The sequence below is a fragment of the Pinus tabuliformis genome, chromosome 7, assembly GCF_031772625.1.
Source record: "Pinus tabuliformis cultivar Carrire ecotype Pingquan chromosome 7, CPIR1, whole genome shotgun sequence".
Taxonomy (NCBI): domain Eukaryota; kingdom Viridiplantae; phylum Streptophyta; class Pinopsida; order Pinales; family Pinaceae; genus Pinus; species Pinus tabuliformis.
The window spans coordinates 525375853-525520031 of record NC_142293.1 but is presented as its reverse complement, the minus strand read 5'-3'; the positions used below and the strand labels follow the sequence as shown (position 1 = coordinate 525520031).

Below are 144179 nucleotides of genomic sequence, written 5' to 3'. Positions count from 1 at the left end.
CCTTAATTTTGCTAGGGTCTACCTTAACTCCTTCATGAGATACAATATGACCCAGATATTCCACCTCTTGTACTCCAAAGAAACATTTGGATCTTTTTCATATAATTGTTTCTCTTCCAATAGTTGTAGCAACCTGTCAACATGTTCAACATGATCCTTCCAAGACTTGTTGTAGATTAGTATATCATCAAAAAATATTAACACAAATTTTCTAAGGAAGGGTTTGAAAATGGAATTCATCAAACCTTGAAATTTAGAAGGTGCATTGGTAAGGCCAAAAGGCATGACCAAAAATTCATAATGACCCTCATGAGTTCTAAATGTTGTTTTTGGAATGTCTTCAGTCTTCATTTTGAGTTGATGATATCCTGAACGTAGATCCAACTTGGTGAAGTAAATTGATCCATGCAATTCATCCAGTAATTCATCAATGACAGGAATGGGAAGCTTATCTTTAATAGTGAGCTTGTTGAGCTCCCTATAATCCAGACACATGCGCCATGATCCATCCTTCTTGTGCACCAATACTACTGGAGCAAAGAAAGAACTTTGACTATGTTGAATTATACTTGCCTCTATCATTTCTACAATCATATGTTCAATTTCACTCTTTTGGGCATAGGGATATCTGTACAGCTTGATGTTTGGAGGAACACTTCCTGGAATCAGATGAATAGCATGATCATGATCACGAATAGGTGGGAGACCTTTGGGAGTCTCAAATATCTTGGAATGATTGTCCAAGACGTTTTGGAGATCTGGAGAAATAGATGATTTCAATGTGGAAACATCTAGCAAACATAATTGTGCAATTACACCTCTTTGTTCCTTTTTCAGAAGCTTTGTCATACCGTTAGAGCTGATTATCTTTCCTAGTTTCCATGCAATACCCCTTAATTCAACTTCCTTTCCTTTTGCAGAAAATTTCATGAAAAGTTCTTGAAAAATAAAAGCTATTGTACCCAAGGATTGTAGCCATTGGACTCCTAGTACAACATCAGCACCTCCCATTGGAATGGAAAGCATTGGGCTAGTCAATACATATTCTCCCATGGATAGCTTGATGTTATGGCACTTTCCAGAGCAATTTATCGTTCCTCCATTTGCAACCATCACTTGACACTCTGGTGCTGGATATAGGAAGCAATTCAATTTTTTTGCTATCTTACAATGAATTAAATTGTGGGTACTTCCTGAATCAATCAACACTATTACCTTTTTCTTCTTGATTTGTCCTTCTATCTTGATGGTTTGAGGAGTGTTAATTCTAGCCAATGCATTATAAGATATGGTCGGATTCATTTCTTCTTTATCTAGGCTTTGTTCTTGGAGTATATCCTCTTCTTTTGACCTTTCTTGCTCCTTTTCTTCTTCCTTTTCACAATCTATGTAGAGTAATTTCTTCTCATCACACTTGTGACCTTTAGTGTATTTGCTATCACAACTGTAACAAAGCCCTTTTGCTCTTTTTTCTTCCAATTGTTGTGGTGTCAACCTTATAGGTTGTGGGAGGCTAGGGGCAACAACACTTCCATCTTTATAGTTGTGAATGGTATGCTTCTTAGTTGCCATAATTTTGCTTTCCATTTTTCTTGCTAACCTGAATGCCTTCTCTAATGAATCAGGTTCCCAAAGGCGAAAATCATGTTGGATATTATCCTTTAAATTCCCTATGAACACATCAATCCTATGCTCCTCTGGAATATTTTTTACCCTTATGTTCAATTTTTGGAACTCCTCAATGTGCTCCATTATTGAACCCTTTTGTTTGAGACTTATCAATTGGCTAAAAAAATTGTTTCTTTTTGTATCCTCATAATGTGCTGTCAATTCTTTCGTAAAAATTGCCCAAGTGATAATTTTTTTATGAGAGCAAAGCCATTGATACCATACAAACTGATTTGGTTCCAAATATAAAGTTGCAATACGTACCTTTTGTGTGTTTTGCACATTATTGAGATCGAAAAATTGCTCCATCTCTAATATCCATGTTGCGGGATCCTTGCCATCAAACTTCCTCATATCAATTTTTGGAATATGGTGGGTCTTCAATCCAACATTAGAGTCTGTGAAATCATGATTAACATTTCTTTTGTTCTCATCATGAGTTTCCTTTACTACCCTTTCACCATTAGTAAGTATTTCTTGTAGAAAATCTGTCAAATCTGTCTTCAAATCTGCCATGCCTGTCTTCAAATCTATCTTCAAATCATCCATCTTAGCTTCCACATCATTCATCTTAGCTTCTACATCTTTCTTTACACCATCGATCTTAGATTCTGTTACTTTTTGTGCAAGTGACATTTGTTGCACTTGGTCTCATAATTTTGATATATCATGTTGCATTTCTTCCTCTTCTTCATAAGTCATGCTAGAGCTTTCAGGTTGCTTACTAGGTGTTTGCATTTTATTTCCTCAGGGAATCAGTTACCGATAATAATGCTCTACTATGCCCTTTGAATTCCTTCAAAATAATTTTTCAAACCAAGCTTAAGAAAAAATTGAAAAAAATCTACACACCTTTTTTCTCTTTGTAGGAGCTCGATATTGCCTCTGATGTATCTCAGTAATTTCAGATCATCCAGTTTTGAAATTGCAACCTACAGTAGCCCTCTGTGTCCTCTTTCCAATGCCACCAGTCTGATCGAATTTAGATTCTTCAAGGTAGATTTATGCACAATCTCCCAAGATGACCTGATTATAGACCTTTTCAGAAGAGCTAACTTGTAGGAAGTGCCACATGTCACTGTTTCGACCTTAGGATCTGAAAAATATACACAGGAAACTACAATCTTTCCTCTTTCTACAACTTATTACGAAATTTCAATCTGATGGTCAAAACAAAAGTTATGACTATTTTCCCCAGGTCACTTGTTTGGAATGTAATTCGGGAGTCTGCAAAAATGCCAACTTCCTCAAATCATATCTCCGCAAATACAATGCGAAAAGCTTTGAAATTTGGACTTGTAGTTCAAAACGATTTCGTCCCAAATGGGTTTTTTCTCTTAACATCTCAAACATCGCAGAAAAAAAGTTATAGCGCAAATGCCACGATGACCTGTTTGGAGCAGTGGAACCCTAGAATTCAAAGCTCTCATACCAAATGTTATGAAACCAGATCACAAAAAGATAGAAAAGATAGATCAACACCTTAGAATTCAGCCTCTTCGATGGGGAAACCTGCTTTACATTACACAAGTGAATGATTCTTTGATGATTCGAATGACAAAACCTCCTTTCTATATATAGGAGTCTAAGGAGTCATAATATAACCCAGCCGACCTAACAATAATAATATAAAGGCACAAAAATAACAATAGAGGGATTCTATGGGGCACAGTAATAACAATATGGGGACAATAGGGGCACAACAATATTAATAAGGGATACAACTACAATAGTAATGGGGTAATCACTAGTATTATAGGGACCTAAGAGAAATGACAAGGCAAGGTTGGGCAACGTTGAAACCACTATCAATCTAGGCATATCTCCATGCTAATGACAAAAAATAACTAGAGAATCACATGCATCCAAAAATAAGAAAGGAAATCACACATGCAACCTGCTACTGGCAAAATATCCCTATTGTAGTTGATGATCCAACTGCCTCCTTATGCTTCCCTACTTTTCTTTTCCTTCTTTCTCCAAATCCACATGAATACTAGAGTGCTCCAAGCATGATCCAAGAATGATCTAAGTGTGCAAGAGTGTATAGGAGAATGAGATAATGAAAGGAGAGAGCCAAACTAAACATACAAAAGTACAATCGGACAAAGTTGTGAATTTTTTCTCTGATGCCTTTTTATCATTGAGGCCTTTATTTTCTCCATTTTCCTTAATTTTTCCTCTAATTTGCCTTACATGCAAATATATGTCTCTTCACCTTCCTTTTCTCTTATTTTCCTTTATTTTCATAATTAAAATGCCAGTTATGTTCTCTTTTACTTTGTGAATATCTTCACCAATTTCCATAGCCATTATTAATCACAAATGATGCCCACTAAAGTTTTTGCTGAACTTTTAGCTTGGAATATGTGTCCCATGACCTTGGTCTTATTTTATTTACATGGAAAATCAACCAGGGGTTATGAAATAAAGATGAAATAGGCCTTTAAAAAAGAATGATATAAAATTAACCAAAAACATTATTATTATTGAGATTGGCATGCACCCACCAAATATTATTATTTTTGGATTATATTTTTTTAATGATTTTTTTACTGTGAATACAATGGAATGTACATGAATTTTAAGGATATATATTTTTTCTAATTGATTAATGTTTTTTATTGTGTGTGGTTATACTTATGCTAGGCTAAAACCTATATAGTATTTTTTTGTATCTAAAAAAATGTATTAAATTTATTTTATTTAAATATGATTATTTGTGGTTAAACAATTTTAGCTTGAGTGTTTTGGTCAGCAATTTATTCATTTCCCTAGTTGCTTGGTCTCAAATCTCTAAAAAAATGTTGTAACTAGCTCATTTGTGGCATTTATGAAATAGTTGTATGTGGTCTAATAGTGGCAACTAATCTTTCGAAGTTGTCGATTCTCTGGAAATCCTCATTCCAATTATTCAAAAAAAGCGTGATGATTGATGATATGCCTAAAGAACATGTACATTTTATAGGTCTTCTAGGATATGGACCCATGACCATTCTTCATGTCAAAACTTGAGGAAATCTAATGCTATATGATTTCCTATTTCACACTTATGCTTTTTCTCTTATATGATGATACATTTTTTGCATTTCGTTGTTTAATATTTTATTAGATGATGAAATCTTGATTGCTTTTCGGTTTCATTCAAATCTCCACTTAGACGTAATGCAACTAGAAATAAAATCTTATTATAAACAATAATACCATGACACATAAAAAAAATCCTAGTACTAACAAGGATAAGTAAGGTCAATAAGAAGATAAGCATACAAGCATAAAAGTTTCCTAGCATCTTTAAATTATACCTAATGAAGGATCTTTGTCCTTAGTGTGTAGTGAACTGATTCTATTATGATTATCTTCTTTCCATTCTAAAGGTTGTTCAATTGGCGTACTTCACACCCTTAGAGAATTATCATGGTTTTAGGTGCCCCACAATCTCTATTCATGAGTAAATAGTGTGTTTCTCACCAATGGACTGATACCCTTGGAAATACTTCACCTGGATTATACCTTAGAAATCAACACATTATTTTTTGAACTCAGTTATGTTATTAGCAGGATATCAAACTTATGATAAAACCAAGTGTATCATTGTATTATTTGACATTATCAATAATATTCATATTCATAATATCATGTAAATTAATAACACATACATGAACATGCTTTAAAAAATAATGAACGATGTAGAAATACCATACTTTTATATTGGAAGGCCCACAACCTTCTCCTAAAGTATTTTATAAAACAACAATATTTTACAACATACAAAGGCTTAGGTCATGGCTCCAACCTAGACCACCCAAACATATACCAAACAAGCAACAAAGTCCTTACTTGGGTCACAACTATGTGTCTACCCTATCACGAGCTTCCAACCCAACTTGATTGTCAAATGAGTCATTTCTATGCCTTCCAACGAAGACAAATGGAAGAGTGACCACTCCACCAAGTGTCATTTCTTCCTCTCAAACACACAACTCATTTGTCACTCAATAAACCTATGGTTCTTTCTTTCTATTCTGAGTTTCTTTATTTTATTCGATTCATTTGGCACCATCATTTATTTATATCGGGCATGAGGATCCCAAGGGATGCATTTGTTGCCTTATTGCCACATGTTATAGGGTCATTCCACTCCTTTTCGTACTCAATTTAAATCTATCCCAACCATCTCAAGGTCAACATATGTTCACCTTGTGAAAGGGGAAATGCCTCATTGCACACCACTCGTCTTGGCCCATGCATGGCTGCATGGTGCCAAAAGCCCACTTTTCTTGGGCATGTGCACCTTGTCATGCCTGACACTCCAAGTTTAGCTATCTTGATTATATGTGTGTGCTCCTTGTTCTAATCAATAAATGTCACAGTATATATATATATATATATATATATATATATATATATATATATATATATATATATATATATATATATATATATATATATAGAGACATTTTGAATTCACCATTTCTATCCTTGCAAAATAAAAATCCCAACATCTTAGTTTATGTATTATCTGACTATCTTGCACAATGTCAAATTGGTATCTGAAATATCACTTCGATTCATGAAATAAATTGGGGCATTTTTTGAGTTTCCAAGAACCATGGTTGTCCCTTCTAATATCAAACTTTCTCACATTGTGATTGCATGTTCAGATTTTCCTAATGTACCCCTCTGTATCTATGAGGCTTACCACCATTGTGCAATGTTGGAGAAATTAATTCCCATGCATGTAATATCCTTACTACACTATGTAGTGTTGTGCATCAATTCCTTATATGTGTAATACAATTGTGGAGGATTGGAGCAGTCAATCCCAATGTGTGTAATATCCATACTACACCCTATAGTGTTGTACATCATTTCCTATGATCCTAGTGGATATTGGTGGTCACCCGCTTATTCCACTTGGACCCCCAACATTGTTTCTTTCAATTTACTTAATTGTAGCACAATTTACCTTTTTTCTGGTAGTTTTTTAGGTCCTGAACTTATGGAGCCATTTTGAGGCCCTAAATGGAATTTTTTTGGAAAACAGGAAAACCCATAAACTATGATAGGGGCTTGCAGTCAAAAGTTCTATTCCTCATATAGATATTTTTAATGAGGTATCATATGCATCAAACAAATATCATATGACAAAGTTACGACCTCGATAAGTTGATGTACCAATTCACCCCAACGGGGCCCACATAATTTTGGTGCTTCATCTCCTAGGGTTAGGTTTTTGGATGTTTAGGGTTTTTTGTTCTTTCTCAATAATAAATAGGCCTCTAAGCCTCATTTTAACAAATTTCAAAAGACATGTAGCCCCACATCTCTTCTCATAGATAAGCTACCATTGCCCAATCTAGTTCATTTCCATTATGCATGTAACATTTCTCAATACTTTGTTATTAATTAATTGAATTTTTGTTTTCGCTATAGCTATTTGTTTCTGTTTATATCTGTATTTCATTGCGTTTCTTCATAAATATGGATCATCCTATGTGTATTATCACTATGAAACATTGATGTGTCGATTTCCATTAGCGTAATCTCACTAAATTGCATGTAGTTGTGTATTGGTTCTATGCATAAAACAAGTGGTGCAGTCTTGAGCATAGGTGTGATGCGTCGATAGATTTTGCCATAGATCGACAATGGATAGTTCATAGTGGAAGGAACTATTGAGATTTCTTGATATATCATAATCTCTTGGCTAAACATCTCACATATGAATTAGTGTGTATAGGGAAATAAATTGTCAAAGGCATCTTTTATTTTATGCCTTTGTTCAATGATTATTTATAAATATGTTAAGTTTAGCTTTATACTACTTATGTAATAACTTGTACACATAGGGTTATGCCATGGTAGATATTTATATATGTGAATTTATAAATATACATAATTATTTATAAGGGGAGGTGGTTAAGATATGTGTATAATGTAATGAATAATGCTAGTTATGCATCCCTATATATATGACTATCACTGATACATTACATTATACACATGTATGAACCACCTCCCCTTATAACTGATTATATATATTTATAAATGCACATATATAAGTATCTAAGATGACATGACCCTAAGTTTACAAGTTATTACATCAGTAGGATAAAGGTGAACTGAGCATATTTATAAGTAGTCATTCAACCAAGGCATAAAATAAACAATGGCTTTGACAATGCATTTCACTATGCACACCAATTTATATGTGAGATGTTTAGGAAAGAGATTATGATATATGAATAAAACTCAACACTACCTTCCACTGCACACCAGCGATCCTGGATATGTTTCAAAATATATTGACACATCACATCTACACTTAAGACTATGCCACTTGTATTATGCATAGAACCAATACACAACACCATGCAATTTAGTAAGGATACTACACTCATGGAAATCGACATTTCAACATCACACAATCATAATACACATAGGAAATAATTTACAACACTAGATAATGTAGTAAGGGAATTACAAACAAGGGGATCAAATACTCCAATCTTGCGCAATTGTATTACACATAGGAATCGATGCACAACACTGCGTAGTGTAGTAAGTATTTTACATGCATGGAAATTCATTGTTCCAACAAGGCATACTGGTGGTAAGCCTCAAAGATCTATCTTTATCTACCCATTTGTTTATGCATTGGTATTTGTTTATACATTGTTTACAAATGTAAATACATATGTTTCTTCATATAAAATTTGTGTGTGTGTGTGTGTGTATAGATAACCCACCTAAGGGTCATGTATTATACTAAGGTGAGTGTGAATAGTTTTATTAATGGAATTTATCCTTTAGATCAATATTTCATTCCACTTAAAGAAATAACCATGTCATTAATAAACAAAAAATAATAACTAATTTCACAATTTTATTAGAAATCAATAGCTTTGGTAACTTGATATATTGACACCTAATAAAATTGTAAATTAAAATGTCAATAACACCTCCCATAACCCAAAAAAATTCAAGGGTTATGAAAGGTATTGTTACAAATGTCACCTTGTCATGTAGCATCCCCAAAGTGATGCCATATGTCACTTAAATTTAGGCCACTTGGCCAACCAAAAGGCACAAATATCCTTGCCACTTGTCTTACTAATGGATCATCACATCATCTATTCAACCATGCCATTGCCACTTTCCACCACTTGTTTTCCATATAACCTCATTGTCACGTCCTCATAGTCTTATGTCCCTAAGTGAATCCTTTTTCCCATCCTTTGCAAATTGGTTGGGGCCGCATTGCTGGGGACTATAGTTAATCCTTCATTATCTTAATTTTAAGCCTATTTATATCTTAATTAATGACTATCACATCATCTTGGTCTCAAGTCCTCATGAAATTTCATTTTATATTCTTCACAAAAATTGGCTAGAGTTGTGGAGTTAGGGTTGCACTAGTTGTCATATCTTATCTTGCATTATCATGCCAAGTCATACTATCCTCAGTCCTTTTCTTTTGTTTTAAACATTGTTAGCTGCTTGGGGATATAGTATCAAGGTTGTGAAGCAAAACTCTTTGAACTATGTCCACATCAATGTGTCCTTGGGGCCATAATTTTTTTCACTTAGACTTAAATTTTCAACCTATCATGAACTTGAGGTTGCAAATTATCCCTAATCACCAGGATTAAGTTAATACCAGTTGTCACCAACCATTGGGTCAAACTTAATGACCTAGTGAATTTATAGCCTTTGGGAACTTAGAGTCTTCAAACCCTCCACAACTTTAAATCATCATTTCTCCTCAACCCTTGTCACTTTGGCCAAATGAAATCTACCATCAGAGAGGTCTCTAAGAGAGATTTTTAAATATGCACTTAGATACCTCATTGAGGCTAAGGAATCAAGGAGGGACTTTCTTCAAAGATGGGCTAAGCTACCCATCTAGCAACTATGATTATCAACTATAAAAAGAAATTGACATCAATGACTCTCCTAACATGATTGAATCACCTTTGACATCAATGATAACAACACTTTCTCAATAGGTTTTGATGTGGAATTCCCACTAGGTCAAGGCATGGTCATCTAATTTCAAATGAGAAAATGAATTTTTTTTTCCTCTTCTACATAGTGAAAGTTAAAATAAAAATATAAATTCTTCATCAACTTAATTTCAAATAATTTTTCTCTCCTTGATATCTCTTGACATCCACCTGTTACACAGCATTTTGTCACTGTGCATGTACTCCCCATTCCATGATCCTGGAGGACCTCTATAGTGAACCCTACATGCTTCCCCTTCATGAAGAAACTGCCATTATGTCCCTCTTCATGAGACAAAAAATTCCCTTTTACATCATTTCCCAAAAATCTTTTGTTTTTCCCAGTTTGTAAGACCAACGTTAATGACCAATGTCCTCCTCGCACCGATATGTATTAAAACTATCCCTAGCATCGATCGGAGCGACTGAGCCTTGTTCCAGCTGCACCGATCCTCTTTTGGAAAGTTTTTTAAATAAGGAGCAGAAGCTTCCAACTCTACAAGCTTCGTAGCGAAAGTCTAGTAAATGGTTGGGACTGATGGAGTCAAGGATGTCAGTTTGGGCTCCCTTCCCCTATTAGGATGGAACTACCTCAAGAGATAAGACCTTCTCCCATGAGAAGAGGAACCATCTCCAATCCATTCATGCTAGCACAAGCTAGTGTTGGTGTCCTAGTTCTAATTAGGCTCTGCTTCAAGAGTAATCAATAAGTTATTCATATTTGTAGCTCTCTAGTTGTGTGTAAGGGAGAAGTGTGAATTTGGTTTAGTGTGAAGACTAAAGGGAAGAGCCTTAAAAATACCATTGTTGAGGCCATCATGGAATGCTAACAGAAGTGTTTGGGAACCTAGATTTGTTGGAGGAGAACGGAAACATCAAGACAATGGTTGTAATCTCTTCTTGATTTAATATATATGAAACTATCGATCAGTTTCCTACATAATATGTCATCTCACATGTTTATGGCTTAATGCTTCTTAACTTGTTAAGTAGGTTGAATTACAATTTGTCTATTATCATGGTTTTTGTTTGTTGTTGTTTACTTGTTTCAAGTGCTCGAAGAAGGAAACGGGAGATAGCTGGAGTGAGAAAGCAAGGTCATCACCAAACGGGATAAGTGTACTAAGAGGTGGGCCCTCTTAATTGGTTCTAATCTAAGGAAATATTCCATAGAATGTCCTGTTTGTGGCTAGACCCACTATCGGGCTAGAGGAATTGTTTGTGTTTGCACTTAGAATTTTACTTCACCACAAATTGGTGACTCCACTGGGGAACCAATATTTCTGTTTATTTGCTTGGAATTTCATGGTTTTGTGTGAAATTTTCTAGTTTTGCCATTTCCCTTTAGTTCTGTCTACTTTTATTTGCTTATTGCTCTAGGTCTGAAATTCATAGTGGCAAGTCTAGTCCCAACTTTTGAAAATTTTTATTTTTTTCTTTGCATCCTCACTCAGCGTGCTTATTGCGCTCACAGTCATGCCAATCAACTCAATATTCTCAGGAACAGTCACGTTGACCCCCTTCTAGCACTTGTTGTCAGTTAGGAAGTGCTGTCAATTCCTGTAAGTGGAGATTAGGGTCCACCTTAGATCTTAGCCAATGTGTCTTTCTCTCTTGATTTTTTCCTTATAAGTTGTTTAGATTGTCTTCTCCCTAACTGGAAAGTTACTTTTCACTTGGTTTATTTGCTTGTTGACTTGCCTTCTTTTCGCTTGATTTCTTGGGTCCTTGGATGGTCTGTGGACCTAGGGCATCTAGGTTGTCCTCCATTTAGCTGATTGTGAACTCGTTGAGTCAAGTTGTTGGTGCATTTACTCCTTGCATTTGATACATAGTCTTCTTATTGCTTTGAGTCTCTGTTACACAAATTTGAAAATTTTCATTTGCTTGTCTAACCATCTCTTTTCCAACATAGGTCACATTGTCTGTCTTGTTTTTGGTAGGGTCATTGCGTCATTAGCTTGAGAGAGATTTTATTTTTGTGTTTTCATTTTCTTGAGAATTGATTGTCTCGAAACTTTTTCATTGGAGTGTTTTATGAGAAATTCATTTTGTTATTTCATGAAAAGTATAAAATTCTAGTTTGCTACATCAATATGTTACAGTAGTTAGCATCATTGAAGACTAGGATTTCATTTGCATTCGAAAAGAAAAATATTTCTCTTTACTTCTGAAAGGACTGTTGGAGTGTGCTTGTTAGGAAATTAGGATTTGGAATGAATTTTTCATTAGTTTATTTTCTCAAAAAGTGAAGCACTGAAAAATCATTTTTCTTTTGGTTGCTTGGTTGTTTTCATTTGATTGTGTTTTCTACGCTCTCTAGTGTAGAAAATTCATCGAATTGAAAAGGTCTTGTCTCATTTAGCTACATTTAGGGCTTTTCGAGTCACATCACTAAGGCCTGAAAACCGAGACAAATTCAAGATAAACTTTAAAATGAACTCAATTAACCTAAGGCGCATTTGAAGCCTAACGGTCACATCTAGAAGGTCTAGGCTAGAGATGTATTCCGATGCTTTTAATCCTAGCAGTTGTAGTTAGCTTCGGCACTAGACAGTGCTAGTACAGACTTGTGCTCCCCATGCCGTTGAGTTTATAAAGGGATACCCCTCTAGGATGCAATCCTTTATCCATAGGAAGCCGAGTCTACCACCTTGCAAACGTGATACACCTAACATAGCATTTGGGGAGATTGCATGCCCGTACTTCAAGGTTCGTCGAGAGGTATTCTGCAGTTCACAGTTGCCTAGTCATCCTTTTTACCTAGATCATCTAGAGTAGTCTTTGGATCTATTTGACACATTAAACTTAAAATATCATTCGAGCACTTGTCCTTTCGAGCTTGTTTCCAATTGAAAGTGATAGAGTCATCTTTGCTTCTTTCTCGACTCTTAAAACATGAAAGAGCACCATTTTATTTATGCGTCTTAAAAAATTGTTTCCCACGATCTTATAACATCCTATTAGTATTTTCTAGACCAAATCATGAGTTTTCCTTAAAGTACATTTTAAATCCTTGAAATTTATCTCCCTTTTCCTATTAACTAAGACAAGTTCAGCGTTGATGAACCATTCGGTTGACCTAGTTCCTCTTCCTCTCCTCCATCTTAAAGATTGTCTGAGGAGCCTTTTCTTGAATTACCAGAGTCACATGAGGACCAAGGTGTTGAAATCAAAATCATTCTGAGCATTCAACCTTCATCATCTCATCCTCCCCCTACTTCAGATATTGGGTCACCTGCTGATATTGGCCTGGAATCTCCGGACAATCCTGTCCAGACTTGTGAGAGTTCGCCGACTATTGGCGGTCAGCTTGGACTAGTTATATATCCTATGAATCCTTTGTTTGACCCTGTTTTGATATCACTGCAGCATCAGTACAATCCATAAAATCAGTCGGGTGTTCCTTTGGAACTATCCCCTCATACATCTTTGGTCATTCATTGTCGTTTATTCCCAGCTATGGAACCCGAAGGCGAAGCTCCAATTACCTCTCTGGATCAATCAGAAGTTTCTACTCCACACACTATAGAAGAGAAAGAACATCAATTTCCTCCTGAAGGTTTCCCATAGACTAGGAGCATTCCCATCAGTGTGTATTGGTATTTTCCACCCAATTATGTGACTTTAGCACATTTGATCTTAGGTACACCTCATGCGTCATCACTTTACCACAACCCTATTTGGGAATCTGGCACCATGCCTACTGCAGGTTTGTTCATTCAAAACCTGACCTCCTAATAGGCGATGCTTTCTGCCATTAGCTCAGTCCCGGTGCAACCCACTGTTCTGAACTGTCTTCTCTCATCTATCCCAGTCACCCATCTAGCTCAACCGGTGGTCTCGAGGCATGTTGCTATCAGATCTTCGACCCCTCTAGTAAGTGGACAAGTTGTACCACTACCTGAGGGGAAGAATCTGAATGTTTATGTGGTGTTAGGCACAACAAATGTGAGTAGCTCATAGGTTCACATGGTTGGGATGAACCAGCCTTCTTCTGGTGTTATTCAAAACCTTATTGGTCCTGTTGGATCTAGCAATGTCCCATACCAACAGGTACAAAATCCCATTGGTTTGTCTGGGTCAAGCAATTTCTAGTATCAGTAGCATTATGAGGCTCAGGTTCAGTACTAATCTCCTTATGTTCCATATGGTTCTCCAGGAATGGTCAATCTGCCTTACATCGTTCAACTTGGATAGTATGTTCAGCCTAGTCCATCCAATTTTCACGATGGCTATGGCCAGATACAGTTCGGAAATTTTCTAGGAACTATTCAAGTACCTCTGCAGCAGCATGGACAACCTATGCAATAACAAGGGAAACCTTTGTTGTAGCAAGGGCCATCTACGCAACAACAGGGGCATATGATACTACAGTAAGGATAAATGCAACAACTGCAGGGGAAACCCTCGCAACAGTTGCAGCAAACCATGCAGCAGCAGATGCATTATGCTCCACAAAACTGCCAGCCTATATCTTCCCAGGGCCAACCTCTACAGCTGCAGGGACAACCTTTTTAGCCACAAGGTCAACCCTTCTAGCAGTAGAGCCAACTCGAGCAACAAAAATGCTTATATAAATATAAACAGGGTCAACCCTTGCAAGGACAAGGTCAGGGTAAAATCATGTAGCAGTAGGCCTAAAATCCTAATGTCCAAGGGCAACATGTTCAGAATCCTTTTGTCGAAGGGCAGCAAGTCCAAAATCCCTACGTCTAAGGATAGCAGTGCAAAATCCTTATGTCCAAGGAAAACAGGTTCAAAATCCTCTCGTTGAGAGGCAACAAGTTCAAAACCCATATGTTCAGGGACAACAAGTGCAATATCCATATGTCCAAGGTCAACAGGCTCAACAACCTTTCAACTCATATGTTGCTTATCAGTAACCTATGGTAGGACAGTTCCAAGGCATTCAAGGTAAAATTCCTCCCTGTGGTTAAGGTAACCTACAATGGGGGAAAAATCAAATGCCATATGGCCAAAACCCTCCACTATGGGGACAAAATCCTTACCAGCAGGGATGGGCTCCTTCGGTTGGACCCTCTTATCGACCTCCAATGCCTTTCAATACTCAATTCCCATTCTTGGCTACGCTAGAGTTGCCAGATTCAATGATCCAATTTTTCATTTGACATAATCGCCTCCGGTTCCATCCAATATCCCAAGTGATTGTCCCAAGTTTGATGGGAAAGAAAAAGAAGATCCTCAAGCCCATGTGATGAAATATCACCTTTGGTGCTCTTCTAATTCCTACATTGATGATTCTATTCATATCTATATTTTCCAATGAACCCTTACAGGTGTTGTAGCTAAGTGGTACATCGAGATCCCTCGAAGTACTTACCATGACTTCAACTCTTTAGCCATGGCTTTCCTCACACATTTACAATTTTCGGTTCTCTATGAAACTGGCACCTATTTGCTCACATTGCTTAAGCAATATACTGCAATGCACATCTCTGATCAGATCCATGAATGGAGACATAAGCGTCGCCTAATAAAATTCGAAATTGCTTATCAGTTGCTCACCAAATGGTTTACCAAGTCATTCGTCACTCCAATTTCTCATGATATAGCTATGGATGGATGCGTTACCAAAGAATAAGCCATTTCTCATTCCCAGTACTTAGATCTCATTTATTCTCAGTCTGGCACTTTGTATGAGTTATTACCTGATGCTCCACATCTACCATCTGATCCAATGGCATCGAAGTCAAAGGCTACACATCCTGTTGATGGAGTAATTGGTTCAGTGTTCTAGACCCCTGCCAAATCTTCTTCCAAATAGAAGTCGCTCTCAAACACTGCTTCCCATATTTCCTCCCATAATCCACCAGGCACTGGAAAAACCTCAGAGGTCTACGCTGTTTAGTTTACCACAATTGTTGGAAATAATACTAAGAGGGGGGGGGGGGGGGGTGTGAATCAGTATTAGAAAATCAATAAAACTTTTTCATTTCCATACTTAGATACATATACACTACTTCAGTTAATGGAACCCGCGTGTATACGTAACTGTGTCTAATGCAACTAGCGTATATCCAAAATACTTATGATTCAGTTAATCCATTATGTTGATCTTTAGTTAGTGCATAAAAACTTTATTAACCATATGAACAGTAAGCAGGTGCAGTAAAACAGTACAAATCATCACACACAAGAAGCACACATGAACACCATGATATAAGGTGGAAACCCAATGTGGGTGAAAACCACCTGCTGCAAGTCGTCTCTATCTTCTTTTAATAAGAAACTTCATTTTACAATATTTTTGTACTGGTGCAGTCTTATACCAATACACAGGCTTCTACCTACAGAAGGCTACAACCTTCTCTCGTTCCCCAGACTCTCCTAGAAGGGAGCTACAACCCCCTTAGCTCTTGTACTAGTCGATACATTTACTAGTACGTAGGTGTCGGCCTACTGAAATGCTCCAACCTTTACTCATTCTCCAGCTGCTACTAGAAGGGAGCTACCACTCCCTTAGCTCTTGTACTAGCTGATGTACTAGTACGTAGGTGCCGACCTACAGAAGGCTACAACCTTCTCTTTCTTCCTCCAGGTACCACGTTTCATAAATTTTCAGACTGGATACTCCTGAAGCACAACACAATAATCTGAAGGCCACGTTTCATCCAATTTTCATACTGGACCCATCAATATCATTGAAGCACAAAATCAACCAACATTAGCATCATCAATCTTTAAATCACTGAAACCCTATCAACAAACTGCAGTCACAGAGCAGATAACAGAACTCTGTAATAACAATCAGACCCAACTGCAACTTCAAATATCATACTTCATAATGTATATGCTACTATGATAAACCAAACCCGCGTACATACGCGCTTTCACCAAAGCCAACCCGCGTATAGATCTATAAATATTCAATCATGACTTGCAACTATTTCAAACTTAAGTTATACCCAATTCAGAACATTACATGCGTTAGTATACAGATCTAGAATAAGCATAATCAACCATATAGAGATAGTTCATTTCAAACCATTTGATCCCGATCTATCCTTAGATCTTGTTCTCCATGAACCGGTGAGATTCCTCCTTAGCTCAGATCAAGCAATGCATCATAAACCCATAACCTGCATACTGGATCTCATACTTCATCAAATATTCAAGACTTTCTCAATCCATTTGCCTAATGATCTTCTTCTCCTTTTATAGTCTTAGGCCTTACTCAATACCATGGTCCAAAACCATTTAGAACCAATACCATGGACCAAATACTTGGGATCAACACATCTGATGAGATACCATGGTGCAAAACCATAGGTTCAAATACGAAGGACTAAATACCACGGACAAAAAATATGTTCTCCCACATGTACGCGCTTTTCCTTGCGTGAAAGTGCGTGTATACACATACGCATATTTCGAACGTATAACCTGCTTGTATACGCGGCTTCGTCAAGGTGAACCTGCGTATATATCTTTTCTTTCATTTTTGTAGTCTAATCATCAATTCTTTACTACTGACCTGCTACACTATAATCTGTCATCTTTGTGAGTTGCCATCAAGGACAACACTTGTCTCATAATGCCAACAATCTCCCCCTTTGGACTTGATGGCAAAGCTAACTTGTCATACTAAGAACTATCATCTTGTCACATCTGATATCTCTTCTGTAGAACCATCTAGTTATATATTGTTCTTCTATGGGTGGGTTGCCATCAAGTACAACACATGCATCATAATGCCAACAATCTCCCCCTTTGGACTTGATGGCAACAACACCAAATCACTCTCCCCCTCTGACATCAAGGGCAAAGGGTGGACCAAGATATTCTCTTTCCTTGATAAACATTCTGATGTCCATACTCCCCCTGAGTACCTGTTGAAATCTCTAAATGTGCTCCCCTTTGTATATGCCAAGGTGTACCAATCTATCCATGCTCCCTCTGAGTACATGCTGAAAGCTCTGCTCTTGCTGAAGTGTGCTATTCATGCTTCCCCTGACTATAAGCAAGGTCTGCAAAAAGATGTTCTACAAGAAAGAACATGACTCTATACATCATAAGTGACCTTCCTAGCAACAAAGACTAATACATACATCCATCTCCCAACCAAGTGGGGATATACCAAAATTGACTCATCTACCCAACCAAGTGGGGATACACCAGAAGTTTACATATGAAAAATAAGTACATTACATTATTCATCCCAGGCATAGTGGGGAAATGATCCAGGTGGATATTGGTGGCCACCTGCCAAGTCCACCTGGACCCCCACCATTGTCTTTCTCAGCATTTTCAGTTTCCTTAATTGTAGCACAACTTACTATTTTTAGCAATTTTTCGGGTCCTGAACTTCCGGAGCCGTTTTGAGGCCCTAAAAGACGTTTTTTGGGGAATCCAGGGGCAACACGAGTCCATGGAATGGACTGGTGTTGCCCGTTCCAACAATGATAGTGCTCGGATAGATCTTTCTAATGAGCTATTGTACGCGTCAAACGGAGATCATATGCCAAAGTTACGACCCCGGGAAGTTGATGTACCAACTTACCCCCTAACGGGGCCCACAGTTTGGCGTTTCATCTCCTAGGGTTAGGTTTTGGAATGATAAGGGTTTTTCCATTGTTTCTCAACAATAAATAGGCCTTCGAGCCTCATTGTAACACAGTTCAGAGGCATGTAGCCATCACATCTCTTCTCAGAGATAAGCTACCATCGCCCTAGCTAGTTTATTTCCATTTCTGTTTGTAAGCATATTTCAGTATTTTCCATTAATGAAATGAAGTATTATTTCCGCTGCATCTTTGTGTATATGGTTATCTCTGTAATTTGTTGCGTTCCTGTTTAAATCCGGATCAGTGGTATCAGAGCGGTCTGCTTTTTCTCTGTTTTTCTTTGCATGTCCCCAACAAGGTCGGGATATAAGGAGTTAGGGCTTGAACTGGTTGAACCTTTGCAAGACCAGCCTCGCAAATCCCGACGGCCTCCCATGGCGGACGAGAAGAAAGACGAGGGGGCAGGAGATCCCATCAAAATCTTGCTCGAAGAAGCACTCGAGCGACAACGGAACGCGATGATGGACAGCTTTGCGCAGATCCTTCAGCGGCTACCCAGAAGTGGCGCATCGGCTTCCAGCAGCTCCTCTGGAAACGCCACACCCTTTAAGGTACAAGTTAATTTTGAAATCCCCATATTCGAGGGTCAGATAGATGCCGATGCCGTAGATAAATGGTTAAATCTGCTAGAGGGTTATTTTTCTGTTCATGAATTTTCGAGTCGGGAAAAGATTGTTTTTGCTCTTCTCAAAGCAGCCCCCCACGTCAAGGACTGGTGGGAAACCTACTGCGAGCAGAAGGATGAAAGTACTGGCTCACTATTTTCAGCCGCACCCACCTGGGATTCGTTCCGGGATGCCATCAAGGAGCAGTACTACCCTGTCGGAAGCTATGAGGATGAATACATAAAGTGGACCATGCTGCGGCAGGGAAGGGACCAAGACGTGCTGGAGTTCACCAATCTTTTCCATACCCTTCGCACAAAGTTGGGTATCAAGGATTCGGAGCAACATTTGATACTCAAATACCGTGGCTGCCTGCACAAGTACATCCAGGAAGAAATACAGTTCCTAAACATCCCCTCGCTCGGCGCAGCATACCGGTATGTCGTCAAGGTCGAGCAGAAGTTTAAACAAAAGAAGCGAGACTTTGGATCTGCGAATCCAAAGCAGGGGAAAGGTGCCCCTAAACCACAGAACAAAGGACAAAGCCAAGGCGGGACAGCCCAAGACAACCAGCCGAAGCTGCAAGCAAAGAGCAACGCCGCGAAGCCGAGAAAGGACACTGGAAAATGGTGCGAGTTCCATAAGAGCTCCACTCACAACACAAGTGAGTGTCGGGCCAAGCAGTCACTGGTGGCTGAGCTAAAGGTTTCAGAATCAGATGCATGTTCCGACTCTGAGTCAGAACCCGATAAGGGGTATGAAAAAGGGAAGCAGATCATTGATGCGGATCCCAGCGCCACTGTTGCTACCGCAAAGATCCAGAAAAATGAACCCGAAGATCCAGAGGAGGAGGAGCGTCTCTTCCACTCCCAGATGTGGGTAAAGGGCTCCCCGATACAGTTCATTGTTGATAGCGGGAGTCAAAAGAACCTCATTTCGGCAGAGGTCGTGAAGCGGTTGGGCTTACCGACCACAGCACATCCACAACCATACACCATTGGGTGGCTTCACCAAGGGCGAGATCTTCGCGTGAGCCAGCAGTGTCGCCTTCCATACAACATCAAGCCCTTCACGGATGAGGTATTGTGTGACATTGCTCCCCTGGAAGTTTGTGATGTATTACTAGGACAACCATACTTGTGGAAGTGACATGCTGTGTATGAATCAAGGCCCCGTGCTGTTATTATTACATTGGGAAATAAGTTGTTCAGGATACCAGAGGTAGCACCACCTGCCGCCATCTCTTTGATTACTGCAAAACAATGCAGTAAGATCATTTCCAAAACCAGGAAATTTGTTTTCCTGATGATACGCCCTCAAGGGAAGAAGAAGACAGTGGCCGCGGCCTCCAAACGGGGTCCCTCTGCACGGCAGCTACAGATGGACAAGATTATGGAGGAGTACGAAGACATCTTCACCTCCCCGGCAGGGGTTCCTCTGCACTGTCAAGTCAAGCACTCCATCGATCTGACCCCAGGTGCGCCGCTACCCAATGGAGCAATTGATCGGCGCTCCGTTCTGGAGAACAATGAAATCAAGAGGCAGATTCAGGAGCTCCTGCAGAAAGGTCACATCCGTCCGAGTTCTTCGCCCTGTGGGAGCCCGATAGTGTTGGTACAGAAGAAGGATGGGACGTGGAGACTCTGTATTGACTATCGGGCGCTGAACAAGATCACTGTCCGTAATAGGTACCCGATCCCGCGGATTGATGACCTCCTAGACCAACTAAAGGGGGCGAAATATTTCAGCAAGATCGATCTGAAGTCAGGATATCACCAGGTACCAATTGAACCCTCAGATGTGTGGAAGACTGCCTTCAAATCCAAGGAGGGCCTCTTCGAATGGTTGGTCATGCCTTTCGGATTGACGAATGCTCCTGCAACCTTTATGAGGCTAATGGATGACATCTTGCGGCCATTCACCAACTCCTTTGTAGTAGTATACTTGGATGACATTCTGATCTTCAGCCAGAGTTGGGAAGAGCACCTCCACCACATCCGACAGGTTCTCCAAACACTGCGGCAACACAAGCTATGTGCCAATTTGGAGAAATGCACTTTTGGCATGACCGAGGTTCAGTATCTGGGATAAATCATTGATGAACAGGGGGTGCATGTTGATCTAGCCAAGGTCCAAGTCATTCGGGATTGGCCCTCTCCAACCACTCTAACAGAGCTCCGCAGCTTTCTAGGTCTTGCCAACTTCTACCGCAGGTTTGTGTTGGGATTTTCTCATATTTCTTGGCCCTTGAGTCAAGTCACCAAGGGCGGGGCGAAAGCAAAATTCTTTTGGTCTGAATCTCAACAGAAGGCATTCAGGGAGTTGAAGGATCGCCTCTGCATGGCACCAGTGCTCGCGTTACCAGATTTACAACAACCATTTGAGGTCGAGACAGATGCCTCTGACTATGCTATTGGGGCAGTCCTTACTCAACATGGACATCCAGTGGCATATCACAGTGAAACACTTTCAGACACAGTCCGGAAGTACCCCACTTATGATAAAGAGATGTATTCCATTGTACAGGCCTGCCGACAATGGAAGCATTACATTTTAGGGAAGGAAACGGTCATCCACACAGACCACCGACCTCTGCAGTTCATACAGACCCAAGGGAAATTGCAGAATGATCGCCATCAGAAGTGGTCTACATACCTGCAACAGTTTCACTTGAATATCAAGTATAAAAAGGGCAGCACCAATAATGTTGCAGATTGCCTCAGTCGACCACCGATCATGGCGCTAACCACCGTGCTCAACTCTTGCGGGTACGAGACTTCTGATTGGCCACTTCTCTACAAAAGCGACCCAGAATTCGGCCACACATACCAGACACTCTTGGAGGGTCGGCAGGTTGCAGATTTTCACCTCCAGGATGCCCTGTTATGCCACCTCGGTCACCTTTGTGTTCCTTCAAGCGAGCGTGCCAAGATGATTTGGGAAGCACACTACAGTCGGGCTGCTGGGCATTTCGGGGTCGAGAAAACAGTGGCAGTACTGCAAAACTATTTCTATTGGCCGAATCTTTGACAGGATGTTGGGAAGTACATCCGATCATGCACTGCCTGTGCCATTGCCAAACCGACCATTAAGAAGCAAGGCCTCTATACCCCGTTGCCTACCCCTAGTCGACCTTGGGAATCCATCTCCATGGATTACATGTCAGGCCTTCCTTCCACTAAGCATGGAAATGACTGTGTTTTTGTGGTCGTCGACAGGTTCTCAAAGATGGCCATTATGATGGCCTGCAAGAAGAATATCACAGCAGAAGCCACTGCTAAACTCTTCTTTGAACGAGTGTGGGTGCACTTTGGGATCCCACAGTCTATCATCTCAGATCGGGATAGTCGGTTTCTCAGCACCTTTTGGTCCAGTCTCTGGTCAATGCTCGACACCAAACTCATGAAGTCCACAGCCTTCCATCCTCAAACTGATGGCCAGACAGAGGTTGTCAATAGGATGATTGTGCACATTCTGCGCATGTATAACTCAAAGCATCCACGCACATGGGACGAGAGCCTCCCCTACGTTCAGCACAGCTACAACCGAGCTCTTCACAGCTCCACTGGCCATAGCCCTTTTCAGGTGGGTTTGGGATTCCAGCCACTATGCCCCATTGATGTGGCCATGCCACTTGCAGCTACTCACATGAATTCAGCTCATGTCCAGTCCGAAACAGATAAGGCCACCAGCTTCATTGAGCGCATCCAACATATTCACCAGCAGGTCCATGACATTCTTGAGAAATCAAATGCCAAGTACAAGCAGCGACATGATCAACATCGGGTGCCACACAAGTTTCAGGTGGGCGACAAAGTCTGGTTGCATTTGCAAAAGGAACACCTTACTGGAGCCTATCGGAAATTGAGACCACTCCGATATGGTCCTTACACCATTACTAAGGCTATGGGAGACAATGCATTTGAGCTCAACATTCCCCCATTCCTTGGCCTGCAACCAGTATTCAATGTGGACCGCCTTCGGCCATACTTTCCACCATTGCTAGACACATCCGACATTGCAGAACAGCTCCAACCCACAGAATTAAATCCAGATTGCATGGAACAAGCTGCAACTGATCGGATCATGGACACACAGATCAAGAACACTCGCCAACAGAATATCCAACTGTATCGAGTTGTCAAAGCGGGCCAACTCCTTCAGCAGGGCAAGTGGCTCACCAGGGAACAAGTTCAGCAGAAGTTTCCTCATCTCATGGAGGAGCTCAACGCAATGGGGACCATTGCTTCCTAAGGGGGGAGGAATGATCCAGGTGGATATTGGTGGCCACCTGCCAAGTCCACCTGGACCCCCACCATTGTCTTTCTCAGCATTTTCAGTTTCCTTAATTGTAGCACAACTTACTATTTTTAGCAGTTTTTCGGGTCCTGAACTTCCGGAGCCGTTTTGAGGCCCTAAACGACGTTTTTTGGGGAATCCGGGGGCAACACGAGTTCCAACAATGATAGTGCTCGGATAGATCTTTCTAATGAGTTATTGTACGTGTCAAACGGAGATCATATGCCAAAGTTACGACCCTGGGAAGTTGATGTACCAACTTACCCCCTAACGGGACCCACAGTTTGGCGTTTCATCTCCTAGGGTTAGGTTTTGGAATGATAAGGGTTTTTCCATTGTTTCTCAACAATAAATAGGCCTTCGAGCCTCATTGTAACACAGTTCAGAGGCATGTAGCCATCACATCTCTTCTCAGAGATAAGCTACCATCGCCCTAGCTAGTTTATTTCCATTTCTGTTTGTAAGCATATTTCAGTATTTTCCATTAATGAAATGAAGTATTATTTCCGCTGCATCTTTGTGTATATGGTTATCTCTGTAATTTGTTGCGTTCCTGTTTAAATCCGGATCAGGAAACCAACATAGGCCATTACATGACCTTGATAAGAAAAGATATACATGACATAGAGACGAAATATTTAAAACAATTCTATGAGAGTCATTAGCAGCATCTGTCAATCATCATGTTCTCCCTCTGCACCTATTCCATCTGTGCCAGATGGTCTCTATCAAGCCCATATCAGACTCTTCTCATCCTCATTTTGGCCCATTGATTTCCTTCTAATCAACATATACGTGACTGTATCCACAGAAACATGCGTATATAGGCGGATCCTCCTCATGAAACTCATGTACAACCACTTCCAGATCAACAATCTGTAAATGTCCTATAACAAGGTATGTCTGCATATAGATATCAACTCATCCTTTTGAACATTATCATAAAATCATTCCCATTATATCATATGTGTAAAACACCATAGTCATCTCATCATCAAGATTTGCATGACCATCCGTGTAACATTACACGGGAACATCCCCTATCTGATAATAATCAATCAACATATGTGAGTATCAACCTATCATCATATCATATCTCCAACAATGCAACTACATGTATCCAGCATATTGTATATAGCACTATGTATCTAGAGCTCAAGACAAGACTTCTTGATATTGTCAACAACAACAATCCTCACCCACATGAGAGCCAAGAATTATAGGAACCCTGCATCATAATTGTATTAGATGACAACAACATATGAGTAACTCATCATCAAGTAAAGAAGATGTGTATTCAAGCTTTGTACTTCTCCTTATCCTTATGAAGATCACCATGTAAACACCATATATGCATCATCAGAGAATCAACCACAAATTTGATCTAAACATCAACTATGTAACCCCAAGAATCATATGAGATTTTGTCATGGATAACTCATAATCATAGCAAGATATATCATTTAGCCATATAAGTATCATCACCAAGGACTACTAACCATAATGCCAACAATGCATTATTCAAAACATAAACTCCCCCTGAACCTGTGCCATCTATTTACTGTCAGATCTGATCATGCATATATCAGCAAGAAGTATCACGACGTCATCATCATCAAGTTAGGATAAAAAACACTTCTAAACATCTTATGAGTATCAAGACATTTCTACACATCATTAGCAGATTGTAACCATTATCAAACAGAGAAAATAATAGACTGAATCATATCAGACCCTTTTTCTGAGCCTGTCCCTTCTACTTTTCCTCAGACTGACATATACGTGACTATGCAGTGTCTAACTCGCGTATATACACGACTTCCCTTTATGAAACTTGCGTATGAGATTTAGGACACTGAAGTTTTACACTTTCAGCTCCCTCTGAGTCTGTCATGCCTATATATTGTGCTGTGCCACATCTTTCTATCTATACTTCCTTCTTCTTCCATATCTTCAAGTGTGATGATGATGTTTTCTCCTTTTGGTATGGTTCCCATACTTTGTTCCTGCATTCCTTTGCTGTATGTCCAAGCTTATTACATGCATAACATCTTACATGTTTCATATTCCTCCTGTAGCAATCAGCAGCTTTGTGACCAAACATATTGCAAGAAAAACAATATCCATTAAAGTACCTGGAATGTGATGATATTTCTACATGACAGTCTTGAACCACTCTTCTTCTACATCTGGCTACAACATGTCCAAGGTTATGACATACATAACATTCAACATTATTCATCGGAGGAGTAAAAGATTTTCTTTGAAGAATTTCTTTCCTTGGCTGTTGATGGGGTTGACCTCTCATCTCCTTGTTGAGAATTTCAGATTTATCATTAGATTCCCTTGTCTTACTTTGTGAACTAGATTCACCCTTAACAGATTCATGAAAACCAAGACCAGTTTTGATAGCAGGAGACCTTTGACTACTAAGAATATCATCCAAGATCTTAGTACTATCTTGAAATCGTAAGAGCTTATCCTTTTCTTCTAATTTTTCTTTTAGAATATTTACCTCAACCTGGAGATGCTCTTCCTTTTCATGATATTGCTTCTTCATGTTTTCTTCAGCTTTTCTTCCTTCTTCTAACTGATGTCTTAGTTCAAGAACTTCATTTTCTTGTTTTTCAAGAGCTTGGAGTAGATCTTTATTCTGATTCTTTGATTCTTCAAGATGTTCCTTTAGTGAGAGGATCATAGCTTCAAGCCTTTCATAACAATTGGACCTATCTCTGAGTTTCTTGATTGTTGTGCTCCTTTCATTGACTTCATTTCTTAATGAGGTCACTTCATCCTGCAACTTTTGATATTGAATTACCTTGTCCTTGAATACCTTCCTTACCTTGTTTCCTTCCTCTAGTTGAGCTTTTAGTTTGGTAGATTCTTCTTTGAAGGCGCATTCCCTTTTGTTCAATAGATCTTGTTGATCTCTAATTTTGTCTGTAAGCCTTTTAAATTTTGCCTCTATTTGATATCTTTCTTACTCACCCATAAGAACAAATTCAGTTGTTTCGCTATCACTTTCATCATCTTCACATGGATGGATAAATGTGTCACCAGAAGATAACAAATCCATACCTGATAGATCTTGTTCATCTTCATTCTGAAGTGATTCTGAATCTGAAGTGCTTCTTCCACATAATCCCCAATCGATGCTCCCACTGTCATAGTTCTTCTGAGATCTCTTATTCTTCTTAGGCGCTTTCTTCTTAATCTTCTTTCCCATTGATCTATAGATCTCCTTCAAGCGATCAAGCTTCTACCAAAGTACCTTCTCTGATACCAATTGTTGGAAATAATACTGAGAGGGGGGGGTGAATCAGTATTAGCAAATAAATAAAACTTTTTCATTTCCATACTTAGATACATATACACTACTTTAGTTAATGGAACCCACGTGTATACGCAACTGTGTCTAATGCAACTAGCGTATATCCAGAATACCTATGATTCAGTTAATCCATTATGTTGATATTTAGTTAGTGCATCAGAACTTTATTAACCATATGAACAATAAGCAGGTGCAGTAAAACAGTACAGATAATCACACACAAGAAGCACACATGAACACCATGATATAAGGTGGAAACCCAATGTGGGTGAAAACCACCTGCTGCAAGTCGTCTCTATCTTCTTTTAATAAGAAACTTCATTTTACAATATTTTTGTACTGGTGCAATCTTATACCAGTACACAGGCTTCTACCTGCAGAAGGCTACAACCTTCTCTCGTTCTCCAGACTCTCCTGGAAGGGAGCTACAACCCCCTGAGCTCTTGTACTAGCCAGTCCATTTACTAGTATGTAGGTGCCGGCCTACTGAAATGCTCCAGCCTTTACTCGTTCTCCAGCTGCTACTGGAAGGGAGCTACCACCCCCTTAGCTCTTGTACTAGCTAATGTACTAGTACGTAGGTGCCGACCTACAGAAGGCTACAACCTTCTCTTTCTTCCTCCAGGTACCGCGTTTCATAAATTTTTAGAATGGATACTCCTAAAGCACAACACAATACTCTAAAGGCCACGTTTCATCCAATTTTCATACTGGACCCATCAATATCATTGAAGCACACAATCAACCAACATTAGCATAATCAATCTTTAAATCACTTCAATACTGAATCACTAAAACCTTGTCAACAAACTGCAATCACAGAGCAGATAACAGAACTCTGTAATAACAATCAGACCCAACTGCAACTTCAAATATCATACTTCATAATGTATACACTACTACGATGAACCAAACCCGCGTACATACGCGCTTTCACCAAAGCCAAGCCGTGTACAGATCTATAAATATTAAATCATGACTTGCAGCTATTTCAAACTTAAGTTATACCCAGTTCAGAACATTACATGCATCAGTATATAGATCTAGAATAAGCATAATCAACCATATAGAGATAGTTCATTTCAAACCATTTGATCCCAATCTATCCTTAGATCTTGTTCTCCATCAACTGGTGAGATTCCTCCTTAGCTGAGATCAAGCAATGCATCATAAACCCATAACCTGCATACTGGATCTCATACTTCATCAGATATTCAAGACTTTCTCAATCCATTTGCCTAATTATCTTCTTCTCCTTTTATAGTCTTAGACCTTACTCAATACCATGGTCCAAAACCATTTAGAACCAATACCATGGACCCAATACTTGGGATCAACACATCTGACGAGATACCATGGTCCAAAACCATAGGTTCAAATACCAAGGACTAAATACCACGGACCAAAAATAAGTTCTCCCACATGTACGTGCTTTTCCTTGCGTGAAAGTGTGTGTATACGCATACGCGTCTTTCAAATGTCTAACCCGCGTGTATATGCGGCTTCGTCAAGGTGAACCTACGTATATATCTTTTTCTTTCATTTCTGTAGTCTGATCATCAATTCTTTGCTACTAACCTGTTGCACTATAATCTGTCATCTTTGTGAGTTGCCATCAAGGACAACACTTGTCTCATAATGCCAACAATCTCCCACTTTGGACTTGATGGAAAAGCTAACTTGTCATACTGAGAACTATCATCCTGTCACATCTGATATCTCTTCTGTAGAACCATCTAGTTATATATTGTTCTTCTATGGGTGGGTTGCCATCAAGTACAACACATGCATCATAATGCTGACAAGTGGACAAATCCTCGAAAGGTAAGAAGAAAGGCAAAGGCAAGGGTGAAGTCGATGCCCCAAAACAGGGTCCTCCTAAGTCGTCTGTTGGTGATTCTTTACAATGGAAGCCTAAGTATCTGTGCCTCATTTGTGAGGAGGATCACTACACTAAGGATTGCCCCTGATGGTCCAAAGTTAGTTGTTTGCTCAAAGGGACCCCAACTATCTTGAAAGAGCAATTTCTATCTCATCAGACTTAAATGGTAGACCAACCTTAACCATCTGATTCCTCAAGATCTTAAGTGTTCATGATGAGTATGCCTATTAATGTGGCTACTAGATCAAAAGATTATCAAACTCCTTCTCTGACAGCCAGAAATAGAAAGAGGCAACCCGTTCTTCTTCAACCGCAAGCTCTGGCCCTCTTCATATTGAGCGCCCTAACCCTGATGTCGCCATTTGACCACCTTCCTGAGGTGTGGTAAGGAATTCCTCGTACAATCACAATGCTCGAGAAACTCAGCACTATAATATTGTTGAGGATTCAACTCAAGTGCCATCCACTATGTATGCTCTTGAGGTACTCCAAAGATGTCCTTATTAGCAGAAATCATTGCTATCGGCTATTGGGGTATTGATCCTACCAATTCCAATCTGAATGTTTTGATCTAGAGAACCACGTTCTGCACCTGCCTTATCAGATTTCCTTTCTCATTCAGGTAATTTTCAATGAGAAAACCATTCATAATACCATCATCGATGAAGGTGCTTCTACCTGCATCATGTCAATCGCTTGCTGAAAGGCAATTGCTTCTACTACTTTGAACCAATCCCCTAACACTTTGGAAGCTTTCGACGGGCACGATTCACGACCCTTCGGTGTCTTACCCAACCTTGCCATTACTTTGGAGGGCAAGATAGTACATGTTGAGGTGGAGATTATTGACACTAATCTCAATTATAATCTTCTACTCGGATGGAGTTGGACCCATGCCATGCACGCTGTAGCCTCCTCCCTATTCTGCGTGATTCATTTTCTCCATCAAGGGAGGATCGTCATAGTCGATCAATTGTCTTTCTTTGCCTCTTCCTCCTCAAATGGAAATGTTCCATATTTCAATCACACCAGTGCTACTTACGAGAGTGTGGGGGTAGGACTTTTTAAAGATTCTGCCTTGATGGGAATTTTTCCACTCCCACCTCCTCATGTTGCCTTTGTCAACATGACATCGGTAAAATCTAATCCTTGGGTCATACCGTCACCAGATCTTGTTGATTCCTGGGGTGCGGTTATGCCACTTAGTCCTGTCGAAATAAATTACGTGGAAATTTTTTAGGCCTCAAGTTCAGTATCCTCTAATTTTCATGTTTCTAGGACTTCCCTCGATACATATTCTCAATCCCCATGGGTTAGTGCTTCAAAATATCCTAATCCCTTAGCTGATATTTTTCTTGCTGATGAGAGTATCATGGAAGTAATGTCTCTACAGGAACCACCCTGGAGCAATACTCATCATTGTTCCTCATTCCTGCCTAGCCCGACAGTCATGTCTACCTGTCTCGGGGAGTTATCTTCTCAGTTTCCTTCCCTACCACTTTAGGAACCAATCATGACTCATGAAGAATGGTTAGAAGGAAATTTGGATAAAATTACCCAAATGATGCCAATTTATATTTCTATCAAGCATGGTATCATTGAAAATGTCCATATCAAGGTAACTTGTTCTCAAGATGAGATCAAGATCTATACTCGTCTTTTTCAAGAATTCTGTGATGTGTTTGCATGGTCATATGAGGAAATTCTTGGCATTGATCCTAGCATCGTCATGCATGAAATACCAACTTATCCTCACATGAAGCCCGTATGCCAATGGCTCTGTCTAGTGCACCCTAGGAAAGCAGTAGCTATTAAGGGTGAAGTTGAAAATCTTCTCAAAGTTGGATTCATTTATCCGATCCCTCTTATAGATTAGGTGTCTAATATTGTACTAGTGGCAAAGAAACAAGGCATAATCTATGTTTGCATCAATTACCATGATCTCAATCGTGCCTATCCTAAGGACAACTATCCCACTCCCTTCATTGATCATATCATTGATGAATGTGCTGGGAGCAAAATGTTTTCCTCTATGGACAGTTTTTCTAGTTACAACCAGATTAACATTGTGCCAACCGATGAAGAAAAGATGGCTTTTATCTGTCTGTGGGGTACTTTCACATACAAAAAGCTTCCTTTCTTCCTAAACAATGTTGGGGCTACATTTCAGAGGGTGATGTCCTATGCATTTCATGACATTTGAAACATCATTCAACCTTACTTGGATGACCTTCCCACTCATTCTCGTAAGCGCCAAGATCACCCTGACAATCTTCGGCATATTTTTCTTCGCTGTCAACACTACAACATTTGGTTAAACCCGCATAAATGTGCTTTCTGCTTCGAATCCAAGTGACTCCTTAGCTTTATTGTTTCTAAGGAAGGTATTTTCCTTGATCCACTTAAAGTCGAGGCCATTGTTAATTTACCCCCTCCATCTTCATTGCACCAACTGAAAAGCCTATAGGGAAAAGTAAATTTTCTTCGTCGTTTCATACCCAATCACATTGGACTAGCTTCAGGATTTACCCAGTTGCTCAAGCAAGGAATGCCCTTTGTCAGGGATGAGGTTTCCCAAAATTCTTTCGATGACCTTAAGGCTGACCTCATAAATGCTCCTTTTGCTACATCCCCTAGATTATCATCGCGATTACTTCCTTTATCTAGCAGTAGCCTCTAGCACCATTGTTATGGTATTGGTACAAGGCGATGACGAAGGAAATGAACATGTTATCTATTAGCTCAGTCACAATATCCTTGACACCAAAATGTGTTATTCCCATGTTCAGAAGCTGGCTTTAGTTGCCATACAGGTTGTTCAATGCTTTCGGCACTACATTCTCTTACGCATTACTACTATGATTTCTAAATGCAACCCCATGACCTACATCTTGACTCGTCAGTTGCTGGGGGGAAAGTATTCTAAATGGATTTTCATCCTTCAAGAATTTGATTTGGTGTTTACTACTACCAAATCTAAGAAATCACTAGTTTTTTCCAAGTTGATTTGATCCCTTCCTTCCACGTCTCTCCCCGATGGTGCAGATGAATAGCTTCCGGATGAGACTATTTTCCTAATAAGAACACTTTACCTATGGTACAGTGATATCATCATGTATCTCCAGATGTCCATGTTCTGGTCCGCGTTGACGAGGATGATCACTGACAGATTCGGCATCATTCCCAACCAAGGAAAATTTTAAGGATTGAAAATTTTCTTGAAGTTTAAAAACATTGGCGAATCTCACTAATCCCTAATATGCAAACTATAAAATTTTTATTAATATATTTGTAAAATTATTCATATTTATAATGATTTTATATATATTCTCTCTATAATGTTGGCAATTTTTAAGGTAAAATAATTTTATATTCTAAAATTTGGGTGAATCGTCTTTTATAAAATTGGAAATTAGTGAATCTTTTTTGTGGAAAAATCATGGAAAATTAGTCCACTGGACGAACATTAGCCCCTAAAATTTTCCATGCTCCCAACCCTACCGAATAATTGGAGATACTTTATACCATGTCGGTGTTGATTTAGTTATTCACTGATGTCTTAATATCGAGGAGGCTGAGAGAGTTCTCAATGACTACCATTCTAGGGTAGATGGTAGTCATATGTTTGGCTATGCTTCTACTCAAAAAATCCTTCGCGCTGGTTATTTCTAGTCATCCATCTTTAAGGATTTCATCCTTGCTATTTGCAAGTGCCATGAATGCCAAATTTACTAGCACAAGATGCGTGCCCCACCCGCTCACCTATACCCTGTCATTACCATGGTCCTTTTTCCAAATGGGGCATTGACTATATGACATGTAAGCCTTGTTTGGCCAGTGGGCATGGTTATATTATCATTAATGTGGATTATTTCACCAAATGGGCTGAAGCGATGCCTACATACTCTACGGACGGTAAAACGACGGCTCAATTTCTATTCAGTCACATTATTTCCAAGTTCAACATACCTCAGGCCATTGTCACTGACCATGGCTCACATTTCCGATATTACATGATGGCTGAGCTGACCTCTATGTTGGGTTTGCGCCACGATGGCCCAACCCCATATTACCCTCAAGCCAATGGTCAAGTTGAAGTTGTAAACAAAGTTTTGGTTACAATGCTTCAACATACTATTGGGATGCATAATTCAAATTGGCATCTCATGCTCTTCTCAGCTCTATGGGCTTATCGAACCTTGACCAAGGATGCAACTGGTTTCAGACCATTCCAGCTCGTCTACGGTCTTGAAGCAACATTACCAATTGAGTGTAAAATCCTTCACTCAAGCTAGCTATCAAAATTCTCCCCGAAACCTCACCTCAAGAAGAGCACCTCTTGTATTTAGAATGGCTGGATGAGACTTGTCATCTCGCTGCTTTGGTCATCGAAGCACAAAAGAAGTGAGTCAAGTCCCATTTCAATCAGTCGATCTCCCCTCGTGCGTTCTCTAAGGAGGATTCGGTTTTACTATATGTTACACTAAAATTTGTCACCATGACTATTTGCAGTCAGTATGGCTCCATCAATAACCATACTGTCCTCCTTGGCAAGTCTTATACCTCTGCTCCTCATGTCAAACTCCAAAAAAGAGAGAAAGCCTTTAAAAAATCAATATAACTCTGGTTCTGCACTTTCTCTTACTCTTACCTGCGGGCCCGCACCTCAAGTATATAATACCTGCGTACTTGTACGCTCTGTCTGTAAAGGGGTGGGTGCGTACCCCTGTAAAAGTCAAAAGGCGCAAGTTTTACTTCAAAAAATTTACTTGCGATCGATTCTAGAGCATTCTAGAAGATGGTTTGACGTGAATTGGGCGCCTCCAGATGGTTCATGCATCCCAATGAAAGAGGAACTTATCCCATGAAGAGGGGAGCTATCCCTTTGAAAGAGGGGCTTATCCCATTGATGGTGGACCTGTTTAACTTCCTCCAAAGCATTATAAATATAGGCATTGGGCCAGAGGCAAAAGAGGTTGAAAGCTGAACATTCCTAAGGGTAGATGCTGCTGAAATTAGGACTCCCTTATAGAGCTTGAGAGGAGAGATCACATTCCTTTCTTAGCTTCATTTGGAAGTGGGTGAGCTGATCAAAGTAGAGGAGAACTCTTGCTGGACCCTGGGAGGGACCTGCACAACACCAAGGCGCTGGTTGTAAGGTTTCTTTTGTTTCCAATTAATACAATTAAGTTCATTTTTCTCAACAAGTTGTTATATATAATTTGTTTCATAAACTCCTTGGTCTTTATGATGAATATGTTTTATTATATGAGTTATTCAGGTGCTATGTAATCGTTTGCTTGTTTGTGTATGCAGGCTTCAAGGAGAGGAGCTCATCTGGATCGAAGAGGCTTGGCTGCTACAAATAGCATTGGACTAAAGGTAAGCCTTAAACACCTGGTTGCTTTTATTTTAAATGCATATTTAGGGAAAGATAGTGCTTGATTGTTTTGTTTGTCACTAGAAAAGCTTTAGTTTCTAGGGAGGTTGGTTTTGTCTGCAAAATTGACTCTTTCTGCATGAAAAAATGGCGACTCCACTGGGGAATCCATGGATTTGATTGATTTCTCTTTTGATTGATACTTTGATTTGAGAAACGTTGATTTCTTTCTAGTTTTTGACTGATTGACTGTGAATTTGGGTAGAATAGCTTAGGATTGAGTTAGTTTTTTATTTTTCTTGTTTTTGAGAGAAGTACGCACCCTCTGAGTTAAGCACAGTGTGTACCTGTACGCACTTCTGCTTCGCACACAGAGCGGGGACGCACCTGTGCAAACGGGCTACCTGCGTACCCTGTCAAAAGTTTAGAAAATTTCAATTTTTTCCTTTTTTACCTATTAGATCTTGTTTATAGTTTATTTATTGCTGCCCAGATCCACTGGTTACCTATCAGAAGCTTTCATCTAGGCTTGTTTCATTAGCATCAAGGGTTTTAGTGAAGTTCATAGAAATTCTAGCCCTAGGTTTGATTTTTGTATTGGTCTTGTAGTGACTCTGGATTTAGAAGTTGTAAAAACCTTGGATATCCCTGGTCTTTTCAGTCTTCTTAGGAGTCAGACCATTCGTAAAATCCACCTTTGTTTGAGAAACCTACCGTTGTGTTGTCTCTTTGCGGAATTTCGAGAAGGCTTGTTTGTTAAGCTGTGAATTTCATTCTTATGAAAAAGAACAAGAGCTTTTTATTTTTGTTTTTGACTGATTTATGATTCTGCATGAATTAGTCCTTGGTTGAATTGTAACTGAGTAAAACAACCTGGAATTATATTTTGTAGGCTTTTACCTCATTGGATTTGCTTTTAGGTAAATTTCTCTTAGATTTTCATAGATCTTAAAATTGTGTTTTGTTAAGTAGTATTACATGCTTTGTTAAAATAGGAAAAATACAAAATCTCTTTTGAAGAAAGTTTGTTTTAGTAGCGTTTGAAGTCTTTGAAAAAGAGAAAGGAAGTTTTCGTGAAATAATTAGTGGTCTTGTGTTGTGTGCTTTGGAAAAGATAAAGAGATTTTTTCTTTGATTTTCATTGCTAAGAAAGTTGTCTTTATAAATTTTGCATTCTCCAACTCTCTTAGCTAGGGAATTCATTGAAAAGGAAAGATTGTTTTGTTTTTCATCCTAGGTGCATCTTTTTAGTGGATTTGAGTCAAGTCTACACATCATAAGTTTCATCTCCACTACCTTTTGTCCTAAAGAAAAGCCATAAAAAATAACGCTTAAAGTAAAATTCACTTAGTAACATTTTATTTCTAGGGCTCTGATACACCAACTTAGCTTAGGCTAGTGTCTTGGAGTAGGAAAGTAATTAACTCTCCAAGACAGTAAAAACAAACAAGTAGTTGTATCTTGTGGTAGGAAGAAATCCAATTGTTGCATTTATGCTCTGGGAAAGCTCCTCTTAAAGGAGAAGCACGAGATCGTGTCCGAACCAGTGTGGGAATCAATCCTTCCTCATTGGGAACGACGCCAGATATTCACGTATTAAAAACGGTAAACCTCGAATTAACCATTGTCGAGGAGCCTGGGGTCACTTGTTGGTAAACCTTGGATTATGTCAAGGAGTCTTCAAGGGGATTGAGCTTGCTACTCTGCCCTTGCGTGCGTATCGGATCGTAGACTGTTCCCCCAGGTGTATTTGTCTCAGTTGGTAGCCTTAGCGACCATATTCTTTAGGTTTCTTCCTAAGGTGACAGTGGTGGGAAGATCCCACTGTACCTGGAGCAGACGTCGGCTAGACTCACTTGGATTTTCTGGGGGGTTCACTTCACTCGAGACGGTTAAAGTGGAGGAACTTGGTCCAGTCTATTCATTAAGCAGGTTGCCGGGGTAACTGTTCCACCCGCCATTTCTGTACTGAATTCTGCAATCTTGGATTTCATCACCAACTAGTGTTTTCGGTCCGGAAAGTTACTGTTTGTGTGTGGTTTGACGCCCTAGATTCTTTAGGCGTGTGATTCGAATTTATTTGGTTCTTTAGAGACTTTAGGCGGTTTGCTTTAAGATTTTACTTTGTTTGCGTGTGCAATAGTTAAAAGTTTTTAACCATGGCTGATTTGTTGAGGAAGTCCCGTAGACTTCGGGGCCAACCTCCTGAAGATGTTCCGAGCCATTACGAAGGTTTGAAAGTCCTCGTAACTCCTAGTGGCAGTAAAGTTGGGTCACCTGAAGAAGGAGAGTCTTTGTTGGTTGTTCATCCTGATTACCAAACTCTAGAAACAGGTTATAATCCTAAAGCTATTTCGGTTTCCGAACTTGCTAGTAGCTTTTCATCTACTAGTGATATAGGCAAAGAACCTGAGATATCTGAACCTGTTACTCCAACATCGGGGTTTGTCTCTCCAACTTCTAGTGCTCCTAATTCACCTAGGGTAGAAAGAGTAATCACAAAAATCTTCCTTCTGGTTTGATAGCTATTGAAGAACTTGCTCCGGAAGAAGAAATAGCCATCCCTATCCCTGAAAATCAACCTGTTATTGATTTAAGGGAGCGTGAATCAATTTTTTACAGTCCACCTAGAAGTACTACTTGGTATCTTTCTTTAACTAATTATTTGGAAAATCCAGTGTTAAGTTTTTCACCACCTCGTGCTCCTTATCAACCTAAGGGTTTTTATACTCCCGTAAATATGTCAGGTCAGTCGTCCATGTTTACTCAGTCGCCTGAATCTTTTTTGTACGGCGGTCCTTCCGTTCCCTCTGGGTATCAGTCACTTTCTGATACTTTTTCGGGAGCATCTCCTCAACCCATTGAACAAGGGTTATTCATTGGAAGCAATGGTGCAAAGCCGTTGAGCGTAGAAGACATTCTTATGATGTCAGGTTCTATTCCCAATTCTCAACCTCAAGGTGGCCAGTTACCGCCTGGGGGGCAGCCTCAATTAACGCCTGGGGGGCAACCTCAAGGTACACAATTTGCATCTGGGGGGAAACCTCAAGGACAGTACGTGCCTACGGTACAATACATTCCTCAAGGTCAACCCCAGACTCAATATGTACCCCAAGGTCAACCCCAGTATCAATTTATACCTCAAGGTCAACCCCAGTATCAGTACATGCCTCAAGGGTATCTACCCCAAGGTCAGTACTCGAACCAAGGTTTCCAACCACCCCAAGGTCAATCTTATGTTCAAGGAACGGGAAATGTACCTTTCAATTATCAATCCTACCCTCAACCCGGTTTTGGATCTCAATATTCTCAACCTGTTATGGGTCAGTACCCCGGAATGAACATAGTGTGGGATCCATCGCAAATTCAACAGGTGTTGCAGCCAAATGTACAGTTGTCATCTCAAACTGGACAACCCTTAGTTTCTGGTTCACCCCAGCAACTAGTCCAGTCTAATATTCAAACTTTTGTACCTTCGGTAGTTTCTCAGTCTGGGCCTACTGCACCTCGTACTCCATGTCAAATGACTGCTGCAACTGCCGCAACATCTGTTCAATCTACCCCACCTACTTCTGGAGTATCGACAGCTCCGGTTTTTACTGTTCCTGTATCTACTCCTCAGACATCTTTACCACCGTCTGGATCCACGATTCAAACTACGGTTCAGATGCCTGTAGGACAGCCTGGTTTAAGTACGGTTGTCACAAGTCAACCACAATTCACTTATCAACCGTACCAGGGACAGTACCAATTCGGTCCTGCTGTCCAGCAGCCAGTTTATCAGTATCAACCGTATCCTGGGTACACTTATCAACAACCACAACAACCCCAGTACGGTCCGGTTAATCCTGGTTTTCCAGGAGGATATAATATCCCGAACGCGATTCCTATTCCTAGTTATCCTGGATATCCTCCTCCTGGGGCTGGTCTCATGACCCAGAGTTTTAGGGATCCTAATCGGCAGCTACTGTTTATCGCAACTTTGGACTTACCAGACTTGTCGTGCCTAACGAACGATCCAATTAATTATCTTCCGTTTTGGCCGCCAATGCCGAATAAGTTGCCCAGTGACATTCCCAAGTTCAAAGGTAAATCTGGAGAGGACCCGTCGAACCATGTGATGACTTACCACCTCTGGTGTGCGTCTAACTCCATCACAGATGATTCGATCCGCTTACGTCTTTTCCAGCACACTCTCATTGGTCTTGCGGCCAAGTGGTATATTGAGTTACCACAGGCCTCTTTTTTATAATTTTAGTCAGTTAGCTACCTCGTTTTTAACTCATTTCCAGTTGCCAGTCCGATATGACAATGGCACGGAATTATTAACTTCGCTAAAACAATCGACATCCACGTACATTTCAGATCATATTCATGAGTGGAGACGTCGACGACGTTTAGTGAAGGTATTTATTTCGGATCAAATCTTGGCTGAGTGGTTTGTAAAATCTTTGTTGCCAAGGATCACTGAAGATGTTGCTAAAGCCGGAGTTGTTACTGAGGAGCAAGTGATTGCTCAAGCACAGTACCTTGACTTGGTCTATACTCAGTTAGGTACGTTACACGAAAAGATCCCCGATCTTCCCAAGTCAAATCAAATCGTTGCAGCTCCTTCGGGATCTCATGCCGCTGATGGCATGATTAGTATGGTGAACACTAAAAGCAAGAAGAAATCCTCCAAGATTTCTTCTCCTATCATAACCTTGCTTGATTCCCTGACAGGAGATTCTTCTGCAGAGGTTTCCACCGATGTTCACGTTGTAGAATCATCTACGACTAAATCAAAATCCAGTGGAAAGAAGAAAGGAAAGAAGAAGAATAAAGCAGACAAATCTCCAAAGGAGAAAACTGAAAAATCGGAAACCAATGATGAAAAGCGCAAACCTCGTTATCCTTGTCTTATTTGTGAAGAGGAACACTTTACAAGAGACTGTCCACATCGAGCAGAGGTTGCAAAGATTGTCAAAGGTTCCCAAATTCCTGCTGTTTTGAAGGATCCATTTCCAAATCAAGATAGCAAGATGATAGGTTCTTCCTCGAGTGCCAATGAAGAACCCATATTGATGATGTCCCATGTAAGGATTGCGACTCGATCGCAAGATTATGGAAGTAAAAGTCCTGTTGATGGCAAAGAAGCAGAATCTTCTCATTCTAATCCATCAACCTCAGCTCCCGGTTCCGATCCACTACAGATCGAGAAGCCTAATCCAGACTTAGTAATCAAACCGCCCGCCAAGGGTATACTTCGAAAGTCTGCTTTCAATCCACATGCGAGAGCGGCCCAGAATTATAACATTGTTGAGGACTTAGCTGTTTCACCCTCAGCAATGTCGGCTTTGGAAGTGCTGCAATCATGCCCAGCACAGCGTAAATTACTTTTGTTGGCTATAGGAGCTGTTGATGTTCAGGACCCGAACCTAATAATCTTTGATCTAGAAAATAGTACACCACGTTTGCCTCATCAAATGGCTTTCCAGATCCCAGTGATAGTAAAAAACAGGCCTATTCGTCGGACTGTAATTGATGAGGGAGCTTCAACGTGTATTATGTCGATACAGTGTTGGAGATCGCTTGGTTCTCCTTCACTAAATCAATCCCCGACAATTCTTAAGGCCTTTGATGGCCGTGGGTTTCATCCTTTTGGCATTCTATAGGATTTGCCTATAGGGGTTGATGGAAAAACCATTAGTCTAGATGTGGAGGTGGTTGATGCCCCTCTAGACTACAACCTTCTCTTGGGTCGAAGTTGGTCTTACGCTATGACAGCGGTCGTTTCATCGGTCTTCCGAGTAATAAAGTTCCCACATAATGGAAAGATCGTAACAATAGACCAGCTGGCTTACTTTTCATCCGACCCAGCCTCTTCAGAGAGTATTCAGCATGTCGGTAAAACGACTATCCCATATAAGGATGTTGGAGTAGGATTAGTTAAAGATGTCGGTTTCCTGGGAACTTTTCCTTTTCCTCCAATCAATGCATCATCTTCATTTGCAACCATTCATATGATTACATCAGACACTATTTTTTATGACGATCCTTGGATTGTTCCTTCTGAATCTGAAATAGACTCATTTGGTAATTTTATGCCTTTGAGTCCATATGAAATTACCTATGAAGCCGTGCAGTCTTTTACCGACCCGTGTTCAACCGAAAAAGACTTAATGAATGTAGTCCGTGAGGAATCACTTTTCACATCAACCTCGGATTTAACTACGTTTTCTGAACTTGTTCACTCTGATGAGCAAATTCGTGAAATCCTATGTGTAGATGATTTACCATGGGAAGATCTCCATCACAGATCTTCGTTTTTACCTGAGGATGGTCGTTTTGAAAATGATTTCTCATCAATCTTTACGACTGAATATGTCAAGGAACCTCAGAATCCAATGAAACATCCCGATTCAGAGTTAAATTTGGTAAACATTTCTCGAACTATTCCCATTGACATTTCGGTTAAGCCTGGAATTGTTGAGAACATTCATATAGGTGCCTCGTGTACAGATGACGAAATTCAGACATACAAGGCCCTATTTCAAGAATTCCGTGACGTGTTTTCCTGGTCCTATGAGGAAATGCCAGGAATTGATCCCGCGATTGTTGTTCATGAGATCAAGACTTACCCAGACGCTAAACCTGTCCGGCAACGTTTGCGTCAGATTCACCCAAGAAAAGCTGCTGCAATTAAAGCAGAAGTTGAAAAACTGTTGAAAGAAGGTTTCATTTATCCGATCCCGTTAATGGATTGGGTATCGAATATTGTTCCGGTTAACAAAAAACAGGGAACAATAAGAATATGCATCGATTATAGGGACATTAATCGAGCTTGTCCAAAAGACAACTACCCAACTCCCTATATCGATCAAATAATTGATGATTGTGCCGGCAACGAAATATTTTCCTTTATGGACGGTTTTTCCAGATACAATCAAATCAACATTCTACCTGCCGATCAACCAAAAATGGCTTTCATTTGTCCATGGGGGACATTTGCTTATTGCAAATTACCTTTTGGGCTCAAGAATGCTGGAGCAACTTTTCAAAGGGCGATGTCTTATGCATTTCATGACATCAAACACATTGTGCAACCGTATCTCGATGATTTGCCCGCTCATTCATTACATCGATCTGATCACCTCGTCCACTTACGTGCAATTTTTATGAGGTGTAGGCATTATCGTATTCGGTTGAACCCACACAAATGTGTCTTCTGTATAGAAACGGGTCGATTGCTGGGATTTGTAGTTTCGAAAGCCGGCATTTGCGTTGATCCCTCGAAGGTCGAAGCTATTATCAATTTGCCTCCTCCTTCGAGTCTTCGCCAACTCCAAAGTTTGCAGGGGAAAGCAAACTTTTTACGACGATTCATTCCTAATTACACCGAGGTTACAAAGGGTTTTACACGGTTGTTGAAACAGAATGCTCAATTCTCTTGGGATGAGGTAGCTTAGAAATCTTTTGATGCACTCAAGCACGCATTGACCCATGCACCGTTGCTGCATCCTCCCAACTACAACCAGGATTACTTTTTGTATCTCGCCGCCTCCCATTCCACCATTGGAATGGTCTTAGTTCAGGAAGATGAATTCGGAACGGAACATGTGATATATTACCTTAGTCGAACGTTAAACCCAACTGAGCTAAAATACTCACATGTGGAGAAATTGGCATTGGCAACCGTTCAAGCTGTCCAACGTTTTCGTCACTACATTTTACTACGTAAAACTACAGTCATTTCGGATTGCAACCCTATGATCTACATTTTGACCAAACAATTGCTAGGGGGCAAGTACTCTAAATGGATTGTTATCCTGCAGGAGTTCGACTTGGAGTTTGAGAAATCTAAGTCTAAGAAATCTTTAGTTTTTGCAGAGTTAATGTGTGACTTCCCGCGTGCTAACACGGAAACTGTGGCAGAGGAGCCCATTGCGGACGAATCTTTGTTTCTAATCAGCACTTTAGATCCGTGGTATGGGGATATCATCGTCTATCTCCAGACCCAATCCTTTCAGCCCAAAGTTTCAAAGTCGGAACGTCGGAAAATTCGATTCCAGTCCCAACAATACAAAATTATTGGAGATACTCTTTATCGCCGTGGGGCGGACTCTATTTTTCGATGTTGCTTAACTCACGAAGAGGCTGAAAGGGTTCTAAATGACTGTCACTCTGGAGCGTGTGGCGGTCATATGTCTGGGTATGCCACAGCCCAAAAGATATTGCGTGCTGGCTACTTCTGGCCGTCCTTGTTTAAAGATTGTATTACTGTGATCCGAAAAATGCCACAACTGTCAAGTGTTTGATCGAAAGAGGCACACTCCACCTGCTCCTCTCCACCCTATAATTGTCATTGGTCCTTTTGCCAAATGGGGTATCGATTTTATTACATGTAACCCTCACTCGGCCGGGGGGCATGCGTATATCATCCTTGCGGTAGATTATTTTACTAAGTGGGCCGAGGCGATGCCTACATTCGAGGCAGACGGCAAGACAACTGCAATTTTCATGTTCAATCATATAATTGCTAGGTTTGGTGTCCCACAAGCAATAATCAATGACCATGGGCGCCATTTTCGAAACGTTATGATGACAGAACTTACAGGCCAGCTTGGTTTGCGTCACGATAGTTCAACTCCTTATTATCCACAAGTGAATGGTCTGGTTGAGTCCATCAACAAAGTTTTAGTTATCATGATCCGACGAATCATTGGTATTCATCGGTCGAATTGGCACAACATGTTATTTTCAGCGCTTTGGGCGTACCGAACCTCAGTGAAAACATCAACAGGGTTCACTCATTTCCAACTAGTTTATGGTTTGGAAGTTGTGCTACCCATTGAATGCGAAATCCCGTCACTGCAAATGGCCATCGAGTTACTTCCAGCTACTTCCAAAGAGGAAAAGCGTTTATTATACTTAGCTCAATTAGATGAGAATCGACGTGATACTGCATTGGCAATCGAGACTCACGCAAAACGTATGAAAGCTCAGTATGATCAAAATGTGACCCCTCGAAATTTTTCGGAAGGAGACCTAGTGTTATTATATGATCAAGCTAATGATAAATTAGGTGCTGGAAAATTCGTTCCTATGTGGCATGGGCCCTATATTGTCAAGCGAAAGCTAGCAAAAGGGGCCTATGAGTTGGTAGACTTTGACGGGGACTCTTTAGGTAAACCCAGAAATGGTCTTTACTTGAAGAGGTATTATGCTTAAAAGAATGGGTATGGAGATTTTTTAGGTTAGGTTTTCTTTCTAGCTGGTGTGTTTGTTAGTTTAGACAGTGTGCTTAGCTTAGAGAGTGTGTTTTCGTCGTTATTTCTTCTTATCTTGGTTTTACTCTTGATGTTGCAGATGTCGATGCCTCTCCAAACATACATTGGTTTCGTTGATGTCTATTCGCCCTCTGATGAGTTAGTATCTATGCATGGGGTGAGCCTCGGTCAAACAACGAACAACATTGCCGAATACAGTGCAGTGATTGAGTTATTGTCTGAATCTATTTCATTTGGGATTTGGAATTTGATAGTGAGGTTAGATTCTGAACTCGTTGTATTACAGCTTAATAGAGTGTATGCCATTAGAAATCCAGTGTTATTAATATTATTTTTGAGAGTGCGTCTCTTGGAACGTGAGTTTGATTACATTGAATATCAGCATATTCCAAGGTCTTTAAATACATTAGCAGATGCAATTGCTTCTCGAATGTTAAATAGACATTTGCAATAATCATACATGTAAATTTAAAACCATTCCATAACATGATTTACAAGATAAGCCGGTAATAATGATATATATATATAGGAGTGTGTCAAAAAATACATCGTCTTCGATCATAGGTTGAAAAACACCTTATGATCGGCAAAAATGATAAGTACAAAAAACCAAAATGTCACATGTGTCTACAAAACGACCATCCAATCACTGGTGATGATCTCTATATGACACCACTGCACAGGCCACCCTACACAAGAACCTCCTAAAAGGTCCTGGGACCCCGACTACATAGCGCTGAAGCCTGATTGGAATGTCATCTATGGTAGTCTCCGGTATATCTGCTGTAAGACACTCCAGGTCACTTTCCAACTCAGCCAAAGTCTCTGTGGCCTCGTCCTGTGGGGCCGGTGCCGCTGCAGCTGGTAGTCTCCTCTCATAAGGTCGGAGATTGGCTGGATGTCGTGGGCCTACATCTGCATTTTGAAAATTATTACTATCAATTTTGAGGCGATATAAAACAAACAAAAATAATAGATAGTTTAAAAAACTTGTGAAAAATGAATTACCTGTATCATCCCATTGTTCTCCCGGTGGAAGAACCATGTCCGGATCTCCACGAAAATCAACTCCGGCATAAGGAAAATCCTGTATAGCAAAGACCTGGTTTTCTAACCAGTGAAAGTACTCCGGAGTAAATCAGACGACCTCTGTCCCCTCACCAGGATGACGGGCCATAACCGCAACCCATCGCATCAATTTGGGCTCTTGAGGAAGCCCAACCTCAACAGTGAGCTGCTGTGGGATCAGCATCGGAACCCTCTCTAAGCCAAAACTCACAACTAAAGCCCCATAACCAAAGGTTTTTAACTGTCCGTTTTTGGCTCTAGTCAGTTGGCCTTTTACATTGGCCAACACAACATCACACCAGTTGAAAATGGTACCTCGATAGCAATCAATTGCCATCCGCATCTGGGATCCAGTGGCAATGTGTAAAGCGGTAGCCCCGCAAAGTCTGGTAACTGTAAAGGCAATCACCATAAGTTCAGGACGGGATATAGTTTTTATTTCTATCCCCTTCTCCTGAGACTGAGTGTTACACCACTCTAGTCGGAGACTAGTGACAGACTGGCCACCTGGCCTAGTCCCGAACAGAGTCAAGTGTTCGCCTCTCTTGGGAAAACCAGTGATAAAGTAGATATCTGCCAGCTCCATCTCAAGCTGGTGCCCTCCAATATAAAAACACTGGTCCTGAACGTTCCATCTTTCTACCAGCCACTCTAGAAAGCTCACTTGGGCCCTCATGCCAGGTATGGCCCAAAATTTATAAAGGCCGCATGCCTTCAAAGCATCAATTGACGGTTGATGATTAATGGCGGCCAAATCAACATCTTCGTGCTCTCTCTCGCACCAATCAAGCATGGTGAACAATCTACATACCATAAAACATCCATTAGATTCCATAAAATCAAAAAAATTTGGTCCATTTTGGAGAATTTAGGTTTTAAAAACTCGTTGCGCAGAGTACGCACCTCGCCTTTAGGAACAGAGCGTGGGTACGTAGGGTTCCTAAAGGTGGGGTACATGCCCCTAACATTTTTCCAACTGAGAAAATGTCGGGGTACGTGGGTCCCTAGTGTGGCACCTGCGTACCCCGAGAGGCGGTTTTTGAAACCACAAAACCTCCCAAAAATGAAATCTGGGGCCTAAAAAAGAATTCTAAATGGATGAAATTGAAGAGGAGGATGTTGTAGATTACCTGGAAGAGACGGCGTTTGATTTCGACGGTCGGATTCTCCGCAATGTCCATGGGAAGTTTCTTGCCAAAAGCCCTTTTTCTCTCCTCAAATGGTAAAATGGTAAAAATGAATTGGTAAAAGCCCTTTTTATAGGTTTTTTGGGTAAATAAATGGTAAATTTGTTTATTTTTCACCATGAAAAGGTATTTTTCAAAGTATTTTTATTTATCTTCAACAGGTATGAGTAATGTGTTGGTTTTTGTGCAGGATAAAGGATTTTCAGGGAAAATTGTCATTTTTTACAAACAAAAACATCAGAGTCATCTTTAAGCTCTTTTCTGACTCCTAAAATGTGAAAAGATTGCCGAGTTTTCTTTTTAGCTCGTTAAAACAGAATTAAAAAGACGGTCCTCTTACAGCCCTTTTCTGACCGTAAAAACATGAAAAGATTGCCGGATTTTTGTCGTTTCAAATTCGATATTGGAAATAAAATGACGTGTCCTTGATCGCTTTCTACTTTTCAGATCAGAGACACTAATCATGAAAGTACTCCTTGGTCGTAAAGATCAAGCGGTTCTCTCAAGTATTATTTTATACTTTTTCGGGCTTGGGAGACACAAATTTACGAAAAAGGTCAACCCTGGAGTCTTCTTAAGTTTTTCAGACTCTCTAAAATTGAAAAACGTCGAGTTTCTCCTATACTGGGCTCGTTAAAATTTCACAGTAAAGGACCTGTTCGATTACAAACAGGAATGGACCACTCCTTCTTAGGGTTCGAATCTAAACTAAGTTGGACTCATCCGAAGGATGAGCTTATAATCAAGCAAATGTTATCCTCCTCAAGCTTTTAAAAAATAAAGAGGTACTTGCCAGAAATGGTGGGGGAAAAGAGAGGAAAATGATCCTATTTGTTATACTTTATCACGGAAAAACCTTATCACCACTCTTGAACACGACACTTTTCATTCACCTGGGTTGGGAAATCCTTTGCCTAATAGTTGATCAAACCACATTGAAAGTCTTCAGCCGGTTTCCGGGTATTAACTTTGGGACAATTGTCACCAAACCATCTGTAGTGTCGTTATGTGTTCAAGAGGAGTCTTGCAAATAAACCATTCATCTGCAAAATATCTGTCATCCATCTTGACCATCCCTGAGTCAGTCCTTACAACTACATTTCTTCAACTTGATCTATGATTTCGTGTTGTGGGCTCGCCTACGACGGATCGCTTTCTATCGACATCAGCACATTATCTAGAAAGATGATCTAGAAATCATCAGTACCTTGGGATCTGCATGCCTCAATGGCAGGTTTCTCGCCTTTGACGACAAGTTACATCAATGACCTTCGATCAAGGGATTCTGTGACATGTTCGACATCAACACATTCATTCACATCTCATGGATTGTACTGGGTACTTTGAGAGCCATTGACATCACTGGTGGTCTCTCCCACACTTGTTAACAGTTTACATCATTGACTAGTAATCAAGTGGTTTCTACCATGTTTGACATCAACTCATTTATTCGCATGGATAGAATCGTACTATTTCGGGAGGCAGAAATGAAGACCCTGGATCTAGCTTCAGCCATCCAGGCTGCGAGGAGTTTTGTATTCATTATACAGTAGACTAATTATAAACAGATGGCTGCGTCCATACTGTGTCTACATGTTTCTATGATTATGATGTATTGCAAAATCATTCCTATATCAGAGCAGTAGTTAGTTTGTTAGTTAAGTTTTTGATCTGAGTATGGGAATGCCTACCTCAGCGATGATATGATCTCATATATGTATTTTGTGTTGAATATTTGCAGGTTCCGACTGGGCTCTCCACAAGATAATCCTCAAAATGATAAAGTGCTTCACCCTTCCTAGATGATATAAAACCCTGATCTAATACAGACCTCGCACTTTAGGGGGAAATCTGTTACACTAAAATTTGTCACCATGACTATTTGCAGTCAGTATGGCTCCATCAATAATCATACTGTCCTCCTTGGCAAGTCTTATACCTCTGCTCCTCATGTCAAACTCCAAAAAAGAGAGAAAGCCTTTAAAAAATCAATATAACTCTGGTTCCGCACTTTCTCTTACTCTTACCTGCGGGCCCGCACCTCAAGTATATAATACCTGCGTACTTGTACGCTCTGTCTGTAAAGGGGTGGGTGCGTACCCCTGTAAAAGTCAAAAGGCACAAGTTTTACTTCAAAAAAATTACTTGCGATCGATTCTAGAGCATTCTAGAAGATGGTTTGATGTGGATTGGGCGCCTCCAGATGGTTCATGCATCCCAATGAAAGAGGAACTTATCCCATGAAGAGGGGAGCTATCCCTTTGAAAGAGGGGCTTATCCCATTGATGGTGGACCTGTTTAACTTCCTCCAAAGCATTATAAATACAGGCATTGGGCTAGAGGCAAAGGAGGTTGAAAGCTGAACATTCCTAAGGGTAGATGCTGCTGAAATTAGGACTCCCTTATAGAGCTTGAGAGGAGAGATCACATTCCTTTCTTAGCTTCATTTGGAAGTGGGTGAGCTGATCAAAGTAGAGGAGAACTCTTGCTGGACCCTGGGAGGGACCTGCACAACACCAAGGCGCTGGTTGTAAGGTTTCTTTTGTTTCCAATTAATACAATTAAGTTCATTTTTCTCAACAAGTTGTTATATATAATTTGTTTCATAAACTCCTTGGTCTTTATGATGAATATGTTTTATTATATGAGTTATTCAGGTGCTATGTAATCGTTTGCTTGTTTGTGTATGCAGGATTCAAGGAGAGGAGCTTATCTGGATCGAAGAGGCTTGGCTGCTACAAACAGCATTGGACTAAAGGTAAGCCTTAAACACTTGGTTGCTTTTATTTTAAATGCATATTTAGGGAAAGATAGTGCTTGATTGTTTTGTTTGTCACTAGAAAAGCCTTAGTTTCTAGGGAGGTCGGTTTTGTCCGAAAAATTGACTCTTTCCGCATGACACTATATGATCAAGCTAATGATAAGTTGGGGGCAGACAAGTTTGAACCCATGTGGCATGGGCCCTACATTGTTAAAAGAGTGTTGCAAAAAGGGGCCTATTGGGCACCAGATTTGCTTATCTTTTCCTTAACTTTTCACCCATCCTTTCATCCTTTTTGCACCAATTGATATGCATTTATTGTGATAAACCCATGAGGTAACCCTTCTTTCTTTGTCTCTTGGAATATTTAATTGATAAGTGAACTCAAAGGGGCTTTTTCTATGCAAACTACTAAAGTTGTTATTTCCACAGATTCCGGTGAACAGGTATTGCCTTCACAGCATGTAGCAGCAGTCTCGCGATTCACAGTAGATGTTCGGCAATGATGTGATAGCATAACCAAGTCACAACTATTTTCAATCTTATTTTGGATCTTTTCTATTCTTGCTCTCTCGGAAATTAGTTTATGTTTCGAACTGTTGTACATTTTGGGCATTAGTTTCTAGGTTTTGGGGGATATGTTATTACCCATGTATTTGTATAAAAGGGATTTTATTCCTGTGTGAAGGGTTAGCCATGGAGAGATATGTATTGTAACAATTGTTTTATAGATTAATAAAATACAAGAAGTTATTTTGTTCTTCCTTTAGCTGTGAATTAATGCAGCCGTAATCAAAGAGTTGGGCCTGCTCTTCTGATCAGGTGTTGCATATTTCTTTTATGTATGTTGTTTTATTTGTTGTGTGTTTATTCTTTATTGTTGTTATAGATATCTATTAATTATTGATCAAAAAATGGATCCTAGATAAGTCTCTAAGTCTAAAAGACTTCATATAAGAGGCAAAAGGTGCCAAATGGCAAAAATCCTTTGTAAATAAGAGGAAAATGAAAGTCGCAGGCTGCTCTCGGAAATAGTCTCATTGCAGAGATCAGGTGGTGTTAGAGCTTGAGATTGATTAACCATGCGTTCAAAGTATTTGTGCCATTTAGCACCTTTTACCACTTATCACAAAATGAAGTTCCCCTTTGTTATTTGGGAAAAGAGGCAAAAACCCCTAAAAAAAGCCTAAAAGGCCTTATAAGGGAAAATCGCATCGCATGAGGCAAAGAGGAGGACTTAAGGTTGGGCAGAAGGCACCCTCGATCAGCGACCTCTGATGATTGGATCGGCGGGTTGAATCAGAGGCAGGCGTTGTATACCCAAGGCAAAGCTCCCAGGCGATGCGATATTGTGATATGCGATATCACCAATCACTGATATTGGCGGATCAGTGTCGGCGATCCCAAAAGGGAAGGACCCTTGGGCCATGCAACTTGTGATTTACGATTACGATCGGCTGATCAGTGAATTGACGATTGGAAAACCAAAAGGGGAAGCCCCAGGCAATTACGACTTGAGATAACGATTTAAAGCTGGACCCGATGGGACTATAGATGATATATGATATATTTTGAGATCTAGAAATAGGGATTTTTCTTTGTATTTCATGATTTGATTAAATAAACTGAATACAAAGGAATGTGCCCGAATGCGATATAACTAGACCCGAGGGAGCTTATAGATGCAAATGCATAACATTTCAAGTCCGCCATAAAACCATTTGCGATGTTTTCAATGTTTTAATGTATTTTTAAAATACAAAGGGAAACCACAAAATGAGAAGGATTTCAGGTGGGTCGTAGGTGGTAAGTGGTTTTGGCTGCTCTCTGCCTGAGCCCATACATTGGCTGCCACATGGATAGGTGCCAAAGAGGGAAAACCACCCTTTTTGGGCGGGTAATCCCCGTGTGCATTAGCCACCCGAAATCAATAATAGTCGTTGATCAACATCACTTGCGATCGCGCCAAAAGATGGATCTGAAGGGAATATAGGGTGGAACTAACAATTTTTGAAGTCTGATAGACCACATTTGGGTAAATTTTCCTGTGTATTTTCATATTTCTCTATGTAAATAGAGAACAATCATTTTTAGGGTTTCCAAGGCACCAATGGTCCATTCTATTACAGAACAGGTGGCCACCATCCCTGAAGGCATTTAGTAATGATTACTAATGCTCATAGGGGGATTTGAGCAGACAACGGTCGAGAGCTAGAGAGCCCAAGAAGGGGAAACAAATAGACACCATCGATTGGCTTTAAAGCCACAGACTGACATAGACAGAGAAGGGTGGCTGAGATAGAGAGGGGATCAGAGCCAAACAGAGAGCTCAATTGCTGAGAGAGCGAGCAATTGAAGAGCACAGAGAACCCCATTGACAAAAACAATTTTTTGAGGAAGAATCACTTGGAGGTCAAGCGAGTTCTAGAGGCACGCGGTAGCAAGAGAGCTGAGAGAGAAAAAAGCTACTGCGTAGAGCAGCTAAGGGAGCCTTTGGGGTCACTTGAAGTTCAAGCGAAAAGCTAGAGAGCTGAATGTTGTAGAGAGCCAAAGAGACAGAATCAAAGACAGAGCCGAAGAACCAAAGCCAGAGCCAAGAGCCAGAGCTAAGAGCTAGAGTAAGAGCCGAGAGCCAGAAAGCCAAGAGCTTCAAGATGCAGGGATAAAATGGTGTCTAAACCCATTGTTTCTGTGTAAAACAGTGGAGTTGAGCCAAGAGCTTGTAAAATGACTTTTCCATAATTGCAGAGAGCCTAGTTGAGTTGACTAGAGCTCAAGGAGATGTAGTCCAATAGTTTTGGGTGAACTCCATATTAAGTTGTTGTCTTATGTGTTTGTTATTTGCTGCACTGTTTGCACTGTTACATGTATTTACATATTAGCAAAAACAACAGATTTTAAAGAACATAACAATTAAATTAACCATAAGCATACACCTTATTTTTCAAGCATATTTTACTTTTGCATTGGTTAATCATTTGTGACTTGGAAATATTTAAGCTTTGGAAGTGGGAGAGGTTCTTGTAAGTTAGACAAGAAGTCTAAGTGCCCCATTTTCAGATCAGGTGGTATCAGAGCTTGAGATTGATTAACCAAGCCTTTAAAGGAGGTTATATTAGAATGCTTGATTGACAGAGAAAAGATTTCTTGTCTAAAAGGTGTTTAAATAGTTAGAGGTTAATCAATGTATGCTTGTTGCAGATTAACTATTGTTTGAGTTTGCAGAGGTGAAGGGAATGTTGTTGATAGCTCAGTCCAGGAAGGACAAGAAGGAAGAAGGGTTGAAGGCATTCTTCTATCACAAATGACCTCGAGGAAATCCTTGAAACACAAGAGGTTTGTTGCAAAAGGTTTCTTGAATAAGCTCTCTGTTAATCTTGTTTGAAGTTCTTTTGTTCATTAGCATAATGACTACTTCTACAAGTGAGTCCTCAAATTCTTCTTTCTTCATCACAAGACTCTTTGATGAAGACATGAAGCAAGAATTGTCCACCATGATGGATATGGTGAGAGAAATGTATGAGGATGGAAGGAAGAGCAGCATGCTTAGAGAGCAGTTGAATTCCATGGAGGAAGAGAAGCAATTGCTTTCTGACAAATTGCAGGAAATGAAGAGGCAACTTCATATTGCAAATATGAACCTGAAAAGGATGCATGAGTTGGAGTCACAACTCTTTGCTGCCAAATGAGACTTGGTCAAGTATCAACTTGAAGAAGAGGTAAATAGTTCCTGTTTTTCTTCGAATTCCTCTAAGAATGCTTATATTGGTTCTTTTGAAAAACATAATAGAGGCATAGGTTTCAAGCTAATGTCCAAGATGGGCTATGAAGGAAAAGGCTTGGATAAACATGAACAAGGTATTGTTGAGCCAATAATCATTGAGGAAAGGCCTGAGTATTTGGGTCTTGGCTATGGACAGTCTTATGGAGAAAGTTCCAAAGCTGCCATGAAGGCCATTGAAACAACTCCAAGAGGGAGTTGCATTGCAGGCGTGTAGAAGCACACACTTGAACCAGGGAGTTGTGGAAACTCTAATAGCCTTGAAGAGATTGATGGTGTTCCAAAGGGAGCCACTTCTTCATTTGCTTCACCTCCTCATGAAGGCCATAAAGGTGAAAGAGAAAGGTATAAATCTGGTTCTAAACATATTTCTTTTGATTTTGCAAAGCATGGTAAATTTCCACATAAGCATGGGAAAAGAATTGCATGTTCCTTTTGTGGTTTGGATAACCATCATGTTTCTAGATGTTGGAAGAGAATTGCAACATACACGAAAATTTTGAAGGAAAAGAAGTAAGAAGCCAAAGGTCCATTGGACAAGGCAAATCATGTTGTCAAGAGGATGCATATGTAGTGCACTTACTGCCATAAGCAAGGGCATCTTGCTGAAAAGTGTTGGACACTGAATCCAACAATGCTTCCATTAAAGCTAAAGAAGAAGGTGGAAAGAGAAGATGGAAGAAATGGAAAGGAAGATTCCATGAATGATGTGTCTTAGGTTGATTCACATGTTGATGCTGATGTGCAGACAAAGGTAATACCTTTGAAAGGGATTGGTGAGAAATGGTTAGAGTTCCTATCCAATTAAGATTGCATGACTATTTTTCATATATTTGCATTTCTTTGTTTATGGAATGCAAGTTGCAGGCTTTTACTAAGAAGGTGAATGGATAAGTTGAGTAGGAGACTCACTTTGTTGCTGCAACACCATATTCATTTCAGCTTTGAAAGTACGGTGTGCTTAAGTGAAAGTTGAAGGATGAAATGCATGCATGAGCTTGATATGCATGAACACAGGGATGTTGATGATTCTCCTTGTATTTAAACATGTATGTATAATTACCTTGTAGGGTTGATTGTTGTAACATGCATGTAATTTTGACTTGGAAGAAGTTAACTTGGTCTCCCAAGATGGAGATAATGATGAATTGTTTCATCTTTTGAAAACAAGTCCTAATGGTCTTTTTCCACATGCTTGACTTGAAGCGTCACTCGTTTAAAGCCATGTTTTGTGGGATTGTTATCTAATCCATCATTTGTATACAGATGTAAGATGTGGAGGTGTTCACAAGATGTGAAATTTGTTTCTTTTGTTGAAGTAGGAATTTATGCCATCCAGTTGTTGCCTGTATTTTTGTTGTTGTTAACAGTTGTTGACATCTTTTCAAATAGGTACAAAAGAAAGTTTTGTGAAGCAAATGTACTTCACATTTTTTTGAGCCAGCTTGGATCAATGATCAAGGAAAAGAAGTTCAAACTACCTTCTATGACCATTTCAGTAGGAGTTCTATTGGAAGGCAAGGAGGAAGACAGTTCTTCCCAAGAACGACGGGCACATCCAGAAGGGAAAGTGGTGAAATGCTTTGGTTCAGAGGCACTATGCAAAGGCAAGAGTGTGGAGGCTGAAAGAAGAGGGTGTTGTTACTCTCATTTACTATTTAGATTAGTATATCAGTCTTTTGAGACCAAAAGTTCCTTAGTGGGAAGGCGTGATCCAAAAATGGATCCTGGATAAACCTCTAAGTCTAAAAGAGTTCATATAAGAGGTAAAAGGTGCCAAGTGGCACAAATCCTTTGTAAATTAGAGGGAATTGAAAGTTGTAGGATGCTCTTAGAAATAGTCTCATTGCAGAGATCTCTTCATTCTGAATCCAACGCAACTTGAAAGGGCAAAAACGGACTGTAGATGAAGAAGTTATCACAAAAAGAAGATCCATTTTGTTCTTTGGGAAAAGAGGAAAAAACCCCTAAAAAAGGCCTAAAAGGCCTTACAAGGGAAAATCTCATCACATGAGGCAAAGAGGAGGACTTACGGTCAGGTGGAAGGAACGCCCAATCAATGACCTCCGATGATTGGATCGGTGGGTTGGATCGGAGGCAGGTGGTGTATACCCAAGGCAAAGGTCCCGAGTGATGCAATATTGAGATATGCGATATCGTCGATCACCAATATCGGTGGATCGGCATTGGTGATCATAGAGGGGAAGGACCCTCAGGCCATGAGACTTGCGATTTGTGATTGCGATCGGCGGATCAGCCATCAGCACACCCAAAGGAGAAGCCCCGGGCCATTGCGATTTGAGATAACTATTTAAAGTCGGACTCGATGGGACTATAGATGATATCTGACATATTTTGAGATCTGGAAAACATGGCTTTTTCTTTGTATTTCGCGATTTCATTAAATAAATGGAATACAAAGGAATGCACCCAAATGCGATATAACCGGACCCGAGGGAACTTATAGATGAAAATGCATAACATTTCAAGTCCGCCATAAAGCCATTTGTGATGTTTTCAATGTTTTAATGTATTTTTCAAATACAAAGGGAAACCATGAAATGAGCGGGATTTCAGGTAGGTCATAGGTGGTAAGTGGTTTTGGCTGGGCTCCGCCCAAGCCCATACACTAGCTGCCACATGGCTAGGCACTGGAGATGGAAAACCACCCTTTTCGGGTGGGTAATCCTCGTGTGTGTTAGCCACATAAAATCAATAATAGCTGTTGATCAACATCACTTGTGATCACACACAAAAACGGATTCGAAGGGAATATAGAGTGGAACTAATGATTTTTCAAGTCTGATAAACCACATTTGAGCAAAATTTCATGTGTATTTGCATATTTCTCTGTGTAAATAGAGAACGACCATTTTTGGGATTTCCAAGCACCGATGGTCCATTCCATTACAGAACAGGTGGCCACCATCCCTGAAGGCATTTAACAATGATTGCTAATGCTCAAAGGGGGATTTGAGAAGATAGAGGTCAAGAACTAGAGAGCCCGAGAAGGGGAAACAAACAGACAGTGCCAATTGGCTTTAAAGCCACAAACTAATAGAGACAGAGAAGGGTGGCTGACACAGAGAGGCGATCAGAGCCAAACAGAGAGCTCAATTGCTGAGAGAGTGAGCAACTGAAGAGTGCAGAGAGCCCCATTGACAGCAAGAAGTTGTTGAGGAAGAATCACTTGGAGGTCAAGCAAGTTCTAGAGGCACGCAGAAGCAAGAGAGCTGAGAGACCAAAAAGCTACTGCACAGAGCAGCTAAGGGAGCCTTTAGGGTCACTTGAAGTTCAAGTGAAAAGTCAGAGAGTTGAAGGTTGTAGACAGCCAAAGAAGCCAGAGCCAAAGAGCTAGAGCCAGAGCTAGAGCCGAAGAGCCAGAGCCAGAGCCAAGAGCCAAAGCCAAAGCCAAGAGAACCAGAGCCAGAGATGAGAGCCAGAAAGCCAAGAGCTTCAAGAGCCAAGCATAAAATGGTGTCTAAACCCATTGTTTTTGTGTAAAATAGTGGAGTTGAGCCAAGAGCTTGTAAAAGGACTTTTCCATAATCGCAGAGAGCCTAGTTGAGTTGACTAGAGCTCAAGTAGATGTAGCCCAAGAGTTTTGGGTGAAATCCATATTAAGTTGTTATCTTGTGTGTTTGTTATTTGCTGCATTGTTTACACTATTACATGTATTTACATGTCAGCACAAACAACATATTTTAAAGCACATAACAGTTAAAATAACCATAAGCATACACCTTATTTTTCAAGCACATTTTACTTCCACATTGGTTAATTGCTTGTGACTTGGGAATATTTATGCTTTGGAAGTGGGAGAGGTTCTTGTAAGTTAGATAAGAAGCCTAAGTGCCCCATTTTCAGATCAATTGTTGTTAATGTATTTTAAGTTCTGCAATTTATTTCGAACTGTTGTTACAACGATGTTTGATTTCCTAGTTGTGAATCCTTGGTTGATGTAAGATTGTAACCTTGCTGCTGCATATACTTTGCACGTTACATTGAAAACTGTACGCACCCAGATTTATGAATTAATGTGGAAAAGGGTTGAATAGTTTATTCACACTCGGACACCAACATTTTGGCACCATTTCCGGGGAACGATAACAAGGTGCAAGACATGATCTGTATCGACCAGAGGATCAATCTCTCACCTTAGGGAGGGAAGTGCTACCCTGCTCTAAGTCCTGAGCTTAATATTTTGATTTTTGTTGCTTTCATTTTTTTGGGCCGAGTTGTTTTCTTCGGTTAATTGTTTTGAATTTTTCTGAGTTGTTAAAACCCAATCTCTCGTCTTGGGGAGGGAATGGTCCTTTGACGCCTTGCTACAGGTCCCGAGCTTTAGATTTCCTTGCATGTATGTTATTTTCTTGTTCGGTCTATTGTCCTAGGGATGGAATGTTCTTCTAACACCCTACTACAGGTCGTGAACCCTAGATTTCTTTTTGGTTGTTTTCCTTTCTTGTTCATTAAAAATTGATGTCTTGTCCTGGGGAGGGAATGGTCTTTTGACACCCTGCTCTAGGTCTTAAGCATAGTGACTTAATTTAGATATTTTTTTGTCACCAACTTGGATGAACAGAGTTTTGAATAAAAGGGGCAAAGGAATAGCCCTAAAGAAAGTGGCATAGGATTTGGGAAGGAATACTTATATCTGGCAAATCATCATAAAAAATGAATCATAGGCATCTTCTCATGTTGTTGTGAGGGCAGGTACTTGAACAAAATCTAAGGGACAATCTGTAGAATAGCCAGTGGTATCCACAGTACCCCTTGTCAGTTTTCCACAACAAACCTTTCCAGTAGTAGAAGAGGTATGCAGCAGTATACCTGATGAAGGAGTACCACTACGGGTAATAGAGGAAGAAGAACTTGCAAGTAGAAGATCTGAGGGACTAGCCTATTCTAGTATGGAAGAAGAAGTTGTAGAAAAGGGGTCTGAAAAATCAAGCCATTGTGAGAGGGAGGAAGAATCTGTAGGGGTATTTATATCACCATGGGATAAAGGGAGTGTTGTTAAAGCAACTCCTGTGATAAGAACCCCTCCATCATTCCTTGCAGAACCTGCTGAAATCCCTAGTGATTATTGGAGGATATTCATGACACCCACAACCTCCACTATTAACTTCCTAATTGGGGATCTTGGGACTCGGGCACCAACAAAGCCCATTCCTTTGATAGCTTTACCTAGCTTTCATGGGCTGACTTCTGAAGATCCCAACACGTTCTTGTTTGAATTTGATATTGTATGTCGGGGATATGACTATATAACTGATGCTTAGAAATTGAAACCTGCCCATCAGTGAAGCCAGCTAGCCTCAAGAAACCTCTACCAAGGGAAGAGTCTGAACTTGAATATGAGGAATTAAGAATAGTCCTTACTATTGCACAAGCCCTTAAGCTAAAAATAGAAACAGAAGATGACACAATTACCACTTTCATTAGTGATCCCTATTCTGTTTCAAATTCAAATCAAGGAATTCTAGAATCTGTCTTGAGTTGTGAAACACAGGAAAATATTGAAACGACGGATGGATTTGAGGAACTGCCTACAACTGTGTCCCATGACAATGTTTCTGTAGAGATAGAGCTAGGGAAGACTCTAAATATTAATCCAGATCTGTCAAAATCCCAGACAAAACAGCTCCTAGATGTTTTCTGAAAACACAAAGAAGCCTTCGCCTGGGACTACATGGACATGAAAGGGATTCCTGCCAATCTATGTACCTATCATATATACATCAAAGAGGATTGTTGTCCCGTGAGATAGCCCCAGAGGAGAATGAACCCCGCTCTGAAAAGAATTATCAAGGAAGAACTTCAAAAGCTGCTGGATGTAGGATTTATTTACCCCATTCTGGACAGCCAATGGGTTTCCCTATTGGTGATTTTCCCCAAGAAAAATGGTAAATGGTGGATATGTGTGGATTATAGAGAATTAAATAAGGCAACACAGAAAGACCATTTTCTTTTACCATTCACTGATCAAGTCTTGGATACTTTTTCTGAGAAGAAGTTCTTCTCCTTCCTGGACTGATTGAGTGGGTACAACCAGATCCAAATAGCTCCCTAGGATCAAGATAAAACCACTTTCACGTGCCCTTGGGGAACTTTCGCATACCGGGTCCTTCCATTTGGTTTTTGTAATGCGCCTGTAACATTCCAAAGGGAAATTTTAAGGATTTTCTCGGATCTGGTAGATGACAGTGTTGAGATTTATATGGATGGGGAATTTTCACATACCGGATCCTTCCATTTGGTCTCTGTAATGTGGCTACAACATTCAAAAGGAAAATTTTAAGGATTTTCTCTGATCTGGTAGATGACAGTGTTGAGAATTATATGGATGATTTTACTCGATACAGGGATTCATTCGTAGAAGGGCTGGCAAATCTGGAGAAAGTTCTTGAGAGATGTAAATGGGGGCATGTCTCTTTGAGTACAGTAAAATGCCACATGATGATGGAGGAAGGAATAGTCTTGGGACATTCACTTTCAGCTGTTGGAATTTGAATGGATCCAGCTAAGATAAAGGTAGTATTGCACTTCCCAATACCCAAAACACCAACACAGGTACGTAGCTTTCTTCGTTGTGTTGGTTATTATAGGCACTTTATAGAAAGTTTTGCTAAGATAGCACATCCACTTTTTCAATTGCTAAGAAAAGATGCAGACTTTGTGTGGACATATCATTGTGATGCAATCTTTGTGAAAATCAAGGAACTTGTCTATAGAGCTCCGATCCTTCAAGGGTCAAACTGGACATTACCGTTTCATATTCTTGTTGATGCCTCTCATACATCAGTTGGGGCAGTTTTGGGACAAAAAGCGGACAGGGTACCATATGCAGTTTACTATGTTAGTAAGAACTTGGCTCCTTCGAGTTAAACTACACAGTGACTTAAAAAGAATTCCTTGATGTCATCTATGCCATCAACAAGTTTAATCATTATATTACAAGGTATCCCACCTTTGTACACATTGATCACATAGAAATCAGGTATCTAATGAAAAAACCCATTACTCCTGGTCGTATTACAAGATGGTTGTTGTTACTTCAAAAATTTGACATCACCGTAGTAGAAAAACTAGGAAAGGAAAATGTGGTTGCTAATTTTCTGTCTAGACTAGATAATAATGTTGAAGGTACACCCATAGAAGATAATTTTCTAGATGAGCATCTTTTGTAATTCCTGCTAACACTCTGTGGTATAAAGATATTGCTAACTATCTTGCTACAGGGAAAGTACCTCGTCATTTATCATACAGGGAACAACGGAAAATTATTCATCATAGTACCTGATATTCATGGATGGTGGGGTACCTTTTTCACACAGGGGTTGATCAGCAAATTCGGTGTTGTGTATCTGAGGATGGCATTTATGAGGTATTGAAGGTTTCCCATGATTGCCCTTGTGGAGGACATTTTGTAGATAAAAGAACAAGCCACAAGGTGTTGCAAATGGGATATTATTGGCCTTCTGCCTTTCGGGATGCTCGAGATTATGTCTAAAGGTGTGACAGTTGTCAATGTATGGGGCAGCCTGGAAAAACGGATGAGATGCCATTGTAGCCCCAAGCAGTCCTCGAACCTTTTGAGAAGTGGGAAATTGATTTCGTTGGACCTTTTAACCCACCTCCTCAAAACGTTCACATTTTTTTCTGCACTGATTATGTGACTAAGTGGGTGGAAGCTAGAGCTGTTGTGAAAGCAACAAAACAGGTGGTTTCAGATTTTCTTTTTGAAGAGATTTTTGCTCAATATGGTACTCCAAGGGAGATTTTTTTAGATGGAGAGGCATAGTTCACATCCCACATGATAGCAAGGCTTATGCAAAATTATGGGGTCAAACATAGGGTGACAACTCCTTACCACCCCTAGGTGAATGGGCAGGTAGAAAGTACAAACGAGGTATTGGAAAATATCTTGACAAAAATTGTAGCAAGCCATCGTAGGGATTAGTCTTAGAAACTTCCAGAAGCTCTCTGGGCATACAGGACAACATGGCGAAATACAATCAGGTTTTCATCATTTGAGTTAGTCTATGGGAAATCCCCCTTGTTTCCAGTAGAATTTGAGATCAGCATGCTCATAACAGCTTTGGAAGTAGGATTATATTTATCAGAGGCCTAGAAACACCGGCTGTAACAACTCAATGAGCTAGATGAAATCCATTCAGTGGCTGTCTAGAAAACTACTGCTATTCAACAACATAGAATGAAATGGCACGATAAATTTATCAAGAACAAGGTCTTTCATAGAGGAGATTGGGCACTGCTCTATGACTATCGTTTCAAAGATTTTAAAGGAAAGCTTCACACTCACTAGATGGGACCCTATGAGGTGGATATTGTTTTTGTAAATGAAACAGTCAGATTGGTTACAATAGATGATACTCATACTTCTTTCTTAGTGAATGGACATTGTCTAAAATTATACCACCATCCAACTTCTAAGGATGCCTTCATTAAACATCTCTTTAAAAAATCTGGTTTGATGGTTGTTGGTGCAGAGAATGCTCCCTCTGCCTGATGTTCTTCTTAAAAAAAAAATCATGAATAAATATAATATGTTGTTACTACTTACTTGTTTGTATTTTGCAAGAATAACGATCAAAATATGATAAGGAGGAGCTGACAAAAATTTTCCAAGTAATAGTGGATGTTGTTACTCTGCCATCGCTGTTACTCCATTGGTGCTGTTACTTTGCCGATGTTGTTACTCCATCGGTGTTGTTACTCTGCCATTGCAATTACTCCTGAAAATTTTTCTAAGCGTCAGATGTTGTTACTCCGCCGCTGTTGTTACTCCATCGGTGCTACTACTCCGCCGATGTTGTTACTTTGTCGTTGCTATTACTCTGCCACTGTTGTTACTCCTAAAAAAAAAAAATCTAAGTGTCGGATGTTGTTAATTCGATGCTGATGTTACATTGTCAGTGTTGTTACTCCACCAATGTTGTTACTTTGCCAATGTTGTTACTGTTACTCCACCGATGCTATTACTCTATTGGTGCTATTACTCTGCTACTGTTTTTATTTCATTGGTCACTCTGTTGTTACTCCACCACCAGGTAGGTTGCCAGGTATGTCTCCATTGACTCTTGCAGATTCAATTAAAATATTCCATTGATGAGACACATACGTGTCATGGATGGCCACATTTAAGTTGGGGGGGATCCCGTCATAAACAAACAATGACGTATTTAAAACCATAATAATGACACATCATTACTAAATCTGGTGCAAATGGTAACCCAAAAATTCTGTGATTTCGTAATAATTTCCTTGGTGCATTGGAATTTGAATTACATATGCCCAATAACCAACCAGGTATTTTCCAATACACCTGAATTAATCACATAATCATTTCACTGTATTACCATGATTCTCCATTATTCTTTGCATTTTTCAAAAATTTACCAGCCGCTTTCACCACTTTTTACCCTGTGCTCCACCATGTTGTCACCATTGCTGTTAATGTGGTTGCTACTACTCTCTCCCCAATAGTCGACTATGTCCAGGTGCTGTTACTATTTCCACAACAATGGGTGGGTTGGTTGTGTGTCATGAGCCAAAGGACACCACCTTGGTTGGCAACAATAGAGAAGTGTGGCAAATGTTCGTCAATGCAAGTTGGGATGTTTATTTTAACAGGTTATAGGGATTCGATGAAGGGATTGTAGTAGAATTCACACTCAATTTGGGTGAAGAGAGCTCTCGAGTTAGAGGGATATAAATCCCTATCATAGAGGAAGCTATCGCAGAGGTTAGTGGATTGCCCCAGTAGGGATAGAGTTGCCTTTCATAGAGAACTTCCCTCCTGAAGTTCCCTGGAGCATTTATACAAGCTAGCCAGAGCGTCATCCGAAAAGGCCAGGGGTATGACCAGAACTCATTAACGCATCCATGGGGTGATGTAGCAGGTTTTGTAATGAAATACATAATATGCGAAGGGCGGTACACCACTATATTTAATTATCATTTTATGGTGTTAGCTCACCTTTGATTTCCACAGTCAGAGGTCTTCTCATTGAATATGCCTTTCTTTTTGCTGAAGAGCCTCTAATTGATGGCGCAGTCTACTCGGCGTTCGTGACAAGCTGCTAAAGTCATTACTAACCATGGGTTGGTTTGACTATTGGTTATGCATGCACTAGCCTGGTTTCAAATCTCGTGGGCAACATTCCAAGAATTGACAGAAGAAGAGATAGCGGTTGTTATATCTGCTAGAGAAGAGGAACTAGAAGCAAGGGAGGAGGAACAGATGGAAATGGAAGAAAGAGAATCAGAGCCAGACAGGGAGCTTGAAGTGGAAGAAATAGTTGAGGATGTTACACAAGAACCAGCCTTGACTTTGGATCCAGACAGGGAGCTTGAAGTGGAAGAAACAGTCAAGGTTATTACACAAGAACTAGCCTCGATTATGGATCTGATAGAGGAAGAGGAACTAGAGTCAGGAAGGCATGAGAGGGAAGAAACTGTCAGTACCATAGCCGAGGTTGTTCCACAAGAACCAGCCTCGACTGTGGAGCTAATGGAAGAAGACAAGCTGAGGGAGAAAGGACTCAAAGTAGAAGAAATTGTGAGTACCATAGTGAAAGTTGTTCGAAAATAACCAACCTCGACTGCGGAGCCAATGGAAGAAGACAGACCATAGTAAGAGAGGCTTGAAACAGAAGAAACTGTGGAGCCGATGGAGGAAGGAATTATGGATACGATGGATGGGGTTGACACGGTGATACAAGAGTCCACCTTTATTAATGACATGCCAGAGGGAACAATGCCAACACCATCTGCTCAAGACGTGTTGGATACACATGGTGGTGCCACACAAGAACCACCACCAAGCCATCTGGTCCTGGAAAATGTGGAAGGAATAAATCCTGAGGTTGACACTGCTCCACAAGAACCAGTGTTAACCACGGGACAGGAGGTAACACAGGAGGAACCTTTAGGCTAGAGCAGAATTGTTGTAGATAAGGGGAAGGAGCTCGAGGTTACAAACGGAACCGATATAGGCCAGGAAGAAAACATTTTTCAGTTTCATTTTTGTTCCTCCATTCCGAGAGGAGCAAGAGTGTCTCATTCTCCCTAATGCTCAAAAAATGAGGTTGCTGTCCCTCCCATTCTAAAGTTTGATGGGTTGGTTAAAGGTCCGGCTTCTATTAGTTTGTTGGCTGCTGACTCTCAGCAAGGCCATTTCGAAGGATAGCGGGAGGAAGAAACAAATGCTTCTGAAACAGGGGAACCAGGTAGGGGAATCCCAATTGAAATGCCAGTGGATACTCCTCTGATTGATCCACCACTTGTCAAACTAGCTCTAGAGCCAGTCGAGTTAATTATTAAGGAGGAAGCACTTGCTCCCGAGGAAGGGCGACCAAGCAAGGAGGTCCCGGCAGATGAACCCATGGATACTCTTTTGAGTAATCCACCACCTGATAAACTAGCTGCAAAGCCAGTTGAGTTGGTTGTCAAGCAAGAAGTGATCGAGAGAGAGGAACCAAGGGAGGAGAACCTAGTAGAAAGACTAGTAGATACTCCTCCAAGCAATCCACCACCTACTCAACCAGCTGCAGGGTCAGACGAAGTGGTTTTTAAGTAGGAGTGGATGGAACTGTGCAAACAAAGGAGGTCACCCCTTAAAGAGAAGTACCAGCTATAGTTCAAAGATATGATGTGGTTAAAAACAGAGGTTTGAAAGCTATGAAGATAGGTGCATCGGCTTAAGAAATAGGTAAGGAAGTATAAATGGCGGGCTAAGAAGCCCAAGGCTATGGTGGTCGAGGTAGAAACACATGTAGATGATGTGCTAACAACCTCTGTTGCTACTCAAATGGATCCTATCGAGCACTTGTTCGATGGCTATGAATTCTCCTTAACAGCTGAGATTCAAATTTGGAAATCCACCACGGCCCACTATAAGAATGAGGTGAATAGTGTCCAAGAGCAGTCATCCAATGCTATCTTCGAATATGTCAAGCGAGTGGACATATTACGGTTGAGGTATCTAAAGCAGCAGCTCAAAGTAGAATGGTTGGAAGGGCAAGTGCCAGAATTGAAGGCTGACAAAGAACAGATGTTCAGCCTGGCACAATAGATAATGGAATGTCACCCTCCTGCTTCAAGTTATGCATTATTCTTGCATGAGAAATTTCTTTTCTTCTGTTTGGAAAGCATTAAGAAGGAGGTCAATCATGAGATCGAGGACTCTATACAGTTCCTCCATATATTGAGAATCCATGACTTAGTAACCCAGCATTTGATGTGTGAGCTCTATCTGCATGGATACTTCCTGTGTGATGACAAAGAATTTAACCTGGTCCCATATGTGGGGGAAATTCATTTAAGGGCTCTCACCTCTTATATTGTCAACCAGATAAACTGGCACAAGGCTTCTAATACATTTGAGTCAAATCAAAACATGAAGTCTCTTATGATGAGAGGATAGAACGAACAATCTGTAACTATGTACAATAAGCATACCACCATTTTAGAGATCAAGGGAAATAGAGAATGGATGCTGAGGACACAGAAGTGGTGCATTGATATTTGTGTCAAACAAATAGTCATGTTTCAAGATGAGGCCCTTCATAGTTGTCAGAAAATGTGGATGATGTCACCTACATCTGTCCGGAACAAGGAACCTTTTGGAGCACCAAATTTTGCTTGGGCACTAACTCGGGTTCCAAGGCATGTCGCATGCGTCTAAACATGCAGGGTTTGGTGGATGGGACTCTAGTTCAAGTTTCCCATAATTTGGCTACCAACAGAGCATTATACCCCAACATATAATGTATCAGATGATTGGTGGAAGGAAGTTCTCCTCTCAGAAGGATACAAGGTCCCAAGAACAGATATGGCAAAGGAATATGATCTCACCCAGCTCCACGAGGATCACAGATGTTCTAACCCAGACCTATAGAAGTGGTGAGCTGCATGAGGGCATGTAGAATACTAGTTGGGGGGAGATGTTGGCCACCAAATCTACATATCTTTTCCTTAACTTTTCACCCATCTGTTCATCCTTTGTGCACCAATTGATATGCATTTATTTTGATAAACCCATGAGGTAACCCTTGTTTCTTTGTCTCTTGGAATATTTAATTAAAGAAGTAGAGTCACGAGGGTTTTGCCTATGCAAACTACTAAAATTGATATTTCCACAGATTCTGATGAATAGGTATCATCTTCATAGCATGTAGCAACATTCCCATGATTCACAGTAGTTGTTTGGAAATGTTGTGACAACATAACCAACTCGCAGATGTTTTAAAGCTTATTTTGGATCTTTTCTATTCTCGCTCTCTCTACAATTAGTTGTTGTTCCAAACTGTTGTATATTTTGGGCATTAGTTGCCAGGTTTTGGGGGATATGTTATTACCCATGTATTTTTATAAAAGGGATTTTATTCCTATGCGAAGGGTTAGCCATGCAGAGATATGTATTGTAACATCTCTTTTACAGATTAATAAAATACAAGCAGTTTTGTTGTTCTTCCTTTAGATGTGAATTAATGGAACCCTGATCAGAGAGTTGGACCCACTCTTTTGATCAGGTGCTGCATTCTTTTATGTATGTTGTTTTATTCGTTGTGTGTTTATTCTTTATTGCTGTTATAGATCTATATTGATTACTGTGAATGTCTTTTAAGTTTTTCAATTTATTTCCAACTGCTATTACAATGATGTTTTATTTCCTAGTTGTGAATCCTTGGTTGATGTAAGATTGTAACCTTGCCCTTGCATATACTTTACGCGCTACCTTGAAAACTGTACGCACCCAGATTGATGAATTAATGTGGAAAAGGGTTGAATAGTTTATTCACACTCAGACACCAATAGGGCCTATGATCTAATTGATTATGAAGACAATCCTTTGGACAAGCCCTGAAATGGCTTTATCTTAAAAAGTACTATGCTTAGGTCATCTTGCATGGTTACTTGTGTACATTAGTGTGTCATTAATTTTTGTCCAGTGTGGTTTGGTGTGTTAGTTTTCAAACATCTTTCAAGTTTACTATCTTTTTCCCTACTTTTCAGATGTCTGTGACCCCTCACATCGGTTTCGCTGATGGTGCTTGCCACAATACCCAGAATTTATCCTCCGTAGCATGGGCCATTTATGACCCTCATGGTGATTTGATTGATCTTTAGGGTATCTATTTAAGTCGCACAACTAATATCATTATTGAATACAATAGAATCATCGAATTGTTGTAATAGGCCATTGCTCTTGACATTTGGAAATTGGTTGTCAACCTGGATTCACAGCTTGTTGTCCTTCAACTTAATAGGAAATATTCCATCAGAAACCCTAAGACATTGAGAATGTATCTACGTATTCGTCTACTAGAAAGAAATTTTGATTACATTACATATCATCATATTCCTAGATGCATGAATACACTCACAGATGCCTTAGCTAATTATGTGTTGGATAGACATTTACGAAGCATGTGAAAAGCCAAAACAAATCATTTGTACCATAGTAAGAAGGAAAATACAACATACATATATATGGTGATAATTTTTGATACATCAAAACCCCAAAAAATAGTATGTGTGTTCAAATAATATCGGCAGCTCGTAGGCCTCATATATCCATGGCACGCAGACCTAAAAAATGTAAATGTTAGACCTAGGAGCTAATTAGCATGGTGATCATAATAACATGAAACTTCTCATGAAACATGAGTTGGCAATCGTCAGATCCAATCCGATACCCCCACCGTATGCCTCTGGTATTGGCATGGGATGCCTCCCACTTAGGCATACTCTAATATACCACGAGTCAACCCCTTAAGGTTCCTCATGACCTCCTCCTCATTATTGCTTGCCTCTTGATAAGGGGCGACATCAAACTGGCAAGCAACGCACCTACCTATCAGGTACATCCTGACAAGATGCTCTTGTTATCGGGAAATCTAGTGTCTATGCAGAGCTGCTAGTCCCACTAAGGCTGGTAGCTACCTTAGAAACAAACAAACTAAAACCACTTTCGTTTTCCTTTATGAGAAGTAGATAAGAGGGGAAAGAAGGAAACCAACCTCTGTCTTGCGCTTGGTTCCTTGCTTGATTCCTCTCCCTTCTGATAGATCTTTGCCACTCGCTTCCTCATCTACCCAGCTTCAAAGAGCACCTGTAGAATCAAAGAAGCATAACACTATCCAAGAACAGAGATCTACTATCATAAGAAATATAGGACCAGATATATATTGACCACAAAAATGCATATATCATCAATCATACAAGAATGTGGAGGAAAACTTGAATAACTTTATTAATAATCAAGAAAAGCAAAAAGGATTACAACCAATTGTTCTGACCCAGCGTCATCCTTCCAGCAAGAGAGCCCTTCTTCACCTCATGAAAATCTTAGATCACCCAACACTATGATGTTACACCAAGAAACCAGTAGCACTTCCTTACAAGATACAAAATTCTAGCCCCCCAGATCTTTGGGATGAGGGATCCATATATAGATGTTTGCAAGGGGGGTGAGTCAGCTTTTGAGACTTGATTAGTGTCCTCTCTCTGATAGTTCTTGATTCCACTTGGAGATTGATGATCTCTTACTCATCCCTGAGTAAATGTAGAGAGGCAAGTGTCATAGGAGAAGTTTCTGGAAGATTCCATGATCTTCCACCTCGCAAATTGACCCTACCATTTGTCCACTCTCGCCCATCGCACCCCATAGAAGGGATTTTCAGTATGCATCGCACCTCTCGTGTGCATTTAGGTGGGATGCAGTGCACTTTGACCATGGAGCAGGTGAGACGGTCCAATTTTGACCAGTTCTAAGTATTTTTTCATGGAGAACTTTTGGGAGATGCTGTAATCAGTTGACCTTGTTCTTTTGGGGATTGGAACAACAATTTTAGGGACTTAGGAGCCCTTGGTTTATGGACATTTATGATTGAGGTTACAGTGCCCAAAAATGTCTATAACAGTTTCCCCCTAAAGCATGAGGTCGTTAATCTTTTGATGTCGGGTGAAATTCTTTATCATGAGGATCCGAATTTTTTTCAAGCTGGAAGGCGATCTGTAATAAGATACAATACAATACATTATCTTCATAATATTTTCATGATCTAGCTGAGGCAGGCATTCCCATGCTCAGATTTATAAATTCATTTTCATGTACATAAGACAGACAATCGTCTGAGTGCAGACTGATGATTCTGGAAGAGCCATCATCCCTTGGGTTGGATGATTATCTGTGCAGTAATGATGTACATTTGATGTCTTTATTTTCCTGAATATATATCACATCTCGGATGGATGAAACTAGATCCGGGGTATTCAATATTGTTCGATCTTCACTCAAAGTACAAGTCGATCCATGTGCGAGATGTTCTGGAGTCGAACATGGAAAGACATCGCCTGATTACCAGCCAATGATGTAAGCTATTAACAGGCGCGAGAGGAATCACCGATAATGATGATGACCCTCAAGCTACTACAGTACAATTCACGTGGTGTGAATAAGCGAATTGGCGTCAAACACCACAGAAAATCTTTCGGTCGAAGGCCATTAATGTAAACCTGTCGCCGGAAGTGAGAAACTTGCCATTGAGGCATGCAAGCTTCAAAGTACTGAAAGTGTTGTTCCTAGATCGACTTCCTGGATAATGAGCTGATGTCGACAAGAAGCGATCCGTCATAGGAGGGCCTTAGTGAATCCCACATCAATGACACGGAATGGAGCAAATGATTTTAATGGAGGTGAAAACGATCTGATGACATAAGGTTCATGCTGGCGGTCATGAAAGAATGGAGCGTAAATGTATTGCAGTGGATGAGACACAAGTGAATTCTCTGAGTGACTTCTCTTGAACATATCGGAAACACTGACATGATGGATTGGTAGTGTTAACCCCAAATATGGATGGTGTGATGGACCAATGGTGATATGACCAGTGAACGGAACAACCCAACTCGACTCGGATGCAGAGTGAAAGTGTCATGCTCAAGAGCGACTTGCTACCAATAAAGTTTCTTCAAGTTTTCTTCCCAATTTTTCCCCAGTCATTGCTGACCAGTACCTCTTTATTTTTGTCAAGCTTGAGGAGGATAACATATGCTTGTTCTATAATTTTCCCTTCGAGCAAACCCATCGCTATGTTTTAACGAGCCTAGTGATAGTGAGACTCGTTCTTGTCTGTATGGACAAGTTTGTCGCTATTCGGTTTCAATGAGTTTAATGACAAAGATAACTCGGTCGTTTTCAATTTTAGAGAGTCTGAAAAGGGACGTAAAGAAAACTCCAATAATCCTTTTTCGTCATATAATCCCTTGAGTCTGAAAAAGTATAAAACAATACAGAAGGGATGAATTTTAGGTAATTTTAACGAGCCGAACAAAACAAGTGCTCGATCTTTTTGTGTAATAATCCCTCAAGTCCGAAAAGATTAAAATCTAAAGGAGGGATAGCACTTCCGGTCACTTTAACAAGCTGGAGAGGCCAATTACTCGGCAATATTTTCATATTTTACGAGTCAGTTGAAAAGAGCTTAAAGGAGACTTTTTTTCGGGGAATGAGTGATAAATTTAGGTAGCAGCTAATTCCAAGTAAGGTTTGGAATTTTCCAATCACGGCAGTGTCACAAGGATGGCTAACAGGATCACTCTTTGCAGTTGTTCCTCAAAAAGGGTAAACAATCAAATGGAGGTGAATGATCGGCCAATATAGAATGGAGGTGATGATGAGAACACGACCAAGGCTTCAAAGGCTGATAATAATGCATTCACAATGGTTATTTACCGGAAATTGGTTCATTTTTTAATGAGCTTAAACTCTGGGGGAACATTTGCTCATTGCTTATGTTTATTTTTTAACGATATTGAATTCCACGTTAAAACTGCTCGATCCAGTCATATAATAAGGATGTCTCATTTAAAATGGCATTTTTTCAAAGCTTTGCCCTGCATCCTTTCTTTATGCAAGTTAGGAAACGACCAATCCTACGAGTTTAAAGGGTTAAAGGACCTACAAATTTAAAAAAATAAATGGTCACTCTTCGCTTGCACACGAAAAGGTTTGCATGCCCCCAGGTATAGCGAAAAATTCCCAGGTTACCAAAGATTGTTTTGTCCATACTTCAGGCAAAACACTTCCTCGGCGATGTCTACCGAAATAGACAAAGGTGAGTGGCGCAACTGGCTCCACTCACATAACTTTGATAAAGGAATCTTATTCCAGTCTAATCTCATAAACCAGTCATATATCCTTCGCAGAAACCTACCCTATACCCAAGGTTTTCCTGTCGAAACAGGCCAGGGTGCATGCCCCCTGGGTTTCAGTCATGTCCTTTGAATCACTCGCACTCATCAAGTGGAAGGACTAGGGATTGATGAGACATTCCTTGCATGAAAAGACCATTCAGGGATGGTATTTGACTATTTGCTATGTGTGAACCAGGGAATGAAAGTTGGTCTATGAGCTTGACCACTCTTCCTTCATGTGGAAAACACGTTACTCTAAAGAGTGAGGAGACAATGGCTCCCATGCAATAAATATAGTCACGTCCAAGGAGTAGATTATAATCCAGGGGTCCTTGGACTACCATTACGTTCATGTGAACGGTTTTCCTTCTCAATGTTATCGGCACATTGGGAAGGATCCCTAATGGTCGACTGGTTCCTTTGTCAAATCCTGTTAGATTTCTCATTTTAGGAAAAAGCGATGGCGAACCAAGCGCTTTCGAAGTAGTTGAGGAAAGGATACTGACAGAAGCCCCTTCATTTATGATGGTAGTGGCCATGACCATTCTATATATTTGAGCAATGATTTGAAATGGTACACTAGCCGGTAAACGGGGTCTGCCTAGCAGATTCCAATCAAAGGAAACAACTAGGTTGCTTGGAGGTGGGACTGAATAGACGGTCGGATACGACTTTGACGAACTTCCTTCCTGCAGTAAAGGAACGGGTAAACTGCCCCCATGTTCATCGGAGTCTGTGCTTACGAAGAGAATTTGAACGGTGTCATTCTTGTTCTCTCCGGTGACTGTATCATCCGAAGATGGACCTTTTGAAGGCAAGACCGGGTCAACTACCACCTCGGCCTTTTGACTTTCGTTTGGTGTGGATTCAGAGGGTTCGTCTTCAATGATAGATGCTTCAGCCGACCACAATGGCGTGTCAGCTGGATTTTCAACTAGTGACGGACTCGGAAAGAGTTTCTTATATCCAGGAGGAAGCCGTAACGGTGAAACTGGGCGGTCATCCAAAACTATTTTAGCCTCATCTAAGAAGGGACAACGGTGGACGGCGTGATCGCCTTCACACAGTTTACAAGGAAATTTACATTTTCCTTTTTGTCCAGGGACTTCACTTTCACTAGTTGACGGTGTATCTTCAACATGATCGTCAGAGGTTGATGACACCGGATTGTGCAAATGAGGAGAGCAGTCCCTTAAGATCCGAGGGATGCAAGGACAATCTCGATGATAGTGGTCTCCTTTGCAAATGACACATGGCGATTTAGGCCTAGACGGTGCAGTGTGTGGATTTTCGCTAGATGATACCTGGTTGCCCCTTTTTGCCTTTAGCTCCTTCTTCTTCTTCTCTTTCTTCTTCTTCTCCTTCTTCTTCTCAGTTACTTGATTTTTGGCTTTACCAGCTTCATCAAGCGAAGAGGAAGGAGGAGAGGGAGAATTGGATGAAGTAGAAGGTTGGGGGGTAACCCTAGCATCATTTAGTTGCTGATTTCATTGTTTAGGAATCACATTGTTCTGAACGATAGAGGTCGAGAAGAGCCATACGGGCAAGCCAATTGTCAATCCTGGAAGCGATAATGTGGCCATATGGGGTGCACCAACATCTCCCCAAGAGGAGAAAGGACTAGGATTTCCCCCAAGGGGAACTCCTTGGTTGGTGGACTCCATTTTTCTCAACCTAAGACCAACGTAGGAAAGGTGATGTTTATTCTGATTAAAATAAATTTTAGACGCTTTGACACAACTTGTTTTTTCAATTTTTAAGAGTCGAGAAAAAACGAAAGATGACTCTAGTCACCTTCGATTTTTAATGAGCTTGAATTGACAAGTGCTCAGATGGACATTTTCCTTTAAGGAGTCTGAAAAGGAATGAAAGAGACTACTCGAGAAATCTAGACAGAGGGATTACCAAACCAATCGCAAAACTGCAGAATACTTTTTACAGTACGGCAGTCAATCTTCCCGAATGCTGTGTTCAGTGCATTGTGATCGATAGGGCGGCAGACACAGCTTCCTATGGATAAAGGATAAAGCCTATTGTGGTCTCCCAATATATACTCGACGGTACGTGGGAGCACAAGTCCGTACTGGCACTTGTCATCTCAAAGTGGAGGAATCACCCAACCAGCAATGAAAATAACAGTTACTAGGCTTTACGACGCCGGAATACGTCTCTAGCCTAGACTTCTAAATGTTGTGCGTTAGGTTCCAAAGCGTTTTTAGGTTCATTAAATTTATTTTACAGTTGATCTTGCTTAAGAAATTTGCCTTTCAGGTTCACCGCGTGATGTAGATATACAATTTCCTAAAATGCAATCTAAGATGATAAGCAATCGTTTAATCTTCTTTTTGCAATGAAAATCCTAGCTACTAAGGAAAGAGAGACGATATTCTTCCAACATAGAGCAGAGAGCACACACTATATGCATTGTCCTAAATCAAACCAACAAACAGTCTAAATGCAAATGCACATGCATGTATTTGTTTTCAGCCTTCTAAATGTGTGAATGATAAAAAGAAAGCTAAGCGCAAATCTGAATTATTTTTCAAAGCGACATTACTAACAAGTTTCTTTTCAAGACAAAATGAAGACAATGACGACACTTCGTGATTTGGGATTGAAAACTTGCTTTCGACACTTGAAAAACTATTAATTCAAATCAAATACAAGAGTAACAGTGTAATCAACTATCAAGAACAATCGGATTCTCTTCTATGACTGAAAACGACACTTGCGACACTTCCAAATCAAGAAACGACAGTTCAATTACGCTACCTCTTTGTAAAAGAGAACTGAAAATGGATCACAATACATAAAAACATTTAAAGTTCTTTGCATAATGGAGGTGGAATAATGGCAAGGAAGCGGGTTTCCAACAGAGGTATACCGACTACAGACAGCAAAACTCCTGAATAAAGCTGAAAAGAGTAAACACAGAGACCAAAATCTAAGAGCAGAAGAGGTCTTGTCTGATCAGTGCACCTGTAACACAGGGAAAGTGAGATGCAGTGCACCTAGTACACACGGGAAGTGTGATGCATCCAGATTCCAAAGAAGAGATAGTGCGATGGTCCAAAGACAAGACTTCAACTGGGTTCCGGGTCACAGTTTGCAGCTCAGTTCAAGGATTTAGGCCGAGCAAGGGGTAATCAGTAAATAAATCACAGGGGTAGATCTAAGGAGGTTACTAGAGCCACCACAAGGGCAATTAGAGAGCTTGTAAATCGATTGTTCAGTTCATAAACAAAACCTGGAGATAGACTGAAGTAGCATTGATCTACTTTGCACTTGCATAGCAAATGCAGTTTGAAGGCTAGCTGGCTTGACTTCAGGCTCTGTCTGTAAGCTTATAAAGCAAACAAATATAGACAAACAAAAAATATATTCGTTCCCTAGTGGAGTCGCTATTTTGTTATTGGGAAATCTAGTGTCTATGCAGAGCTGCTAGTCCCACTAAGGCTAGTAGCTATCTTAGAAACAAACAAACTAAAACCACTTTCGTTTTCCTTTATGAGAAGTAGATAAGAGGGGAAAGAAGGAAACCAACCTCTATCTTGTGCTTGGTTCCTTGCTTGATTCCTCTCCCTTCTGATAGATCTTTGCTACTCGCTTCCTCGTCTACCCAACTTCAAAGAGCACCTGTAGAATCAAAGCAAAATAACACTATCCAAGAACAGAGATCTACTATCATAAGCAATATAGGACCAGATATATATTGACCACAAAAATGCATATATCATCAATCATACGAAAACTTGAATAGCTTTATTAATAATCAAGAAAAGCAAAGAGGATTACAACCAATTGTTCTAACCCAGCATCATCCTACCAGCAAGAGAGCCATTCTTCACCTCATGAAAAGCTTAGATCACCCAACACTATGATGTTACAGCAAGAAACCAGCAGCACTTCCTTACAAGATACAAAATTCCAACGCCCCGGATCTTTGGGATGAGGGATCCATATATAGATGTTTGCAAGGGGGTGAGTCAGCTTTTGAGATTTGATTAGTGTCCTCTCTTTGATAGTTCTTGATTCCACTTGGAGATTGATGATCTCTTACTCATCCCTGGGTGAATGCAGAGAGGCAAGTGTCACAGGAGAAGTTTCTGGAAGATTCCATGATCTTCCACCTCGCAAATTGACCCTGCCATTTGTCCACTCTTGCCCATCACACCCCATAGAAGGGCTTTTCAGTATACATCGCACCTCCCGTGTGCATTTAGGTGGGATGCAGCGCACTTTGACCATGGAGTAGGTGAGATGGTCCAATTTTGACTAGTTCTTAGTAGTTTTTCGTGGAGAACTTCTGGGAGATGTTGTAATCAGTTGACCTTGTTCTTTTGGGGGTTGGAGCAACACTTTTAGGGACTTAGGAGCCCTTGGTTTATGGACATTTATGATTGGGGTTGCAGTGCCCAAAAATTTCTATAACAGCTCTCCTCCAACATCTGCATTGATAAAACAAAATGTTATAAACACATATATATAAAAAAAAACAATTGAAAAATCAAAAAATTAAAAATTGATTTTTTACCTTCATCATGGAAATCCTCCCCACCTAGAAGCAACATATCTAGATCTCTATGGAAGTCGGTACCACTGTACAGCCAATCCTCCAGTATGATCAACTGTCGTCGTAGCCATGAAAAGAAGGTGGGCCTATAGGACATATGCCGGCCCCTAGTGATCCTAGGCATCAAACGACTCCAAAAGACCATCTATGGGTCTCGTGGCATCATCGGATCTACCTCAGTCAACTAGTACTAGAACAGTGGAACCCACTCCAAGAACAAGGTCACTAGTACAGATCCGAAGCAAAATTGCTTCAGATTCCCTGCCTTAGCTTTTGACAGCTGACATTTCATGTTGATCTTAATGGATTCTGCCCAATTAAAGATCGTCGATGTTGTACAATAGATAGCATATATAAATTTCAACATGTTAGTCTTATGCTCTACTTCGAACCCAACCGCTCTATTGATAGTCAACAGTAGCACTCTCAGTGTCAAATCTCACATGGTGGCAATCTCAATCTTGTCGCTCTTGGATTTGAGAACTTCTAGGAATTGTTCGGCAAGTAGCATGGATATGCTTGTCCCAATAGGCCATGACCCATATAGGTTGACTATTTCCCCTCTCCGGGATAGTCCTATTATGAAATAGATGTCTGAAGTTTCCAACTCCAGCTCTTGGCCACCAATGATAAATATTTCCCGATTTATGTCCCAGAGACTAATCAAGTATTCAAGGAGCTAAGGTTGAGCCCGCATCCCTGGTGTGAGAAATAACATAGGGGGCCCACAGTTCCTCAAGGCATCCAAGTAGTTAGGATCATTCATTACTTTAGTGTCCACATCTTCGTGCTCAAGTTCTTTCCAGTTTATCATTTTCGACGATTCTTTCTTGCAAAAACCATGTATTCAAGTCAATAATCATTTTTGGCAAGTAAGATTTGGATTCAAACCATGGATTTGAGAGAAAAATGGTTTTTTTCTTTGTTCATGGCATTGTCACACCTGTTTTAAAAATAGTTGTGTCGATGACAAGGTTTGGCATTTTAGCAACCCTCAGCCGGCACGATTCCATGCCTAGAGGTCGTGCCGACTGAGGGTGAATTATTTTTTCCAAAACCTCCCTCAGAAATCCAAAAAATGGATAAAACCAAGAATAAGCAATATGGAAATGGAGCTTAGGGACTTGTCCCTTACCTGCAACTGGCAGCTCGGCGAATGACTTTCCAGATCTCCCGCAAACTGCTCCAGAAAGATTAGAGAAAAGTGGGTAAAACGTTTTTCACAGCAAGGTAAAATGGTAAATGGTAAAAAATATTTACTTTTCCCTCCTTTTATTCAGTTTTTCATGAAATATTAGGGTTTTTAAGTATTTTTGACCTATTTTGCCTCAAGAATTGGATAATACACTTTACCTGTTTTGCGCAACGACAAGTGATGGATGTTCGACGATGGTGTCGAGTCATGTTTCAACTCTTTTCTCGACTCGTAAAACTCAAATGAAAATATTTCCGAGTATTTTTCCCTTTTGACTCGTAAAAGAGAACAAAATGAGGGGTCCACTTTCAAGCTCTTTTCCAACCCTTTAAACACGAAAATATTGCTGAGCTCTTGTCATTTTGAATTTGTTAACGGATATGAAATGTCATGTGCCCAGTGTACATTTACCCCTTTTTCATACTGGGATGCACTATTTACAAAAAAAGTACTCCTTGACTGAAATGGTGAAGAAGTTCTCGCAAGTATCATTTTCTCCCTTTTTGGGCTCGAGGGACACAAATGTACAAAAGGGGACCATGTGCAGTTTTCTTTTCCATGCGTTTTTCAAACTCTCTAAACATGAAAAAGATACTGAGTTACACCTTTGTTGGACTCATTAGAACATACAACGACATCGGATTCGTCACCATGACGAACATGAGCTTCTCCTTCCTAGCATTCATTAAAATTACTAGGTCAGATTCATCCAAAGGATGGACTTACAGTGCAAGCATATGTTATCCCCTTCAAGCTTGTGATTAAAAAATAATTGGGGTACCTGCTAGGAATGGTGGGGGAAAATTTGGAAATTCAATCAGTTGTGTCGACAGCTCACTCTTGAACATGAAATTTTCTGCTTCGTGTCGGGTTGAGATATCCTTCTTTTTATCATTGACCTTCCTGGGTTGGGCCATTTATTTTCACCTTCCATTTGATCATTGCCACGTCATCATGACCATCGATCCTATGGGTCCAAAAGCTACCAAACTTCCAGTTGTGTCGCCGATATGTTCAAGATTTTTCCTTGTGCAGTTGCACTTACCCTTGATTCTCTATATCATCCAAAATCATCTTGCATCCCTTTGTCTTGTGTTGATGATGTGGGATACATCATAACCCTCCTTCAATATGGTCGCTTCCTATCGACTTCAGCTCATTATCTATGAAGTTGACCGAGAGAATCCCTTCCAGTACCTTAGATCTTGCATTCCTAATGGCAAGTTCACGCCATTAGCTTTCGATTAGGTGATTTCACAGGTGTTCGAATTCATTTCCTTTATTCACATTACTTGAACTGTGTTGATATTACCTTGAGTACCATTGTCATTATTGGTGGTTTCTCTTGTGCTTGTTAACAATTTACATCGTCAACTGGTAATCAAGTGATTTTCTATCATGTTTGACGTCAACACATCTATTCACATGTTAGATTTTGTGCTTTGATCAGGTTGTGTTGGAGCGCAAGACCCTAGGCTCAGATTACAAAAGTCCAGGTTGCAAGGTGATGTGACATGACCATGTTGATATACGTGTCTCTTTCAAATGGGTGGCTGCGACCATACCATGAGTTGTCATATGTGATCCTTCTCATCATTGGATTGTCATGACCATACCTCGGTTTTAATATGATCCTCTTGATTGGATGGTTGCGCCCATGCTTGGATCCATTTGCATGATCTTTCTATGGATGTTTGCATCCATACCATGATTCATGTATCATTTGACAGAGTTTTTTAGTTATGTATATAAATTTATACTTGCTTGCAGGTTTTCCGATGGCAGACTTCTGTTCCCTGCATTGATTCATAAAGCATTTCATCCCTCACTCTAGTTCAGTCTTCACACTTTAGGGGGCATCTGTTAGACAACATTTTTTCATTGTCCCTATACTCCCCATTCCATGATCCTGGAGGACCTCTGTAGTGAACCCTACAAGCTTCCCCTTCATGAAGAAACTCCCATTATGTCCCTTTTCATGAGCAGAACAATTCCCTTTTGCATCATTTCCCAAAAGTCTTCTGTCTTTCCCATTTTACAAGGCTAGCGCTAATCACCTCTATCCTCCTTGCCCCGATATGTAGGGATTAAAACTATCCCTAGCATTGACCAGAGTGATTGAGCCTTGTTCCAATCATACTGATCCTCTTTCGGAAAGTTTTCTAAATAAGGAGTCGAAGCTTCGTAATGAAAGTTTGGTAAATGGTTGGGCCTCATGGAGTCGAAGATGTTAGTTTGGGCTACTTTCCCCTATTAGGATGGAACTACCTCAAGGGATAAGACCCTCTCCCATGAGAAGAGGAACCATCTCCCATCCATTCATGATATATAAACCTCCCTTTTTCCCAAGCACAAGCTAGTGTTAGTGTGCTAGTTCTAATTAGGCTCTGGTTGAAGAGTAATCAATAAGTTATTCATAGTTGTAGCTCTCTAGTTGTGTGTAAGGGAGAAGTGTGAATTTGGTTTAGTGTGAATACTAAAGGGAAGAGCCTTAAAACTACCATTGTTCAAGCCATCATGGAATGCTGATCTAAATGGATCCTAAAAAACTCTCTAAAGTCTTTGAAATCCACTTAAAATCGTTTAAAAGACCAAAAAAAAAAATCGCATGAGAAAACCTTTCAAAAAGGTGGAAAAGACTATCGGCAGCCAAAATCATGAAGAAAAAGTGAAAAAATAGGTTATCGGCAACTTTGCACAATAGTCATCAGATTTGGCCGATCAACAGTCCAAATCTGATCAAAGAATCGCAATCGGCAGATATCGGCGAAGATCATATGTATGTTGCGATAGCGATCGGTGGGGTCAACGATGACCGTCGATCAAGTGTGCAGATTGACGACCAATGTTGCACCACCATATCGCATCAGCGGATTTCAATAGAAGCACTTACCACAACCCGGGGCCCATGTGACATGCAACTACGACTAGTCGCATCGCAAAGTCACATCGGAGCCATGCAGAAGGGTGGACATACATACATACATATATCATATATATATATATATATATATATATATATATATATATATACATATATATATATATATATATATATATATATATATATATATATATATATATATATATATATATATATATATATATATATATATATATATATATATATATACATGACAACCAGATCTGATAGAATTACAAACAATATGCTATAAAGTTTCAGATCCATCGATTGGCATTTTTAATGTAATTTCGTGTATTTCGAAATACAAAGAAACAACGTTTATACGATAAAACCTAGACTCGAAGGGGTTGGGAATGAAAATACATAATATTTGAAGTCTAGAAGGAGCCATTTTTACGTTATTTTCACAAGTTTAATTTATTTCTAAAATACAAAGGGACAGGCCATTGCGACATGTGATAGCGACTTATAGGCAGACCCGATAGGAGAATAGGGTGCAATTCTAAAGATTTGAAGTCTGGAAGACTGTGTTTTGATGGATTTTATTTGTTTCGAATACATTTCCCTATTAACAAAGCGTAGATGGTTCAGGGGTTCCAAAGGCCCGAGGCACTCTTACGTTGCAGAATAGGTGGCCACCTCACCTTTATGCATTATGCAATGATTGTGTAATGCTAGAAGAGGGATTCGAGCGGACAGAGGCTGGGAGACAGAAAGCTGAGAAGGTGAAATGAACAGGTAGAGCAGATTGGCTTTAAAGCCATGGAAGACAAAAACAAAGACAAGTAGTATTGTAGGCAGTGCCAAGACAGAGACAGAGAGTGATTGAGAGAGTCTGTGTACTCAGAGAAGCTTGAGAGGTTCAAGAAAACTCTTGTTGTTGTATCTATTGTGTGTTAAGACTCAAGTTGAGCTCACACTATTGTAAAACTCTGTTCTGAAGACATAATAGAGAGGTCACCACTAAAGGCTGGACCAGGAGATGTAGCCTAGGAATACTGGGTGAACTCCTTATTAAACTTGTTGTGTTTATGTGTTTGTATATTATGCTTCTTTTACTGCTTCATTGTCTGTGTATTTCGCAATCTTATCGGTCCATTACATAAAATAAAATAGGAAAATACATGTGCATCAGTCTGTAATACCTTATTAGATGTCTTAGATCTCATTATCAAATCAAGTGGTATCAGAGCGTTAGGTTTGCTAAGGTTAGACAAGCTTGTGCTAGATTGGTGAACAATAACTAGGTCAAAGCTCAAATTAGGAGAAGGAGAATTGGTTGAAGCTAACCTAGAAATAGGAAGAGTCTATCCTAGGAGGAAAATGGCATAATAAAATCCCTTGGAATCAGACTCTCAATTCATGGAAAGTTTCATCACCATGAGAGCCATGGTAGAAGAGATGTATCGAGAATTTAAGAAAGGTAGAGGTGAAGATTATTCAACCTCCAAATAAGACAAAGGAACAAAGGAATCTCTTCTAGATGGAAATTCTGAAGGAAAAGGGAAAGGAAAAGAGGCTCCTCTATCCACACCTCCTGATAGCCCTGAAAATAAAAAGAAGAAAACATATTTGATTAAGTTAGATGGTAAATCTGATTTGCCAATATATGATGGAGAATTAAATGCAAAGAAGCTAGATAACTAGATTAGACAGATTTATGTGTATTGCAAGGTGTAGAATATTAATTCAAATAGGAGTAGAATTCAGTTGGCCAGCCTACGTCTTGGAGGAACTGCCTTATTCTGGTGGGAAGGTAGGACACAAGCTGACTTGAAGAAGCATGGTAAAATTCTTTCTGTCTGGAGTGAATTTGTTTCTGCCATTAAAAAACAATTCTATCCACTAGCTTATATGCAGCAAGCTATGATGAGTTGGCAAACTCTTCACCAATTAAAGGGGCAAAGTGTACAAAGCTACACCCAAGAATTTATAAAAAGAGCTTTAATTCTAGGCATTTATTTAGACTCACCTGAAACTTTGCTGAAGTATATAGGTGGTCTACACAACTATTTGAGGCACACCATTCTCATGTTTAACCCTACTAGCATAGATGAGGTATTTGTTCAGGCTACACATCTAGAGGCTAGAGGCAAGAATGTGAACCCAGAGATTGGGGGATCATCAAAACCCACTGCAAGCAAGAACAAGGAAAAGAGGAAGCAGAAATGGAAGGAGAGGAAGACAAGCGTTGTACAAAAAGACAAAACTTCATGCACTCACTGTAAGAAGGATGGGCATGATGATGAACATTGCTATTCTTTGCATCCAGAGCTGAAACTGAAGAAGTTTGATGGGAAGAAGAAGAAGACTGCTGCTGCTATACCGAAAGATTTGGGGTCAGACTCAGGTGATGAAACAAAAATTGCAGCCACATGTATAAAAGGTAAAAATTCTGAAGCATCTACTAGTAATTCTACACAAGCTATTGATAGTGAAGAAAATGAGAGGAAAAGACATGAGCTTTTTCATATTAGAGTTATTTCCAAGCATCAAAAAATTGATACTTTATTTGATAGTGGCTCACAAGTAAACTTGATTTCTGAAACAATTGTGAAGAAGCTGAGATTACTAACCACACCTCACAAGAATCCATATCCATTAGGTTGGGTATGTGATAAAGCAAAGCTACAAGTGACTAGACAATGTAAACTTATGTTTTCTTTTGGGTCAACATTTGTAGATGAGGTTGAGTTAGATATCGTTCCCTTGGATATGTATGGAATTGTTTTAGGAAGTCCTTACTTATATGATAGAAAATCCATTTTCTATAGAGTTGAAAATAAGTATCAACTTGTTAAAGATGGAATAGAATATATTGTAAGAGCTCATAAACTCAAGAATAATTATACTCTCATAAACTCAGGGCAGATGAAAAGAATTGTAAATTCATGTAAGCAATTTTTACTGATGGTTGTAAAGGAAATGAAACCTGATAAAACCAATGTATTTGAGGGCTGTAATGCTAAACAGAACGTTGATTTAGAAAAATTCGTTTCAGAATATGATATCTTATTTCAAGAACCTAAAGGTCTGCCACCCAAAAGGGATATTGTACATGATATTCATTTGCAGCAAGATGCTCCATTCCCTAACATCGGAATGTATAGGTTATCTGCTTTAGAGAATGCAGAGATTAAGAAGCAGGTACAGGAGCTGCTTGAGAAAGGGTTCATAAAACCAAGAACATCACCATGCAGATCTCCAATCATGTTGGTGAGGAAGAAAGATGGTTCATGGATGATGTGCATTGATTACAAAGCGCTGAATAAAATAACGATCAAGAATCGTTATTGCCTTCCTCACATTGATGATCTATTGGATCAGTTGAAGGAAGATGTTTACTTTTCCAAGTTGGACTTGCATAGTGGTTATCATCAGTCAACGTAGCAGAGCAAGATGCATGGAAGACTACTTTCAAAAAAAAGCAAGGGATGTATGAATGGCTAGTTATGCCTTTTGGCTTGACTAATGCTCCTGCCACTTTCATGAGAGTTATGAATGATGTACTCCAACCTTTTGTTGATGATTTTGTAATTGTATATTTGGATGACACTCTTGTCTTCAGTAAAACATGGGAAGAATATTTGAAGCATGTAAAGTAGACTATATGTTTTGAAAAAAGAAAATCTCTATGTTAAATTATCAAAGTGTGAATTTGGAAAAACATCTTTGAATTATTTGGGTCATATTGTAGGGGATGGTGAATTGAAGATAGATCCTTCTAAGGTTGAAATCATCGTAAACTAGCCTAAACCCAAATCTACTACAGATGTTAGAAGCTTCCTAGGAGCAGCACAGTATTGGAGAAAATTTATTGCTAACTTTTCCTTAATTACATCTCCCTTACATGCTTTGACAAGATTGAACAAGGTGTTTTAGTGGTGAGGCAAACAACATAAAGCCTTTGACACCTTGAAAGAAAAAATTAGTACAACACTAGTACTAGCATTGCCAAATCTTCAAAGACCATTTGAGATCGAAATAGATGCCAATGACTATGCCATGGGAGCAGTGTTGATGCAACATGGTAAACCCATATGCTACCATTCTCAGACATTTAATTCTGCAATAGTTAATTATCCCATATATGATAAAGAATTGTATGCATTAGTACAAAGTGTAAAAAAGTGGAAACATTACTTAATGGGCAAAGAAACAGTTATACATACTGATCATCAGCCACTCTAATACTTGCACTCACAAACTAAACTGCAGCAATCAAGACACTATAAGTGGATGGGTTTCCTACAACAGTTTCATCTAGTCATCAGATAAAAGAAGGACATACACAATAAAGTTGTAGATATGTTGTCTAGACCAATTATAAATGCATCAACTATACTTAAGCATAACTCAGTAATGCATGAAATCTACATTGAATAGTATGCTCAGAAGAATTGGACTATTATGTTAAGGACCAACTCTTATATCATTTGGGAAAGTTATGCATTCCACAAACTGAAAGAGTTAACATAATTAGGGAAGCACATACTTCTCTGATATCAAGTCATTTTGGTGTAAGTAAAATAGTTTCACAGCTGCAAAGATTCTGCTATTGGCCAAAAATGAATGAAACAGTTTCTAGATATATTAAAGGGTGTACCATGTGTGCTAAAAGAAAGCACAGCAATAGAAAAGTAGGCTTGTACACTCCACTTCCAGTTCCTTCTCATCCTTGGGAAAGTGTTTCCATGGATTTTGTTGGGGGATTGCCAAAATCTAGAAAAGGTCATGACTATATGTACGTTTTATGGACAGGTTAAGCAAAATGTGTATTTTAATACCTTGTAACAAACAGATTGCAGTTGAACAAACAAAAAAATTGTTCTTTCAGCATGTCTGGGTGCATTTTGGGTTACCCACTTCCATAGTATCTAATCGAGATTCCCGATTTGTTGGGAAGTTTTGGTCAAGTCTGTGCGAATTGATGGACACTAGACTGAAGAAGAGCACAACCTTTCATCCACAAACAGATGGCCAAATAGAGGTGGTCAATAGTACAGTGATCCAGTTGCTCAAGGGTTATTGCAGTAAGCATCCCAAGCTTTGGGATGAAGATTTATGTTATGTGGAACATGCTTACAACCATGCTAAACATTCTTCTACACATAGATCTCCTTTTGAGACTTCTTTTGGTTTCATACCAAGGTCTCCCTTGGATTTTGTCTTTGAGAAAGACATAGTAGCTGATGGACACAACGATGTGGAAAAAGTAACTAGGTTCATTGAACATATCCAAGAAATTCACCAGGCAGTGTAGGAATAGCTGGAAAGGAGCCAAGCCAAGTACAAGGCAAGGCATGATAAGCATCGGATGGAGCATAGCTTCCAAGTTGGTGATCAAGTCTAGCTGTATATTAGCAAAGACATAATGCAAGGTGAAGGAAAGAAGTTGAAGCCAATAAGGTATGGTCCTTTCAAGATACTTGAGAAAATTGGTGAGAATGCTTTCCGCCTTGATTTGCTAGCTTACATGCACATCTATTCAGTGGTAAATGCAGAACATTTAAGACTGTTTGAACCCTTGAGTACCTAAGAATTGGACTCAAAGGTTCAAAACCCAATAGTGCAAAATGGATAGAGATTGGGCAAGTGAGGGAGCTGCATCCTCACTTGAGCGATGCTTGAAAACCAACTTTTGGTGGTCTAAAATCATTTTCAGTGGGAAGGCGTGATCCAAATTGATCCTAAAACACTCTCTAAAGTCTTCAAAATCCACTTAAAATCATTTAAAAGACCAAAAAAAAAAATCACATGAGAAAACCTTTCAAAAAGGTAGAAAACACTATTGGTAGCCAAAATCATGAAGAAATAATGAAAAAATCGGTTATCGGCAACTTTGCACAGTAGCCATCAGATTTGGCCGATCAATGGTCTAGATCTAATTGGAGAATCACAATCAAGAGTTGTAATCATCAGAGATCATATGTATGTTGTAATAGCGATTGGCAGGTTCAACAAGGACCTTCAATCAAGCGCGCAGATCGATGGCCCATGTTGCACCGCCATATCGCATCGATAGATTTCAATAGAAGCACTTACCATGACCTTGGGCCCATGCGACATGCAACTGCGACTAGTCGCATCGGAGCCATGTAGAAGGGAAAACACACACACACACACACACACACATATATATATATATACGGGACAGCCGAAACCGATATAATTACAAACGACATGCTAAAAATTTCAGATCCATCGATTGGCATTTTTAATGTAATTCCGTGTATTTCAAAATACAAAGAAACAATGTCGATGCGATAAAACCCAGACCCGAAGGGCTTGGGAATGAAAATACATAATATTTGAAGTCTGGAGGGAGTCATTTTTACGTTATTTTCACAAGTTTAATGTATTTCTAAAATAAAAAGGGATAGGCAATTACGACATGCGATAGCGACTTATAGACGGTCCCAATAGGAGAATAGGGTGAAATTCTGAAGATTTGAAGTCCGAAAGACTATGTTTTGGCGGATTTTCTTAGTTTTGAATACATTTCCCTATGTTAAAAGAGCTCGGATGGTTCAGGGGTTCCAAAGGCCCAAGGTACTCTTACGTTGCAGAATAGGTGGCCACCTCCCCTTTATGCATTATGCAATGATTGTGTAATGCTAGAAGAGGGATTCAAGTGGATAGAGGTTGGGAGACAGAAAGCCGAGAAGGTGAAATGAACAGGAAGAGCAGATTGCCTTTAAAGCCACAAAAGACAGAAACAAAGACAAGCAATATTGCAGGCAGTGCCAAGACAGAGAGTAAAGACAGAGATAGAGAGTGATTGAGAGAGTTTGTGTACTCAAAGAAGCTTGAGAGGTTCAAGAAAACTCTTGCTGTTGTATCTGTTGTGTGTTGAGACTCAAGTTGAGCTCACACTGTTGTAAAACTCTGTTCTGAAGACATAATAGAGAGGTCGCCACTGAAGGCTGGACCAAGAGTTGTAGCCCAGGAGTATTGTGTGAACTCCTTATTGAACTTGTTGTGTTTATGTGTTTGTCTATTATGCTTCTTTTACTGCTTCATTGTTTGTGTATTTCGCAATCTTATCGGTCCATTACATAAAATAACATAGGAAAATCCATGCGCATGAGTCTGTAATGCCTTATTAAATGTCTTAGATCTCATTATCAGATCAAATGCTAGTGGACGTGTGTGGGAACCTGGATTTGTTGGAGGATAACAACAACATCAAGACAATGGTTGTAATCTCTTCTTGATTTAATATATATGCAACTATCATTTGATTTCCTACATAATATATCATCTCACATGTTTATGGCTTAATGCTTCTTGACTTGTTAAGTAGGTTGAATTGCAATTTGTCTATTATCACAGTTGTTGTTTGCTATTGTTTACTTGTTTAAGGTGCTCGAAGAAGGAAATGAGAGATAGTTAGAGTGAGCAAGCAAGGTCATCACCAAACGGGATAATCGTACTAAGAGGTAGGCCCTCCTAATTGGTTCTAATGTAAGGAAATCTTCCATAGAATTCCTTGTTTGTGGCTAGACCTGCTATCGGGTTAGAGGAATTGTTTGTGTCTGCACTTAGAATTTTACTTCACCACACCACCATCACTTCCATCTTGAAGAGAAAATATGAATGGATGAATTTGGTTTCTCTTTTTCAATTTTCTTGGATTCCTTCTTTGGTTCTTCTTGATCCCCCAATTTCCCTTTGATATGACCTCTACATTGGAACCTCCATATTTTTAGAACAACTTGAGCTTATTAGTTAGCACCAACATGAGGAGGATCATGTTATAGTTTTATCTATGACTTTAACTTCTATCCACACACACTTCTCCTCTGTTTCATCTTCATGGTTATCATAAACGATTCATTGGCCATATTTGGGACTTCATTATTTTCTTGTTAAACCATTGTAATCCCCTACAACTTCCCATAAAATACCAAACGAAACCTACTATGATACCACTATGATCTATAAATAGTTGTGGATATTCCAATAGATAGTTTGTCACAACAAATATGATACAAATTGACTAAAATGTGAAATATGTACAATGAGGGTTAATTTTCATTATATTTATGGATTTATTAATTATTTTCTTTCTACTTATGTATATAACATACGAATGAAAAAATATAGAACATTAAAATACAAACAATCAATCACAATTAACACAAAGATATTATATGGGAAAACCTTTAGGAAGAAATCCTAGCAAGAAGGTGAGGTTTCTCCGCTCACCTATTCTTGAATGGAAATGATCGAAATACAAAGGATTAGACACTCTACATGGATTTATTTGAGACCTATAGTCCATGGACTATAATATAACACAAATCCCTATGTTTTTCTCTCTTTTTCATCCACTCTTAGCTACTCTCTATTATGGAACAAAATTCATATCAATAGAATGGAACTACTTTTCCTCCTAGTGGCCTACTTACATCATATATTTATAGAAAAATAGGGGTTATATTTTACTCATTAAACCCTCAACATGAGTTACAATTTTACCCTTATATAATATTATTCATATTCCCCACATTATTATTACATTTTCCATTATTAGTGGGGATCAATGTGACATCCTCCTAAATTATGTCGGTTAATCAAAATATATTAACTTCCAAAAAGCATAGCTTTTACATCCAAACTCTAATTGGAGTCTTCCTCGGATCACTGAAAATTAGTCTCTATGTGTAGAATAACTTCATGGGGTTTAGTTCTTAAGAAACAAACTTTTAGCCCCCAAAAAATTTCATTTGAGGTCTCAAGTTGGCTCTTGAAGATTTATGACCATAATTCTCCAAATTGGGTCTTTCCCCCAAAATTGTTCCTATAAGATGATTTTTCTAATTTTTCCACCCTAAAATCATCAAAATTGATGAAAAGGAATATAATGATGTGATCTAAATCATCTATATTCAACACTTTTATAATAGAGCAATCCACACTTTACCAATTACCAATCATGTTTTGGAAATTGTTTTGGGTATTTTCCACCTTCACCCCTTAGATGTTTATATAACTGGGAGGAAGGAGTGAGGAACACCTCATAGAAGAAGCATTGAGAGTAGATTTTTTTTTTAAATATTAGTAAGTTCCATCTACAAGTGTAAGAGACATTGAAGAAGTCAAAGGAAAAGTACAAGGATCCACATGATGAGCATAAAACAAAGAAGTCATTCAAAGTGGGTTGAAGAGTTTGGTTTCAGATAAACAAATAAATACCATTAGATCCTAAGAAGAAGATCAATCTTTTGGTGTTCCTTTAAAAGTATATGGGAAGGTGTGAGATAATGTCTACTAACTCAGTTTACCCCCCCATATGTCTACATTTTCCTAGTAATGAATGTGGATAATTTCAAACTCTATCATACTTCCATGTTGTATCACTAGGAAGAGGACATCCTCCCAACCATAAAGGGCATGGAAAAAATTTCCCCAACAAAACTAATAAACTAAATCTATATTGGTAGATTGGGTTGAATATACAACTTCCAAGCAAAGAAAATGGTACTCCAAGGATAAGGTAGAAGAATAAATTCGTCACAACATCATTTATAGATTTTTGGGACCAAAAACATCCCTAAATAGTGGGGTATGATCTACATTGAATCATCATACTAGTTTTCATCCATATTGTATATTTTGGGTGGAAAATTGGGAGGAATAAAATTTTAGATGCATTTTAGAGACATTTTCCAATTTGGAAAATAAGGGTAGTAAAATTTCCTAGTCCTAGATAACTTCCAGGCCATTTTTAAATATTTGGCCACTAGGAGGATAAAGAGTTCCATTATTTAGCATCTTTCTCATCCCGTAATTGAGAAAAAATATCTAGGAGTGGGACTCTAAGAGCATAGAAGATAAGGAAGATAATTTTGCAGTAGCGATTTGGGCCATAATGTCTATTATCACTTAGAGAAAACCCATTTTGTGGGGGGGGGGGGAATCTAAGATAACCTATAACCTCTTTTGACTTGGAAGTCAGTCCTTCTGAGTTAGAGAGGGCTCTCTTCGAAAACCCTACCACTTTTTGTCACTTCTAGAAGTAGGTCACTTTAGATTAATGGATAGGTTTTGTTGGGTAACATGAACTTGGTTTGGAAAGGAAATATAAAACCATTGGGCATGGAGTATTTGATACAAAAACACTAGCTACAAGTTGTAAAAACTAGTCTAACAGAGGCAAGATAGTAGCAAGTTCCTTAACAAAATTGTTAACAAGATATGGTAGGAGACAATAGAAGTAAACATCAAAGACATAGCAACCATGTGAATTTTGCAGTTGACAATTAATCTTAAAAAAACACATAAGTATCTGAATAATTATGAATAGAGGGTACATGAAGAATTCTGATTCATAACATTGTACTCAAATACTAAAGATCCATGAATTCAAATTATGACCAAGGACAAGAAAAAACACAGTCAAAAACTGACTGGAAACTTTTCACACTTGAATCTCTGAAATCCAGTAATATTGCTTGCAGCAAGTTCTATTGGTATAAAAAATAATATACACCAAGGTTTGATTTTTTACATGGTTCCAAACCCTTATTACATATGAGAAATAAATATATAGAGAATACAATCTCAATCTATTTCCAATTTTCTAGAAATAAAATTAAACAAAAATATAAAAAATAAACTAAATCTTAAATGATTGCAAAAATGCCTCAAAAGGTTAAAGGTTTCCAATTAAATCTCCTAAAAAAGAATCTAATCTCTAGTTCGAAACTTGGATCTATCTCTTGTTTTTGATACTATGCCTAAAAATATGTGATATGGAACTAAATCAATCCTCTAAAGAAGCTAGAACTGGTCCATTTAATCTTCCTTAAATATGGATGAATGCCATAATGATTCTTTGGTTGTTGCTTAGTTACCACCTATGTCCTTCAAATTCATATTTCTTGCCTAAAAATATGGAACCACTCCCTTGGAATCTAGAAATATCTTTAAAAGTTGATCCATGTTGCCAAGTGTTCATGATGTGTTGGATATGTGCTTAAAAAGATGAATATTGTTTACAATTGTTGCAAGGTATATGGAAATTGACATGAAGTTGTTAAATTTAATTCTTTGACAACTAGAGATGAAGAGAATCCTCAACCACCTCAAATGTTGATTTGGATGCCAAGAAAATTGTGATTTGACTGCCACATTCATCCTTTACTTTATGATTCATCGAATCATCTACACAACACCAATCTTTTATCTACTGTGACTTCCATTTGATATTTTTTTCTTGTAGATGAAAAATAAACAAATACATAAACCCTTCCACGAGCTTAGAAGAATGCACATGCACTTGACATTTTAAGAAAATAAAATTAGTGAATTTCTAAACAATAAGGTCCAGAAAGCCATTCAAAGCTCCAAAACTCTGATAGCTGTTACAAAACAAAGATAGGTTATTTTAAATGAGTTTGTTGTGGACAAAACCTCTTTCAATTTTCAAAAATTTGTCCTCATTTGTTTGGAAACCATGCTTGCAATTACTGTGTTGTACAGGAAAAAAAATAGTTTTAACTAACCATTTCTACAAAAATGCATTGACACTCTTGTTTTAGCGCTTTAACCCTATTTATTACAAATTCGCACTGACACTCCCATTGTCAGCGTTTTAAAAAAAATTATACTAAAAAATGTGATAATGATTGGCTCCACAGGGATGCTGTCAATCATGGATGGCAACAAGAACCCCATAGAATAGTAGCCTAATACATTGGATTCTCTCAACCTTTTACTTGAAAACAAAATCCTTGCAACCAATTAACTATGTAGCTGAAAGCCACACACTACAAACTGAAAACAAAAATTGAAAACTCACTGCTAAAAAACCAAACTCATTCCATGTCATTTCCTACTCTAACCTACTAAAAGTCTCCGCCCAATTAGGTGAAATGAAAATCCCATTGCAACCATGCAAATAGTTGGATTAATGACTAGACATTGTTTTCATTGTTTTGAAAAAAGAAAAACTTGGAAAATGGAAAATCAAACTCTAACTGAAACTAAAACCCATGGTCCATATAAAACATAAAATTATCCTACATTGATGACTCTAACATGATAGCCAAAGGATCATGGAAAACATGCAAATTCACCTCTTCCTGATGATATACCAACAAACAAGCATTATTTTCATGATTATATGTTGGTTGTTCCTATTTTGTATCTTGATTCTCAACATCATACTAAAAAAGTATGGCAGGAGGTTGTTCACCATTCACATCAGAAACAACCTCTATACATTTTTGAACAAGCTCAAAAAGAACAACCACATCATGTGCATAAAAAAAATTAAAAGTTTCCCTTTCTTTTAATTTAATGGGACTATTTTCATGACCTTTAAAATCTTTTGAGTTTTTCATTTCCAAGGATGTAAAATCAAGAGTAGTTTCAGTGCCATTCAAGGAGTTTAAAACATCCCATTTTTCTTCATTATTTCTTTACAACTCTAGGTATTTATCCTGATGAGTGTTCTCATTGCTTGGAGTTTCCATTTGTGCACTTTCAAAATTTTCATGTTCACCATTTTCATCATGAGAAAAAACCCATAAAATGACTGATTTAAAAATATATATAGATGGTTGTCCCTATCATTTTCTTGGTCATTTGAAGAATGATGAAAACATTGTTGACTATCTTGATCTCTATCTTGATCATGAAAAGATTGCCAAGGTTGTTGTACATTTTCATCAAACTCATGGAATGGAATATTTTTGTCATCATTAAGATTTTCCTGAATTTTATTTTCATCTAAGGGATATGTTACTATTTTCTAAAAACACTCCTGAGCTTCATGGCAGCAAGTCTCTTCTAGTTCTTCGTGATGAAAAGAAATTTCAAACAGTGCTTCTTGGATTTCTTCATCCATTAAATCTTCATTATCAATTTCAATTCCCACATATTGAATAAATATTTTGAAATATTCGCAACAGTTCTCAAAAAGTGATGACTATTGGGTGCATTCCTTATAATTCTTACAGAAAACGGTATGAAAATATTTAAGAGAATAAAGACTAGTAGGTGGGAACCTTTCATACCAGGATCTTTCCTTTTCTTCTAAGATTGCCATAAACATTTTCATCAGGCAGTCTTCATGAAATTTAACCCCAAGCCTATGTATATGCACATGAAATTTCGCCAAATGAAGAGCAACATCATCCTCGTCCTCATCTTTGAATCTTGGAAAATACAATTGCCAATCTATATGAGGAATATGATTTGGAATGCCAAGAATATGAACATGATTCATAGGAGCATACCTTGTAGATTGTGGATCCATCTCAAGGAAGTGGAGTCACCAAACATTTCTTCAGACAACTGAGTCTTCAACCAGTGGAGTCGTCATGAAAGTTTTGATCTCGATATTCAGTTCAAAATGGAGTCCCCAGTTGAATGATCCACAACCTTTCTATGTTTGTCCTTTGTTCACCATCAGAGAGAATATTTGTTACTTTTTGTCCAGCAAGTGAAGATTTCACCTATGTTCCCCGACAACGACGCCAAAATGTTATCACTTAGAGAAAACCCTTATTGTGGGGGCAAAACTCTAAGGTAAGTTGTAACCACTTTTGACATGGAAGCTAGCCCTTCTGAGTCATAGAGGGCTCTCTCTTTGAAAACCCTATCACTCTTAGTCACTTCTAGTAGTACGTCACTTCAACTTAATGGCCAGGTTTTGTTAGGTAACATGAAATTGGTTTGGAAAGGAAATAAAAAACCATTGGGCATGGAGTCTCTTATACAAAAACACTAGCTACAAGTTTTAGAAACTAGTCTAATAAAGGCAAGATAGTAACAAGTTCCTTAGACAAATTGTTAATAAGATATGGTAGGAGATAGTAGAAGTAAACGACAAAGACAAAGAATCCATGTGAATTTTTCAGTTGAAATTTAAGCTAAAAGAAAACACATAAGTAGCTGAATAATCATGAAAAGATCATACATGAAGAATTTTGATTCATAACACTGTACTCAAATACTTAAGATCCATGAATTGAAATTATGACCAAGGAGAGGAAAAAACACACGCGACAACTGACTAGAAACTTTCCACACATGAATCTCTGAAATCCAATAATATTGATTGCAACAATTTATATTGGTATCAATAACTAATATACACAAAGATCTGATTTTTTGCTAGGGTTTTGAACCCTTATTACATATGAAAAATAAAATATATATAGAATATAAGCTCAATCTGTTTCTATTTTTTTGAAATAAAATTAAACAAAAATCTCAAAAATAAACTAAATCTAAAATGATTGCAAAAAGGCCTCAAATGGTTAAAGGTTGATAGTTAAATCTCTGAAAAATGATAGATCTAATCTCTACCTTGAAACCCAAATCTATCTCCTGTTGTTGATTCTGTGCATGAAAATATGTGATATGGAGCTAACTCGATCCTCTAAAGAAGCTAGAACTGGCCCATTTACTATGCCTTAAATATGGATGAATTCCATAATGATTCTTTGGTTGATGCTTTGTTATCACATGTGTCCTTCAAATGCATATTTTTTGCCTAAAAATATGGAACCACTCCCTTGGAATCTAGAAATATATTTAACGGTTGATCCATGATGCTAGGTGTTCATGATGTGTTGGATATGTGCCTAAAAAGATGAATCTTGTTTACAATTATTGCGTGAGATATAGAACTTGACATGAAGCTATTAATTTTAATTCTTTGGCATCTGGAGATGAAGATAATCCTCAACCACCTCAAATACTGATTTGGATGCCTAGAAAATTGTGATTTGATTGCCACATATGTCCTTTACTTTATGATTCTTTGAATCATCTACATAATACCAATCCTCTATCTACTATGATTTCCATTTGATATTTTGTTTCTTCTAGATGAAAAACAAACAAATACATAAACCTTCCCATGAGCTTGGAACAACGAACATGCACTTGACATTTAAAGAAAATAAAATTGGAAAATTCTGAAAAACAAGGTCTAGAAAACCATTCGAATCTCCAAAACCGTGATATTTGTTAGAACATAGAGAGAGGTTATTTTAAATGGGCCTGTTCTCGACAAAAAAATATTTTGATTTTGAAAAATTCCTTCTCAATTTTTTGGAAACCTTGCCCTAATTTATTTTGTTGTATAGGAAAAATAGAGTTTTAACTAACCATTTTTACAAAAATGTGTTGAAACTCCTATTGTTAACACTTTAACCCTGTTTATTACAAATTCATGCTAACACTCTCGTTGTCAGCACTTTAAAAAAAATTAGACTAAAAATGTGATAACACTATCAATATTTAACTCCATTGTGAGTGCCCTTTCCTTTGAATGTACAATTTTACAAATGAAACAAAGAGAGTAGAGCATAGGCCTCACTTCTTGCTATGTATTCTCCCATATTAAGTTTCCCATAGTAAATATTTTGTTCATTTGTGTGGATATTGTGCATGTTATTTCTTTCTCATATCTTAATTATTTCATAATTTCAAGCACAGATAATATTTATTTAATCTATTATCTAAAGGAAAAATAAATTTGCATAGTCTAAAATTTTAGAATATTATAAGATTTGTTGTGATCAAATGTTCTAGTGAAACATCCATAGAAATTTAAGATCACATGTTGTCCTCCATCTTAAAAACTCATATGTCAAAAAAGTTTATGACAACAATAAACCAATATTGTTATTTGCAACTCCAACTTAGATATGACTTATGATAAATAAATAAATGAATGAGACTAAGTGAAAAATCAAGATTTGTCAAGTATAATAAATTTTTCAATTGAACAAAATGCAATAAAAAGATAGGAGTTCTGAAATAAATAGGTTTAACAAAACAGACAATGGAAGGAAATACTTTTGGCTTTAGATGTAACATCTATAAACTAAAACATGTCTTTGCGCCAAGAGGCACTCTATAGCCCAGTATGGGGGAGATGTTAAGGCATAACGTAAGTATGTCAATGATTTTTAAATGTTGGCTCTATTACACATTACATATGGCAAAGATACATAGAAAAAATATATGTATATAGAGAAATGAGAAGCTAAACACAATTAAATTTCAACTTCGATAAATGTACAAATAAATATACAACAGGTTGTACCGCATTCTAGCAAGTTGGAAAATCAAAGACCTTTAAGAAAGTTCTAGCACAAGATTAAATTTAACAAAATTTGATGGCACCTCATAGTATTTTCTAGTAGCTTTATAAGTGGAGGACATTTTTGGTGCTCCTAAAAATGATAAAATGAGGTTAGAAGGGACATTTATGGGTTTCATTTTGTGCAAGTAGAGAGGTTTTCCAAGAGTATGAATTTATACCAACAAGAAGACTAGATGACTTATTAAGTTCAACACATTATTGACCACATATGAAAAGGGAGTGATGTCAATAGGGACATGAAAGAGGGAAGTCTGCTTAATGATTCTAGCATGGATCTTCTTGTTTCTATTGTTATTGGGGACAAAGGTGAAATGGCGCAGCATGGGGTGAGAGAGGATCAGCATACCAGGGACTGGGCACAATATAATAATTGTGAAAAATGAAAGAAGATAGAGAATATTCAAGTATGTAGGAAGCCTTGGTGACAGTGCATGTCATGCTTCAAATTCTACTTGTTTTGCTTCATAGGGAAAAACTAAATAGGGACTTTCTAAGTCTTGCATGCACATTGAACTAAATACAAATGTTGATGACCATGTGGAATCACTTGCTTGTTTTCAAAGAAATGAATCTTCTGCTAATATATGTGGAAATGTAGGAGTGGTTACCAAATCTCATTAGTTGTATCATAATTGTTTTCCAAAGGACCCACCTATTCATTCAATCAGCTTTCAAAGAAGCAACTTGGAGTCATTAGGACACATCTATTGTTAACTTAGAAAAGATCCAGGCAATGACTCTACTTTTATTCAAAAGGGGGAAGGGGTTGAGTAAGAATGTTTCAGGGTTTGACAATCATCAGATTTGTTTAGAGGAATGTGAATATAAGGACACTTTGGACCTCAAGAGCATCATTGGTGGAATAGAGATAAGAAGAGAAGTTGTATATGTCTTCTGTGCACTAGTATCCTTGTTTCAATTAGAAGTGAATAAAAGGGTGCGAAAGCCCTAAAAGCTCTTCGGTAGCAGACCAAAGACTCGACAAATGTGTGAAAATTCTGAAATCTCTCATAGATGTTGGGAGTTATCCTTATGCCATGAAAGATAGGATATCCTTTCTTCAAGTTTTCAATAAATCTGACGGTCGAAAAAATGGATTCACTTCACAATAATGAAATTTAAGTCCTTGAGGATAATTCTCAAGATGGAAAAATTGCAAGAATCAAAAGGCTAATGGATTCAGGACACATTGTCGCACTATATGATAACAACCAAAAACTCAAACAATTTCTACAAATATTATTGGCTAATAGAGAGACAAGGAACCAATTGCCATGGAAAAATGGTGAGACTAACAAATTTGATATTGCTCGAAGATATGAGATGACTGATTGTTTGGACAACTCTCTATCAGTTCATCCGATGGATAAATTTATACAATTTGCATCATTAAGTTGTGGTTTAGCAACTCTACATAGTTCTAGAGTTGAAGATAACAAATATACCAAGGGCAGCTCACCCTCTTGTTCCGACGGGAAGTCAGGGTATTTTAGTTATACAATGTGCAATGTTTCTGGAAGAAATGGTCAACCTTCCTTTGTACATGGAAACCATTACATGAATCATGTCTTTTCTCCTAGGCACAAGGTTTCCTCTGGGAGGGAAGATAACAATAGAAATTCAGATAGTTCGGGGAATGTTTCCAAAGACAAGCCTGGTTGTTTAAGTCATGCAAGGCACAATAAATTTGGAAGAAATGGTAACCACTCTATGGTTACTCATAATAAAACTAGAAATCATGATTTTTCTTCACAGCATGATGATTCTTTTTATAGGCCGAATGAGTGCTTCATCATGAAAGGAAAACAAGGGAATTTTCCTAGCAAACAGATACTAGAACAATGTAGATTCTCTACCTTGGTTAGAGAAGAAAAAAGTTGTAGGCACTTAACCACTGGAAAAAGAAAGGAGGCTTCATCTCTCACTCAACAAGGTCAAAGAAAGAAAAATGTTACTAGATTAATTCTTTTGGATGAAGAATATCACAAGCAACCAAAGGAAATAAAAACTCATAAATTGCGTAACAGTTTCATAAATCATATGCCAAAGGATTTGAAAGTTTAGTGTCCTACAAGAGATGATCCATAATCTGTTGAAATTTTCTATTTTTATATGGAATGCCTAGCTCCTTTTTCATATTTGTCTTCACAGACCATGAATTTCTACGTTCAGCACCGTCAAAGCCTTGAATCAATAATAACTTCAAAGCAATGCACTGACTATGATTTCTTCCATATGTACTTTTACAATAAACTAGATGAAGCATTGCAAAACCATAGAAGACAACATGATGGTGTTTCTCTTGCAAAACTTCAGAGGTGGTTGAAAGGAGTGAATATCTTTGAGAAGGCATATATCTTTGTACATATATATTATCATTTGCACTGAAGTTTGGCAGTGATCTATTTCCCTACAAGAGAGGATAAAATTGGTCCAATTATTCTTCACTTGGATTCACTGGGTCTTCGTACTAGTAACATTATATTTCAGAATATTCATAGCTTTCTAAAGGCTGAATGGGAGCATTTAAATTAGGTAGGGACCCCTACTCATATTCCAATTTAAGTAAGTGTATGGAAGACATTGATTAGTAATATTGAAACTAAACGAAATCGAGGTACCCGAGCAGGAAAATTATTATGATTGCATCTTATTTGTTCACTACTTGATGGATCGCTTCATCAAGGATGCTCCACCAAGGCTCGTAAGGTCTGATTTGCAATTGCTTGGAAAAAGATGGTTCAGACCCGCTCAAGATTCCTGTTTGAGGGATTCCATCAAAACCTTGCTTAAGAATCATTTTGAAGATGAAAAGAACAAGGTAGATGCCATTAACAGTTAAAGAGTTCTGTTGTCTTAGAAATCTTGTGAAGACTGATGAGGTTTTTTGAGAAATTAAGTAGTGCAACACGAAAAGCATTAAGGGAATCTAGTCTTTGTCTAATATCTCCATTATTTTCAAAAGATAACTTGTATGTCATCCACCTGCAAATAGTTTAAAGAATATAGAAAGAGTTATCTAAATTTTGTTTTCACTGCCTAAGGAGTAAAATTCATTAAAAGATTTTCATTTTCTCTTGAGAGGAATACATGAATTGGGACCGAAAAGAAAGGGGAGGGGCAGGGTGAGTGGCATAATAAGTGCAAGGAAGGAAGTAATATTGAACATTAGATCCTTTGAAAAGTGCCAATTTTAGAGAGTATTGGGTTCTTGTAGACCTAGTAAATATACAGGTGGAGAAATACTGCAACATTTTTATCACGAGTATAGATTATTTGTGATCAATGGTGAAGAAATTACTAGATAACAGTTCAAAAAATTTCATCACAATAATCGATGGTCCATATATTATTATGCCCAGATCCAACGGTACCTCAGTGGCACAAATCACACAGATTTTATCATAAAGCACGCCCCTATAAGTGGATTTGTCAAAGCTACCTAGGAAAAGATCAGCGGTCGAGGATTGTTACCCCACCACTCGATCTATATAACAGAAACCACTCAAGTGCTCATGTGGAGTGGTTTATGGTTTTTAAGGGGAAACATGTGTTGCATTAACATGCGTGCGGAAACTGTGACCTATGACCCACACTCCAACTACAATGAGAGTTAGTTTTCCTCCAACTCAACTTCATGTGGCTTTAATAAAATTTTGGGGCCTTTGTTTATCATTCCTAGCCCAATAATAATTAGTTGAGATCCAAAATGTATTGAAAGGGGTGGGATTTTATTTTGGTAACCAACAGATAAGATATGATATATATCTATGTATAATATTTCAAAGTTTCATCTTATTTGTAAAATCTTTTAAACGAAAATAAAAATAAAATGAATAATTTGTAATTGTGTCAAAAATCAATTTTACAAACTAATTGAAACAGTTAGGTTAGGAGGTAGAAATAAAAACCCTGGAATAAGATTTTGAAAAGATTCGGAGTTCAGTCTTCATGACTGAGTATTGTAATCCAAAATATTTTTGAAGCCTAAATAATAAATTGCAGTCTAATTCTAGCATTGGGAAGTTGCAGTGATTGTTTTTCTCTTGAGTTTCAACATTCAAATTTATGTATTTTCCTCACTTGGAAAGTTTAAGATGCAACTGGTTCTTTGGTTTAGTTTTTGATGAATTTACTTAATTATGCTCATTAAAATCAATCTTGAAGCCTTTAATGAAGTGGTCCACATCTAGGAATTTCATTATATTTTCTCAGCCTTACATTATTCTTTCTACAGGGTTAAAGCACATATTCTTTATTGCCTATGCCAAAACTCTGTCTCTTCCATTTTCTACTTCACACCTCCACCCTGCAACTCTCATAGCCTCTTTGGCCATTCTGCTTTGGAAGGCTAGGGTTTCAAAATCAGAACTTTTGGTTGCAAATGTTCATGGCCTGTACTTTTGGCCATTAATTTCAATCTTTTATGAAATATAAAAATGTCGTAGGCACTGGTTCCTCCACAGCTAAGAACTTTCTCCTAAGGTACAACATTTTTTGGTGCCATTTCCAAGGAATAGAGACACGAAGTTATTTTTCCCTGGGATTATAAAGTTTGAAGCTAATTCTTAAGGGTGACAATATTTATCAGTTAGTTGTATATTCTCACTTGTGGTCTTCAGTTTGGGGTTTTCCTTTTTGGGTTACAAAAATGGAAATACCAATGTTCTTGGCAAATAAGTTTGCTCCATTAGATTTATGTTCCATACTTGGCTTCCCAAACCCTGTGCCTTCATTTCATGACTGGAAATCCTTTCTTCCAAGATTCAAAGCAAATGAATATGAAGATCGAGCTTAGCACCTTAGGGAGTTTCATATATGCATGGAATAGTAGGGGATTAGACATGAAGACACATTAATGAAGCTATTTTTCTATTAGATGGAGATGCTCGGATTTGGTATAAAGTCTTGCGTCAATTGAGTGTTTCCTCCTTCAAGGATTTTCATGCAACATTCAATCATTTTTGCTGAACTCTGTACCCATCAGAAATGATTTTTGAATATTATTGTGAGTGTTTTTCCAGCAAACAAGGTTTTGGCTATGAAGATTATAATAAAGTTAATGGTGGCAAATCTAATTATGAAAGAAATTGTTTTCTTTTTTAAGTCAAGAGGACCTTCTTGAAAAGAATGTAAATAATTCTCAGTAAATTAAAGATGAAGTTGCATGTGAAAATATGGAATCATATTTTCAAATCCTTCATGATCCTAAAGTAGTATTCAACCATTCCTTTTCATAGGAAATATCTGAAGATGACAAGCAATATTTCCTAGGAAAGACTGAAATTTTTTCTAAGAAACAATCTTTCCAAGATTGTCCGAAAGATGGAAATGAAGTGTTGTTAACAACGACCTTGAAATAATGCATTATATTTATATCTCTTGGGAATGGAGAATAGGTTCTTGAAAATGATCAAATTCTAGACCTGTGGAAAGGGCCACCACTTTATGATGAGGAAAGTGAGGAAATTTATATTCAAAAAACTGTTATAGAGTATGGAGGTAACTATAAATCAAGAAATAATTTTCTTGTTTCTGAAATAGAAGAGTTACATCATTGCATTGAGGAAGAAAATTGTGCTACTAATTCAAATACAAATATCATAATTCTTTTAAAAGAAATTATGGAACAACCCTTTGACCTAGTAATGAAAAGTACATATTTTCTAATTCTTGTGCCCTGGTGGATAAGGAAAGAATTCATCTAGAAATAAATCCTCATAAATCTTATTTTGTAAACTTTGAACATGCTCCTGTTTATGATTCCTATGGTTGTGATAAAGAGTTGGATACTAGTCCCCAAGCAAATTCATTCCCAGGAAAATGCCAAGAAGAAAACCAACAAGCAGACATTTTTGGACAACCATTTTCTAAAATGAAGAAGGTTGTCATGAGTATAAATGGAAAGGATGCTAGCCAAGAAGATTATCATCAGTGCATGGGAAAAAATACAGTTTCTACAAAGCGCAAGGTATATAGGGAAGTTCCTAAGTTTTTTGATAAATCATATATTGTCTCAGGGAATAGCTTGGAGATGCCATTTAAATTTCATGAAAAGCCCAAAATTGAAGAGCCAAACAATGGATGTAGCTTCGCTGTAAAAAAAAAACATAAGTCAGTAGATTATTCAAGAGAAGGCAACAGTTGAAATCTTTTCTCATCAGATTATGATCCATATTTGACTATGTGACAATTATCTTTTGACAATAACTATTACTGATTATTGGGTATGTGCTAAATTTTTTATTTGAAAATATTTTATGGTGCATGCTAGTTTTAAGTTTTGAATTTCAATAGTAAGGAGGAATTAGGTCCAGCACTCAAATGTTGTCTTGGTACCATCAGAAGACTGACTTCACCTGATTGAGATCAGTCATGTACAATAGGTAGGAACCTATAAATAAATAAGCTCAGGTGTTGAGAATTTAATTTTTAGTTGCAGTTCTTAAGTTCAATTTGAGTTGATAAATAAGATGCATGTCCCAACTAGAAGTAAGTTTGGAGAGGTTTCATATTTCAAGAATTTCAGGCTTCAGTTTTTCAAATTTCAAGGTATTCAAAATTGTGGAATCATGCCCAACAGAGGCTATTGATCTACAGTTCTCAGCACTCTACAACCACAGTGTTTTCCCCAGTTGGACCCAAATGTTGTAACTCATTTAGGCACAGCTGGAAAATCAAAGACCTTCAATAAAGTTCTAGCACAAGACTCAATTTAAAAATGTGATGGTACCTCATAGTATTTTTTGGTAGCTTTATAAGTGGAGGACATTATTGGAGCTCCTAAAAATGACAAAATGATGTTAGAAGGGATATTTCATGGTTTCATTTTGTGCAAGTAGAGAGGTTTCCTAGGAGTATGAACTTATACCAACAACAAGTCTAGATGACTTATTAATTTCAACACATTATTGACCACATATGGAAAGGGGGCGATGTTGACAGGGACACGAAAGAGGGTAATTTGATTGATGATTCTCACGTGGATCTTCTTGATTTTGTTCCTATTGGGGATACCATTGAAATGAAAGAACATGGGATGACCGAGGTTCAACATACCAGGGATTGGGCACAATGTATCAATCGTAAAAAATGAAAGAAGATATAGAATATTCAAGTATGTAGGGAGCCTTGGTGACAATGCATGTCATGCTTTAAATGCTACTTGTGCTACTTCACAGGGAAAAGCTAAATAGGGTCTTTCTGATTCTTGCATGAACATTGAACCAAATACAGATGTTGATGACCGTGTGTAATCACTTGCTTGTTTTCAAAGAAATGAATCTTCTCCTAATATATGTGGAAATGTAGAAGTGGTTACCAAAGATCCTCAATTTTATCATAATATTTTGACAAAGGAACCACCTTTTCGTTCAGTCAGCTTGCAAAGAAGCTACTTGGAGGCATAAGGAAAAATCTATTGTTAACTTAGAAAAGATGGAGGAGATGAATCTACTATTATTCAAAAGGGGGAAAAAGGGTTGAGTAACAATGTTTTAGGGTTTGACAATCATCATATTTGTTTAGAGTAATGTGAACATAAGGACACTGTGGACCTTAAGAGAATTGTTAGCGGAATAGAGATAAGAAAAGAACATGTATATGTCTTCTCTGTGCTAGTATCCTTGCTTCAATTCAAAGCGAATAAAAGCATAGGAAAGCCCTGAAAGCTCTTGGGTAGCAGACCAAAGACTCGACGAATGTGAGAAAATTCTAGAAGCTCTCATAGATGTTGAGAGTTATCCTTAGCCCATGAAATACAAGATATCCTTTCATCAAGTTTTCAATAAATCTGAGGAAAAAAATGGATTCACTTCATGATAATGAAATTGAATTCCTTGAGGACAGTGCTTTGGATGGAAAAATTGCAAGAACCAAAAGGCTATTGGAGTCAGGTCACATTGTTGCACTATCTGATAATGGTGAAAAAATCAAACGATTTCTATAGAGATTATTGGCTAAGAGAGAGAGGAGGAACCAATTTCCATGAAAAAAGGGTGAGACTAAAGTTGAAAATGCTGAGATGGGGGGTGAATCAGTATTCCTTTCAATAATTATAATTATTAATCTTTCAGAGCATTAGTTAATCTTCAATTATTATCAATGTTTGTAAAAAAATAGCAGTAAACAAAAGGAACACAAATGAACATAGTTTTTAAAGTGGAAATCCCCTCTGGGACAAAAACCACCTGAACACTTTTCTAATAATTCTTTAATCTTCAACTCCAATTGAAAAGAAATATCCAACTTCCTATAATCTAGAAAAGAATTCTTCTCCAGCTCCCACTGGATGGATTCTCCAACGCCCGAGATTCTTCGTTAGTCAGCTGAACAGATGCCCCAACACCCAATGAGCTAAAATTCACCAACCTAGCACCACTCTACCACCCTATAGAAGAATAAAAAAAGAATGGGCTCCCTTACTAGGGAAAATAGTCCACATTACAATGATATAGAATGATGTAGAATAAGAAGACACACTAGACCATAACCCCAACTATGACACAAGCACCTAATGATGATCCTAGACCTCCCAACACTACCTCTTCAACTCTTCATAGATAGACACTTATACAAATTTTACAATGATGCTTTTACAATGACTCTGTACAATGATACTTTTACAATGACTGATATGTAGTGTTTCCCACTTGAAGACTTCATGTGGTGAACTTCTTGCTGTTGTTTTGCACCTTGATTGTTTCTCTTGTCATGCTGCCCTTTCTCACTCTTGAAAACATTAGATTATGCATTGAGTCTTCTCTTGATGAATATATAATACCTATAAAAAGTCTTCAAGGAAATACCCATGACATGATAGTAGCAAAACTTACCTCATCCTACAGAGCATATGTTAGTGCTAAACAAGAACATCAAATTAGAATAAAAATAGCCTAATGAAATTAAGAGATGAACATGCATATATAGAAGATACTTACCTAGATCTTACCTCTGCTACGTCATTTTGTTGCACCTTCCTCTTTGCTTCCCTAGAAAGTCTGGTCCTTTGTAGCCCTTGACAACACTTGATTTAGGTTTTTTCTCTTGCCTTCTAGGAGTACAATACTGAATTTGATGTATCTCTATGATTTAAGATCCCCAGTATGTGATCTTTAGTTCTGCATTAGCTCTCTGAGTCTTCTTTCCAATGCCATAGGTCTGACCCAATTTGGATTCTTCAAGGCAAAGTTATGCCCAATCTCTCACAATGAACTAATTATGGACTAGTTCAGTAGAGCGAACTTGTACGGCATGCCATGTGTCACTATTTCCTCTTTTGGATCTGAAATAGATACAAAGAAACTAAAGCCCATTTACTATCCACTACTTTTTACAAATTTCCAATCCCCTTATCAGAAAGAGAGTTATGACAATTTTCCCAAGGTCACCTCTTTGAGATGAAATTCGGGAGCCTACAAAAACCTTAACTTCCATAGATCATAGCTCCAAAAATATAGAGAACTAAGATCAGTCACAATGTTCATTAGGATTTCGGCTGAAATGGGTTTTAATTTCAGCATCTAAGACTTCGCAAAAATAAAGTTATAGCAAAAATGCCACGATCGCTACTTTTGGAGGATATATGAGATTTATATTTATAGAGTTGAGAGGGGCTTTTATAGAGAATATTGGAGGGATTTTAAGAGCTTAAAAAATTATTAATTATTGACTATTCAGTGACCAATATCAATGATAAATTCCATGCCACAACTCCATGGGATTTTAGCCCGCTAATTGGGGTTACTAACTTCAATCTTGAATAACTTAAAAAACGTGAGGAATTACAAGGAGAGCTATATACTGATAGAAATATATTTTTTAGTAAAGTATTCGTATAATTTTTATGAGATGAGAAACCATGAATGATGATGCCCAATGTAGCATGGAAGTTTAGGGTAATCCTTGGTGCTTCTTGGGTTGACATCAATGACAACCTCAGATCATCTTTAGATCAACAACTAACAAACATGATACCGCTCGAAGATATGAGATGATTGAATGTATGAATGACTCTATATCATTTCATCTAATAGCTAAATTTTCATAATCTGCATCATTAACTTGTGGTATAGTATCTCTACGTAGTTCTAGAGTTGAAGATGACAAATGTACCAAGGGAAGCTCACCCTCTTCTTCTGACGGGAAGTTAGGGTATTTTAGTTATACAAATTCCAATGTTTCTGGAAGAAATGGTCCGCCTTCCTTTCTAAATGGAAACCATTTCAGAAATCATGTCTTTTCTCCTGGGCACAATGTTTCTTTCGGGAGAGAAGGTAACAATAGAAATTCAGATAGTCCAGGGAATGTTTTTGGATTCGAGCCTGGTTGTTTCAGTCATGTAAGGGACAATAAATTTATAAGAAATGATAACCAGTCTATGGTTAGTCGTAATAAAACCAGAAATCATGAGTTTTCTTCACAGCATGATGATTCTTCTTACAGGATGAACAAGTGCTTCATCATGAAAGGAAAACATGGGAATTTGCCTAGCAAATAAATACTATAACAACACATATTTTGTTCTTCTCTTGGAGAAGAAAAAGATTGTAGGCGCTTAATCCCTGGAAAGAGAAAAGAGGCTTTATCTCCCACTCAACAAGTTCGGACAAAGAAAAAGGTTACTATATTAATTGTTTTGGATAAAGAAGATCACGAGAAACCAAAGGAATAAAAAACTCATATATTCCATAAAATTTTGAGAAATAATATGCCAAATGATTTGAAAGTTTACTATCCTATAAGGGATGATCTAGAATCTGTTGAAATTTGTTATTTTGATATGAAATGCCAAGATCCTTTTTAGTATTTGTATTCATTGATCATGAATTTGTACATTTGGTACCTTCAAAGATGTGAATCAATAATAACATGAAAGCAATGCATTGACTATCATTTCTTCCATACGTACTTTTACAATAAACTAGATGAAGCATTAGAAAACCATAGAAGACAACATGATGGTGTTTCTCTTGCAAAACTTTGGAGGTGGTTGAAAGGAGTGAATATATTTGAGAAGGCATATATATTTGTACCTATATATTGTTGTTTGCACTGAAGTTTGGTAGTGATCTGTATCCCTAAAAGAGAGGATAAAATTGGTCCAGTTATTCTTCACTTGGATTCGCTGGGTATTCATACTAGTAACATTATATTTCAGAATATTCATAGCTTTTTGAAGGCTGAATGGGAGAATTTAAATCACACATGGGTCCCTACTCATATTCCCATTGAAAAAAAGTAGATGGAAAACATTGATTAGCAATATTGAAACTAAAAGGGATTGAGGTACCCTAGCAGGAAAATTATTATGATTGTGGCTTATTTGTTCTCTACTTCATAGAGTGCTTCATCAAGGATGCTCAACCAAAGACAACATGATGGTGTTTCTCTTGCAAAACTTTGGAGGTGGTTGAAAGGAGTGAATATATTTGAGAAGGCATATATATTTGTACCTATATATTGTCATTTGTACTGAAATTTGGCAGTGATCTGTATCCCTGAAAGAAAGGATAAAATAGGTCCAGTTATTCTTCACCTGGATTCGCTGGGTCTTCATCCTAGTAACATTATATTTCAAAATATTCATAGCTATTTTAAGGTTGAATGGGAGCATTTAAATCACGCATGGGTCCCTACTCATATTCCCATTGAAGAAAGTATATGGAAGACATTGATTAGCAATATTGAAACTAAAAATGATTGAGGTACCCTAGCAGGAAAATTATTATGATTGTGGCTTATTTGTTCTCTACTTCATGGAGCGCTTCATCAAGGATGCTTGACCAAGGGTCAGAATGTTTGATTTACAATTGTTTGGAAAAAATTGGTTCAGACCCACTGAAGCTTCCTATTTGAGGGATTCCATCAAAACCTTGCTTGAGAAACATTTTGAAGATGCAAAGAACAAGTTAGATTCCATTGATAGTTAAAGAGTTTTGTTGTCTTAGAAATGTTGTGAAGACTGATGAGGTTTTCTGAGAAATTAAGCAGTGCAACAGATTTTGGTGGTGAAACGACGTGCAACACGGAAAGCATTAAGGGAATCTAGTCTTTGTCCAATATCTCCATTATTCTGAAAAGATAATTTGTATGTCATCCACCTACAAATAGTTTGAAGAATACACAAAGAGTTGTCTGAATTTTGTTTTCACTACACGAGGAGTAAAATTCATTAAAAGAGTTTCCTTTTCTCTTGGAAGCAATATAGGAATTTGGACTCGAAGGAAAGGGGAGAGGCAAGGCGAGTGACCTAATAAGTGGAAGGAAGGAAGTCTGAGTGAAAACCAGACCCTTTGATGAGTGCCAATTTTAGAGAGTATTGGTTTCCTATAGACCTGGTAAACATACAAGTGGAGCAATACTGCAACATTGTTATGACGAGTATAGATTATTTGTGATCAATAAAGAAGAAATTACTAGATAACAGTTTAGAAAATTTCATCACAACAAGTGATGGTCCATATATTATTATTCCCATATCCAACAGCACCCTGGTGGCACAAATCACATAGAGTTTATTATAAAGCATGCCCCCATAAGTAGATTTTTAAAAGCTACCAAGAAAAAGATTGACGGTCGAGGATTGTTATGGCACCACTCGGTCTGTATTGCAAAAACCACTCAATTTCTCCCTTGGAGTGGTTTATGGATTTTAAGGGGAAACATGTGTTGTGTCAACATGCGTGTGGAAACTGTGACCTAGTACCAACACTCCAACTACGATGAGAGTGAATTTTCATCCAACTAGAATTCATGTGGCTTTAAGCAAAGTTTGGGGCCTGTGTTTATCATTCCTATCCTAGTGGTAATTAGTTGAGATCCAAAATGTATTGAAAGTGGGTGAGATTTTATTTTGGTAAATGATAGATTATATATATATACATATACATACACACACACACACACACACACACACACACACACACACACATACACACACACACACACACACACACACATATATATATATATATACTATATATATCTATATATATATACATATATATATATATATATATATATATATATATATATATATATATATATATATATATATATATATATATATATATATATATATATATATATATAGAGAGAGAGAGAGAGAGAGAGAGAGAGAGAGAGAGAGAGAGAGATATGTATATATAAAAGTTTCATCTTATTTGTAAAATATTTTAAGAGAAAAGAACAAAAAATGAATAAGTTGTAGTAGTGCCAAAAATTAGTTTTAGAAACTGATTGAAATAGTTAGGTTAGGAGGTAGAAATAAACACCCAGGAATAAGATTTTGAAAGGTTTGAAGTTCAGTCTTCATGACTGAGTATTGTAATACAAAATGTTTTTTAAGTCTGAATAATAAATTACAGTGATTGTTTTTCTCTTGAGTTTTAACATTCAAATTTATGTATTTTCCTCCCTTGGAGAGTGTAAGATGCAGTTGGTGCCTTGGTTTAGTTTTCGATGAATATACTTAATTGTACTCATTAAAATTAATCTTGAAGCCCTTGATGAAACACTCCACATCCAGGAATTTCATTATATTTTCTCAGTCTTACATTATTCTTTCTACAGGGTTAAAGCATAGATTCTTTATTGTCTATGTCAAAACTTTGTCTCTTCGATTTTTTTCTTTATGCTCCCACGCTACAACTCTCATATCCTCTCTAGCCATTCTGCTTTAGAAGGCTAGGGTTTCAAAACCAAAAATTTTGGTTACAAGCCTTCATGGCTTCTATTTCCAGCTGTTAATTTCAATCTTTTATCCAATCTGAAAATGTCTCAGGTGCTAGTTTCCCCACATGCAAGAACTGTCTCCTGAGGCACAACATGACATATAATCTATTGATAAATCACTCAATTTATTCATTATGATCATCCATTCACTAAATTTGTTTGTTGTGTTCCTTGAGTTCATTGGAGTACTCGATAACTATTTTTCTTTGTATAGCCAAAATCAGAGTATGCCAATCAAGTGAATCATTTATTTGAAGCACATCCACACACTACACCAATTAGATATTCCATCCATATAAATGTGATACAGCCAGAATAAATCCTATTCATTTTTTTCTTTTGATTTTCAATATTATGTGCTCGCTATATTTTCTTGTGATTTATGTGATTTTAAATATTGAAAGTTGGGTGACTTGAAACAATAGTTTCAACAATGATAAAATGCTTAACATAAATAGATAATAATTTATAATTAACATTCAGTAGGACATATTTTGATACCTTTGAAGTAGCTCATTCATTTAACTATTTATAATTATATCGATTGACATGTAATATACACGTTCTCTTTTTTCCTTAAGAAATGTGTAATTTCCACGTTGCAATTTTAAAGAAAGGGATAAATGATCCAAAATTATGTAGGAACACAACAGAATACAGACACAAACAAAAAAATGCGGCAGAAATAAATCTTTATTTCATTAATATCGAAGGACTGAAATATGCTTACACACACTAGAAAATAAACTAGCTTGGGCGATGGTGGCTTATCTTTGAGAAGAGATGTGGTGGCTACATACCTATGAACTATGTTATAATGAAGCTCAAGGACCTTCTTATTATTTAACAACAAAGGGAAACTCTAAACAACCAAAACCCTAACCCTAGGAGATGGAACGTGAAGAGTTTGTGGACCTCGTTGGGGTTAGTTGGGTAGCCAACTTCCCATGGTCGTAACTTGGTCATATGATCTCCATTTGGCACATATGATACCTAGTTAGAAATATATTTATGATTACTATGGGATTTGTGGAAGGCCCTTGCCTATCTATGGGCCTGGTGCAGACCTAAAAAAAATGTTGTTTAGGGGGTCAAAATAGCTTCAGAAGTTGAGGACATGAAAAAATGTTAAAAATAGTAAATGCTTCAATAATCAAGGAAACTGATGAAACCGACAAGAGGTATAGGTGGAATAGGTGGGTGGCCACCAATATACATATATATCAGTCCTCCCCCATTAGGAAGAAATGGTCCCCATTACGTGTTCAGCCTCCATGAGGTGAGGAAATTTCTGTTAAACCTGGTCCTTGGTGAGCCATTTTCCCTAGTGAAGGAGTTCGCCTGCTTTGATAACTCGATATAGTTGCATCCTCTATTGGTGAGTGTTATTGATATGTGTGTACATGATCATATTAGTTTTTGCATGTTTTATAAAAATTGGGTTGAGCTTTGTTGGTGTTAGCTACTCAGTATTGTCAGATGTGTCCAATAATGGGGGAAAGTATGGTAGGAGCCGGTCCACATTGAGTACTAGGTGCAAACCAAGGGATGGTAGAATTTTGACCTCAAAGGCATTGTATCCTACAACCTTAGTGATAATGTGATCCAGGTGGATATTGGTGGCCAGCCGCCAATTCCACCTGAACCCCCACCATTATTTCTTTCAGCTTTTCAGTTTCCTTAATTATAGCACAATTTACTATTTTTAGTAGTTTTTTGAGTCTCGAACTTTCAGAACCGTTTTGAGGCCCTAAAAAAACTTTTTTGGGAAACCTAGGAGATGCATGGGTTCATGGACCGATGTTTCTCTTCCCAAAGTTGTAGTTCTCGGATAGATATTTCTAACTAGATATTGTGCGCATCAAACGAAGATTGTATGCCAAAGTTACAACCTAGGGAAGTTGATGTACCAATTTACCCAAATGGGGCCCACAGTTTGGCATTTCATCTTCTAGGGTTAGGTTTCTAGATGTTTAGGGTTTTCCATTATTTCTCAACAATAAATAGGCCTTTGAGCCTCATTGTAACCCAGTTCAGAGGCATGTAGCTACCACATCTCTTCTCAGAGATAAGCTACCATCGCCCTAGCTGGTTTATTTCCATTTCTGTTTGTAAGCATATTTCAGTATTTTACATTAATGAAATGAAGTATTATTTCCACTGCATCTTTATGTTTATGGTTATCTCTGTAATTTGTTGCATTCCTGTTTAAATCTAGATCAGTGGTATCAGAGGGGTCTGCTCTTTCTCTGTTTTTGTTTGCATGTCCCCAATGAGGTCGAGATATAAGGAGTTAGGGCTTGAACTGGTCGAACCTTTGCAAGACCAGCCTCGAAAATCCCGACGGCCTCCTATGGCGGATGAAAAGAAAGATGAGGGGGTAGGATATCCTATCAAAATCTTGCTTGAAGAAGCCCTCGAGTGACAAAGGAACGCAATGATGGATAGCTTTGCCCAGATCCTTCCCCGGCTACCCAGGGGCAATGCATTGACTTCCAATAGCTACTCGGGAAATTCCACACCATTTAAGGTACAAGTTAATTTTGAAATCCCCGTATTTCAGGGTCAGATAAACACAGACATCGTCAATAAATGGTTAAATCTACTAGAGGGTTATTTTTGTGTTCATGATTTTTCCAGTCAGGAAAAGATTATTTTCGCTCTTCTCAAAGTAGCCCCCCATGTCAAGGACTGATGGGAAACCTACTGCGAGCAGAAGGATGAAAGTACAAACTCACTATTTTTAGCTGCACCCACTTAGGATTCATTCTGGGATGCCATCAAGGAGCAGTACTACCCTGTCAAAAGCTATGAGGATCAATAGATAAACTGGACCACGCTGCGACAGGGAAGGGACCAAGATGTGTTGGAGTATACCAATATTTTCCATACCCTTCACACAAAGTTGGGTATCAAGGATTTGGAGTAACATTTGATACTCAAATACCACGACTGCTTGCACAAGTACATCCAGGAAGAAATAGAATTCCTGAACATCTCCTTGCTCAACACAGTATATCGATATGTCGTCAAGGTCGAGCAAAAGTTTAAAAAAAAGAAGTGAGACTTTGGATCTGCAAATCTGAAGGAAGGGAAAGGTTCCCCCAAACTGCAGAACAAAGGACAAAGCCAAGGAGGGGTGCTCCAAGACAACCTACTAAAGCTGCAAGCAAAGAACAGCACCGCGAAATTGAGAAAGGACACGGGAAAGTGGTGTGAGTTCCATAAGAGCTCCACTCACAACACAAGTGAGTGTCGGGCCAAGCAGTCACTACTAGCTGAGTTAAAGGTTTTAGAATCATATGCATGTTTTGACTCTGAGTTAGAACCCAACAAGGGGAATGAAAAAGGGAAGCAGATTATTGATGTGGAGCCCAATGCCACCGTTTCCACCACAAAGATCCAGAAGGAGGAAACTGAAGATCCAGAGGAGGAGGAGCATCTCTTCCACTCCCAGATGTGTGTAAAGGGATCCCTGCTACAGTTCATTGTCAATATAGGGAGCCAAAAGAACCTGATTTTGGCAGAGGTCGTGAAGCGGCTCGGCTTACCGACCACAACACATCCACAACCATACACCATCAAGTGGCTTCACCAAGGATGGGATCTTCGTGTGAGCCAGCAGTGTCACCTTTCATACAACATCAAGCCCTTCATGGATGAGGTATTGTGTGACATTGCTCCCCTTGAAGTTTGTGGTGTATTATTAGGATAACCATACTTGTGGAAGCAACATGTTGTGTATGAATCAAGGCCTTGTGTTGTTATTGTTACTTTGGGAAATAAGCTGTACAGGATACCAAAGGTAGCACCACCTACCGCCATCTCTTTGGTTACTGTAAAACAATGCAGTAAGCTCATTTCCAAAACCAGGAAATTTGTTTTCCTGATGATACGCCCTCAAGGAAAGAAGAAGATGGTGGCCATGACCTCTAGACAGGGCCCCTCTGCATGACAGCTACAGATGGACAAGGTCATGGAGGAGTACGAGGGCATCTTCACCTCCCCTGTAGGGGTTCCTTTGCACTATTAGGTCAAGCAATCCATCGATCTAACCCCAGGTGCATTGTTGCCCATTGGACCAATCTATCGGTGCTCTGTTTTGGAGAACGATGAAATCAAGAGGCAGATTCAGGAGCTACTGTAGAAAGGTCACATCCATTCAAGTTCATCACCCTGTGGGAGCCCGATCGTGTTGGTACAGAAGAAGGATGGGACTTGGAGACTCTGTATTGACTATTGGGAGCTGAACAAGATCACTGTCCATAATAGGTACCTAATCCCACGGATTGATGACCTCCTAGACCAACTGAAGGGGGAATTTTTTTTTAGCAAGATCGATTTTAAGTCAAGATATCACTAGGTACCAATCGAACCCTCTGATGTGTGGAAGACTGCCTTCAAAGCCAAGGAGTGCCTTTTCGAATGGTTGGTTATGTCTTTGGGATTGGAAAATGCTCCTGTAACCTTCATGAGGCTAATGGATGACATCTTGTAGCCATTCACCAACTCATTTGTAGTGGTATACTTGGATGACATCTTGATCTTTAGCCAGAGTTGGGAAGAGCACCTCCACCACATCAGATAGTTTCTCCAAACACTACAGCAACACAAGTTATGTGCAAATTTGGAGAAATGCACTTTTGGCATGACCCAAGTTTAGTATCTGGGGTACATTATTAATGAACAGGGGGTGCATGTGGATCCAGCCAAGATCCAAGTCATTCGAGATTGGACATCTCCAACCACTCTAACAGAGCTCCGCAACTTTCTAGGTCTTGCCAACTTCTACCACATGTTTGTGTTGGGTTTTTCTCATATCACTTGGCCCTTGAGTCAAGTCACCAAGGGAGGAGTGAAAGAAAATTTATTTTGGTCTGAATCTCAACAGAAGACATTCACAGAGTTGAAAGATTGCCTCTGCTTGGCACTAATGCTCACATTACTAGACTTGCAACAACCATTTGAGGTCGAGACAGATGCCTCTGAGTATGCTATTAGGGCAGTCCTTACTCAACATCAACATCTAGTGGCATATCACAGTGAGACACTTTCAAACGCAATCTGGAAGTATCCCACTTATGACAAAGAGATGTATTCCATTGTGCAGGTCCGCTGACAATGGAAGCATTAGATTTTGGGGAAGGAAACCGTCATACACACAGACCACTGACCCCTGCAGTTCATACAGACCCAAGGAAAATTGCAAAATGATTGCCAGTAGAAGTGGTCCACATACCTGCAACAGTTCCATTTGAATATCAAGTATAAGAAGCGTGGCATCAATAATGTTGCAGACTGCTTCAGTCGACCACCGATCATGGCATTAACCACTATGCTCAACTCTTGTGGACCTTCTAATTGGCCACTTCTCCACAAAAGCGACCTAGAATTCGGCCACACATACTAGACACTCTTGGAGGGTCAACATGTTCCAGATTTTCACCTCCAGGATGCCTTGTTATGCCACCGGGGTCACCTTTGTGTTCCTTCAAGCGAGCTTGCCAAGAAGATTTGGGAAGGACACTATAGTCGGGCTGCTGGGCATTTTGGGGTCGAGAAAATGGTGGCAGTACTGCAGAAGTATTTCTATTGGCTGAATCTTCGACAGGATGTTGGGAAGTAGATCAGATCATGCACTACCTGCACCATTGCCAGACCGACCATCAAGAAGCAAGGCCTCTATACCCCGCTTCCTACTGTAGTCGACCTTGGGAATCCATGTCCATGGATTACATGTCAGGCCTTCCTTCCACTAAGCATGGAAATGACTATGTTTTTTTGGTCATTGACAGGTTCTCGAAAATGGCCATTATGGCGCCCTGCAAGAAGAATATCACAGTAGAAGCCACTGCTAAAATATTCTTTGAAGTGTGGGCACACTTTGGGATCCCACAATCTATCATCTCAGATCAAGATAGTAGGTTCCTTAATACATTTTTGTTGAGTCTCCAGTCGATGCTGGACACCAACTCACTAAATCCATAGCCTTTCATCGTCAAACTGATGGCCATACAGAGGTTTTCAATAGGATGATTGAACACATTCTGTGCATGTACAACTCAAAGCATCCATGCACATGGGATGAGAGCCTTCGCTATGTTCAGCATAGCTACAACTGGGCTCTCCATAGCTCGACTGGCTACAACCCTTTTTAGGTGGGCTTGGCATTCCAACCACTATGTCCCATTGATGTGGCCATGCCATTTGCAGCTACTCACGCAAATTCGGCTCATGTCCAGTCTGAAACATATAAGGAAAAAAACTTCATTGAACACATCCAACATATTCAGCAGTAGGTCCATGACATTCCAGAGAAATCAAATGCCAAGTACAAGAACTGACATAATCAACATCAGGTGCCACGCAAGTTTCAGGTGGGCGTCAAAGTCTGGTTGCATTTGCAAAAGGAACACCTTATCGGAGCCTATCGGAAACTTAGACCACTCCGATATGGTCCTTACACCATTACCAAGGCTATGGGAGACAATGCATTTGAGCTCAACATTCCCCCTTCCTTACCCTGCACCCAGTGTTCAATGTCGACCGCCTTCGGCCATGCTTTCCACCATTACTAGATACATCTGACATTGTAGAATAGCTCACACCCACAAAGTTAAATCTATATTGCATGGATCAAGCTACAATTAATTGGATCATGGACACACATATCAAGCACACTCACCAGCAGAATATCCAACTGTATCGAGTTGTCAAAGTAGGCCAACTCCTTCACCAAGGCAAGTAGCTCACCAGGGACCAAGTTCAGCAGAAGTTTCCTCATCTCATGGAGGAACTCAATGCAATGGGGACCATTGCTCCATAAGGGGGGAGGAATGATCCAGGTGGATATTGGTGGCCACCTACCATGTCCACTTGGACCCCCACCATTGTTTCTTTCAGATTTTTAGTTTCCTTAAGTATAGCATTGTTTACTATTTTTAGCAGTTTTTCAGGTCCTGAACTTCCGGAGCCTTTTTGAGGCCCTAAACGACATTTTTTGGGAAAACTGGGAGAAACATGGGTCCAGTGGATTGATGTTGCTCTTCCCAAAGTTGTATTTCTCAGATAAATCTTTCTAATGAGATATTGTGCGTGTCAAATGGAGAACGTATGCCAGAGTTACGACCCCAGGAAGTTGATGTACCAATTTACCCAAATGGGGCCCACAGTTTGGCGTTCATCTTCTAGGGTTAGGTTTTTCGATGTTTTGGGTTTTCCATTGTTTCTCAACAATAAATAGGCCTTCAAGTCTCATTGTAACATAGTTCATATGCATGTAGCTGCCACATCTCTTCTCAGAGATAAGCTACCATCGCCCTAGCTGGTTTATTTCCATTTTTGTTTGTAAGCATATTTCAGTATTTTACAATAATGAAATGAAGTATTATTTCCACTGCATCTTTGTGTTTATGGTTATCTCTGTAATTTGTTGCGTTCCTATTTAAATCCAGATCATAGTGCAAGGCCCATATCGGAGTCGTAAAAACTTGTGGTGGGGCCTAGCGAGGCGCTCCTACAAATGTAACCAAACATTGTTGCCCACCTAGAACTTGTGTGGCACCTGATGTTGATCATGGAATTATTGGTACTTAGCATTTTATCAGTCTAATATGTCATGTACCTATTGGAAAATTTGTTGAATGCACTCAATGAAGTTGTTAGCCCTATCAGCTTAAGACTAGACATGAGTGGAATATGCCCGAGGAGCTGAAAATGGTATGGCAACATCAATAAGACATAGTGGCTAAAATCTCAGTCCCACCTACAAGGGGTTTGGGTCAGTTGAGCTCTAGTGAGCCCTGTTGTAGTTGTGTTGGACAAAGAGGAGGCTCTCATCCCATGTGTGTGGGTGCTTCAAGTTTTACACGTGTAGGATGTGCATTATCATCCTTTTTATGACCTATGTTTCACCATCAATTTGGGGGTGAAAGGTCATGGACATAGTGAGCTTGGTATCCAACAATGAATAGAGGCTTGACCAGAATGCACTTAGGAATTGGTTGTCCCGATCTAAGATAATGGACTATGGGATCCTAAAGTTTACCCATACTCACTCAAAGAAGAGTTTGGCAGTGGCTTTTGTTGTGATACTCTTATTGTAGGCCACCAGAATGGCCATCTTAGATAATCTATCGATGACCATGAAAGGATAGTCATTTCCATGCTTGGCAGAAGGAAGGCCCGACATGTAATCCATGGAGATAGATTTCCAGGGCTGATTAGGAGTAGGCATAGGAGTATACAAGCCTTTCTTCTTGATTGTAGGTTTGGCAATGGTGCAGGAAATGCAAGATCTGATGTACTTCCCAACATATTGTTGAAGGTTTGACCAATAAAAATACTTCTATACCATTTCCACTATCTTCTCTACCCAAAAATGTCCAGTGACTCGACTATAGTGCACCTCCCAAATCATCTTATCTGACTCACTTGGACCAACATAGAGATTTCTGAGGTGGCATAACAATGTGTTTTGGAGGTGAAAGTCTAGAACTTGCTTACCTTCTAGGAGCATCTGGTATGTGGTTTCTAATTTTGGATTGCTCTTGTAAATATGTGGTCATCTTGAAGTCTCGTTTCAACAAGAGTCAAGCACAGTGGTGAGTTCCATAACTGGAAGTCAGCCAAGGCGGTCCGCTAGATTATTGGCGTTTCCATTCTTGTACTTAATGTTCAAATGGAACTATTGCGAATATGTGGACCATTTCTGATGGCAACTATTCTGCAACTTTCCTTATGTTTGTATGAACTACAAGGGTTGGTGGTCTATACAGATGACCATTTCCTTCCCTAGAATGTAATGCTTCCATTTTCAGTAGAGTTGTACAATGGAATACATATAGTTATCATATTTGGGATAATTTCAGACTCTATATGAAAGAGTCTCATTGTGATATTCCATCGAATGCCCCTGCCAGGTAAGAACCACACCAATAACATAGTTGGAGGCAAATGTCTCAATTTCAAATGGTTGCTCCAAGTATGGTAATGCGAGCACTGGTGCAGAGCAGAGGAGATGCTTCAAATCGAAAAAATCCTTCTATTGGGATTAATACCAAAAGAACTTTTCTTTCGCTCCAGCCTTGGTGACTTGACTCACAGGCCATGTGAAATGAGAGAATCCTAATGCAAACCTGTGATAGAAATTGGAAAGACCCAGAAAGTTGCGAAGCTTTGTTAGAGTGGTTGGGGCTAGCTAATCGTGAATAACTTGTATCTTGGCTACGTCCACATGCACAACCCACTCATCAATGATGTACCCCATATATTGAACTTAGTCCATCCCAAAAGTGCATTTCTCCAAATTAGCACGCAATTATTGTTGTCACAAGGTTTGGAGGACCTATGGAATATGGTGTATGTGCTCTTCCAAACTTTGGCTGAAGATCAGGATGTTGTCCAAGTACATTACCATGAATTATTTGGTGAAGGGATGCAAGATGTTTTCCATCAATGACATGAAGGTTGTGAGTGAATTTGTCAACCAAAAAGGCATGACCAGCCATTCAAAAAGGCCCTCCTTGCATTTGAATGAAGTCTCACACACATCGGTGAGTCCAATTACTACCTGGTGATAACCAGACTTCAAGTCAATATTGTTGAAATATTTCCCCCCTTGAGTTGGTCCAGAAGCTCATCAATCTATGGGATTGCATACCTATTCTAGATAGTGATTTTATTGAACACCCAATAGTCAATACAAAGCCTCCATCTTTCGTCCTTCTTCTGTGCCAACATGATTGGTCTCCTAGAGAGTGATGAACTTTACCTGATGTTCCCTTTCTATAAAAATTCTTCAATATTCCTCTTTATTTCATCATTCTCTAGAATAAAGAATTGGTAGATTGGTCCATTGGGTAGCAGCATGCTCAAGATTAGATCAATGGAGTGCTTGACTTGATAGTGTAGGGGTACCCCTATGGGTGAGATGAAGATGTCCCTGCACTCCTCGACAACCTTGTCCAATTGTCATTGGTTTGTAGAGGAGCCCTATCTAGAGACTGTGGATGTGGCCACATTATTCCTCTTATTCTAAGGGTGAATCGTAAGGAAGAAAAATTTCCCAAGTTGGGAAATCATCCTACTACATTGTTTAGAATATACCGAAGAAAGGGAAGTAGGTGGCGCTACCTCTGGTATCCTATACAATTTCTAACCCAAACTAATAATAACATAACAAGGTATAGATTCATATAAACATGATGCTTCCATAGGCATGGATGACCTAATAAAACATCACAGGATTCTAGAGGGGAAACATCACACAATACCTCATTTGCAAAGATCTTGATGCTATAAGGAAGGTGATACTGTTGGATGACACAGAGATCTCACCCTTGGTGGAGCGACCCTATGGTGTATGGTTGTGGGTGCAACATTGTTGATAGATTTAATATGTTAATGACCTCGACTGAGATCAGGTTCTTATCACTCTTGCTGTCAGTGACGAGATACACTGACGAATCCTTTACCCACATCTACGAGTGGAAGAGGCACTCACCTTCCTATGGATCCTCAGGTTCTGCCTTTTAGAGCCTAGTGGTGGTTACCATCACAATGGGTCCAACGTCAATGATCTACTTTCCCTTGTCAGTTTCGTTGTCAAGTTATGGATTAGATTCAAAGCATGCATCTGTCTTTGAGTCTTTTATCTCAATCACCAGTGCCTACTTTGCGTGACATTCATTCATGTTGTGAGTGGGAGTTTTAATGGAACTCACACCACTTTTCGATTTCCTTCTTCACCTTTCCAATATTATTGTCTTGCTAATTCAAGGGGTTTTCCTGGTGGGTCTTGGTCTGAATTTTCCCTTTTCTTTGTGGCTTGGTGGCACCTTTCCTTTGCTTTAGGTTTGTAAATCCAAAGTCTCTCTTCTTCTGCTGAAATTTCTGCTCAATCTTTGCAGCACATCTGTATGTTGTGCCAAGCAAGGAGATGTTTAGGAAATCCATTTTGTCCTGAATCTATTTGTGCAAGAAATTGTAGTGCTTGATAACCAGATGTTCCTCAAAATAATTGATACCCAAATTTGTGTGTAGGGTATGGAAAATATTGTCGGCTCATGCACATCTCGCAGTGTAGTCTATTTTATGTACTTTTCCTCATAACTCCCCACGGGGTAGTATTGTTCCTTGATGATGTCTCGAAAAGAATTCCAAGTGGGTGCAGCTGAAAACAGTGAGGGTTCTCTCTTGTACCTTTGTTCATTGTATGTTATCCACCAATCCTTGACATGGGAGGCGACTTTAAGGAGTGAGAAAATAATCTTTTCCCGATTCGAAAAATCATGAACCAAAAAATATCCTTACGATAAATTTAACCATATATCTATGACATTTTCATCTATCTAGCCTTCAATTATGGGAATGTCAAAGTCGACTTGTACCTTGAAGGGATTGGCACCTCTAGAGTGGCTGTCAGATGAAGATGTGTCACTTGTGGGCATTTACCGAAGGATTTGGGCAAAATTATCCATCATCGCATTCCTTTGTCACTCGAGGGCTTCTTTGAGAAATATTTTTAAATTATATCCTGGTACTTCGCCTTTCCCTTTTTCCACCATAGGAGGTCATCAAAGTTTGCAAGTCTTGTCTTGTAAAGGTTCAACCAATTCAAGCCCTAACTCGTTATACCTTGACCTCTTTGGGGACATGCAAAGAATAACAGAGAAAGAGAAGACTACTTGGAAACCACTGATCCGAAGATATGCAGGAATGTAATAGAATTCATACATAAACACAAAGATGTGGCAGAAATATATCTTCCTTTCATTAACATCAAAGAAGTAAAAGATGCTTACACATAGACTAACAATAAACTAGCTCAGGAGATGGTAGCTTATCTCTGAGAAGAGATGTGGCAAATGCATGCCTTTGAATTGTGTTACAATGAGGCTCAAGAGCCTTTTTATTATTGAAAAACAAAAGGATACACTAAAAAATCAAAACCCTAACCCTAGAAAATGGAACGCCAAGAATTTGTGGGCCTCCTTGCGGTTGGTTGGGTAGCCAACTTCCTTGGGTTATAATTTGGTCATATGAACTTTGTTTGGTGCACACGATACCTTGTTAGAAATATCTCTCTAAGTACTATAGGATTTGTGCTATGCCCTTAACTATAGTTGTGGGCCTGCTACAGACCTCAAGAAAATTCCCTTTAGGGTTCAAAACAACTCCGGAAGATTAGGACCCAAAAAATTGCTAAAAATAGTAAATGTTGCTATACTCAATGAAACTTATGAAACTGACTGGATGTCTAGGTGGAATAGGTAGGTGGCCACCAATATCCACTTGGATCAATAAACATGAAATAGATCCCATATTGTGACCCCTAACTTATAAGGACAAATATAATGAACACTAAAATGTGTCACAAATATTTTCTATAGTAATGAATATGATGGTTGGATTGTCTATCATAGATCCAGGGTTATGATGGACCTAGGATGGTTTCAATCATGCACAATAACATAAATTTGCTGAACATATAATTATTCTAATGATTTTAAATATTCTAAATATGTCTAAGATTAACTTGGTCATTTTAATTTTAAATTTTCTTAGTTACCTCAGTTTGTTGACATGATAGAGACTGTTAATAACTTGAATGGTGAAAAATGATGAAATAAAAATTTTGAATGTAAAGTGACAATGTAGTAGTGTTTAATGATAGAAAATGTGAATAGTAAGAATGCAGTCGATTACAAATACTATTCATTATGATCAATATCAAACTATTACTTCTACTATTCTTATTGTCACACATGATAGTTTTTCCACTTTTCCATATCAATTATATGAACAGGGTGGTCAAAATTGTAGAACATTCAAGTATTTAAATTGATCTATTGTAGTAAATGTCATGCATTTTCTCTCTTACTCTCCAATGTTAATAGTAGCTTTCTTCAAAGTCAAACATTGTGACTTATGGAGTGTTAAATGCCAAGTACGTCTCAATGGTACTTGTTTTCTATTACCTTGTTTGAATGCAAAGGGACTAATAATGTTGAATAATGGAAAATGGAAATGATAAGTAGGTATTCAATTACAAATATCTTACAGTTTCAAGTAGAAACATTTTAGGTAAGTGAAAATTCTATTTAAACTTAAAATTAAAATATTTTATTTATGGTCAAATCACTGTAACATAGGAATCAATGCACTTCGTCAATATTTTTTTTTGCTTACACTGAAATCAATGTAGACTATTAATCTAATTAATTTGAAATTAATGTACATCATACTTCTAGTTACATCAAATATTAAATCAACATTTACACTAAAATTGATGCATATAGTGCAAGCTATCAAATAGGATTAGAAACCAACATATTCTTTGAAACCAATGCATCTAATGCAAGAAATCAAATAGGATAAAATATGAACACCTACATTGAAATCAATGCATCTAGTGCAAGCAATCAAATATGATCAGAAGTCAAGAACTACACTAAAATCAATGAATCCAATGCAATGAAACAAATAGGATCAGGAATCAACATCTACAATGAAATCAATGCATCTATTTCAGTGCGAAACCAAAATATTCATGGATTTCTAAATCCAATTTCTTTTACCTTTTGTAAAATCCTTACTTCATATTCCTATATGGTTAATAATGTTAAATATTATACAATACTATATAATATTTGCAGTTGTCTCTATGTTCATCTTCTTTCTTCCCTATCTCCCCCCCTCCGTCTTTGTGTTTATCTCCCTCTCTCCTTCTCTCCCCCTCATCTCTCTCTCTCTCTCTCTCTCTCTCTCTCTCTCTCTCTCTCTCTCTCTCTCTCTCCTTATTTGTCTCTTTGTCTCACTTTTCCAAACACACCCACTATTTCTCCCCATATCTATCTATCTCTACCTCCCTCCCTCTCTTTGTCTCTCTATTCTTCCCTCTTCCCCCTCCATCTATACCTCTATCTCACTCTATCTTTGTCTCATTGTCTCTCTATCCCACCCCCAAAACATACACACTCTCTCTCAATAGTTATCTATCTTTCTCTCCTTCCCTCTCTCTCTCTCTCTCTCTCTCTCTCTCTCTCTCTCTCTCTCTCTTGCTCCCTCCCCTTCTTTTTCTCTTCCCTCTCATTCTCCTCTCTTCCTAACTCTCTATCCATATATTCCTTGTCACTCCATCTCTCTCTCTCCATATTTATCTCTTTATGTCTTTCTTCTCCTCTCCCTCTCTCTCCCCCTCCAACTCATTCTCTCTATTCATCCATCTCTTCTTCTCTCTTTAAAGTCCTCTCTCTCTTTCTCCCTCCCTCTACCTTTCTCTCCAACCTCCCTCTTTGTCACCCCGCTTCTCTCTCTATTTTCCCTCCAACTCTATCACTATCTCCCCCCTCTCTCCTTCTCTCTTTGCCCCTCTCTTCCCCTTTTTTTCCTCTCTCTCCTCTCCTCTTCTTTCTTCCCTCCTTCTTTTCTCTCTCCCTCACTCTATCTACATCCCTCCCTTGTCACTCCCTCTCAATCTCCACCTCTATCTCTCTATTTCTTTGATCTTACCTCCCTCTCTCTCCCAATCCAACTCCATCTCTCCATCTCTCCTCTCTCTCTCTCTCTCTCTCTCTCTCTCTCTCTCTCTCTCTCTCTCTCTCTCTCTCTCTCTCTCTCTCTCTCTCGCTTCCTTCTAATTATGTCACTATCTCCCTCCCTCTTTCATCCAGTCTCTCGCCCCCTCTATCTTTTCCCCTCCCCCCTCTTTATCTATTTATTTTTCCCTCTCTTCCTCCTCCATCAAATTGATCGAGAATTATCACTCTCTGTAATAAATACTATATGTAAGGATTGATATAATAATACATATAGTGGAGATGGTTATTACTATACTATATTGGAATAATAATAATCAATAGTATTGGTTATTATACAAATAATAATATATAAGGAAATAACATGTTAAAGAAATAATAATATGTTAAATTTATATTATAAATAGGTCAATTTATTCTGATCAAGTTGGTAGCTCTCGGTGCAATAACTTTTCCTAAATCTTTTGGAAAAGTATAACAATAATACAAATATTCATATAAATAAAATTTAAATTTTATATTTATATTTATATTCAATAAATTGAATAAATTCTAATCTTGAATAATTTGTTAAGCATTAGATATCCCTAAGAGGTCACACATCTAATCTGTGGGGGGGGGCTCATTTCATGTGTTCCACCACATAAGGATGATTAGAGACATATCATATCATAATTAGGTGGGGCATGCATACAAACATCATAGGAATGCACTCTACATTATACCTCTAGGTGGGTATGAGTATGTGAGTGTTGAAGTGATAATTTTATATGCTACATATTTTCCCCTTTTTAGGAGATTATATCCATTACATTATTGAATTAAATGAGATTTGTAAATATTTCCAAATTTCATGCTTAAATTCAAAGAATGAATATATATATATATATATATATATATATATATATATATATATATAGATTCTTATTTTTGGTATACAAATTTATAATACCTATTTAAAAACTAGCATAGACTTATCTTAACTTCAGATCTACCAAATACCGAGAAATATCATATCTCTAAAGATGTTTTTTTTTAAGCGTTAAAACTTAAGGAAATATTTTCACTTCTAGAAATTTAATTTCTCTCCATGTTTGGTAGATATTCACTTAATGTGAATCTGTGTTGATTTTTAATTATGTTATTTATATTTATATGAATTTCATCTCTCCACATATAGATATATCTTTATTTTTTATTTTATAAAAAAATTGATGATCTCTCTCTCTCTCTCTCTCTCTCTCTCTATATATATATATATATATATATATATATATATATATGGCATTTTTCTTTGATATGTTTTATAATTGTCCGATATTTCTGGAATTGCACTGTGTAATACGGTTGATCTGTCTAATGTTTCATATGGTGACTCCATCCATCATGAAGGACCACTCTTATAAGTCTAAGTACTTAACATGCTTCGATCAATCTAAAATAATAGCTTCTGTCCCTTTCTACAACTCTCACATTATTCGAGAAGCCCCGAAATCGAGAAAAAAACCTAATAACTTTAATAGCGAGGACAACTACAGGCTTAGTCAATCCTAGAAGCTCATCATCCACAATCTCATCCATTTACCCTTACCACCCACCCTTGTTTATCATGTCTTCCTTCCTAGTACCTCTGTATTCTTTCCTCTCTCATCTCTTGTTTCAATTATTGTCTTAATAGTTTACCCCTAGTTTCACAATTTGTATTCATTGAATTCCTATTTATTTCTTTTCATTGGAAATTTTTATATCATTATAGACCTTAATCGTTTTCCTCATTATACTTTATTATTAAAATTCTCTTTTATACAATTTAGAATCTATGGTTTTTATGTCTTATTTTCAAATATTTCTTTTATGTCTTATTTTTCATATAATTCTTAATATAATTATTTTATGTCTAATCCATGCTTTGGTCAGTTTTATTAATAATATTTTATTATCTTTATTATTCTATTTCTCTCATCTCTTGTCTCAATTATTCTCTTCATAGTACCCACTCGTTTCATAAATTCTCATTGAATTCCTTTTCATTCCTTTTCATGAGCAATTTAAATATCATTCTAGACCTCAAAGTTTTATTCCTCAGTATACTTTATTATTAAAATTCTTCTTTATACAATTTAGAACCTATGGCTATCATGGCTTATTTCTCTACTCATATACTTCTTGATATAATTAATGTATTTCTAATCCATGCTTTTGTCAATTACTTAATCCCTTTTATCAATAAGATTTTATTATTTTTATTTTTATATTTAAAATTCGAAATAACAACTTCTTCATGGAATTCTTATACTTTATTATTAAAATTCTTTTTATAAAACTTAAAATTGTTGAGATTGCAACAAGATGATGGAGCTTAGTGAAAAGAGTCGCCTTCACTAAGTGGGCCCGCAGGCAAATTATGGCGCAAGTTCTATTTTTGGATCATAGCAAGGATGATCACAGCAGGAGTGACCACAGTAGGGATGATCACAGCAGGAGTGATCACAGCAGGAGTGATCAAAGTCTATTTTTAGACTGGCTGTCAAAAATAGAAAAGTCAAATATTATTGTCTCATAATAATATTTGGACTATAAACTTGATCTTATTCTCTTGGAGCACTTCAGTTTGAGCTATAGATGTGGCACATGCAACTGTCAGAAGGAAGTACGCTTTCTTTGTGGGTTAGTTGAGTTGTTGCATGCATGACTTCAGTTAGAACTCAATCAGTTGAGTTTGGTGGAGTTGATTGTGGAGTTGATGGAGTTGTGTTCAGTTTGACTTGGTTAAACTAGTTGTAATTAGTCTAACTGCGAATATACTAATGATGAGTTGTTAAACTAATTATTAACTCATAATGCAACTATAGAATACATTATTTAACTCATTTGCATGTCAGTGCATGTTCAGTTCAGTAGGGATAGGTGTTAGAGGATCAGATTGCTATCAGTTGTGACTATAGTTGTGCATGAGGATTTGCACAATCAAGGGATTGAGTATGCCAATGAGTTTTCCCAAGTATTTGCCCAGTATTATAGCCTCTGCTCATGTCTTTCCCAGGGTGAGTGATTCTTTGGAGGTAAATATGAGTTTGGTTAATCCATTCTCATTCATTCTTGAGTAGGTATTGAGTAGTGGAGGTAGGCAAGCAGTGGAATAGATTTGCAGATTAGATCTGAGCTGTATTGTGTGTAACAGGTGGAGATAGTGTTGGATACTTGTGAGAAGTATTGACTATTGTAATGTTACATGTTATCAATCATTAATATACAGATAGTGTGGGGTTTTCAGCTGTAAGCTTTCCCCGGGTTACATACTGTGTTAATGTGTGAATGCTCTTGATGTTTTATTTTTATTAATGTTGCTAAATTGATGATCAATGTAGAGGAGCTTATGTATTGTGTATGTATTCTACAATAGTACATGATCAGGATAATCTCCATTGAATATGTGTTTATTATTCAAAATTTCTACATGGTATCAGAGTTGTTGATCATCAGATCTACTATTCAGGAAGTGTTTACATTCTATTTCTCCAGGCAGAGCCTGTAATCGAGCTAGGTAGCCTCTAGATTCATCCTTCCTTTGGAAGGTGAAATATCTGGTAAAAGCCCATATAGTTAATCTCTGTAGGAGAAATATTGTGTTCTCACGAATCTTAGATCTGAGGCAGTTGAGTTTGGAGCTGGTGGAATTCGAATTTACAGTAGTGTTTTTCTTGGTGTCAACGAGGCAATGTCTTTCAATGGATTGCAATTGGAGTATGCTATTGAGGGCAGCTCAAACTATATTGCATGGAAGGACAGGATGGAGGTAGTATTGGATGATAACGGGCTGAAGGAGTTCATAGAGATGGATGTCCCAAAGCCTACTGATGATACTCAAGCTGATGCTTGGCAAAAGAAGACCACAAAATGTTGAAGGATTCTGTTGGAGGGCGTGAAGGATCACATCGTGTCCAGCCTACATGGAAAGACTTCTCCATATCTGATGTGGAAGGCTTTAACAGATCTATTCCAAATCAAGAGCGATCAGAGGAAGCTGGCACTCAAAGATAAACTTAGAAACATCAAATGTGAGAAGGGTGACAGTATGCCCAAGTATCTCACGAAGTTCACTCAGTGTCGAGATGAGTTGGAAAGTGTGGGGGTTACTATCAATGATGAGGACTTGGTGAGCTTGGCTCTCCTTGGTCTTCCGAAGAGTTGGCATTCCTATTAGGACTCTGTCAATGATCGGGAGAAATTTCCACGATGGGAAAGACTGTGGTTAGATCTTGTGCAGGAGGAGATCAAGCGGAGTACCAGGGAAAGATCTTCGTCAAAGGGAGATGATGAAGAAAATTGCACTTTGGCTACCAAAGCAAAGAAGGGGAAGAGCAAGAAAGCTTCTTAGTCTGGTGCGAAAGGCAAGAAGCAGGACATGTCCAAGGTGAAGTGTTTTCACTGTCGCCAACACGGACACTATGCCACTAATTGTCTGCAGAAGAAGAAGAACAAGCAGGCTGCTAGATCTACAGTAGGAGAGGCTCTAGCCTCACAGTTTGAGCTTGATTTTTCATTGATCGCATGCTTGGTTTCAAGTGTGATGGGATCGGTGTGGTTCTTGGATAGTGGTGCGTCTTTTCACATGATAGGAGATCGAGATTTGTTTTCTGATCTAGAGGACAAAGATCTTGGAGTGCACATCGAGATGGGCGATGATGGTAGATATAGTGCGACCCGTATTGGTACCATTTCCTTTGAGAGGGAGTCTGGTAAACCCTTCGTATTGAAGGAATTCATACATGTTCCAGGATTGAAGAAGAATCTTATATCAGTGGCAATGTTAGAAGACAAGGGGTATGATGTTGTTTTCAGTGAGGGAAAAGCTTTCCTACGCAGCAAGACAACTGGTGAGACCCGGAAGATAGGGGTTTGAGTGAGGAACCTTTATCTGTTGCATGTAGATGGATGCGTAGCAATGGCAGGTAAGGCAGAAGGATTGGTGAGCTGGGATGATGGCGAGTTGTGGCACAGGAGATTGGGTCACCTTCACCATGGAGCCTTGAAGATACTGCAGCAGATCACTACAGGGCTTCTTAAAGGCACACTTGCACAGTTAGATCAGTGCAAGGGGTGTACTTTGGGGAAGTTTGTGAAAGCCACCTTTCATGAGAAGGATAGTCGCGCCATGACGATCCTTGAGAGAATTCACACAGATGTGTGTGGACCTTTCTCAGTTGCTTCGACAACAAAACACAAGTATTATGTGATTTTTGTTGATGATTTCTCTTGTAAGTGCTGGATCTTCTTCATGTAGAAGAAGAGCGAGACATATTCAAAGTTCTATGAATTCAAAGCACTGGTTGAGAAGGAATCAGGGAAGAAGGTGAAGGCTCTTAGGAGCGATAATGGTGGTGAATACATCTCGGACGAGTTCAAGGATTTCTGCAAGGTAGAAGGGATTCGAATAGAGCTCATAGCTCCCCATAACCCACAGCAGAACGGGGTAGTTGAGCGGAAGAACAGAATGATTGTGGGTGCTACACGGGCAATGTTGCATGATCAGGGCCTACCCCTTCACTTGTGGGCGGAAGCATGCAATACAGTAGTTTATGTGTAGAACCGTTGTCCTCATAGGATACTTGGCATGAGTACACCCGAGGAGGATTATTCTGGTAAGAAGCCTGATCTTTCTCATTTGAGGATTTTTGGTGCTAACATTTACATGCATGTGACGAAGGATGTCAGGAAGAAGTTGGAGCTGACCGCAAAGGTTGGAATATTTGTGGGGTACACTGATACGCCCCACAACTATCGTGTGTATTTGCTAGATAGTGGTAAAACTGTTGTGCGACGGGATATAAAATTTCAAGAGGAGAAAGCCATGAAGTGTTCGCTTGAGAGGGAGCTACACTTGCATGTAGATGAGGAGCTATTAGTTCCTAAGGATGAGCTTCAGGATGTGGATCAGCCATAGGACGAGGTTCATGGAGTGGAAGAGACCACTCATGCAACACCAACCATCAGAGGGCGAAAGCACTTGATAGAAGCTGAGCGACTGGCTCAAGATGCAGAGAAAGTTGTAGGACCACCTACAGCCCAACGCAGGCAGAGACAGTCACCTGATCGGTACACTGGATACATGGCTCTTATGAGCAAGTGTGTTGTGACTGAGCCATCCTCTTTCGAGGAAGCTGTGGAGGATCTCGCATGGGTAGATGCCATGGTGGAAGAGTATGATTCTATTGTCAGAAATAGTGCATGGGAGATTGTTCCTAGACCGGAAGGGAAATTAATGGTGGGTTTGAGATGGATCTACAAAGTTAAGCAGCCAGCTGACGGGAGTGTGGAGAAGTACAAGGCAAGATTTGTTGCCCAAGGCTTTTCACAGATGGAGGGGATCAAATATGAGGAGACCTTTGCACCTGTCACAAGGAGGGGATCAATTATGAGGAGACCTTTGCACCTGTCGCAAGGTATTCTTCCATACGGACGATTCTTGCTCTCTCAGCGCAGATGGGATGGCACATTCATCAGATGGATGTGAAGACTCTGTTCCTCAACGGAGTCATTGAGGAGGAGGTGTATATTGAGTAGCCCGAAGGCTTTGAGGTCTTCAGCAGCGAGTCACATGTTTGCAGGCTCAAGAGAGCACTGTATGGGTTGAAGCAAGCACCACGTGCTTGGTACGCATGGATAGATAGCTATTTCACAGGACTTGGATTCTCCAAGAGCGAGGCGGATCCTAACCTATACCAGATTGTGGTGGAGGGTAAGTTGCTTATCATTGTACTATATGTTGATGATTTGATTCTAACGGGTGATGAGCTGTTGATACTTTCATGCAAGGATGATCTTGCTAAGGAGTTTGAGATGAAGGACTTGGGTCTCCTTCACTATTTCCTAGGATTGGAAATATGGCAGTGTAGTGTTGGACTGTTTGTTTCTCAAGGCAAGTATGCTCGGGAGATACTGGAGAAGTTCAACATGCATGGCTGCAAGCCTGTTGATACTCCTCTTCCTAGAGGTTGGAGGAAGGAGGATGCCACTTTGGGAGAAGAAGTGGATGCCACTGTTTATCGACAGTTGGTGGGGTTGCTGATGTATTTGGTCAATACACGACCCAATATATGCTATGCAGTTAACTAGCCTTCACAAGATATGGTTAAGCCTACCAAGCTCTTCTGGAAGGCGGGCAAGCATGTATTGCGTTATTTGAGAGGCACATCGGGATATGGATTGTGGTACAGACAGGAGGATGAGGTGAAACTATGTGGCTTCACGGATGCAGATTGGGCAGGGAGGCCAACGGACAAAAAGAGCACATCAGGAGGGGTCTTCAGTATTGGATCAACAGCAGTTTCTTGGTACATCAGGAAGTAGAGATCCGTGGCACTCAGTTCAGCAGAGGCCGAGTATATGGCAGCAAGTTTGGCTGCATGCGAGGCTATATGGATGAGGAAGATCCTGGTTGGTTTGTTCGGTTCTCATTTGGATCCTACTATGATTTACTGTGATAACCAGATTTGCATCAAACTCTTGGCTAATCCTGTATTTCATGATAGATCTAAGCATATTGACATCAGGTACCATCATATCAGAGATTGTGTGCAGAGAAGGATCATGTTGCTTTCATACATTCCAACGGAGGATCAGGATGCTGATATTCTGACGAAGGCTCTCACCATAAGCAAATTCAAATACCACCAAGGTAGGATAGGGGTTGCTGATAATCCATATCTTGTCGAGAGGGAGTGTTGAGATTGCAACAAGATGATGGAGCTTAGTGAAAAGAGTCGCCTTCACTAAGTGGGCCCGCAGGGAAATTATGGCGCAAGTTCTATTTTTGGATCACAGCAGGGATGATCATAGCAGGAGTGACCACAGCAGGGATGATCACAGCAGGAGTGACCACAACAAGGATGATCACAACAGGAGTGATCAAATTCTATTTTTAGACTGGCCGTCAAAAATAGAAAAGTGAAATATTATTGTCTCATAATAATATTTGGACTATAAACTTGATCTTATTCTCTTGGATCACTTCAGTTTGAGCTACAGATGTGGCACATGCAGCTGTCAGAAGGAAGTACGCTTTCTTTGTGGGTCAGTTGAGTTGTTGCATGCATGACTTCAGTTAGAACTCAATCAGTTGAGTTTGGTGGAGTTGATTGTGGAGTTGATGGAGTTGTGTTCAGTTTGACTTGGTTAAACTAGTTGTAATTAGTCTAACTGCAAATAGACTAATGATGAGTTGTTAAACTAATTATTAACTCATAATGAAACTATAGAATACATCAGTTAACTCAATTTCATGTTAGTGCATGTTCAGTTCAGCAGGGACAGGTGTTAGAGGATCAGATTGCTATCAGTTGTGACTATAGTTGTGCATGAGGATTTGCACAATCAAGCGATTGAGTATGCCAATGAGTTTGCCCAAGTATTTGCCCAATATTATAGCCTTTGTTCACGTCTTTCCCAGGGTGAGTGATTCTTTGGAGGTAAATACGAGTTTGGTTAATCCATTCTCATTCATTCTTGAGCAGGTATTGAGCAGTGGAGGCAGGCAAGGAGTGGAATAGATTTGGAGATCAGATCTGAGCTGTATTGTGTGTAATAGGTGGAGATAGTGCTGGATACTTGTGAGAATTATTGACTATTGTAATGTTACATGTTCTCAATCATTAATATACAAATAGTGTGGGGTTTTTAGCTGTAAGATTTCCCCGGGTTACATACTGTGTTAATGTGTGAATGCTCTTGATGTTTTATTGTTATTAATGCTGCTAAATTGATGATCAATGTAGAGGAGCTTATGTATTGTGTATGTATTCTGCAATAGTACATGATCAGGATAATCTCCATTGAATATGTGTTTATTATTCAAAATTTCTACAAAAATCTAGGCTTATTATGATTTGTTATTTCATTTCTCATATAATTCTTAATATACGCATTTTTTTTCTAATCTATTCAATTACTTAATCCCTTTATCAATAGGTTTTTATTACATTTATTATATTTAAAATTCTTAATCTCACCTTATTCTTATACTTTTTTAAGAGCCAACTTTCTTTTAAGAAATCCTCAATCTTATTCATTTTTCATATCTCATTCTAATAATTTTATCAATGGTCACCAAAATCATCCTTGGTCTAATATATTCGTTATTCAATGACCGTTATCTAATTCTCAATTGACCATTAGACCAATTGACTTACATTTCAATAATTATTCCTATAAAAGGCTCTCCAATGCTCGTTTACTCACAAGGCTCTCATTGGTCCCTGATCATGGATGGAGTCATTATCTGAAATGTTGGATGGATCAACCATATTACATAGTGCAATTCGAGAAATATCTAATAATACCATTAACTGTGGAAGTCTCCAAATCACTCATGTTTTATAATTTTACATTTTTTAATGTGATGTGTGTGTGTGTGTGTGTATCACTTAGGGAAAAAAAGTTGATTGTAGATATTGAATTTTTATATGTTTGTTAATTAAATTTAAATATGAAAATTTTAATATTGTGAATATTAATTAGTATTTTAATTTATATGGTTAAACCAATGTTAATTTATATCTACTATTTATATAATATATATTTCATATGTTTATATTAAAAAATATTTATATTTCTAATTACATTTTTATTAATTAAGTTTGTTATTTTTTATATGTTTATTAATTGTGTGTTCTCAAATATGATTAGAAATGTGAATAATTATTATTTTAATTTATTTTAATACGATATGCATAATGATTGTTTTGGATGGAAAAAAATGTTTGTAATTTAATTAATAAAAAAATTATAGCATAACAAATTAAATTGATTTGATTTATTATTTTTAAGAATTTTTACTTTTTATTATTATTTTAATTGAACTGACATTTAAATGTTTACACTCATTTATTGACACTACAACATCTCCCCTAAATATATAAAATATTTATTTGATGATGTCCATCTAATTTTTATCATTATCATTGTTTCATAACCAATCTACATCCATCTTAACCCTAGATCTAAATCTCTTTTCACTCTAAAATAGGTTTTCATCTCAAGAGATTTTACCCCTCTTGACACTTGGTATATCTGAAGTTAAGATGAATCTAGGCTAGGTGAATTCCCCCCTTTAAATAGGTTATATTCCACATCAATACCATTAATCAATACCATCGATTTTCATAAAGTTGGAACTCAAAAGCCACTCATAACTTGACTAAGTCAAGTTTACCATAACTACCCAACAAAGATTGATAATAATAATAATAATAATAACAACAACAACATAAAGTTTTAGTTTGAAGTTATTTTTATTTTAGAATAGGATTTTAATTTTATCTTATTTTTTCCCTCATAGGAGTGATACCACTAAGCCCCACCTTGAAGAGAAGCATGATTGACATACTATGGAGGAGAATGGCACAAGGTTTGGTGCCATTAATTACCTACGCAACACTCATCACCTGTGTGTTGGAAACCACTACATGGATGATGTTGGAACCCACACCTCTAAGTTCCCTCGCATATTATCGTCACTATAAATGCAACTGCGAGGTAGGTTATATGGGGTAGAATGATGGTGTCTGGTTTTGCAGTCTCTTTCAGGGATGAGTTATGGAAATATTCATTCACGATCCATTCGAGCAATCAAATGAGATCTCTAACATCACATTCCTCATGCCTATTCATGAGACCACCATACCGGATTTTGAAATGTCGATTCAATGATCGAACATTCACTCCAGGATCACCCATAGTGCTGGCCATTACATGCTCGACGGAGTTTTATAGATGCATGGGGTTTTATCCTAGTGGATAATTAGTTACAACATTTTGGGTGATGGAGCACATCTTGTAAGCTCAAACAAGTTGTGGTATCTCTGGTACACTTATCCACTTTTAGTTACTTGTTTCCATTCTTATGCTTACTCTACGATTATGGTAGATGATGTTTTACTTCAATTAACAATTATCTGGAATGTTCTTGTTAGTTTTGTCACATTGAAGCTATGTCAATGTTTTTCATGTTATTCCTCCACAACACCATCACAGGGTCGTCCTTCGAACTACTAGTAGTATTTCAACCTTTGTTGCTACAAGGCTCTGAACTCATTAGCGTATCATTCTCTTGTCCAATCCTCGTATGTGGTGTTTGGTATCTAGGATCCTTCATCTAGTTATAAACGACTGACTTGGGAGTGGCCTCTTATTTCACCTCCTTCCCTGGTCATTTATCCCGTTATTAACTATCCAATTCTAGTTCAATTCATCTACCTCATTGTAAATAGTCCCATTCTTCTTCTGCGTTCTACCGAGGGTGTCTAGTTTTGTGCTCTGCCTCTACTGGGTACCCACGTGTTTTATCCAAAGGTTTTGCAAGTCACAATACTATTTCCTCTATGGTTGACATTATAGTAACTGTTTGGGGTGGTACCATATTTCCTATCATTGAGGTCCTAACATCTTCACTCGCAAGTATTAGCAGTCAACATTTGGTTTCCACTCTTCGCTCTCCAATTATTATGCTTTTGGGGGGCACCTTCATCTTGATGGCTCCTCAACAACATTAACATAATCAGAGGGGTGGTCGATCATCCTCCTCTTCATCAACATGCAAGCTCTTTGGATGGGACTCAGTGGTGAATTTCTTTGACTCCATCCATCTGGAGGATAGAAGAGGTATTTTACCATTAGAGTCAAAGGAGTTTAGAGGGAAATCTTATTTCTCAGATTCTAAAGACTTTGGACATAGATGCAATTAGGTTCTAGATCTGGGGTGGTTTAAGAGATGATGTCTCCATTTCCAACACTCCATTAGTCTACATGGGCAGTTTGAAATCCTTGTATTCATTGTAATAAGGGATAAACAAGTTGATAATTATCATTTTTTTTCTTGGGAGGAAGACATTAAAATACTCCTAAGGAATCTTTGAATCAACTTTGATGATATTAGCACTGGGTGGCTAGAGTGGAGAAATTTGTGGACTCTACCTCTGATACTGATTCAGTGGAGCATCATGTGGAGGACCATCAGGATCCAAAATTTCCAAATGACATTCCTTTAGTTGTCGCACTCCTGATCGATCCATCACCTTGGAAACAACCAGTGCCTTCCTCACCAATACTCATTTCTAATTACTCTCCTGGTTTCGGGTTTGTCCAGCATAGGATGTGAAGGCGTTGTTTCAATGGCTACCTCCTCTTGCACTCTTGGCTTTAATTCTATTCGTTCGTGTTGGCACTCCTGGCTCTCGTTCTGGTTATAATTCTCTCATGGTCTTCAGTGATGTTTTCTTTGGTTGCTTAAAGTTTATTAGTTCCTTTACTCATTTTTTGTAATTAAGTCATCTGGAATGTAATTCTTTACGCCATATAAGGTGACCTTGTTTTTTTAAAATATAACACAACCATGCCTCAATGAATGTAAACACAAGTCTGTTGGCTAGATTTTGTTTACATGTCTGGAGTGGTTAGATTTTCATAAGTTAAGAACTAATTGTACCATATATCAATGTAATCTTTTTTCTATAATAGAAATTATTTGCACAATTTACAAAAAAAAAATATTTTATTTTTACTGAGTCAAAATATTTACAAGACATTACAACATCTCTACCATACAGTGTTGGAGATTGCTCTCTATACAATAATTATTTTCTAAGATTTCATCTTTATTATTTTGATTTGGCATTTTTTTTCTTTCATAAATATGAACTCATGAATAAGATAAAAAGAATTATGTGCACTTTTTCTTTTTTATAAATTTGCACTTAAAATATAATATTTAAATCTTTTTATTAAAAAAATCATATTAAAATTGTTTTTTTTTGGAAAAAATCTTAATAACATATACCTAAACACAAACACGCTCGTGTTTTACAATTTCACTATATTATTATTTAGTGAAGATGTGATTTTATGTAAATGTTCAAAGTATTCCTATTATTTTTAAATCTTTAAAAATAATAAATACACATGTATAATAAAAATTGAGGAAACAAGCTTAAATTATTCGTATAATTATAATTAATATTTAATTGATAAAAATATTGATGTTTTTTAAAAACAAAAACTTTTTTAATGTTGGTTTAATAATTTATAAAAATGAGTAATAATAATAACAAAATTATAAAAAAGAGGATAGATAACTCCATTTCTTTATTCAAAATGAATGAACATCTTAATCATATTAAAATTAAACTGTGTTAATCATATTAAAAATAAACCACTACTTTATGTGGTTATATTTTATTAAAAAATGATATATGTGAAAAAAATGATTTATTAAGTTGATATGTATGTTTGTTTTCTAAATATTTTTAGAATTTAATTTAATTTAATTATAAATAATTATTAAGTGGATTATAGGGATTTAATTTCTCTTAAATGTTCTAGAATATTCATAGTATACCCAAATTAAAGGTTGAGATGTGTTATGGACTAGTATAGATCCATCTTAAGCACTTTTAGAGTGCAAAATACAATGTGTAATTTTTCATTGTTTAAATTGCATTTTTAAATGTTATATAGAGTATGTAACTTAAACTTGTAAGTCCAAAAAATATTTGTTGGATTCCGAAAAAAAACATATACCTAAAAAATGACCAAACTATAAAATACTAAGACCACATTTTAATAATAATTTTATATACATATATAGATATATATGATATATATGTTGATGTTGGCATAAACTAGTTAAGATCTTGAAATAGTTCATTTAAATCTTGTGTTCAAATATTTTATAAAAGTATAAGGTTTATACATTTTTCTCACATATTTTTTTTACTTCTAATTACTTTACATGAAATAGTTTTAGATCTAAGACTTTTATGATCCACATTGTAGATAAATGTCTTTTGGAATAATCACATCATTAGATTTGGTCGACGTTTTGAACCAACCAATGTTGTTCATCCTTAGGACAAGGTGAAAGAAATCGTACAATCTTTAGAAATAAATAGTAAGGATGCATCATTGACAAGGTGAAAGAAATCGTACAATCTTTAGAAATAAATAGTAAGGCTGCATCATTGCCCAAGATTAACAGTTGGAAAATAGTCATTGGAGAATAGTCAAACAAGTAAATTTTTATTTAAAAATAGTTTTAATATTTTAATATTATTTAAAAAACCCAAATTTTTGTTTAAAAGGAGTTTTAATATTTTTAATATTATTTCAAAACCACAAATTTTTTATATAAATTATTTAATATTCATAAATTAGTTATAAAATAGATGTTAAGATAAAACAAGTAAATAAGATATTATTTTTATTTAAAAATATTTTTAATATTCTAATATTATTTAAAATATTTATTTTTTATTTTTTATTTTTTAAAAAGGAGTTTTAATATTTTTAATATTATTTAAAAAACCAAAAAAAATTGATATAAAGTATTAAATATTCATAATTTAGTTATAAAATAGATGTTAGGATCAAATAAATTGATAAAATATTATTTTTATTTAAAAATAGTTTTAATATTGTTTAGAATCCCAAAAAAGTGTTAGGAAAAAAAAATTATTTAAAAAGGAATTTTAATATTTAATCTTATTTAAAAACCCAAAACTTTGATATAAATTATTCAATATTCTTAATTTAGTTATAAAATAAATGTTAGGATTATGGATGGTGTTAAGGAAATTAATAAGGGGGATAGATTAAAAATAGTTGTTTATGTAATATTTGTGGATGATTAGGTGTAAAGAGATTTGGTTCCAAAATAAGGTAAAGAGAGGTTTCCAAATAATCTAAAGGGGGATAGGAATTAATAAATATCTTAAATTTATAAAATAATAAAAAGGAGTAATATAATGATAAGAAAATCCATTTATTATTAAGGGGGTAAGGATAAGCTATGAATCCTAATAAGGAGTTTATAAGAAATATTCAAACCAATAAGGTTTGGATATAAATAATATGTATTACAAGGAAATAATATGTATTACAAGGAAAGAAGAGGTTAAATACTATGAGGAAATTAGGAGTTCACTAATAGAAATTAAAGGAGTTAAAAATAGGGTTAAAAATGAGGAACCAAAATAAGGATAAGGATATATGTTATAAATAAAGTATTATGAGAATTTATTTTAATTAAGTTACAAATAGTATGCTATACATAAATAAAAAGAGAAGGAAAAGGAATATAAAAGGGAAAAAAGAGACAGGAGGATCATAAGGAGAGGGTCGGAATCCAACTTTTACTCAATTTCCAACCATTATCTCTATTGAGATTCTTAGCATGCCTTTTAATCTCTATAGCCTCTCTAAGCTTCCTATGGTGGAAATGATCAACCCTAGAAATGCCTTTAGAATCCTCAATACAAACATGGTGTTTGGACTTCTCGGCATGCTCGGATAGAGCCAGAGAGTAGGAACGATTGTGCCTTATGTCTACCGCATGTTTGTGAATCCTCTGGTTGATCGATCGACCCATTTCCCTAATATATGGAGTACTGCATGAACGTGGAATTAGGTAAACACCTTTCATGTCCTTCAAGTTGATAGGATCTTTAAACGAACGAAGAGAATTTCTAATGGTCCTTAGAGGTTTGAATGAAGAGGAAACATTATTTCGCCTAAGGATATGTACAATCTTATCCGAGGTCCCTTCAATAAACGGGAGATGAACCTTGGACATAGGATCAACATGAGCAATTTTAACTCTAGATTCTTTACATGCTCTTTGTAAAGCTTTGAGGCTCTGAGTTCTACTATATCCATTATTCTTAAAAACTCTGTGGATATGAGATTTGTCCTGCTCTAGGTGGTTATCATCAGAGATTCTCAGAGCACGAGTAGCAAGGGTGCTCAGAACACCAAATTTCTGAGTAGGAAAATGATGAGAACTAGCATGAAGATATTGTTCTGTGTGAGTCCTTTTGTGAAAAAATTGGTGAGAAATGGAACCATCATCCATTCTAGAGAGGTTAATGTCAAGGAAAGGAGGGCATTCGTCCACCTCAACCTCCATCATGAACTTGATGGATTCAGATTGAGAGTTAAGGTGGTTCATAAATAGATCCAACTTCTCACGACCATGGTGCCAGATGATGCAAGTGTCATCAACAAACCTCTTCCACTTCTTAGGGCGAAATTGAGCTAAGGCTAAGACCCTGGTCTCAAAATCTTCCATAAAAAGGTTGGAAACAATGGGGGAAAGAGGGGAACCCATGGAAACAGTGCAATTTTGGTCATAGAATTCTCCTTGGAAACTGAAAAATGTTGAGGTGAGGCAGAGGCTAAATAATTTGGCCATGTCCTAGTCAATGATCTTACTTATGACATCAATGGCCTCTTGAATGGGGATTTTGGTATAAAGGGAAACCACATCAAAACTAACAAGAAGATCCCCTAGGTATAACCTTACATCTTTCAATTCCTTAATAAAGGATGCTGAGTCTTTAACATAGGAATCAGTTTGACCCACAAGAGGTTTGCGCTTAAGAGCTAATAATTTAGCAAGAAGATATGTAGGCCCACCTATTGTGTCAACAATAGGTCTTAAGGGGGCCCCATATTTATGAGTCTTGGGCAAACCATAAACTCTAGGGGTGAGGGGATTGCCCTCAATGAGATTTTTGGAGAGAGGATTAAGAGACAGATTAGAATTAATGGTTGTCACAATGTCCTTAGCAACAAAATTAATGGGATTCTTTCTAAGCTTGGTGTAAAAACCACTATTAGAGAGATGGTCAATCATTTTGTTGACATAGTCAAACTTATCCAAAATGATGACTACCCCACCTTTGTCAGCTTTTAGGATGACAATGTCAGGGTTTTCCCTCAGGGATTTAAGGGCGAGAAGCTCATCTCTGCTAAGGTTTCTTTTGGGAGGCTTGGCCTTCCTAAGAACAATAACACAATCTTGCTTGATGGCTTCCTTGACATTATCTAGAAGGTCCCTAATACCAAATTCGATATTACAAATAATGTCATCGATGGGAACCTTCTTAGGGGCAAGGGAAAAATTAAGCCCTTTATTCAAGAGACTAAAGATAGAGGGATCAAAATTAGAACTCCAGAGGTTGACAACATTATTATAATGAGAAAGAGACGAGGATAAGATGCCATCATCATCATCATCATCATCATTCCAATTATTATTATTATTATTGATGTTGTTCTTATTATTCATGATATTCAGAATTTTTTTTTGTTAATATTGCTATTATCATACAAAGAAATCATATTATTACTAACCCTATTATTATTAAAATTCTTATTAATATTCGAGTTATAATTTATTATTGTATTATTAATCTCATAGTTCTTATTGTTGTTATTAATATTATTTTTATTTACCATTATATTATTAATATCATAAGTATTAATGGGGGCATCAAGTACTGGACTATTGGTGACCAGGTAATAGGTCAACAGAGAGGATGAGAGGGCCAAAGGTGCAGAGGGATGGGATAAAGTAGAATGGGAACCCGGGTAGCGCAACGTGGGTCGGGCATGGAAAATCAAAGAAACAGAAGGATGTTGGATAGAGGTCGAGAAATCCAGAGCGAAGCCGGAGGGACTAGGGAGGGGGGAAGACGCCGAAGATACAGATCCCTTGGATGGTTGAAATGAGGACAGGGGGTCGATGGATAAAGGAGAGATCAGACTAGCAAGAGATGATGAGGGAATAATAATATCTAATGAGTTGGATCTAAGGTCAAAGATTGCAGTGGGAATGTCGAGCACTTAACCAAGGGAAGATATTGCAGAGGTAATGTCAGGCATTAGGTCGAGAGAAGAGAGGGCGCAACCACCAGTTGCAGAACAAGAACGATCATAAACAAGATTGGATAGCTCTGTGGTTTGATGAGAGAAAGCCTAGTTCGATACTTGCCTGAACACCCATGCACCAAGGCCAGATCTCTGTTCTTTGCTTATTCTGCTGCTTGTTGGAGACGAGGAAACTTGATCAGTGGATTGATGTAAAACTATCAATCGACAAGAAGTGGCCTTCATCAATCTATCAATTCGTCAACTCTACATTGAGAATAGACTGAATTACACATCACACTCATACTAGGCTGTAGAATTAGCCTCTCAAGTCAATAAGTCATGGTATTGCAATAAAGTATATTTATAAATTAACAATTTACATGATAAAGTGGGTAAATATCTTTGGTTAATAATAATTTTTCATATATTTTTTTAATATATAAATTGTGCAAAAAACACCCTCAAAGTGAAAAGTGTTGATGTTGGAATAACACCTTTTTTTTTCTAGGGTAAATTTTCAACATTTTAAAATAATGGTGTAAAAGATTTTATGATGACTTCAAAAAACATTAAAATTTGAAAAGAATAGTGAAAACTTAAAATTGAAAATGAAAACAATAAAAAGTAAATAAAAATAAAAGTTAAAAAAATAGCAAAACGTAAATAAAAATATATATTACAAAAAAAAAAAAAAAACATTCATAAAAATGTTAAAAAAAATAAAAAAAAAAACAAAATTAACCTATAAAAGATAAGAATTAAAAAGTTAAAAAAATATAAAGGAATAAATAATAATAAGAAAAACATATTTTATATATATAATCTCGTAAACCATAAAAAAAATTGGAAGGAAAAAAAAAACTATAAAGTTAAGTAAATAAAAATAGGAAATTTTTAAAAAGCATTAACAAAAACTAAAAAGAAAAGAAAAAAGAAAAAAAAAAACTAAACTATATTATATATATATATATATATATATATACCAAAAAAAAAATTAAAAACTACTAAAATTAAGATTAAAAACATTTTAAAAAAACCCAAAAAAAACTAAAATATTCTAAAATTAAAAAAAAAAAAAAAACAAGAAACAATTAAAATTTTAGAAAAGATGCATATTTTCAAATTTAAAAAAAAAAAAAAAAAAAAAACAAAACAATACATTTTTTATTAAAAAAAAAAAAAAAACATTTCAAATTTTATATTAAAAAATTTAAAATTTAAAATTTGGATTTTACATTGATTTAAAATTTCGATTTAAAAAAAATTAAAAATAAATATACATCTAAAATTAAAAAAAGCTAAATATAATTTTGATTTTTTTTTAAATAAAAAATTTTAAAATTTAATTTATTTATTTTGAAATACAATTAACATATTTAACAAAATTTATTTTTTATTTAAAAAAAAAACAGTAGCTCCACTTCCTAGGGCCGCAGCCCCACAGGCGGCCAGGTGGTGGCTATCCGATTTCGAGAACTGGATAGCCTCTCACAAGGGTGGCCCTGCGGTGTCTATCTGATTCCGAGAATTGGATAGCCATCCCCACCGGCAGACGGGCGATGGTTATCCAATTTCAAGAATCGGATAGCCATAGCCTGGTTGTTCATGAGGGTGCGGCTCTGGGCGATGGAGCTGCGTGTAGCTCCACCGCTCAGGGCCACACCCCCATGGTTGGCTAGGGAGTGGTTGTCAAATTCTCGGAATCGGATAACCACCACCCAATTACCCGTTGGGGTGGCTATCCGATTCTCAGAATCAGATAGCCACTGCCCAGCCGCCCGTGGGGGTGTGGCCCTAGGCGGCGAAGCTGCGTGCATATAATTTTTTTAAAGTTTTAATTGTAAATATATATTTTTTAAATTTAAAATGTTTTTATTTTTTATTTTTTTTTAAATATATATATATATATATATATATATATATATATATATATATATATATATATATTAAATTTTAATTGTTTTTTGGTTTTTGTTTTTTTAATTTGAGTATATTTTGGTTTTTTAAGGGTTTTTTTTTATTTTTAATCTTGATTTTAATAGTTTTTTAGATTTTTATTGGTTTTTTTTTTTTTTTTAAACTTTCTATTTCTTTATTTTTAATTTAGTTTTTTTTTAATTTAATTTATTTTTTTTTGTAGTTTTTCGTTAATTCTCTTTTAAATTTTTCTATTTTCAATTAATTTGATAGTTTAGAAAAAAAAAATTCCGAAATTTTTTATGGTTTATGAGATAAATTTATTTTTTACATTTTTTTATCTTTTTTTTTCTTCTTTTATATTTTCTTATTTTATGTCAAAAAAAAATTGAGATACAAAATTTTAAAGTGTAAAAAAATGGAACATTTAAAAAAATCTCCACACTTAATACATTAAAAAATTTAGAGTGTAAAAAATAGTTAAATTTAGAAAATAATTGTTTACATTTCATATATTAGAAAATTTAAAGTAAAAAAATAAGTCTTTTAAAACAAGGGCCTGATGCAAAATCATCTCTTTTTTAAATCAGCATGCAAATCACTAACATTCTAAAATGTAATGTATATAAAAAATTTAAAGTGCCAAAAACTATTCTCTAAAAAAAATGTATATTCTGCATTGCCCCTTTTCGAAAGCGGATCAGTCTTTTGCTATCTCTATGAAATGGGCAACAATATCAGTTCCCGTTTCAAAGTTTACATTGTTCATTTCAAACTGCTTTTTAAGGTTGGATTTCACATGGTTTATAAGGTTGGGATAACTACAAGTAAGGATAAGATCATCAACATAAAAAACAAAAATGATAAGAGACTTACCCACTTTCTTGGTGTAGACAGTATTGTCAGAATGACACCTAGAAAAGCCAGTATCTAAAAGCAAGCTATCCATTTTGGCATACCAAGCCCAAGGGGCTTGCTTGAGACCATAAATGGATTTCTTAAGCCGACATACAAGGCTGAAATCTATTTGTATAAATATAGGAGGTTGTTCCATATAGATTTATTCATGCAAGTCCCTATGCAAGAAGGCAAATTTAACATCCATCTAATGGACTTCCCATTTGAAAGGGGTAGCAAGGGAAAGAACAAGGTGGATAGAGTTCATTTTGGCAACAGGGGAGAAGGTTTCAGTATAGTCAATGCCTTGAACTTGTGAAAAACCCTTAGCAACAAGACAAGCTTTATGTTTATCAACTTTTCCATTTGGTCCAAACTTGGTTCTGTAAACCCATTTGCATCTAACAATTTTTTGTCTCTTTGGAAGAGGAACAAGGTCCCATGTATCATTTGCCAATAGTGAACGATGTTCTTCATTCATAGTCGCATCCCAATCTAGA

At 38.1% G+C, this 144179-nt stretch overlaps 1 pseudogene; it reads left to right on the top strand.

Annotated features, from left to right (window-relative positions):
- The first annotated feature begins 63607 nt into the window (after positions 1–63607).
- On the top strand, positions 63608–106818 carry LOC149248371 (ubiquitin-like-specific protease 1C; annotated as a pseudogene).
- The last annotated feature ends 37361 nt before the right edge of the window (positions 106819–144179 follow it).